Source organism: Lithobates pipiens, unplaced genomic scaffold (genome assembly GCF_037356315.1).
Source record: "Lithobates pipiens isolate NorthernLeopardFrog02 unplaced genomic scaffold, aLitPip1_a1.2 Scaffold_18, whole genome shotgun sequence".
NCBI classification, from domain to species: domain Eukaryota; kingdom Metazoa; phylum Chordata; class Amphibia; order Anura; family Ranidae; genus Lithobates; species Lithobates pipiens.
In genome coordinates this window covers 480,500,677-480,644,855 of record NW_027507758.1, presented here as the reverse complement: position 1 = coordinate 480,644,855, position 144,179 = coordinate 480,500,677, and the positions used below count along the sequence as shown (strand labels likewise).

Genomic DNA, 144,179 nt, shown 5'->3' with positions numbered 1-144,179 from the left:
TTTACACATCCTTGTATCAAATGATCGGACACAATATTCCTCAGAACTGAAGCAGCTAGAAATAACTCTCCTTCTAAATGCTATTCTCTTTTCTCTTAACTCCTCTTAGAGCTATCTATTCAAAATCTTAAAATAATGGTATAGTTTTTTGTTTTTTTTTAAAGTATAACATAATGATGACTAATATCAATAACTATTAATAACCATAATAATAATTATTACTATTATTATTAAAATAAATAAATTATGCAATTATATATTTCCATATTTGTGCTCAAATAATATTTTAGCTCTTTGGAAATATACTTTATACTGTAAAACTTGTTATAACTTTACATTAACTAGAATGATTGTACATTTGTTAGCTAAAAATATTCAATATATGAATAAGGAAACATAAATAAAAATAATAATGATAATCCTAACTTAATATGAACATTAATGTCAGAATAATTGGATTATCAAAAATGTATATGTGGACACATGTTTGATTCCTAAATTATTTATCTATAGTAGATAAAGTTTCTTCTGATTTATTTTTTTCTTCATGAAATGTCTTTAAAATGTCTTCTTCAAGTTCTGTTAGTTTAGAAAAACCTTGTTGAATAAGATAAAACAGTCATAAATATAAAGTATAAATCTTTTGTCCAATATTCTTTCTAAGAGGATCTCTTCTTTAATTTTGAATTTCCTGATATTCTCTTTGCTCTTCATAGGAGCTTGTTATCCTCCATATTTATTTGATTTTAGATTCCATATCTGTAAAAGAGATGCAGTATCATTAATTAGGCATAAAATATTTACATTCAATTCTTGTAACTTTTCTTTTTTTTTTCCAACAAATGTTAGAACATTGTAGGACAATAACTTTGTGAATTTGTTAAACTATATGTAAAATATTACTATATTACTAAATATTTCCTTCAAAGAGAACTTCTGTATGACAATGTACTATCCTGTCTAAAATGGCCTCAACTATAAAACATACGGTATGTACTATGAAGTTTAGATATGACAGGATGCAATATCTCTTTTTAGTCATGATAGAAATCCTTGTTTTCACAAAGAAAGACAGGTTTTATATCACGACAATGGACTATGCCTTTGTTCTCATTTCTAAAATATTAGAAATATGCGTAACTGTATTCTGTGTTGAAGATTTTATTCTAGTCTTAGCCCTTGTACACACGGTCGGATATTCTGATGGACAATGTCTGATAGGACTGAGTTGTCGGATAATCCAACCATGTGTGGGGTCCATCGGACTGTTTTCCAGCTTGGCTATAAAATTTTCCGACAACATGATCCGATCGGACTTAGTCCGATCATGTGTAGCTCGTAAACGATATAGCACATTCGTTACGCTGCAATGTTAAAAATTCTTTCATGCAGCGCATTCTCTTTTTCTTTACAATGCTGCAAGAACTAAGTTGTTTTGATGCTCATATTCACACACACTTCTCACAAACGTATTTCTTTATTCTTTTTACTCATTTCAGCAATACAATATTTTAATTCGTCACATCTACCCAATCTTTTTTTATTTTGTGCTTGGTTTTTTTAATCAGCATCTCCTTTTTTGACAGTTTGCTCATCTTTGCATTTTTTGGGTGTGTTTTGTGTGTCAACTTACCACAACACCATTATTATCTTTTTCATTTATTGTTTTTCTTTTTTAATCTACAGAAGGTTGTTTAGTGTTGGTGCCCCTTGTTATTCATTTCACTTTGTATTTTTGAAATGTACCTGTCTACTCACAAATAAACTTTCCTTTTTGAAGTAAAACACATAAGCAAGTATTTCTCCAACCAAAACCTTTATTTAGGTGTCAAACAAATAAACAGGAAGGCAACACAGGAGAAAATTGTCAATTTGGCAAAGCCTTTGGCCCCCAGGGCAGACATGAACTAATTTAAAAATGCAAAATTGGTGGCCTGAGGAGTACATATCTGTTTGGTCCAGAAGTCCTAGAGATCAGGAAGAGCAGATGCCATCTATGTCCCCAAGCTGTGGTTCTGTGGCTGTGTCAGACCAGACTGAACCCAGGCCATCACTCTCTGGTCTTCCTTGGGCACTTCCCTCCAGGCTTCCTTCCAGGCTGTGGCTCGGCTCCTGTAGTTGTGGCAGAAGGTGGAGGAGGAGGGCAATGAACGACCTCCCGTCTGCCACTTGCCACAGCCTCCTCCTGGCTGAGGTCTTCCTGTGTATGAAAATGGGACATAGTTTTAGTTTTTTGGTCATCAATCACACAATTTTGTGCTCATGACTGTTTCAAATTGAATGTTACCAAATAGACTATCATTCTGAGCCCAGCATTTTTCATTCTTGCACCAATCATTTTTGGTCACTACTGTCTATTGAGATGTAAACCACTTTGTTAAATCACAACTTACTGATCAATAATAACATCTAGTTAACATCATTAAATGTACGACAAGAAATATGTTCAACAATGCTATACCTGTCTCAAGCTGGGCCCCTCCACATGTTGCTGCCTGGAAGGCCCAGGTTGGACATTGGAAGCCTCAGCTGGGGGTGAAGAAAGCCTTGAAGGAAGATTGGAGAGTCTTCAGCGCTGCCTTCCTCTTTCTTCGGTCATTATAAAAGGGGTTGTTCTTGTGCCACAGGCAGGGCACCTCCCTGAGCAGATCAATGAATAGCCCCATAAAATTGGAGTTCTTGAAGGGATCCATCTTGTCTGCAAGACACAACACAAGACAAACCCTAATAATAATAATGCCATGCTAAAGTCTCTTAATCTTGTCCCAACATAGGCCTATATAGAAGCAGTATAGGCTAGTGATGTACCAAGTTAAAAATTGTATCTTCGGCACATCAGCTCCTCACTCTGCTCACAGATCGTACGTACGACGCACGCGTGTTGCGTTTTATCTACAGTGCGAAAGCGTGAAACTCCGCCCGCCCCTGACGTTCTTTCTAGACTATTCCCCGCCGCTTCTCTTTCGGTGCAGTGGGGAGAGCACATGGCGGAGACCACGCAGGTGCGCACTAATAATAGTTCCACTAACGAGGAGGAGGGCGAGGAAAGCCCAGAGCCTGAAACGTCCCGATCCTGGAGAAGAAGATTTGAGGCCTCAAATATGTATTTTGGAGTGATGTTGGACATATTGAAGAGGACCGACTATGATTGGAAGTATGGACCTTACCCAAACCCAAATATCAGAAAGGCCAAGATCATGACTAAAGTTGTGAAGAGTCTTCAGAAGAATTTTGGGGTACGACGATCCAAGGATCAACTGAGAAAACGCTGGTCAGACCTGAAACTGAGGGAGCACGATCAGTACAGAAGGATCAAGCGAGTTCTTCAAAAACGTAAGTAGTTGTCGTGTGTTCATATTATTATTATTGCTTGCATAATGCTCCATGTGCTTGATTTAATGTTGTACAGTTTAAAATGGCCACTTTCAAGTTCATGGGTTCAATCGTTCATAATAAACATCGTTCGTTAGCCCACTCCAAAAACGATTTTTTCCCAACTTACACTTCACTACATTTGTTCACAATGCAGGTAAGTATTCCAGCTTTAGAAAGTGTCCAAAATAATGTTCTCACCTTTGAACTCGGCCAAAAAACACAATTGTACGACACTTCCAAGCAATGTTTCATATTCCTATTTCTGCCCCCTGTGTGCTAAGTACATGTACATTGATACCCCATGATGGGAGATAGCACATGTTGACACACTATGTGCATCTTCCAAATTTGGCTTTTTCAGGGGTGACACCCCATGTGATGAAGGCAATATCAGCCCAGTTTGTACACATTCATGTCTGAGATTGTCTTCACTTTTCAAAGTTGAACTTTGTAAGTTATGCTTTGATACATGCCTGTTTACACAAAAACGCCAAGTTACAAAAATGTTACCGAAAATAATGTTTTCTATACACCAAATATATTGGTTTGTTGTAAAACCCTTTTCTAAACGCACACGTGAGTGTGCTTGGATTAAAAAGTGAAATGATCAACAATGTGTGGCTTCCTTTTTCAATGCGCAAAAGTAGTATTTGGAGTAAAGTTGTTGTTTTCTGTAGCAATGGGTGTTATTTACTAAAGCCAAATCCACTTTGCACTCCAAGTGCAGTTTCAGATGCACTTTTGCAGTGCACTTGCAGTGCATAGTGGATGTGCCTTTAGTAAATAACACCCACAGTGATGTTTACATTTCCCCAATCACGCCATTTTCCTGACCACACATATTTCTGCCATGGTGCTGAAAAAGAGCAATATTTTTGTCAGTAATGCACTACATACATTAGCAACAAAAACAAGGTGTGTGTGTAGCAGACTGTCACCTCATCTCGCTCAGAACTTGGGTTTGTACTGTTTTAGAAAAAGGCCCAAAAAAACAGCAAAAATACCTAGGAGACACCAGATTATTGTAGTTTCAAAGAAAAATTTATTAAAAAAATACCTCTCAGACATTGTCTGGCATATCAATGGCCCCCCTACCCACAAAGTACTCCATGTATTGGTTTCTGACCATCGCGGGCGCTTTGGGGGGTGCAAGCCAGGAAGAGCAGCTTCAAGGGCCATGAGATTGTCATTTTCCAGCAAGTCTGCATCTGGGCCAACAGACCACATAGTTAGCTGAATGTCTTTTCAAAAAATTGTGCAGAACGCAGCAGGCAAGCACAATGTCATTTAGTTTATATTCCGCCATGTGTATTGGTGTCAAAAATAGGTGGAACCAGCTGGCCAGTATTCCAAAAGTGTTCTCCACAACTCTTCTGGCTCTGGCCAGCCGGAAATTAAAGCTCCTCTGATCCGGGGTGAGGGTCCTCATCGGGAAAGGCCGCATCAGATGGTTTGACAGAGCAAACGCTTCATCCGAAACGAAAATGAACGGGAGTCCGTCGAGATTCTCCTCTGGAGGTGGCAAGCCCAGACTGCCACTCTAGAGACAACAGTAGAATTCCGTCCATGCAAACACTCCACCATCCGACATCCGGCCATTTTGCCCCACGTCCACATAAAGGAAGTCATAGGTCGCTGACACCACCGCCAACATCACGATACTATTAAATCCCTTGTAATTATAATAGTACGACCCCGAGTTGGGGGGTGGGACAATGCAGACGTGTTTCCCATCAATTGCACCTCCACAATTGGGAAAGTCCCAATGGCTGGCAAAGTGGAATGCCACAGTCTGCCATTCCTGTGACGTTGAAGGAAACTGTGGAGTGAAACAAGAAAATAAATTAGTAATTTGGCGCATCAACATTGCAAGCAGATTAGACACAAACATTTTTGGCCAAGATCAGTATAACATTTTGGGAAATTAGTATTTAAAGCCTAAAGTATAAGGTCCCCTTATCAGAGTCATCATGTTTTGGACAGGTAACCCTCTCCACTTGATTGAGAGCTGAATGCATAAATAATGTGTGATACTTTGGGCAGCCCCTCCTTACTTACACTATTGGCAGCCCACCAGACAGGTAAGCAGTGTCATAATATAAAAAAAAAATGGAAGCACATTTTGACATTCTGCTATTACCTATCAAGATAATAATAGGAGAAAAAAAACTTGAAACTGTAGCATTTGAAAGTATTGAGGCAGGCCCTTGCACTACATGCTTTGGTGAATTCATCCATAAATCTGACCAGAAAAAGGTAGGTAGAGTGTGTATTGGGTTTGGCAAAGTCAGCAGATAGAGGATTGCTATCAGCTGACCTAGCAGTTGGGGGGAGGGGGGTTCCTAATGAGTTTGGCCCAACCAAAAAAAAAAAATGTCACTCTGCATGAATTTAAGCACACACATAACATTTGTAGACATTTTAGGGGGTGTTTAGGGGAAAGCAATACTATGGAGCTGACAAAAGACATTGCTAAGTGACTAGACTATAGGTTTATGGGCCCAGAAGAGCATGGTGGGGAAGTTAGTGAAGGCAAATATGCATGAAGGAAAAAAAAGGAACTTGAAAAGCTTCCAGCATGCATGAGGACAAAGGGGCACAGCATATCAATTAGAGCATATTGCAATCATGGTAATTAGGGAATGAGGAAAGAAATACAAGACATTAGTAAACATTAAATACATAGAATGTGATGTTAAAGGAGAAAACGTACCTTCATATAGTCCTTCTGCAGGACCTGAATGATGGCAGAACAGGTCTCTGGAATAATGATCCCCAGAGCCTGGGGGGAGATGCCTGTGGAGAACTTTAGGTCCTGAAGGCTTCTCCCTGTCGCCAAGTAGCGCAACGTGGCAATGAGCCTCTGCTCCGGAGTGATGGCATGCCGCATGCAGGTATCCTGCCTGGTCATATAAGGGGACAGCAAAGCCAGCAGACGGTGAAAAACGGGGTCCGTCATCCGGAGATAATTCCTGAAATCATCAGGTTTATTCTCCCGGATCTCACGGAGTAAAGGCATGTACGAGAACTGGTCACGCTGGTGCAACCAATTCTTGGTCCACAAACTCCTCTTCGCCCAGTTCATGGACTGGGCTTGTGTCAAAGCTAAAAGCCCAACACCAAGCCCCTGCACAGCACAAACTCTACGACGAGTACGTACATGAAAGATGGTTTAAAACGGTCGGCTGGTCAGAATGGACAACAGAAAGCACCAATAAACAGCAATGCCTGAAAGAACGAACTGAAAAGCAGAAACAAGCAGACAATAAGCAATGCAAATCAAAGCGTACTATACCAAGATATAGTCCACAATGAACAACAAATGCTTACTGACTACACGCACGGATAATCAGATACGCCCCGACAAGCACAAACTGAAGAGCAGTAATGAACTGAAGCACAAATCTGAAAAGGGCAAATCGTCTCTCACCAAACTTCTACTAACACGCGATAAACACAAGATCAGCAGAAGGAGCCCAAAGGGTGCCGGACATGGTGCTGAACTTCCCTTTTCTAGTCCCGTCGTACGCGGCTTACGTCACTGCGTTCTTGGCAACCGGAACTTCTGAGAACTTAGTCCGACTGTGTGCATGCGACACCACTTCCGGACTAAATCCGTTGGAATTTATCCGACTGATTTGGTTGCCGGAATGTTCGATCATGTGTACGGGGGCTTAGACTGTTCTGCAGTAACAAGTACTGATTCTACCCTGTTTCCCCTAAAATAAGACCTAGTGTGATTGTCGGTGATAGCTGCAATAAAAGCCCTACCCCCAAATAAGCCCTAGTTAAAGTCCTTGTAGGTCTTCTTTTCAGGGTAGGGCTTATTTTTGAGGAAACAGAGTAGGGCTTATTTGGGTGGTAGGGCTTATATTGCAGCCAACACCGACAATCACGCTAGGTCTTATTTTAGGGGAAACAGGGTATGTCCTTCTCTGTTCTTATAATGGAAACCTGAGATGAAGACTTCTCAGATACAGCTGTATAAACATGTGCTGGTGTACATTTCTGAAGATGTCTTCCTTTTACATCTATCTGAATGTGTTTGGATGATAAAGCTCTGAACCATAGGATATGTTTTACGACATTCTTTAAAACTATCTTCCTCAAAAATATCTTTTAGTGAGCAGTCAGGTGTCTATACAATGATTTTGTTTGATTTTACTATGCTCTCTGTAACTTTAATTGCATAGTAAACACTTAGTTACTTTATACCTGGCTCAAAAGTATTTTCCAAAAATGATAAAACTTTGGAGAAATAGGCAATTATTTTCTCCTTACCTTTTAGTACTTGAGACAACGTTACTGAGATGGCATTCTCAGATACATGAGTTTTCAAATGAAAAGATACTTCAGAACAGACCTCTATTGTATTTAATGCTGAAGCGTTCTGCAAATCTTTTTTTCAACATTTCAAAGGCATTTTTCTCATTTGGACCCCATTGGTCAACTATATTACCTTTATTTCTCAAAAGATTATATAGTGGATCAACTCTTTCTGCGAAACAGTGTACAAACTCTTTGCAAAGATTTATTTTATACAAAAATGTATGCAATGCCTTATGAGTTGTTGGAGTTGGAATTGCAGTGATATCTCTAACTGTTTCTTGCAACAAATGTCTTTCCTTGACTAATTTGCATGTGAAGCTATTTCAATTGACTTTTCATCAGCTGAACTTTCGCTGTGTTTAATTTTAAACCTTCAGCTTGTAACATCATAAACAACTCAGACAAAAGGGCCATATGTTCATCGATATTCTGAATAGTCAGCAAAATCGTATCCACATGCTGACAAATGCATTTTGTTCATTGATTACATCAATGCCAAGTATATTCTCTGCTTTGTGACAGACCCAAATATTAATATTAATTTTCACTAATCCAGGTACCTCAAATGTTACATTAGATACCTGTCTAGCAGTGGAATTACCTATATTATTAAAACCCACTATATTGCACATAGGAGAATTAGGTTTCACGGGTATGTTTTCTCTAGTAAGGCTAATCAGATCCACTGTCAATGAGACAATTAATATTTTTACCATTCAGCAAACATTGTGTGGCGGAACCGATCCCACACTCCGATTGAGTGCTTCTGTCAGTATACCGCTTCCTAAGTCTGAATATAGATATCAGATATTCCAACCGCTCACAAGCACAAAACAAGACGAGACTTGCTTAGCTGCTCAACATGGACTGATTTATTAGAACCAAAATGCCAAGTATTTATAATACAGTAGAAGACTAAAACCTAACCTAATTAGCATGAGCTAATTATCTAAATCAACACTCAGACTAGTTGACTGAAGGATAAGACTTTTCGGCTCCTAGCTCACTAACAATTCAATAAACATTACCATAAACATCAACACAGGGTTAATTAGCACAAACAACAATGTGTGGAATATCCTTACAAGCCAGACTAGACTCATTTACACAACAGACAAGTGGCTGGAGTTGATGTCATTAGCATCTAACAGCTTGTGTCCCAACAGTGTGATTCAGTCTATTGCTAATATGGCAACACACATTATATATACATATATACAGCATTGAATCTGACTAGCACAGATTATATTGGGGTTCTCATTCACCCTGTGCCCCTTAAAATCCAGGGCCCATAATCAGTCTGCAGGAGGCTCGCATTCAGTCCTCTCAAAAAGCCTGTGTCCCGGCAAGGTCTGTCACACACCTCCCCTTTTGGCAGGAGACTAACACAGGAGGAGACCCCAGATGGGTTGACTCCGAAGTTAGTCAGGGGTTTCAGTCCTCTAATGCTGGTATCCACACAGTACCCCCAAACAAATTGTCCCAAACGGAGTATTCCTCACCCAGCCAACCTCTGCCTCTCTCAGAGAACATGCCTGATGCTGGGGAGAGGTGTGGACCGCCCCTTCTCCCTGGAGTCCTTTCAGCCACTGGAGAGAAGACAGGGTGGTTGGGCTCAGTCCGCCATGCTGTTGGGCATCTGGGCCAACTGCCCATAATCCCTGGGGTATACAGGTGGAGACTGAAGTCCCATCCATCTTTACAGGAAATCTGTCCTTCTGTCCTTTGTTTGTTGTGGGCAGAGGCCAGCAGCGCTCTGTTACGTTGCCAGCAGTTCAGCGGGGTGTAGGAGCTTCTCTACATCATCTGCTCCAGCTAACTTTTGGGGAGAGAGGCTGCCTGCCCTAGCTCCCTGGAACTCTGCAGTTGTTGCCGGTGCTGGGCAGAGGTTGGTAGCACTCTGCCCGGTTGCTAGCACTTCTGCTGGTGTTCTGTTAGTGGAGACCACAGGCCCATCCACTGATACCAGATCAAGCTGCAGTTGTGAGGTGACGACTGCATTCTCTCCTTGGATCCTGATCTTCAGCTTGTGATAGACTGCCACCTCCTCACCCTCGGCCTCCAGAATTTCTGCAGGTGTGTGGCAGAAGTCTTGGACCCTCTGTCTGGTTGCCAGCACTTCTCCTGGGGGTTTGCTAGGTGGTTCCTCCTCTACAAAAACATCTATTAAATCCCCAGTCTCTGGAATTGCTAAAAGTGTGGGACAGAGGTCTTGGACCCTCTGTTCAGTTACCAGATCTTCAGCTGGAGAAGTTTGCTGCAACTCCATAGATGCTGCTGGCAGAAAATCACATGTCCCTGACAGTGTTGTGGGAGAAAGGCCGACTACCTCTTCTCTCAAGAAGGCCAAAGCCACTGTGGATGCTGGGCAGAAGTTAGCAGGACTCTGCCCTGTTGTCAGAACTTCAGGTTTGGGGACGACAATCTCCGGAGTTTCCACTGCCGATTCTCTGGCATGCTGCTGAACATGTTCTAGCAGTTTCCTGTATACCCTTTCCAGATGCTGTTCCTTCCGTAACAAATGGTCCAGATCAGGTTTAAGCTCTGAGACTCCTGCAAGACCGAGCATAGCCTCTCTATATTCTCGCAGGTCCTCAAGGGAAGGTTCCCCTTCATCGCCAAATACAAAAAGATCTGTAAGGCTCTCCCACAGCAATCCAGGGCCCCCAAAGTCATATCCCTCCAGAGAGCATTCTGTTGTCTCCCCTATATATCCCTGCTCTGCATGCCATTGCAGAGCCCGATAATGATTGTCCAGCTCTATCTCCTGCTGGACCAGCCTGTCCATCTCAGTCACCCATTGCTCCTGGGGCCGCTCTCCCAGGAATGCCATCTGCAATGCCCGTTGGTCACTGGAGCATTGCTCTTGGGTTGGAAAGCACTTGCCCTGTTTTATATCAGCAAGCTGGAGGGCTCCAATCCAGAGCTCCACCCGAATCCACTGCCTGAGCTCCAGGTATTCATCCTCAGACACAATCCTGGTGTATGCTGAAAGGACAATCCGCAGCAGCCCCGGGAACTCTGATGCCAGGTCCATATCTTCGCTGGGGTGACTTAAGTCTGCTATCCTGATCTTGGATCCCAGTGGAGGTTTGGATGTTCCAGACTGCAGGAAGCAACCCACTGCTTGCCACCAATGTGATGGAACCAATCCCACACTCCGATTGAGTGCTTCCGTCAGTATACCGCTTCCTAAGTCTGAATATAGATATCAGATATTCCAACCACTCACAAGCACAAAACAAGATGAGACTTGCTTAGCTGCTCAACATGAACTGATTTATTAGAACCAAAATTCCAAGTATTTATAATACAGTAGAAGACTAAAACCTAGCCTAATTAGCATGAGCTAATTATCTAAATCAACACTCAAACTAGTTGATTGAGGGATAAGACTTTTCGGCTCCTAGCTCACTAACAATTCAATAAACATTACCATAAACATCAACACAGGGTTAATTAGCACAAACAACAACGTGTGGAATATCCTTACAAGCCAGACTAGACTCATTTACACAACAGACAGGTGGCTGGAGTTGATGTCATTAGCATCTAACAGCTTGTGTCCCAACAGTGTGATTCAGTCTATTGCTAATATGGCAACACACATTATATATACATATATACAGCATTGAATCTGACTAGCACAGATTATAGTGGGGTTCTCATTCACCCTGTGCACCTTAAAATCCAGGGCCCATAATCAGTCCGCAAGAGGCTCGCATTCAGTCCTCTCAAAAAGCCTGTGTCCCGGCTAGGTCTGTCACACATTGTATATACGGTCTACCATTCTCGTCCAAAATTATTGGTGCTACATATTGTAATGGCAGAGAAATTGAATCCCGATGTGATTCTATTTTTGGTAATGGCAATAAACCCTCTCTTTCAGTGACAGTGTTGTCTGTACTGCTGTTAACAGTCAAATTACTGATCTATTTGACTTCTATGGCATAAGGCAATTCATTCAAAATTTTATCTTGACATGAAAAAACAGGTTGTACAAAAGCTGATTTTTCATTCTCCATATCTTTAGTTTTTATTTGTGAGTCTCTCTTAAATTTACAGCAATGTTTTCTCATATGGCCAGATCTATGACAGTAAAGACACGCAATAGGCTCTCCTTGCCTCATTTGTCTGCACCTAGCCTTGTAATTTCTGCTAAGACCTGTCGTTTCTGACATGTCTGCAGCCTGACTATTTTTGTCACATTGAATTATAGCTACCTCGTGTGTGAGATTGCTTTGATTCAATTGCCTCCTAATTTTATCAATGAAGCTTATAAGCTTCAAAGCTTATATATCATTTAAATTTTGACATTCCTGTGCTATGGCTACTGAAGTTGGGTCAAGGTATTTCATTTTTTTTATGAAAGCTATTTTTAAACCTGGGTCATTGTCATTATCTACGCCAAATATAATTTTATAAACCTTGCAAAATGTTATTTTAAACCCAAATGGGTATTCTTCTACAGTAGTCTGTAATAGATCCAAGACCTCCAGAAGCTAGTGGAAATGGAATAAGTGGATCATTCGCTTATTCCATTTCCACTAGCTTCTGGAGGTCTTGGAACGCATAAGCGGACAGTATCACTCTCTCACCATTTAATTATTGCGCCCGTGACTGGCTGGGGTTCGGGAGAGGCAATGGAACAGCGGGTTGCTCATGCTTGATCTAGTTATGTAAATGTTGAGTTCCTAATCTACTTTGATGTACAGGTCTACTCTCTAGATGTTTAGCGGTAATGGCCCACCTGGATATGGGTGGAGGGGCGGCTGATGGACCGGTTGGGTCCACGGTCCCTTGCCGCTATCCACGTGGGCTTCCTTAGTTATATACTCACGTTTTTTTACACACCGGGTCGTTTCACCCTAATGCGCTCTCTGTAGTATTACACGGATGGATCTCTGGCCCCCGTTGGGGTATGTGGAAACATATGGTGACAATGTTTGCTCCCTTCCCGAGAGGTGTCTCACGGACTGTTGTAGGGGGGAGACTGGACTGGTGTGGAGCTATTTGCCCATGCGGACCGTCTCCCCCTTCGTGGAGGATCTGATGTGTGTTCTGTATTAATATCTTGTTATACTAATGTGCCTCAGTGAAGTCTTACATGCCTGTCATGCTACTGGGCTCATGGCTCAGGTTCTCCGCTTCGACCCTTCACCCTCAATAGGCCGGGCACGAATAGTGCTCGTTTACGTGAACTTTCACGTGGTGTCCCGTTCTCGGGGACCCCTTAGATTTACCAGGCTCCTTGCCTAGGAGCCCTCTTTCCCCCCTTTTTTTTTCCCTTTTCTTCTCCTTTTTCAGTTTTGTACTAGTACACTTTCTGCTACCTTATAAGTTCCCCCTTTTCTTCTCCTACTCCCCCCCCCCCACTGTCTATAACCTGATTTTCTTATCCGCATTCCACTATGGCTCACACAGTACTATCTCGTCCTCGCTTGAAGTGTTGCTCGTACAATGTAAATGGCCTCAATATTGCATCCAAGAGAGGACAAATCCTTTACCACATGCATAAACAGCAGGTCAACGTACTACTGTTACAGGAGACACATTTCCACACAAACTTCACCCCTTCCTGCTCCAACAGGTACTTTAACAGATGGTTCCACAGTACAAACCCCTCTCAGAAAACTAAAGGCGTTTCTATTGCCTTCCACAAAACGCTCCCGATTGATCTGATAGACCAGCTGTCGGATCCTCAGGGAAGGTATGTGTTCGTAAAGTTCTCCCTATGGGGCACCAAATTTACTATAGCCAACCTCTACCTACCAAACACTAACCAAATCTCGACTGCTCTGCGATACATGAAGCTCTTGTCAGAATTCGCGGAAGGTAAACTAATTATAGGCGGGGATTTTAATGCCCCCCTAGACCCACTCTTAGACTCGTCCACCTCTCGCTCATCCATCTCCTTTACTAAGCTGAGGGCTTTTAAACGGGCTGTATACGACCTCCGTCTAATCGACATCTGGCGGGTCCTGTTTGCAACAAATCGGAATTATACCCATTTCTCACAGGTCCATCACTCCTATAGTCGTATCGACTACTTCCTTCTTGACCATAGCTGCTTAGATTGGTCACATGAATGTGACATAGACTCAATGGTCTGGTCTGACCACTCGCCTATATATCTGGCATTATCTATCCCTTCCACACCGGTGAGGGAATGGACATGGGGGTTGAATGATTCCCTCCTCATGAACCCTGAATGTTCCCACAAGGTCTCGGAAACTATCTCTAATTTCTTGCTAGATCGTGCCACAGATACCACCTCGCTACCCTTCCAATGGGAGGCGCTTAAAGCTGTTCTGCGAGGACTCTTCATTCAGGTGGGAACCCGCTTGAAAAAGACTCGTTCAGCTGCAATAACCTCAGCAACACAAAAGCTTCGGGACCTTGAGACCCAGCATAAACGAGCCCCTACGCTGGTGACTTTGACAGAGGTCTCACTGGCCCGATCCCAACTCAGGGACCTATACGAGGCCTCAGCTTGTACTTATGCGGACAGACTTGCTTTACATCAGTACCGATTTCGAGATAAATGTGGTAGGCCATTGGCCCGCACCCTCCATCCAAACACGCCTTCCACATTTATACCTCATATTCGGACCCCTTCTGGAGAAATGCTTAATGAGCCCTCCAAGATATCACAAACATTCAGAGATTTCTATCAAACACTGTACAACCTACCGACTGGTATCCCATCTAGCCCATCCCACACCCCTGCGCCCGATGGACAGTCCTATATCGAGGAAACTGAGCTCCCTATAATAGATGGCGATACTGCAGAAGAGCTAGAGAAAGTAATCACAGCAGACGAGGTAGTGGGAGCCATAGCGGCCACCCCTTCCGGTAAAAGCCCAGGACCCGACGGTTTTACCCCTAAATTCTACAAAACATTCTCTCCTCTACTGACCCCCTTTATGGCTAAGGTGTTTAACTCTCTATCAGAAGGCTCAGGCTCCACAAACGCTTGAAGCCCACATCACCATTATCCCCAAAACCAGACAAAGACCCTACCTTGTGTGCAAATTATAGGCCCATATCATTAATTGGAGTAGACCTCTATTAGCTACTAGAATGCAACCGCTACTCCCCCGCCTTATACATCTGGACCAGATGGGTTTTGTAAGTGGCCGCGAGGCAAGGGATAACACCCTGAAAACCTTGCTTCTTACCGACTATGCCCGCACCCACGAAATCCCTCTATGCCTTTTGACGGTCGACGCCAAAAAGGCATTCGACCGGGTTGACTGGCAATTCCTTCGGATGTCTCTGCAACAGATAGGCCTGGGTCCCAAAATGCTATCCCGAATTATGGCCCTTTATTACTCACCTTCCACTAGAATTCGGGTAAATGGTTCACTGTCACCTAAATTTTTCATTAAATATGGGACATGACAGGGCTGTCCTTTATCTCCCCTTCTATATGTCCTTGTCATGGAACACCTAGCAATAGCCTTACGCAATAACCCCAACATCTCAGGTGTATCGATAGGCCCCACTCATTCTAAGCTGGCGCTCTTCGCGGATGACTTGCTATTGTTTGTAACCCAACCCCACCTATCTTTACCACATATAATGCAGGAATTCACGAGGTTTGGCATGCTGAGCAATTTCAAAGTAAACCATACTAAATCAGAAATCCTGAACATCTCACTGTCCCAAGAGGTCCTCCGCCAGATATCCGCTAGGTACCCATTTAAAACAGGCTCTACCTCCATCCGCTACCTCGGAATCCAAATACCCACGGAAAGGTCCCATCTATTCTCTTTGAATTATGCACCCCTGCTGCTTAGAACCAAGACGGATCTCTCAAACTACGCAAAGAAATGCCTATCGTGGCTAGGCAGAGTAAATGCCCTAAAAATGGACGTAATCCCTCGGTTTCTCTATTTGTTCCAAACACTTCCCATTTCCATACCCTCCTGGTTTTTCAGGAAGCTCCGCCAACTATTCTCCTCCTTTATTTGGGGAGGGGCTCGTGCCCGGATACGCTACGAGACCTTATCACTCCTCAAGAGTCGTGGCGGAGCAGGAGCCTCGGATGCCTCCTTATATTATAGAGCAGCTGTGCTCACGCGTATACTTAACTGGTTCCATCATTCCTCCTCCAAATTGTGGGTACAAATAGAGAGCCATATTAACCCAATAGATCTCTGTGCATTGCCATGGACACCTACTGAATTCCTGAAAGGAGAGGTACCACTGAGCGACCTCACCCGACAAACCATACAAATCTGGACCCGAATGAATTCCTCCAAGACCCTATCTCCCATGCAGGGACCCATGACTCCACTGTTTGGAACTCCGGCTTTTCCACCGGCCCTACAGGGAGCGAGATTTGGACCTTGGTGTAAGGAGGACCACAGGCGACTTGCCCAAGTCCTACGTTCAGACCCCTCTCTGACTCATGACGTTCCCTCTGACCCATCTTCTCAGGCCCCTACGCACTGGCTGCAGAGACAACAGGTGATTTCCTTCATTCGCACTTTCCCATCGTTACCTAATGTACTCGCTGACTTAACGGACTTGGAGGGCATGCTGCTCCAGGCCACCCCTCCTACACATGTAGTCTCTCAATTATATTCCCTCTTACATGTGGCTTATAATGCTGACCTTCCCCCATACACACAGGCATGGGAGGAAGACCTGGGCCACTCCATTTCGCCTGTAGACTGGCAAAAGGGCTTCATACTGACCCACAAAATGTCCATAGCCTCCAATTCTCAAGAAAAGGGGTTCAAGCTGTTGACCCGCTGGTACAGATGCCCTTCGACTTTGCACCGAATAATTTTGACACTTCCGGATACTTGCTGGCATTGCTTGTCATATAAGGGAACCTTACTTCACATTTGGTGGGCATGCCCCCCTGTGAGGAAGTTCTGGCAAAAGATCCTTGACTTGTACTGCAAACTCATGGCGACCTCCATCGCACCCTCTCCTGAGATGGCTCTGCTATCTCTGCTCCCAGGACCACTTAAGTCAGTCAAGAAAGACGTTCTGTGTCACTTTTTGGCAGCTGCTAGAACGGTGTTGCCCAGACATTGGAAGTCGACAAGCATGCCCTCCCTGGGGGATTGGGCAATTGAAGTGGACCGAATTAATAGTTTGGAAAGAATGTTGTCGCAGGAAACGGGTGGGGAGGAACAATTCTCTAAGACCTGGACCTCATGGTCGATGTTTCGATATTCCTCAGAGTTTATCTCATGGGCCACAGAGGACTCTACCGATACACCTGTGTGATCAGGGTGGAATGTATACCTTTTGATCCCTAAGCTCTTTACTGTCCTGACCCATCTTTCTTCACTCTCTTCCCCCTTTCTTCCCTCCCCTATACAAGTTACAGTAATACCCGATTACTTAAGTTATGACCTCCAGTCTCATTAGACCAGAATGGTGGCACATACAGAGCTTCCCCCCCAGAGTGAACGCTACCAGAATGAGAACAATAGCCCTAGTCTACCTGTAATGAGTGGGCATCACTCGTTGAGAGGATAGTGGTGCGCACACACCCACTTTAACTTAGACTAATCATTGTAGGACTACAGGCTCTTCTACCATACTACCTAAATCGAAGCTCAAGACAAACACTTTACCCTCGTGATAGTTCGCACCACTGTAGTAGAGTGGATTTCTTTGTGATTTCCTTTTTTATGTCTATGTAACAATGTAAAACAAATGTGTTGGAATATTCTGTATTTTTTTTTTTTCCCCCTCCTATCTTGCTTTTATATCTCAATAAAAATAAGATTGAATTAATTGTTCCGCCCATGGGCCCGGCTTCTATGATGGACACAACACCGGTCCAATGGCAGGACGTAAAGGCTAGGAGGCGGGACTGGGTGTGACTGCAAGCAGAGCCGAGTACACAGTGCACTCAGCTCGGCTCAGCTCGGCTCTGTAAATGTCGGCTCTTTAAATGTCAGCGGCGCTCCACAGACAGCGCAGATCAGCGGGGGATCGGCGTATAACCCTGATTGTAAGAGGAAAAAAGTGCGTGTTATACACCGATAAATACGGTATATATATATATATTGTGGAGATGCAACCCCATGTCATAGGTGCATATAAGCAGTATATGCCTGATTTTGTCAGGAATACTAATTACACACCTGTGGGCTGGGTTCATAAACATACCAGGAAAAGAAAGTGCTCAGACTTGGAGACAGCTCCGCCCGGCAGACAGGAAGTCTGGCCAGGAGGGTTCCAGTAGGAGACGGCTCCAGAAGAAAGAGACAGGAGGCCTCGGAGTCTAATGCCGCGTACACACGATCGGAATTCTCGTTGGAAAAAGCTCTGATGGTTTTCCCGACGGAATTCCGAAAGAATTCAGCCCAAGCTGTCTTGCCTACACACGGTCACATCAAATTCCGATCATTTATAACGCGGTGGCGTACAACACATACGACGTGACTAGAAAAAGGAACTTCAATAGCCAGTAGCCAATAGCTTCTGTCTCGTAGTTGAATCTGAGCATGCGTGATTTTTGGCGTGTCGGAATTGCATACACACGATCGGAATTACCGATAGAAAGTTTTTCCGTCGGGAAAATTGAGAACATGCTATCAATTTTTGGCTGCCAGAAATTCGGACAGCTAAATTCCAATGGAGCATACACGCGGTCGCATTTTCCGATGAAAAGCTCTCATCTGTCTTTTTCTGGCTGGAATTCCGATCGTGTGTACGCGAATTAAAGACTGCAGGTGACAGTCTGTGTGTATGTCTGAAGGAGGCAAGTGTAGCCTGTGACTAAAGCAGCACGAAGCTGACAGTGAGTAAGCCAGGAAGCTATCCTTTGTTTATACAGTGATGGTGGAACCCCCTGCGAGGGATGATTACTGTTTGAACTTTTTCGTTTCCTTTAAATAAAAGTGGACTGCCATGCCCTAAAAATGCAAGTCTGGAGTGGCACGTTTCTGTAAAATTGCATGCACCACTCACAATATATATATATATATCTATATATATATATATCTATATATATATATCTATATATATATCTATCTATATATATATATATATATATATATATATATATATATATATATATATATATACGAATAATAAAAAAAAATTAAAGTGCCTCTGTCCCCCTGTGCTAGTGTGCGAAGGCAAAGGCAGCGTCGGTCCTGGACACAAACCACAATCATCCGACACATGTGAGGTGTCATTGTGAACTTCATATCATGGGTAGTAATTCTACCACTAGACCTCCTCTGTACATCTAAAGTGGTAACCTGTAAAGGCTTTGAAAGCATTGCCTATCCATAGTAAAATGTATGTTGCTTGTCACCATTGTGTGAGCGTGCACAATTTTAAAGCGTGACATATTTGATCTATTTACTCTGCGTTTCATCATCTTTTATATTTTTACTAAAAATCGGGTTATGTATTGTGTTTTTTTTTTTTGCATATAAAAATATATATACCGTGTGACAAAACCCACCAATTTATTCTCTAGGGCCTCTGCTTAAAGCGGTAGTAAACCCGCATTTTTTTTTTTTTTTTTTTTAAACCTGCAAAGCAAAAGGCATAATGAGCTAGTATGCACCGCATACTAGCTCATTATGAAATACTTACCTTAGAACGAGGCCCCGACATCTCGCCCGATCCACGCCGAGGAAGCCGACATGCTCCCTCGGCGTCTCTTCCGGGTATCGCGGCTCCGGCGCTGTGAGTGGCCGGAGCCGCGATATCGTCACTCCCGCGCATGCGCGCGGGAGATTTAAATCCGGCCGGACGAGCGCTGCCGGATTTTCGCGGAGAGAACCCCCTTGTGCGCATGCGCCGCTGCAGTCAGCGGCGCATACCGAGGGGAATATCTCCTAAACCGTACAGGTTTAGGAGATATTTTTTTTACCTACAGGTAAGCCTTATTATAGGCTTTCCTGTAGGTAAAAGTTAAAAAAGTGGGTTTACTTCCACTTTAAAAAATATATAATGTTTCTAACTAATTTTCTAGCAAAAAAAAAAAACAACTGGCAACTGAGAAATCTATTTTTAAACTCCATTTGCATTGGCGATTATATACTCTGCACTTTGCAGCAGAAGGAATCTGTGGGTCACTGTGGCTGCAATGGACAGATACAGTCGTGGCCAAAAATAATGGCACCCCTGCATTTCTTTTAGACAAATGCACCACTTCTCCCAGAAAATTATTGCAATTACAAATGTTTAGGCATTCTCATTTTTATTTCTTTTGTTTGTATTGGTGTGACACAAAAAAGTCAAGAAACAAAAAGCTAAATGTGACACATTCCACGCAAAACTTCAAAAATGGACTGGACAAAATTGTCACCCCTTTATTTTAGTCTATGATGGTTATTTAGCAAAACTGCATGGTGCAAAATCTGCATAGAAACCAATCAGCTTCCAGGTTTTAGGCCTGATTCACACCGATGCGTTTTTTGTGCTTTTTGCAGATTTGCACTACAGTCCATTTAACATGGTTTCCTATGGAACACATTCCGTAGAGCAAATCTGCAAAATGCAAAAAGCACTAAAAATGCATAAGTGTGAATCCAGCCTTAGTCAAAGCTTAATTGAACAAGCTGATGTTAGAGCCCTCGGTCACACCAGTATGACTGCAGGCAGGACATACGATTTGCAGATTCTACCTGAAGTAGCATCTAATGTATATCTAGGGCAGTGTCTTAAAGTGATTGTAAAGGTTTGCTTTTTTTTATTTTTATTTTTTAAATAACAAACATTTCATACATACCTCCTCTGTAGCAGGGTTTTGCACAGAGTGGCCCCCGATCCTCTTCTTCTGGGGACCCCAGCGCTGCTCCTGGCTCCTCCCCACATCGAGTGCCCCCTCGGAGACCCAAATTCACAAGGGGGCACCCATGTGAGAGTGCTCCCGAGTCCTGCTGCTACATCCATTGACACAGCAGAACTCAGCCCCACCCCCAGCTCCCATGTGACTGTATTTGATTGACAGCAGTGGGAGCCAATGGCTGTTCTGTTAGCAATTTATCCAATGAGGACTCGAGACAGCGGCTGGAGCTGCTGTGCTCATCCCTATCGATGGAACGATCGGGTTCAGGTAAGTAAAGGGGGGGTTGCAGCACGGAAAGTTTTTCATCTCAATTTATAGAATTTTTTAGGACTTTAGCCCAATTTCACTGCCATAGACTATAATGTAAATTGTGCCTGTGTCCTTATAAGCACTACTTGAGCCTGAAAGAAGTGAAAGATGAAACTTTTTCTAGTTAAACGTTTATATATAACATCACTGTTTCTCCCTATGAGATGGACAGCCGCTCTCATAAAGTAGCACTGAAGCTGTATTAAATCACACAGAAGTAGTGTTGAAGTAGGGCTTTAACCACTCGTTGCCCATGCTAAGTATAGCCGAAAGATGGCTACATTGGGGGCTTCCTTTGCCGAGAGGATGTACATGGACATCCTCTCTTCTCGGACGGTGCGATCTGTGATTGCGGAGTCCTTGGGAGTCGGCTGATCACAGATCAGGGTAAAGGGCCAATCACAGCGGGCTCTTTACCACGTGATTAGCTCTCAGCCAATGACAGCTGATCACGGAAGTAGACAGAAGCCGGTAATTTGCTTTTTGTTTTCCACGGGCTGTCCGCGTGAAGAAAAGAAGAAAGCTGTTAAAGTGGTTGTAAGCTCTTGCAGACCACTTTAACCTACAGGTAAGCCTAGATTAAGGCTTACCTGTAGGTGCAAGAAATATCTCCTTAAACTACAGGGTTAAATAGATACTCTCCTAAAATTCCATCATTTTTGCTTTTAACCAGTTCCATACTGGGCCACTGTAAAATGATGCTCCGGGTGGACTTCATATGACGTCCACACAGTCTCGCTGCTCCTGCGCGTCCCATGGCCAGCCCATCAGAGTCGGTCACATGAGCTTGATCCCGTGAGTACCTGTCACCAGCCCATCAGAGTACCTATCACCAGCCCATCAGAGTACCTATCACCAGCCCATCAGCATACCTGTCTCCAGCCCATCAGAGTACCCGAGTACCTGTCTCCAGCCCATCAGAGTACCTGAGTACCTCGTATGGAGGCTGACATGATGGGGTGGCTGTCTTCGGTAAATATCTCCTAAACCGTATAGGTTTAGGAGATATTTCTTGGACCTACAGGTAAGCCTTAATCTTAATCTTTTTTTTTTTTTAACGCACCCTGTAAGGCAAAGGCATAATGAGCTAGTATGTATAGCATACTAGCTCATTATGAATAATTTACCTGATAACGAAGCCCCCGAAGTGGTCCTCCGTCTTCCTCTTCACTGCTGCCATATATCCAGCACGGGAGCCGACACTCCTGGCATATCGCTGCGGCCTGCCCAGTGCGCCTGCGCGCCGCTGTCTACGGCGCATGCGCCGTAGACAGCGGTGGCTGTCTTCGGGTAAATATCTCCTAAAACGTATAGGTTTAGGAGATATTTCTTGGACCTACAGGTAAGCCTTAATCTTAATCTTTTTTTTTTTTTAAACGCACCCTGTAAGGCAAAGGCTCATTATGAATAACTTACCTGAGAACGAAGCCCCCGAAGTGGTCCTCCGTCTTCCTCTTCGCTGCTGCCATGTATCCCGCACGGGAGCCGACACTCCTGGCATATCGCTGCGATCTGCGGCCTGCCCAGTGCGCCTGCAGGTAAGCCTTAATCTAGGCTTACCTGTAGGTCAAAGTTGGTTGTAAGGGTTTACAACCACTTTAAAAAGTCCCACACTAGTGGTATCGCCATACTCGGGAATCGTAGAATGTATGTTGGGGTGTAATTGGAAGTATGCATATGCTGTGTGTGAGAAATAACTTGTTTTTATGACAATTTTGTGTAAAAAAAAAAAAAGTAACTCGCCATGCCTCTTACTAAATACCTTGGACTGTCTACTTTCCAAAAAGGGGTATTTGTACTGTCCTGACATTTCAGGGCCTCAAGAAATGAGATAGGCCGTCAGTGCATCAGGTGTGTTAAATTTTCAATGATTGGCACCATAGATTGTAGACTCTATAAGTTTCACACAGACCAAATAATATCCACTTATTTGGGTTATTTTTACCAAAGATGTGTAGCAGTATAAATTTTGGCCCAAATTTATGAACAAAAATTACTTATTTTAAAATTTTTATATAGAAACACTACTGGCCAGGGTTGTCGGGAAGAGGCCCCTGTACCCATCAACATGGGGGAGAAGGTGCTTTGGGGTGGGGGGTGCAGAGACCCCTTGCCTCAAAGCATGTGGCCTGGTATGGTTCGGGGGGGGGGGGGCGTACATGCGTGGGTAAGGGTCTAATATGGTCATGGGGGGGAGGCAGGGAAGCCCACTGACAGCTGATGACTCATCGGTTGTTAGGCTAGGTTCACATTGCAGTGATGCGGGAACGCCGCAAATCCGCGGTGGGTTCCCGCATCGCATGCCTCCCGGCGGCAGTTCACACTGCCCTATGCGAACTGCTGGGAGTGTCAGTGAAATGTTAATGACACCCCCAGATCAATTCGCATATCGCAGTGCGATCTGCAAACTCGGACAGGAATCGGATCGCATGGTGTGAACACCCATGCGATCCGATTCTGCTGCGGACCAAGAAAAGGGTCCTGTGCGAGTTTGGGGCGGGTGCGATGCGAATTCAGCCATACTATCTGTATGGCTGAACTCGCATCGCACAGAGATCGGATGTGATTTGCAGTGCGGTGTGAATCACATCCGGTTCTCGTAGCTGTAGCAGTGTGAAACCAGCCTTAAGGACCCGTTGGATGGCTTCCTGACCCGCTTGTTATCAACCAACTATATACAGTGAATGTAAAAAAAATAAAAAAAAATAAAAAACCCACAACTGGCAAGTCGCAGTTAGAAAATTGTAGAAAGCAGTACAGAAACACTCAAGCGTAACATGCATAGATGTGAATTGAGCCTTACAGTGTTCCAGTCCAGTGCAGGAAAATGCAGCATGTCCTTTTTTTTCTGGAACTGCAAGCACTGGTGTGAACTATGCCATTGGAAACCATATAACCTACTTCCCATGTGTTTTTGATGCAGAAACAAAACGCACTGGACTGCATGTGGTGTGAACTGGTCCTAAACGTTTTTATTCATTTCACTGGCCAGAAAAAATTGGCAATGAAATAAACGCCCAAAGACTTGACGCGACTAACATTCATTTTTTTTTTTCCTGCTAAGAGGAAATCGTTTAAATCCCCCAATGTGCATGAAGCCTAATCCATAGAATGACATCACCCCGGTACTGATGAGCAAACAGGAGCCCATCCCCCGCCTGCCTCCTGTCTATACCATCTAAGAATAAGTAATGGAATGGAGCAGATAGCCCCGCCCCCGCCCCTCTGATTGGCCGCCGTAGACTAGACTCTGCGTCTGACAATCGCTCCGATGATTGACTTGCGGCTTTTTATTGGCGATCCTCTCCTGTGACGTCCCGACAGCTGTTTTCCGGTTCCGGTTGGGAACGGCCCGGTTCGGTTCGGCTGCGGATGGCAGACTCCGGGCTGGCGGCTGGAAAAGACCGGAACCGGAACCAGCACCGGGTGAGATTTGGGATGTCTGTTTGTGTTAGAAGAGCCCGATGGACACACAAATGTATTGTGTCTGCAGTGTGAGGGATGGGTCCATAGAGGTCCGCTTCTCACATCTGGGGGAGAACCCGGGACAGGGCAATATGTGACTGTACTGAGGAGCCTGTGACCCAGCATGTCATCTCATCTTCCATTCACCCCCCCCCCCCCCCCATCATGTCAGCCTCTATTCACCCCCCCTCCCCATCATGTCAGCCTCCATTCACCCCCCCATCATGTCAGCCTCCATTCACCCCCCCCCATCATGTCAGCCTCCATTCACCCTCCCCCTCATCATGTCAGCCTCCATTCACCTCCCCCCATCATGTCAGCCTCCATTCACCCCCCCCATCATGTCAGCCTCCATTCACCCTCCCCCTCATCATGTCAGCCTCCATTCACCCCCCCATCATGTCAGCCTCCATTCACCCCCCCCATCATGTCAGCCTCCATTCACCCTCCCCCTCATCATGTCAGCCTCCATTCACCTCCCCCCATCATGTCAGCCTCCATTCACCCCCCCCATCATGTCAGCCTCCATTCACCCCCCCCCCCATCATGTCAGCCTCCATTCACCCTCCCCCTCATCATGTCAGCCTCCATTCACCCTCCCCCTCATCATGTCAGCCTCCATTCACCCTCCCCCTCATCATGTCAGCCTCCATTCACCCTCCCCCTCATCATGTCAGCCTCCATTCACCCTCCCCCTCATCATGTCAGCCTCCATTCACCCTCCCCCTCATCATGTCAGCCTCCATTCACCCTCCCCCTCATCATGTCAGCCTCCATTCACCCTCCCCCTCATCATGTCAGCCTCCATTCACCCTCCCCCTCATCATGTCAGCCTCCATTCACCCTCCCCCTCATCATGTCAGCCTCCATTCACCCTCCCCCCATCATGTCAGCCTCCATTCACCCTCCCCCCATCATGTAAGCCTCCATTCACCCTCCCCCCATCATGTCAGCCTCCATTCACCCTCCCCCCATCATGTCAGCCTCCATTCACCCCCCCCTCCCCATCATGTCAGCCTCCATTCACCCCCCCCTCCCCATCATGTCAGCCTCCATTCACCCCTCCCCATCATGTCAGCCTCCATTCACCCTCCCCCCATCATGTCAACCTCCATTCACCCCCCCCCCCATCATGTCAGCCTCCATTCACCCCCCCCATCATGTCAGCCTCCAATCACAACCCCCCCATCATGGCAGCCCCCATTCACCCCCCCATCATTTCAGCCTCCAAACACAACCCCCCCATCATGTCAGCCTCCAATCACAACCCCCTCCTCATCATGTCAGCCTCCAATCACAACCTCCCCATCATGTCAGCCTCCAATCACAACCCCCCCATCATGTCAGCCTCCAATCACAACCCCCCCATCATGTCAGCCTCCAATCACAACCCCCCCATCATGTCAGCCTCCAATCACAACCCCCCCATCATGTCAGCCTCCAATCACAACCCCCCCATCATGTCGGCCTCTATTCACCCCCCCCATCATGTCGGCCTCTATTCACCCCCCATCATGTTAGTGTCCAATCACAACCCCCCATCATGTTAGTGTCCAATCACAACCCCCCTCATCATGTCAGCCTCCATTCACACCCCCCCCCCCCATCATATCAGCCTCCATTCACACACCACCCACTATGTCAGCCTCCATTCACCCACCCACCCATCGTGTCAGCCTCCATTCACCCACCCACCCATCGTGTCAGCCTCCATTCACAACCCCCCCATCGTGTCAGCCTCCATTCACCCCCCATCATGTCAGTCTCCAATCACAACCCCTCCCCCCCCAATCATGTCAGCCTCCAATCACAACCTCCCCATCATGTCCACCTCCACCTCCACCCCCCATCATGTCAGCCTCCATTCACCCCCCCATCATGTCAGCCTCCATTCACCCCCCCCCCATCATGTCAGCCTCCATTCACCCCTCCATCATGTCAGCCTCCATTCACCCCCCCATCATGTCAGCCTCCATTCACCCCCCATCATGTCAGCCTCCATTCACCCCCCCATCATGTCAGCCTCCATTCACCCCCCCCATCATGTCAGCCTCCATTCACCCCCCCATCATGTCAGCCTCCATTCACCCCCCCATCATGTCAGCCTCCATTCACCCCCCCATCATGTCAGCCTCCATTCACCCCCCCATCATGTCAGCCTCCATTCACCCCCCCATCATGTCAGCCTCCATTCACCCCCCCATCATGTCAGCCTCCATTCACCCCCCCATCATGTCAGCCTCCAATCATAACCCCCCCATCATGTCAGCCTCAATTCACCCCCATCATGTCAGCCTCCAATCACACCCCCCCCATCATGTCAGCCTCCATTCACAACCTTCCCATCATTTCAGCCTCCATTCACAACCCCCCATCTCATCCTCCAATCACAACCTCCCCATCATGTCAGCCTTCATTCACAACCTTCCCATCATGTCAGCATCCATTCACCCCCCCATCATGTCAGCCTCCATTCACCCCCCCATCATGTCAGCCTCCATTCACCCCCCCCATCATGTCAGCCTCCATTCACCCCCCCATCATGTCAGCCTCCATTCACCCCCCCATCATGTCAGCCTTCATTCACCCCCCCATCATGTCAGCCTTCATTCACCCCCCCCCATCATGTCAGCCTTCATTCACCCCCCCCATCATGTCAGCCTTCATTCACCCCCCCATCATGTCAGCCTTCATTCACCCCCCCCATCATGTCAGCCTTCATTCACCCCCCCATCATGTCAGCCTTCATTCACCCCCCCATCATGTCAGCCTTCATTCACCCCCCATCATGTCAGCCTCCAATCACAACCCCCCCATCATGTCAGCCTCCATTCACCCCATCATGTCAGCCTCCAATCACCCCCCCCATCATGTCAGCCTCCATTCACAACCTTCCCATCATGTCAGTCTCACTTCACAACCCCCCATCTCACCCTCAATTCACAACCCCTCATCTCATCCTCCAATCACAACCTCCCCATCATGTCAGCCTTTATTCACAACCTTCCCATCATGTCAGCCTCCAATCACAACCCCCCTATCATTTCAGCGTCTAATCACAACCCCCCCATCATGTCATCCTCAATTCCAACTTTCCTGTCACTATTTGTTTGTACTTTGTTCTGTCATATGAGTCCTGACGCTGATCCTCTGTCATATGAGTCCTGACGCTGATCCTCTGTCATATGAGTCCTGACGCTGATCCTCTGTCATATGAGTCCTGACGCTGATCCTCTGTCATATGAGTCCTGACGCTGATCCTCTGTCATATGAGTCCTGACGCTGATCCTCTGTCATATGAGTCCTGACGCTGATCCTCTGTCATATGAGTCCTGACGCTGATCCTCTGTCATATGAGTCCTGACGCTGATCCTCTGTCATATGAGTCCTGACGCTGATCCTCTGTCATATGAGTCCTGACGCTGATCCTCTGTCATATGAGTCCTGACGCTGATCCTCTGTCATATGAGTCCTGACGCTGATCCTCTGTCATATGAGTCCTGACGCTGATCCTCTGTCATATGAGTCCTGACGCTGATCCTCTGTCATATGAGTCCTGACGCTGATCCTCTGTCATATGAGTCCTGACGCTGATCCTCTGTCATATGAGTCCTGACGCTGATCCTCTGTCATATGGGTCCTGACGCTGATCCTCTGTCATATGAGTCCTGACGCTGATCCTCTGTCATATGGGTCCTGACGCTGATCCTCTGTCATATGGGTCCTGACGCTGATCCTCTGTCATATGGGTCCTGACGCTGATCCTCTGTCATATGGGTCCTGACGCTGATCCTCTGTCATATGGGTCCTGACGCTGATCCTCTGTCATATGGGTCCTGACGCTGATCCTCTGTCATATGGGTCCTGACGCTGATCCTCTGTCATATGGGTCCTGACGCTGATCCTCTGTCATATGGGTCCTGACGCTGATCCTCTGTCATATGGGTCCTGACGCTGATCCTCTGTCATATGGGTCCTGACGCTGATCCTCTGTCATATGGGTCCTGACACTGATCCTCTGTCATATGTGATATGAGTCCTGACACTGATCCTCTGTGATATGAGTCCTGACACTGATCCTCTGTGATATGAGTCCTGACACTGATCCTCTGTGATATGAGTCCTGACACTGATCCTCTGTGATATGAGTCCTGACACTGATCCTCTGTCATATCGGTCCTGACACTGATCCTCTGTCATATCGGTCCTGACACTGATCCTCTGTCATATCGGTCCTGACACTGATCCTCTGTCATATCGGTCCTGACACTGATCCTCTGTCATATCGGTCCTGACACTGATCCTCTGTCATATCGGTCCTGACACTGATCCTCTGTCATATCGGTCCTGACACTGATCCTCTGTCATATCGGTCCTGACACTGATCCTCTGTCATATCGGTCCTGACACTGATCCTCTGTCATATCGGTCCTGACACTGATCCTCTGTCATATCGGTCCTGACACTGATCATCTGTCATACCAGTCCTGACACTGATCATCCGTCTTACCAGTCCTGACACTGATCATCTGTCATACCAACCCTAACACTGATCATCTGTCTTACCAATCCTAAAATTGATCATCCAGCATAGCAACCCTGACGCCAATCATCTGTCATACCAGTCCTGACACTGATCATCTGTCATACCAGTCCTGACACTGATCATCTGTCATACCAGTCCTGACACTGATCATCTGTCATACCAGTCCTGACACTGATCATCTGTCATACCAACCCTAACACTGATCATCCGTCTTACCAGTCCTGACACTGATCATCTGTCATACCAGTCCTGACACTGATCATCTGTCATACCAGTCCTGACACTGATCATCTGTCATACCAGTCCTGACACTGATCATCTGTCATACCAGTCCTGACACTGATCATCTGTCATACCAGTCCTGACACTGATCATCTGTCATACCAGTCCTGACACTGATCATCTGTCATACCAGTCCTGACACTGATCATCCGTCATACCAGTCCTGACACTGATCATCCGTCTTACCAGTCCTGACACTGATCATCTGTCATACCAACCCTAACACTGATCATCTGTTTTACCAATCCTAAAATTGATCATCCAGCATAGCAACCCTGACGCCAATCATCTGTAATACCAGTCCTGACACTGATCATCTGTCATACCAGTCCTGACACTGATCATCTGTCATACCAGTCCTGACACTGATCATCTGTCATACCAGTCCTGACACTGATCATCTGTCATACCAGTCCTGACACTGATCATCCGTCTTACCAGTCCTGACACTGATCATCTGTCATACCAACCCTAACACTGATCATCTGTTTTACCAATCCTAAAATTGATCATCCAGCATAGCAACCCTGACGCCAATCATCTGTAATACCAGTCCTGACACTGATCATCTGTCATACCAGTCCTGACACTGATCATCTGTCATACCAGTCCTGACACTGATCATCTGTCATACCAGTCCTGACACTGATCATCTGTCATACCAACCCTAACACTGATCATCCGTCTTACCAGTCCTGACACTGATCATCTGTTTTACCAATCCTAAAACTGATCATCCAGCATAGCAACCCTGACAAAGGTCACCTGTCATACCAGTCCTGACACCAGTCATCTGTCATACCAGTCCTGACACCAATCATCTGTCATACCAGTCCGGACACCGATCATCTGTCATACCAGTCCGGACACCGATCATCTGTCATACCAGTCCGGACACCGATCATCTGTCATACCAGTCCGGACACCGATCATCTGTCATACCAGTCCTGACACTGATCATCTGTTATACCAACCCTAACACTGATCATCTGTCTTACCAATTCTAAAACTGATCTCTCATACTAACTCTAATGACCTGTACACACAAACTTGTCTTGCATACATGCGGTCACACAAAGTTTTTGGAAAATCCAATCGTTCTGAACGTGGTGACGTAGAACACGTACAACGGGACTATAAATGGGCCAGTAGCCAATAGCTTTCATCTCGTAATTTATTCTGAGCATGCATGGCACTTTGTCCGTCTACACACGATCAGAATTTAAACAATTGGATTTTGTTGTCGGAAAATGTTAGATCCAGCTCTCAAACTTTGTGTGACGGAAAGTCAAATGGAAAAAGGTCCGATGGAGCCCACACACGATTGGTTTTTCCAACAACACGATCCGATCGAACATTTTCCATCGGAAAGTCCGACCATGTGTACAGGGCATGACACTGATCATCTGCAATATCAATCCTAACAGTAATCATCTCTCATACTAACTATGGCACTGATTTCCTTCTTACCAACCCCAACACAGACCATTCATCATACCAACCCTGACACCGATCATCTGTTATTTGGCACAGCTTTACTGTCACGATCGCCTGTTATTTCTTTCCTGTCACTAACCATCTGTCATACTTTTCCTGATACCAATCATATTGACACCTTTGTTTGCCAGTGAACACCTTTTCTGAATCTGATCAGTTGTAATAAATTTTCTGTCACTGATTATTTAATATACCTTTTCCCTCTGTGATTATTTGTCACTCCTTTCCTGTCACTGATCACCTATCACTATTTCTGACACTGATCATCTATTTTACCAATCCTGACACCAGTCATCTGTTATACCAATCCTGACACCAGTCATCTGTTATAGCAATCCTGACACCAGTCATCTGTTATACCAATTCTGACACCAGTCATCTGTTATACCAATTCTGACACCAGTCATCTGTTATACCAATCCTGACACCAGTCATCTGTTATACCAATCCTGACACCAGTCATCTGTTATACCAATTCTGATACTGATCATCTGTCACACCAATCTTGTCACTAATCATTATTGTTGCCTAGTCATTTTGAATGAGCTCTTGACGTTCCTGTATGCATTAAAAAACACGCCCTCAACATTTTAACAGTGCAGCGCACCGTATTACCGTGCGCTGTAGCGTATGTGCTTTTCTTACGATGTGTGATACGGTGTCATCCACAATAAATTGCAACCTATATACAGCGCCGTGAAAAAGTATTCAAACCTCTTGAAATTTTCCACATTTTGTCATGTTATGACCAAAAAAGTAAATGTATTTTATTGGGATTTTATGTGATAGACCAACACAAAGTGGCACATAATTGTGAAGTGGAAGAAAAATGCTAAATGGTTTTCCAATTTTTTTACAAATACATATCTGAAAAGTGTGGTGTGCATTTGTATTCAGCCCCCTTTACTGTGATACCCCTAACTAAAAGCTAGTGGAGCCAATTGCCTTCAGAAGTCACCTAATTTAGTAAATACCTTAGAGTCCACCTGTGTGTAATTTAATTTCAGTATAAATAATAATAATAATATAAATACAGCTGTTCTGTGAAGCCCTCAGAGGTTTGTTAGAGAACCTTAGTGAACAAACAGCATCATGAAGGCCAAGGAACACACCAGACAGGTCAGATATAAAATTGTGGAGAAGTTTAAAGCAGGCTTAGGTTATAAAAAATATCCCAAGCTTTGAACAAACAGAGCACTGTTCAAACCATCAACCCGAAAATGGAAAGAGTATGGCACAAATAGAAGCCTACCAAGACTTGGCCATCCACCTAAATTGACAGGCCGGGCAAGGAGAGCATTAACCAGAGAAGCAGCCAAGAGGCCCATGGTAACTCTGGAGGAGCTGCAGAGATCCACAGCTCAGGTGGGAGAATCTGTCCATAAGACAACTATTAGATGTACACTCCACAAATCTGGCCTTTATGGAAGAGTGGCAAGAAGAAAGCCATTGTTTAAAGAAAGCCAAAAGAAATCCTGTTTGCAGTTAGTGAGAAGCCATGTGGGGACACAGCAAATATGTGGAAGAAGTTGCTCTAGTCAGATGAGACCAAAATTTGTGTGACAAAAAATAACACTGCACATCACCCTGAACACACCATCACTACCGTGTTTTCACTACCGTGAAACATGGCGGTGGCAGCATCATGTTGTGTGGATGCTTTTCTTCAGCAGGGACAGGAAAGCTAGTTGACGGAAAGATGGATGGAGCCAAATACCATACACACGACCGGTTTTTCCATCAGAATAAACTCTGATGGTCTTTCCGACGGAGTTCTGCTGAAATTGACTTGCCTACACACGATCACACCAAAGTTCATTAGTCTAGAACGTGGTGAAGTACAACATGTACTACGGGACTAGAAAAAGGAAGTTCAATAGCCAGTAGCCAATAGCTGCCCTTGCGTCGTTTTTGGTCCATCGGAATTGCATAGAGACGAATGGTTTTCCCGATAGGAATTGATTCCATTGGAAAGATTTAAAACATGTTCTATTTCTAGGACCGTCAGAATTTTTTAAAAAACAAAGTCAGATGAAGCCCACACACGATCGGAATATCCAATGAAATGATTCCGTCTGGCCTTTTCTGCCGGAAAGTCCGGTCGTGTGTATGCGGCATTAGAAGAAAACCTGTTAAACACAGTATCTGCTGAGTTTTTCCTTCAGATTTAACAAAACCATGAGGTCAAACCTTAGGCATTTCAATTTGTATGCAATCAGGCAGGTTTTGGTAAACCTGAAGACAAAACTCAGCAGAAAAACTGATAGTGTGTACGTGGCTTTAGAGTCGGCAAAGACTTGAGACTGGGGTGGAGGTTCACCTTCCAGCAGGACAACGACCCTAAACATACAGCCAGAGCTACAATGGAATGGCTAAGATCAAAGCATATTCATGTGTTAGAATGGTCCAGTCAAAGTCCAGACCCAAATCCAATTGAGAATCTGTGGCAAGACTTGAAAATTGTTCACAGACGCTTTCCATACATTCTGACAGAGCTTGAGCTATTTTTCAAAGAAAAATGGGCACAAATATCCCTCTCTAGATGTGCAAATCTCGTAGAGACATCCCCAAAAAGACTTGCAACTGTAATTGCAGTGAAAGGCGGTTCTACAAAGTACTGATACAGGGGGGCTGAATACAAATACACACCACACTTCTCACATATTTATTTGTAAAAAATCTGAAAAAAAATGTATCATTTTCCTTCCACTTTACAATTATGTGCCACTTTGTGTTGATTTATCACATAAAATCCCAATAAAATACATTAACGTTTCTGGTTGTAACATGACAAAATGTGGAAAATTTTAAATGGTATGAATACTTTTTCAAGGCACTGTATACTGACACATTAGCATGCTTTGTGATGACATGCGTTACCACAGCGCACAACTGTGCAACCATACTGAAACTTTTAAGGAGCCGTCCGCACTGCTCTGTGTGCACTGACATGCTTTCTTTGGCATCTCCACAGGACAAAGTGTCTAACTGATGCCTAGTACACATGATAAAACAAAAGGGCGAAAAAAAGGAAAAAACACGCATTTGGAGCGGTTGTCCAATAATCTATCCATTAGTACACCTCTTTCGAGAGCCAATCACAACAGTTTATGTGAAAATGTCAGAAGGGACAAGCACAAAAATTTTCTTGGAACATAACAGAAATTATTATTTTTGTGTAATTAGTATAGAATTGGACAAAAATAATCAAGTAACTAAGACCACATGCTTGGAAACGAAAGGATAAATTGCAATACAATACAACACATTACATTGCTTCCAAAGTTGTATTTTGTTGTATGAAAATTTTCCTAACTTTAGTAACTTATTGGTTTTGAGAATAGCATGCAAAACAAAATGGATAATCATTCGTCCAATAGTCTCACTTTGTATACCAGGCTTTACTTTTTGTCAGCATATGCAGTTGCATCTATTAATTGTGGTGTGTTGAGGAATTAGTGCCTTGTCATAGATTAGGAGCCCATCAGAAATAAAGGGATTGGTCTGTGAAATGCATGTACACGTACTGCCAACACACATGTACTACAAGTACTGCCTACACATACTGCCAACACACATGTACTACATGTACTGTCGGCACACTTGTACTACATGTACTGCCAACACACATGTACTACACGTACTGCCAACACACATGTACTACACGTACTGCCAACACACATGTACTACACGTACTGCCAACCCACATGTACTACACGTACTGCCTGCACATACTGCCAACACACATGTACTACACGTACTGCCTACACATACTGCCAACACACATGTACTACACGTACTGCCAGCACACATGTAATACACGTTCTGCCAGCACACATGTACTACACGTTCTGCCAGCACACATGCAATACACGTACTGCCAGCACACATGTACTACACGTTCTGCAAGCACACGTGCAATACACGTACTGCCAGCACACATGTACTACACGTTCTGCCAGTACACATGTACTACATGTACTACATGTACTGCCAGCACACATGTACTACACGTACTGCCAGCACACATGTACTACACGTACTGCCAGCACACATGTACTGCATGTACTGCCAGCACACGTGTACTACACGTTCTGCCAGCACACGTGTACTACATGTACTGCCTACACACATGTACTACATGTACTGCCAGCACAGAAATAGAACAGTGTGAATGAGGCCTTAAAAAGAAAAAAAAAAAGGTTGCTCCACCTTCTGAAGCATCCTGAGTTTACCCCCAGCCATGTCACTCTCACATTAGTTGGACAGCTTGGTCTACATATAAATGTTAAAGCAGTTCCCCAGAAAAAATGTCCACTTTGCCCCCTCCTGCACCAAACTCCCATCTTAAAACAGTTATATATACCTAAAATAGTTTTCTGGCTAAGTACTTGATATCCCAGGTCCTCTTCTGAGTTGGTAGTAGGCAGTCCTCCATACTGTAAAGAGTGGGACTCTTTAGCTAAGGTAGTGATGTGATATATTGTCACGCTTTCTTTTCCATATTTATGTCATTGAATTAAATATAGAGGTTTGTGGGGGAGAGAGACTGTATGCTTACCTTTCCAAAGGGCTGTGCATTGAAAAGCCAACAGTTTGATGCTCCAAGGTGCTGCAGGTATTAAGCATTTCAGGTGGGTTAAAAACGAGTGATGCACCGAAATTTCGGCCGCCGAAACATATCGGCCGAAAATGCCCTTTTTGGCAATTTGCCTAAAGAGAAAAACGGCCGATAATGGAGCCGAAAATGGGGCGTGGCCTGAGTGGGGGCAGGGCTCCGCCCCCGCCTCTGGTGACGCCCATCATGGGGGGTGTATAGCACAAGAGAGCCGCCTCTGCCGCCTGTTTGATCACAGCGCCGGGAACATCACAGCTTTCATTTCAATAGCTGTGTGTTCCCGGCCGCGCGCCGTCACACACAGCCCCTCCCCCTTGTCCGGGCACTTAGATAGACAGATCATCCACAGGATTGGACGGATGATCTGTCTATCAAAGTGCCCGGTCAAGGGGGAGGGGTTGTGTGTAACGGCGCGCGGCCAGGAACACACAGCTATTGAAATGAAAGCTGTGATGTTCCCGGCGCTGTGATCAAACAGGCGGCGGAGGCGGCTCTCTTCGATGCACAGGCTGGCTGCAAAATGACACACTGGCTGCAATGGGGCACACTGGCTGCAATGGGGCACACTGGCTGCAATGGGGCACAGGCACACTGGCTGCAATGGGGGACACTGGCCTGCAATGGGGGATGCCTCCTGTACCACGTCCTCTGTCTTTGACCATCTCCTGTACCATGTCCCCAGTCTGACCATCTTCTGTACCATGTCCCCAGTCTCTGACCATCTCCTGTACCACGTCCTCTGTCTCTGACCATCTCCTGTACCACGTCCTCTGTCTCTGACCATCTCCTGTACCACGTCCACAGTCTCTGACCATCTCCTGTACCGTGTCCCCAGTCTGACCATCTCCTGTACCGTGTCCCCTGTCTCTGACCATCTCCTGTACCAAGTCCTCTGTCTCTGACCATCTCCTGTACCGTGTCCCCAGTCTGACCATCTCCTGTACCGTGTCCCCAGTCTGACCATCTCCTGTACCGTGTCCCCTGTCTCTGACCATCTCCTGTACCGTGTCCCCTGTCTCTGACCATCTCCTGTACCATGTCCCCAGTCTCTGACTACCTCCTGTACCATGCATGCAGTCTCTGACCACCTCCTGAACCATGCCAGCAGTCTCTGACCACCTCCTGTACCATGTCCCTAGTCTCTGACCACCTCCTGTACCATGTCCCTAGTCTCTGACCACCTTCTGAACCATGCATGCAGTCTCTGACCACCTCCTGAACCATGCATGCAGTCTCTGACCACCTCCTGAACCATGCATGCAGTCTCTGACCACCTCCTGAACCATGCATGCAGTCTCTGACCACCTCCTGTACCATGCCGCCAGTCTCTGACCACCTCCTGTACCATGTCGCCAGTCTCTGACCACCTCCTGTACCATGTCGCCAGTCTCTGACCACCTCCTGTACAATGTCGCCAGTCTCTGACCACCTCCTGTACCATGTCGCCAGTCTCTGACCACCTCCTGTACCATGTCGCCAGTCTCTGACCACCTCCTGTACCATGTCACCAGTCTCTGACCACCTCCTGTACCATGTCGCCAGTCTCTGACCACCTCCTGTACCATGTCGCCGGTCTCTGACCACCTCCTGTACCATGTCGCCGGTCTCTGACCACCTCCTGTACCATGTCCCCAGTCTCTGACCACCTCCTGCACCATGTCCCCAGTCTCTGACCACCTCCTGTACCATGTCCCCAGTCTCTGACCACCTCCTGTACCATGTCCCCAGTCTCTGACCACCTCCTGTATAAAAATATTTTTTAAAAACAGTCATTTTCGGTATTGGTGCTGTTTCGGCATCGGTTTCGGTTTTCGGCCTAGTGTATTTTTCATTTTCGGTATCGGTTTCGGCACCAAAAAACCCATTCGGTGCATCCCTATTAAAAACCTACTCCCCCCCCCCCCCCCCATCACGCTGTGGTTTCCCCACCACCTCACATGTCCTGTAGTGACAAACAAGCCAGCAGAAGGAACCACAGCATACCGCAGGGTAGAAGGTATTCTACACAACTGGTGATGTAGAATAGCTGCAGAGGATGGGAAGTAGAGAAGCAGCGGATTGAGAACACGCATGCTGCTGGAAAGGTGAGTAAATCTATTACAGGCCACCTTGTGTGTAGAAGTGACCCTGTGGTGACTATTATCATAAAGTGTCACACAACTAACCACTTGCTGACCAGGCCTTTTCTGGAACTGTTGTTTACAAGTTTAAATTAGTATTTTTTGCTAGAAGAATACTTAGAACCCCCAAGCATTATTTATATTTTTTTAGTAGAAAAAAATCCTAGAGAATAAAAAGGCAATCATTGCAATAATTTATGTCACACTGTATTTGTGCAGCAGTCTTTCAAACGCATAAAAAAAAAAAAAATACACTTAAACCGCTTCCTGACCAGCGCACGCTGATATGCGTCTGCAGAATGGCGCTGGTGGGCAAAAGGGCATACAGGTACGTCCCCTTTAAGAAACAGCACTGCGTGTGCGCCCGCGATCGTGTCACGGAGAGGTAGAACGGGGAGATGCTTTTGTAAACAAAGCATTTCCCTGTTCTGCCTAGTGACAGGACAGAGATCACTGCTCTCTGTCATGTGTGTTGTAGCCCCTCCCCCCACAGTTAGAATCACTCCCTAGGACACACTTAACCCCGTCATCACCCCCTAGAGGTTAACCCCTTCACTGCCAGTGTCATTTACACAGTAATCATTGCATTTTTATAGCATTGATCGCTGTATAAATGACAATGGTCCAGAAATAGTGTCAAAAATGTCCGATGTGTCCGCCATAATGTAGCAGTCACGATTAAAATTGCAGATCACCACCATTACTAATAAAAAAAATTTTTTTAATTATCACTACATACTATTATAACATTTGCACAATATACGCGTATTGCAATTTTTTTTTTACCAACAAAAAAACCCGCCGATCAGACTTATTCCGGAAGTCCTCCGGAAGTTTCTTCTAGAAGAAACAGATCTTATCATAATCACCCCTTTCTGGCCCAAGAGGTCATGGTTTTCCCTGCTACAGACTCTGGTCTCGGAGCCTTCACTGAGTCTTCCCGAAGAGAGAGGACTTAGTATCGCAGGGTCCAGTGTCACACCCACAGATGGTTTCCTTAAACTTGCCGACTTGGTATTTGAAGAAAAGCTACTAAGCGCCCAGAGGTTCTCCGACAAAGTTGTCAGCATTCTGGTAAATTGCAGAAAACCAGTCATCAGAGCCATATATTCCAAGGTTTGGAAAAAATGTAACTCATGGTTATCTGAAAATCAAAGATTAACTCATGATGTTCCTTGAATTTTGGAATTTTTTCAAGAGGGTGTCGACAAAGGCCTTTCACCTAGTACCTTAAATGTACAGGTGGCAGCTATCGGTGTTTTCCTCCAGTTTTCTCTCCTGGAAAATCCCACTATAGCTAGATTTTTCAAATCAATTTCTAGGGTCAGGCCAGTAGTGGTTAGAAGTTGTCCAACCTGGGACCTGTCCCTGGTGCTTCAAACTCTGATAGAATTTACTTTTGAGCCCCTAGAGGATATTTTAGTTAAGTTACTTACATCGAAAACATTTTCTCTTATTGCAATTACCTCAGCTCGTAGAGTAAGTGAGTTGCAGGCCCTATCAGTGAGGGAACCCTTCCTCACATTTTTTGAGGATCGAATTGTTTTGAGAACTGATCCAGGTTTTTTGCCTAAGGTGGCCAGTACATTCCACAGATCTCAGATCTGCCAATTTTTTGTAGTTCGCCTCAAGGAGACCAAGAAAGAAAGTTTAGTTTATTAGACGTGAGCAGGATTCTCCTTGTCTATCTTGAGGTCACCAGGACCATTAGAAAAACTGATGCCTTGTTTGTCCTCTTTTCAGGAGCACACAAGGGAAACGGTGCATCTAAAGCCACATTGGCTAGATGGATAAAGCAAGCTGTCTCTGAAACTTACAAAATTAGGGAAGTTCCTCCACCTTTTATTACTGCACACTCAAGAGCCTCGTCTACATCTTGGGCTGAGAGGGCTGGTGCCTCACCGGAACAAATTTGCAGGGCTGCCACATGGTCCAGTTATTCGACCTTCATTAAACATTATCGCTTGGATCTCCTATCTGCTCAGGAGCAGGCGTTTGGTTGTAAGGTCCTTCAGGCAGTTGTCCCTCCCTAGACTGGTAACTTCTGGCTCATCGTCTCATGGGTTGTCCTGAAAGACACTTAGAGAAAAGCTGAGTTAGACTTACTGGTAACTCCTTTTCTAAGCGTCTTCCAAAACAGTTGGATTCCCACCAGGCTTTGTTATGTGTTTTATGCATATGTTTTACAGGGACGTCCTGTGGTTCTTGAGAAGACAGACATGGAGCCTGGAGGACCGCCCTTTTATCTGGTGGGGGTAACGTGTTTCTTGTCCTGGTAGGAGGGGCCCTAGGTCTCATGCGCTGTCATGGAAGACTCTCAGAAAAGGAGTTACCGGTAAGTCTAACTCAGTTTTTTTTTTATATATTTTTGAGGGATATTTATTATAGCAAAAAGTCAAAAATAAAGTGTTTTTTTTTTCAATATTGATGCTCTTTTTTTGTTGCCGTTCCTTCAGAGCGCATGCGCCAGTGTCTCCATCGGCTGCATGTACAGTAAATACACTGTACATGCATGTTAAGGAGATATTTACACTACTTATTATAGGCTTACCTATAGGTAAAATTCAGAGATGGGAGTTTACTCCCACTTTAATGTATGCTTTTTATTCCACTGTTAATTGGTCTGGCTACAATGCATCCACCCCATGTGCTCTGCACATTTGGCCAGCTATGGCAAGTTGAGTGGTAGTAGGTTAAGCAGCTAGACCAATATCTACCCAAATGTTGAGTATAATGGATGGGACTGATTGCTAAAATTAATTATGTACTGTACACTTTTTCAGTCTTGAAAGCTGGAAGGCGCTTGGCCGAGGTTGGCAGTACCTAAATGAACATAGGCTTGAGCTGTTGTGGTATGTGGAAACCACACCACTACCATGGTGTCTCTGCAAAGTGTAGTTCCTACTCTAACAATATTGGGACTAGCAAAGATTAAATTAAGAGCAAGTCTATTTAGAAGTCATCTTACACCTGTAAAAACAGGTATGAGAAACAAATTGTCGTGCATATATTTATTTAAAAAAGTTTAGGACCTTCTATCCACCAACCATCTATCTCTCTTTAATTTTCAATATATTACAAGAAAATAAAGAATTTCAGATGTGCTTGATTATATGGCATGAAGACAAAATCTGGATACCAGTTTATCCAGAGACACTTTATTAGATCGATGATATGAAAATACAGTAAGAGGTTGATTTACTAAAACTGGAGAGTGCAAAATCTGGTGCAGGTCTGCATAGAAACCAATCAGCTTCCAGGTTTTTTTTGTTTTTTGTCAAAGCTTAAAGTGGTTCTGGCTCGGTTTACACTTGTGCAATGCGGGAACCCTGCAAATCCACTGCGAGTTCCTGTATCACACCCAATTCGCACAGCAGTTCACAATGCCATATGCAAACTGCTGGGAGTGTCAATACAATGTTAATGACACCCCCATTTCAGCTCTCATACCGCACTGCAAACTGACAGTTTGGACATGAATTAGATTGCATGGGAACATCCATGCGATCTGACTCAGATGCGGATCAAAAAAAGGGTCTTGTGCGAGTTTGGTCCGAATGCGATGTGATATCAGCCATACTATCTGTATGGCTGAAATCGCATCACGTGGACATCACATGTGATTTGTGTTGCGAATCACATGCAGTATCGCAGAGCGCACAAATGTGAACCGGCACTCTAAGGCCCCTTTCACACATACGGACCATTCATCCGTTTTTCATCCATCCGTTGACAGATGAAAAAGGACATCAATTAATTCCACAGAACCCTGTAGCTGGCTAAGGTAAAGGTGATTCCTTAGGAATTTTTCTAATTCTTGTGGTTATTTCTCCTTTAAAGTAAATGTTGTCATGCATATAGTCACCACCGGGGGCTGTCAAGAGCACGTACCTGATTCCATGCTTGTCAGTCTCACCTCTGTTTCAAGCTGCAAGCCCCAGGTAAGACGCAGGGAAGGGTTTTTTTCCTTTTGGGAATGTTCCCCCACCTGCACAGCTTCACCTCAGGAGGCAGAGGGAGCAGGGCTCAGTTGGCAGTGTGCTGCACCGCTCCCGCTGCTGCCCCCATTGAGGTGGTCCTCTACCCCAGCCCACCTCCACATATGATCCGGCGGATCAGAGCCCGCTTGCGCGGGAAAGTTGTATCTTTGAAAAAGATAGGGGGGGGGGGGCAGGGTGGGTGGTCGGAAGAAAGGGGTCGGGGCTTAGCTGCATCAGCAGTAGGTGCATTTTCTTGGCTGTACCTCTGTGTTTGTGCTCAGCACTATAACCAGAGGGAATGGTACAAATACTGCAAAAAATAAGGGCACAAAAGGGTCACCCACAGGCCCTAAGGACCCCCCTCTGAAACACAATCCCCCTCTGAAAGATCTAGGGAGGCTGGTCAGAGTGAGCTATCGGGGTCATCAGGGGCTGCAATTGCTCCGACACTTCAGCCCCTGTCTATGAAACTGAGGAGTTTTTTTCCTTAACTATTAGTGGATTAGAGGAAAGATTAGCGACTTTAATTTCATCTTCACTGAGTGGTAGAAAGTGCATTAGGTCCCCTTCTACCACCCAGGATCCTCAAATAGAGGAACAGTGGGAGGGGGAAAATGAATCCCCCTCAGGGGACCATGGAGAGACTGACTCCTCTTCTGAGGGATCAAGTGGGGAAGGACCTTCTTCAGCTTCACATGCTAGGAAGTTGCTGGTGCATTCTCTTACTGAACTGGTCCACTCCACATTTAAGTTACCATTAACTGAGTTGGTTGAAGAGCCCACTTCTTGTTTGGGTTCACTAAAGCCTTCTCAAGCCTTGGAAGCCTTTCCTGTACATTCATTGCTGGAAAAGCTTATATATTCTGAGTGGGGTTACCCAGATAAGAATTTTTTCCCTCCTAAAAAGTTTTCAACACTTTATCTTATGGAGGAAAAATTCACTAAGATGTGGAATATACCAGCAATTGATGCTGCTATATCCTCTGTGAATAAAAGTTTGGCTTGTCCGGTTGACAATGCGCAAATGCTTACGGATCCAACTGATAAGAGATTGCAATTCCTGTTAAAAGATATTTTTTTCTTGGCAGGTTCAGTGGATCAACCTGCAGTGGCGGCAATTGGAGTATGTCTATCCTTGAGAGACCATTTGAAACAGGTGCTCAAGGTTTTCCCTGAACAGCAGGCCCATGAGTTAGCTGAGCTGCCAGTAGCTTTGTGTTTTGCAATTGACGCAATCAGAGATTCTAGTCTTCAAACCTCTCGCCTTACGCTTGGATTCATGCATATGTGGTGAATCTTATGGTTGAAAAGTTGGTCAGCTGAAGCGCCATGCTAGTTTTCCTTTCCGCAGAAAAAGCTGTTTGGGTATGATTTGGACAAATATATCCAAAAAATATTAAGTGGGAAAAGTACCCTTTTGACAGTTAAGGAAAGGAGTAAACATCCCTCATTAAACGGGCTCTTTCTCCAGTGCCAGGGGCATCAGTCTCCAGGCAGTCACGACGGTCTCCACTGTCAGGTACAAGGGGTAAACCTTGGGGTCAACCCCAGGGACAAAAGAAATCCTGGGGGGAGGAAACTCACAAGACAAAATTCTAAAGCCTCTTTATAAGGGGTGCCCCCGCTCGTTCGTGTGGGGGGAAGACTTCTGCAGTTCTCAAGGGTCTGGCAGGCGAATTTTGAAACAGATGTGTGGTCTCCACAATAGCTCTAGGTTACAAACTAGAGTTTCGAGAATTCCCGTCTCCTTGTTTCCTCAGATCAAATGTCCCCAAAGATCCAGAGAAAAAGAAGTCTCTCTTTCTAGCATTAGACTGACTTTTGTCACAAAAGGTGAAGTGATCATGATGGTCCCCATGGAAGAGCAGGGGTTGGGGTATTGTTCAATCCTTTTCATGGTGCCAAAACCAAATGGAGATGTCAGGCCCATTCCAGATCTGAAAGATCTAAACTGGTTCCTGAAAATTCGCTCTTTTCGCATGGAATCTGATCAGTAGTCTGCATCCTGCAAGGAGGAGAACTTCTGGCATCAATCAACATCAAGGATGTGTACCTGCATGTACCTATGTCCCTTGCTCACCAGAAATATCTGCTTTTCGAAGTAGAAAAGCTACTGCACCTCTGGGTGTTTACAAAAATTCTGGCCCTTCCTCTGGCCAGATTAACGACTCAAGGTATAACAATAATAACATACCTAGATGACCTGCTCTTGATAGACTGGTCGGTAGCCCGCCTGGACCAAAGCATGGTCACCACAGTAAACTACCTGGAATACCTAAGGTCCTCAGCCTAGAGAAATCTTTAAAACCAGTAAGAAGATTAGAGTACTTTGGTCTGATTATAGATACAGCCCAGAAGAGGGTGTCCTTACTCCATGGAAAAAATCAGTGCCATAAAGCAGCTGGTTCGGGTGGTCAGGGCAGAGAAGGAACCTTCTATCTGCCTTTGTATCAGGTTGTTGGGGAAGATGGTGGCTTAAATTCGAAGCAGTTTCCTATGCCCAGTTTCATGCAAGACTGCTGCAAAACAGTATCCTGTTGGCTTGGAACAAGAAAATCCAAGCACTTGATTTTCCGATGCATTTATCTCATCGCCAGAAGTCCAGAAGTACAGTATGTCAAAGCCTCAGTTGATGGAGGATACCCAAGAATCTGCAGAAGGGGAAATCCTTCTTAACAAGTTACCTGGAAGGTGGTAACAACAAATGGCAGCCTTTCAGGTTGGGGAGTAGTCCTGGAAGAGATATCGGTCCAAGGGAAGTGGTCCAGAACCGAAAGGACTTTGCCCATCAATATCTTAGAGATTCTGGCAGTGTACCTAGCCCTAAGGGCCTGGATATTCAGGTTGCAGAATTCTCCTGTCAGGATTCAATCCGTCAATGCCACGGCAGTGGCTTATATCAATCACCAGAGGGTCACCAGAAGTCAGGCAGCCCAGGGAGAGGTAAACCAGATCCTAACCTGGGCAGAAAAGCATGTGCCGTGCATATCGGCAATCTTCATTCCAGGAGTAGAGAACTGACAGGCAGACTACTTAGTCGCCAGAAGTTGTTCCCGGGGGAATGATTCCTTCAACCCGACATCTTCCTGGCTATATGCCAAAGATGGGGGATCCCGGATGTAGATCTGTTTGCGTCCAGGTTCAACAACAAAGTCGAAGACTTTGTGTCAAGAACAAAGGATCCACTCGCATGCGGAACAGATGCGTTGGTGACCCCATGGGATCAGTGCTCACTGATTTATGTATTCCCTCCTATTCTGCTGCTACCTCAAATTCTTTGCAGGATCAAGTGGGCAAAGAAGTCGATAGTTCTTGTGGCCCAGAAGATCTTGGTATGCAGAAATGGTAAAGATGGTGGTAGGGCACCTGCTATAGCAGGGACCAGTGTTCCATCCTACTTTACAAATGCTAAAGTTAACGGTTTGGCTATTGAAACCCAGATTCTGAAGAATCGTGGGCTTTCAGGCTAAGTGATATCTACTTTGATTAATGCAAGGAAGCCAGCTTCCAGAATCATTTATTATAGAGTCTGGAAGGTATATGTTTCTTGGTGTGAATCCAGGGGTTGGCATCCTAGAAAGTATGTCATAGGTAGAATCCTTGCCTTTCTGCGGGGGTTAGAGATGAAACTGGCCTTGAGTATTATCATGGGCCACGTCTCAGCCTTATCAGTATTGTTTCAACATCTGCTTGCTTCACATTCTTTGGTCCAAAGCTTTATACAGGGGGTAACATGGCTTAATCCACCGGTTAGAGAACCCCTGAACCGCTGGGACTTGAATTTAGTTCTATTGGCATTACAGAAACAGCCTTTTGAGCCGATACAACATATTCCTTTAGTCCCTTTGACAAGGAAGCTAATTTTTCTGCTAACCATTTCTTCTGCAAGAAGGTATCAGAGTTGGCGGCTCTTTCGTGTAAAGAGACATATTTAATCATTCACAAGGATAGAGTAGTATTGCTTCCTCATCCTAGCTTTCTGCCAATGTTTTCACCTAAACCAGGATATTGTTTTACCTTCATTTTTTCCAGAACTGTGTACAAAAAGTCACTACATTCTTTGGATGTAGTGAAAGCAGTCCAAATCTATTTGAAGGCGACTGCTTATGTTCAGAAAAAAGAAATAAGCTGCGCTAAAGTGCACAATATAATAAGGCAAAAGCCTACTATGTGGATATAAATAGTGTAACAATATATATGATTCTATTATATCCCCAACCAATGAAAAAAATATACCAAAATACATAAACAAATAATATAAAAACTTTCTGTCCTACCCTTAGATGGGCAGGAAACCACTTCAGTGAAAAGTGATACAAACAACGTAATTGAATTAATAAAATAAAACACCCCGTGAATCACCAAAAAGTCTCTGAAAAAATAAATACACAGAAAAAAGTCCTGCTATGACCAATTAAACGGAATCCTCCATAGATGAACAGTGTTCAATCCACCACCAAATGTCTGAATTCACTTCTTACCAGAAATTCATGACCCCCCACCACAGAGGGTCACAATAAGCATTTAGGTATGTGGTCGCTCCTCACTCCAAGGGACTCCTTTGCTAATCGTTTGAATCACCGTTTTCAGGTATAAAAGGCTGTATACATTTTCACAGAACACCCCTCATACGTTTGGAAGGTTCAAAATATGCACCATGGAAAAAAGATAAAGCTCCGATAGTGTAAAACCTTTTATTATTAAAATCCAAAAATATAAAATAACACTTACAATGTGATTGGAATTTCTGAGCCTTAAGTCCGTTGTCTCGGCCGGACACACAGGGACAAACCCGTCCTTCCTGGACTCTGAACACAGGGTAACGTTGGAGTGTGGCTCCGCCCTATGCGTTTCGCAACAAAATTGCATCATCCAGGGGCACGAGCGGCATGCTACATTACCTTCTTTTATAATGTCTCTGCCCCTCCAAGCCTCGCTCTGGGCAATCAGCTTTTCCCGCCAAAACCAGGCGTCATTTTCGTTGGTAAACAAATACATAGGTCCTCCTTTCCACTGGAGGTCCCCCAAGTTCACTCCTCCATCCAATCAAAACAGTGGGTCAATACAGACCTACGTAGTGGCCAAGCCTTGCTTTCGTCCAAAGATGGGAACTACTCCATCTCTTAATGGCATACAGCAAAAAACAGTGCACTTCGCCCCACTTCCGGTTCGTCACATCCGGTCAACATCGCCCTTCGCACTGCACTTCGCCCCACTTCCGGTACGTCATATCCGGTCAACGTCATCATTACTCAACGTCACTTCCACTGTCAATAACAGTGACTTGGAAAACCAATGACAAGCAGCGTACTACGTTCGATTTCAGGCCCACCACATCCAATCCAATAATAATGTGGTGGGCCTGAAGTCGAACGTAGTACGCTGCTTATCATTGGTTTTCCGAGTCACTGTTATTGACAGTGGAAGTTACACCTTTTCAAATCAAAGCGCACTCCACCAGGGCTGTTAGTGCTTAATGCACCAAGCCTCCATGGCTCAAACCTGCAAGGCCGCAGCTTGGTCTTCAGTACATACATTCCCCAGATTCTATCAGGTGGATGTAAGAAGGCATGAGGATATCACCTTTGGGCGCAGTGTACTGCAGGCAGCAGTATAGGTCCTCAGGTCTGATTGCACCCTATTTTTGTTTGTGTCCCCTCTCCTCAGGTGGCATTGCTGTGGGACATCCCATACAGTAATTACTGTGGCTCTATGTCCCGTGATTTACGATAAAGAAAATAGGATTTTTATAACAGCTTACCTGTAAAATCCTTTTCTTGGAATACATCATGGAACACAGAGGTCCCTTCTTTCTTTGGTTACACGTGTATTGCTTTGCTACAAAACTGAGGTACTCCCAGTAAGGAGAGGTGCTGAAGGTGCAATATAACCCATACAGTAATTACTGTGGCTCTGTGTCCCGTGATGTACTCCAAGAAAAGGATTTTACAGGTAAGCTATTATATAAATCCTATTTCTCTTTCATTCACTGACTGACACAGCTCTAGGCAGAACATGTTATACATGTTAAAAAACAAAACTTTACAGTTCCACCCAGGGGGGAGGTCCCTCCAGTGACAATCCCTCCGCCTGCTTCCTGCAGCTCAGTTTTTTTTGCCTAGTGTAGGAGATGGCTCTAGGAACCCTGCGGGACCATCAGTCTTGGGATTTTTTTTGTGTAAATTTTCCTTTTGCGCAAGATTTTTGGATCCTGTGATCTACTATCAACAGCTGGCTGTGTGACAGGCAGGATATCCTTATCCTCGTAGTCTGGCCATCGAGCATGTGCAGACCATAGCTACTCGCTGTGTTGACCACGACATGCCCCTCAGGCTCCAGGGGCGGCCGGTGAGCTCAGCGCTCCGGGGCACAAATATGACCGGACTATTGATGTCTTTGTCAGAGTGTGCCATGGCCAGCAGCCACCCCGTACTGATTGGAAAGTGGGTCTGTGATGGGACGTCCCCAGCTCGTCCGGTTGGTATGTACAGGTCTCCCTGCCTCGGCAAGATGGAGCAGCTGAGCATTCGCTGGGAGGTCGATTCAGGGGTCCCTCTCCTCCCTCTCTTCTCCCCCTGTCCCTATCTTCCCCCATGGGGGATGCTGCATGATGGTCTGCTGAGCGGTGTGTGTACCTGTAGCCAGGGGTCCCCTGGGGGGCTCCCACCTTGGATGGGGGACTGCGCTTGTTGGCTGTGTCCCTGGGTGTCTGTGGTCTCCCTGCTGGGTGTCTGGAGGTCTGCATGTGCTGATCACCATAGCGATGTTCTGTCGCCATTTTCACTGTCCTTTCACTGTGTACAGTTGTTTGTTGGCCGTTTTTAGTGTGCCGCAGTGGAAAGCATGGTTAGGGGCCATTTTGCTGTAGTCCGGCGGCCATTTTCTCTGTAATTATGTCCTTTATACTGGTCGGCCCGGCGCCCATTTTGTTGTAGCCCAGCACGGTTTTTATGCTCAGTGCTGGTCCCTGCTTCTCAGAACAGCGAGGTTTCTCACTCAGGACACCTGGGAGCTGACACAGGACGCAGGCACTTGTAGCCGAATGGCGCAGAACTTGGTCGGGTGGTGAGTCCTGCAGTGGGGGCCCCTTAGTCTGCAGCAGGTAGGAGGGTGGGACTGTGCACCTGTCCTATGTCCCCAAGGGTGGCAGACAGGGTGGCTCAGCATGGCTTCAGAAACTGGTGTTTCTTCCTCAGAACTCTCTGCAATTGCAACCGGCTCGTCTGCAAACAGTGCAGTGCCTTTGGACGCTTTGTCTGCGGTCCTTGAAACGTTCGTTGCCAGGGTGGAGGCGGTGTGCGGGCACAAAGGTGGTAAAAAGCGGCCCCTGCCCCTCCGTCCTCCAGGGAGAGCTCTGGCGCAGACTTGGGCCCCGCTGAGGCTGGGGGCCCTTGCTCAGTTGCTTCAGATGACACTGGCCAGGACCGATCGGTCAGTGAGGATGAGTCCGGGTCCGCGCAAGTCAAATCGCTAGTTGGAGCACTTATCACAGCTGTGCGTGATACCTTGAAGATTCAGGATACAGCAGGTCCCTCTGTTGAAGTAGTGGTCCCTTTTGGGTCCCGTAAGCCAGCCCGTGCACCTAAGGTGTTTCCGTATCTGACTTCTTTCGATAAGTTCATATACAAGGAATGTTGAAGACCGCAACTGACCTTTTCGGTCCCAAAAAGTATGGTGTTGTGTTACCCCTTTGAGGAGAGCCTTCGGATCCTCCAGTCGTGGCCCCCCCAGTATCCAGGTTAAATAAAGTAACCACGATCCCGGTAGAGGGGACTCCTGCATTTAAGGACCCTAGGGACAGGAAGGCCGAGGCAGTAGCCCATTCCTTGTTTATGGTTTTGGGGTCTGCAATGCGACCAGTACTGGCCACAGCACTTGTGCCACAGACACTTCTGAGTGGGCAAAACTTTTGCACCGTGAATTGGGGAAGCAACAGGCTACTCCTGTCTGCGTGGAACTAGCAGACCAGTTAGTGCAAGGCCTTAAGTACGTTTGTGATGCGCCCCTGGATAGGCTTCCTCTGCTATCCAGGGCTTCAGTGTCAGCAGTGGTGCTGAGGCGCCTGATTTGGCTAAAATGCTGGTCTGCGGACCAAGCATCTAAAAAAGCCCTGACAGATCTACCCTTCCTTGGTGAGTGGCTCTTTGGAGCCTCGTTGGATGACATCATTAAGAATGCCACAGGTGGGCAGACTACCTTCCTCCCACAGGCCAGGAAGACTAAGCAGCCATGCCACAGGCAAGGGCCCTCATTTTCCTCTCAAAAGAGGCTTTTTAGTCCGTCCGGGGCTTCGACTAAACGCTCCCAGCCCGACAGGATGACCTCTGAGGGACAAAAGCATCCCTGGAACCACAAGCCTGCGAGCAAAAGTGCTACTGCATGAAGGTTTTCCCCACGGGTGAGGGGTCGCCTTCGGGAGTTTGCAGCTCGGTGGGCCTCTCGGCTGTCCGACCAATGGGTCTGCAAACTGATTTCCTTTGGCTACAAGATAGAGTTCCTCTCTTGGCCACCAAACAGATTCTTCCCCTCCAGCATGCCCTTACTCCCGGTTTGCCGGGAGGCCCTAATGGGGGCAGTAAGGGACCTGGTAAGCCTCGGGGTGATAGTGCCTGTCCCCGGAGTCAGAAAGGTTCCAGTGGTTCTACTCCAATCTGTAGTCCCAAAAAAGGAAGGGGTACGTCCAATCTTGGCCATGAAAGCCCTCAATTGCTTTGTAAAAGTAAAGAGGTTCAGAATGGAATCAGTTCACTCAGTGGTCACTGCACTCCATCAAGGGCACTCCCTGGCGTCATTGGACATCCAGGATGTGTACCTGCACATACCCATATGCCTCTGGCATCAGAGATTTCTGCAATTTTCTGTTGGGGAAGCCCACTACCAGTTTGTGGCTCTCCCCTTTGGATTGGCATCAGCTCTCCGAGTCTTTACCAAGGTATTGGCTCCAATTTTGGCATTGTTCCGACAACGTGGGATCGCAATCGTGGGTTATCTAGACGATCTCCTCCTGAGAGCATCTTCCGCCTCAGAATTAGAGGAGGATGTGGCGATCGCCATGCAAACCCTGCAGGAATTTGGGTGGCTGTTGAACCTAAAGAAGTCGGTGCTCATACCGACTCAGCGCTTGGAGTACTTAGGCCTACTGCTGGACTCCATTGAAGCGGAGAGTGTTTCTCCCTTCAGACAAGCTGCAGACCCTCAGAACCACGGTAAAACTATTGATGAACCACAGGTGGTCGTCGCTACGCATCTACACGCGAGTCCTGGGGCTCATGGTGGCCTCCTTAGAGGTGGTACCGTACGCCCAGTTTCACACCAGAGGCTTGCAGAAGGAGATCTTGACAAAATGGGACAAATCTCCGTTATCCCTGGATCGGCAGATTCGGGTGAGCCAGTTAGTCAGGAAATCCCTGCTTTGGTGGCTGAGGTCCCCGGTACTTCGGTCCGGGAAGTCGTTCTTACCTCTACATCGGACGGTGATCACAACGGGCGCCAGCCTTTCCGGCTGGGGTGGAGTGCTGGGAGTACAGTCGACCCAGGGCCTCTGGTCGGGGGGAGGAATCCAAGTTGCCGATCAATGTGCTCGAGCCTCGAGCGATCAGGCTATGCCTCTCCACATGGTCGATGAGACTACGAGGGCATCCGATCAGGATCCAGTCAGACAACACCACGCGGTGGCATATGTCAACCATCAAGGAGGAACAAGAAGCTCGGCTGCAGCACGGGAGGTCGCTCAGATCCTTCAGTGGACAGAATGACATGTACCGGCCCTGCCGGCCATTTACATCCCGAGAGTTGAAAACTGGCAGGCAGACTACCTAAGTCACCAGATGATGGACCCAGGTGAATGGGCGCTGCATCCGGAGGTGTTCAGGCTACTGTGCCTGCGATGGGGCACACCAGACGTGGATCTCCTGGCTTCCCATCTCAATCGGAAAGGTGCCGACATTCGTATCCAGGACAAGAGATCCTTGAGTAGATGCGTCAGACGCGCTGGTGGCTCCGTGGGGTCAGTATTGACTGATCTACACCTTTCCCCCGCTAAAGCTACTACCACGTCTGCTCTGCAGAGTGGAGACCGAGGGGTCCCTGGTGACTACCGATGTGAGAAGACCTTCTGTCTCAGGGTCCGATTCTCCATCATGCTTTGCTGGTTTTAATGGCATGCCTGTTGAGAGCCAGGTGCTAAGGAACTGAGGCCTATCGGACTCCAAGATTTCAACTATGTTGAGGGCACCGAAATCTTCTTCTCTGAAGATATACCATCATACCTGGAAGGCCTACATCTCCATGTGTGAAGAGAAATGGTGGCGTCCGCGCACCTATTCCGTTGCAGGATCCTGCTGTTTCTGCAGAGAGGAGTAGACCAGAAATTGGCTTTAAGCACCATTAAAGGACAAATATCAGCTTTGGCTGTCTTTTTTCAACGACCACTGGCCTCTCATTCTCTAGTGAGCACTTTTATTCAAGGGGTCCGGCATGTAGTTCCTCCGGTACTTCCACCTTTACTCCCGTGGGATCTGAACCTGGTGTTATCGGCACTTCAGAAAACGCAGTTTGAGAACATCAGGGAAATTCCCTTGTTAACTCTTTCCCAGAAAGTGGTCTTTCTAGTGGCCATTACATCGGCCAGGAGGGTTTTGGAACTGGCGCCCTTGTCTTGCAAGTCGCTCTATCTGGTTATTCATAAGGACAAGGTGGTGTTGCATCCGAAACCTTCTTTTCTGCCGATGGTGGTTTCGGCATTCCAAATCAATGAAGACATTGTGTTACCATCTTTGTGTCCTAAAACAACACACCCTAAGGAGGTGGCCCTTCATTCCCTGTACGTGGTCCGGGCTCTAATTGCACGTACACACGATCAGATTGTCTTGCGGACTTAGCCCGGCGGACAATCCGCCGGACTTTGAAGCGGAGGTCCGCTGGACTTTCCGAACGAGCGGACCTGCCCACACACAACCGGACTTTTCTGGCAGACTAGGTCCGCCGGACTTTTGGCGGGAGTCCGCCGTACTTTTGAAAATAAACAGACTTGCCCACACACGGAGGAAAGTCTGTTCATTTTGAACGCGGCTCCAGGTAGATGGGACTAGCGAGGCACGTCGCTGGCCCCGTCACCTGGTATGGACTTAAAGGGGAAGCCCTACACCGAAAAACGGCATAGGGGTCTCCCCCCAAGGTCCATATAAGACCCTTATCCGAGCACGCAGCCCGGCCGGTCAGGAAGCGGGGAGGGGACGAGGGAGCGCCCCCCCCCCTGAGCCGTACCAGGCCGCGTGCCCTCAACATGGGGGGTGCTTTGGGGAAGGAGGGCCGCGCGGCCTTTAGGGAAAAAAAGTCAGCTGGAGCCCACAGATGGGCGGATTGTCCGCCGGATATTTTTATCGTGTGTACGTGGCATAAGTGTGTATTTGTCTGCCACGGCTCCCTTTCGGAGGTCAGACTCTCTGTTTGTTTCGGTAGCTGGTCTGAAAAAAGGTATGGCGGTCTCGTCGGTCACCATTTTCAGGTGGATCAGACAGATTGTGGTACAGGCCTACGCCTTGAAGGGGCAGGTGCCCCCCTTTCCTGTCACGGCCCATTCCACCAGGGCTATTGGAACCTCACGGGCTTTCCGACATCAAGCGTCAGACGCTCAAGTGTGTAAGGTGGTGGCTTGGTCGTCTGTTCATACCTTTACCAAATTCTACAAAGTGGATGTAAGCGCATCATCTGATGCCTGCTTTGGCCGCAAGGTTTTGCAGGCGGCTGTGCAATGTTGCAATTCTGCACTCCTTTTTTTTCAGTTTTTTTTTAAAGAAAATACAGTTACTTTTGAGTACAATGCACTGTTGCATTGTTGACCGCAAGTTCGGATGCGGCTAGATAAGGTGGTGACTTCCCTGTTAGGGAGCACTTCTGGTTGTGGGTGAAGTTTTTTATGCTGTTCCCACCCCTTGTTATGACACTGCTTAGGGACGTCCCTATGGTCAAGAATAATGGAGCTGTATCAGTCAGTGAACGAAAGAGAAAAAGGATTTTTGTACTCACCGTAAAATCCTTTTCTCTGAAGTTCACTGACTGACACAGCACCCTCCCCTCCTATTGGTTTACGTTATACTGCTTGTTGACCTACTGAGCTGCAGGAAGCAGGCGGAGGGGTTGTTACTGGAGGGACCACCCCCTGGGCAGAACTGTAAAGTTCTGTTTTTTCACTTGTATAACATGTTCTGCCTAGTCCTTTCCTGAAGGTGGAGTAACAACCCTACAGTCAAGAATAATGGAGCTGTGTCAGTCAGTGAACTACTCTCTGACTTTAAGGGATAGTTTACACTTGCTTCAAAACTTGGCTTTGCACACCGTTTGTTAAAGCTCTCTTAGCGCCAGTCAAAGCCTCTGTTGCTAAATAAATTGGTTAGCTTACTTACAGTCCTGTTTACACTTTGCTTTTGCTTGGTCCTTCCATGAGGCTTTGGTGGGGCTTCCATGAGCTTTGGTGGAGCTTTGATGGGGTTTCCATGAGCCCTTGGTGGAGCTTTGTGGGGCTTCGATGAAGCTTCAGTGGGGATTCAAGATTCAAGAGAAGCAAAGCAAATACAAGGTGTAAACAGGACTGTAAGCTAACCATTTTATTTAGTGACAGGAGCTTTGACTAGTGTTCAGAGAGCTTTAACAAAGCCTATTCAAAGCCTTGTTTTGAAGCAAGTGTAAACTAGCCCTTAATGTGTATTGAAGAAAATGTAAATGAGCTCTTATTGCATCAACTGTGTGCAGTTACCAGAATTGTTTCATAAATAATCATTTAAAAAAATGTACTTAGAAAAAGGGTTTCACACTATCTTGTTTATAATAAAGCAAAGTGTACTGCTGACCTTTGCATGTTCCTCTTTGTCCATTAAATAAGCTTTCTTTAACAGAAGGAATCTACTTGACTCAGTTTTATTACAAATTCCAAAATTGTGGGGTTTAATTCTCATTTTAAAATAGTGGGCAGAGGCATGTAAATAATTTATGCTCCTTGACCAACTGTACATCCAGTAGCTTTATAGCACAGATGTGGGCACACAAAGTGCGCCCAGCAGTGATCACCAACCTGTGATTGCAGGAAAGAAATTCCCTCTGTCTATGGCCGGTGTTCTGGCATATAGGGTCCTGCCATCGGATAGTGTCCTCCCCGTACTGCGCATGCGCAGCGCTTGCACAATACGGAGCAGAAGAAGCTTCGGAAAATCTCCGAAGATGAACGGAAACCACCCTGTTGGTGAGCCAGTCATATTTAGAGACTGCCCTGGTAGAGAACTAATCAAATTTAGAAACTACCCTTGTGGGAAGTCACATTTTGAGATGGCCTGCTCTTGTAGACAGCCAGTCAGTGGCAGTCCGTCCATTAGGGGTGCTGCTTTCCCAATCCATGCAGCCTCTTATCTCCATGCAGGGTGCTGGATGCATGGATTCCATTGTGGTTTTTATTTTTAAGCACATGGTTAGAGCCTGAAGCTCTAATTGGCTTAAAAAAAAAGGTGGGATCAGGAAGCCAGTCCTGAGACCCGATTGGCCAGAGAGTCTTAGGACTTCTGTCCAAATTGAGTCTCAGGACCCACTTCCTTTTTGGCCGGGAGGAGAAGCCCCGGCTCTTCCCTTGTTAAGCTGGAGCAGCAGCCCTACCCCAGATCCTATTCATCTGCCTTCCTGTCCATCTCCCACGTGGTGGTGGTGGTGGTGGTGGTGGTGCGAGTAAGGGAGGAAGTTTGTCACCCCCCTCCAAAATGTTGAGCACCAGCTGCCACTGGAGCTAGTTTCATGGTAGAGAGCCAGTCATATTTAAGGGTCTGCTGTTGTAGAAAGTCAGTTATACTTAGGGATTATCCTGATGGAGCCAGTCATATTTGGAGACTGCCCTGGTGTGGAGTCAGTCGTATTTAGAACCACCCCGGCGGAGATCCAATCATATTTAGAAACTACCCTGGTGTGGAGCCAGTCATATTTAAAAGCTACCCTGATAGAACCAGCCCAATTGAGAGACTTTCCTGGTGTTGGAGAGCTGGTTATATTTTCAGACTACTCGAACCAGTTATATTATTATATATATATTTAGGCATTGTCTTGGTGGATAGATAGTTATTTCTTTATCGTACATCATGGGACACAGAGTCTTAAGTAATTACTTAATGGATTATGGGCCACCTTCAGGTGTTGACACTGGTATACCCAATACAGGAAGTTCACTCCCCTATATAACCCCTCCTCCATCCAGGAGTACCTCAGTTTTTTCGCCAGTGTCTAAGGTGTTGGTCACGAGTGAAGCTGTGCTCTGAAGAGCTCCAGGAGGAATCCATGCTGGATTTAAATAACCTCCACAGCCGGATCCATCTAAGCCACTGAGGCCACAGGATGGTAACCGGGCCTCGCATAGAAGAGCAAGGTTTTGCCTGTAACGCCTCTCTTTGAGGGCTGGACCCCAGGAACCAAGACTCTTTTTGGTCTTGCTACATTACCTAAAGTTGTCCTGAGGGGTGCTATACAGGTCCAAAGGAGTGGAACCCCTATTAAGGGACCCAGTCTTTGATGGTTTACAAACCCTGCCCATCGTGATGGGTGAAGTTTGGATCTGTCTGTTTCAGCAGTATACTGCAGCGAGGATAAGGTAAGGGAAGAAGCTTAGGAACTGTAAAAAGTCAACCTATGCCTTTTCTTCCATATATTAAACGTATGCCTTAAGTCTCTCTAGAGAGAGCAAAATTACACATACCTTGGTATGTTGCTTCCAGCAGCTCTGTGTCCTGACTATATCAGCATGTGTGGTCCCAGCAGTCAGTGGTGGTTTTTATTGAACAGTGGGGGTACAGCAGCAGTTTTTTACATTTCTTTTTATGTATAAACGGCCCTATTAAAGCGGAGGTCCACCCTAAAATGGACCTTCCGCTCATCGGAATCCTCCCCCCCTCCGGCGCCACAATTGGCACCTTTCAGGGGGGAGGGGGGTGCAGTTACCTGGATAATCCAGGTAACTGCACCCACTTCCGGGCTAGCTCTCTGCGGAAAGGGGCGTAGATTACACCCCTTTTCGCAAGTGCCCGCCCCCTTCCGCAAGTGCCCCGCTGCCTGCTGGGAAACACACAGATCCCAGAGGCAGCGGGGACCGTCCTTATTGCGCAGCGCGACTCGCGCATGCGCAGTAGGGAACCGGGAAATGAAGCCGAAAGGCTCCATTTCCTGATTCCCATACCCAAGATGGCGGCGGCAGCACCCGAGTGACGATCTAGAGATCGGCTTCAGGTGCCGACATCGTGGGCGCGCTGGACAGGTAAGTGTCACTATTTTAAAAGTCAGCAGCTGCAGTATTTGTAGCTGCTGGCTTTAAAAAAAAAAAAAAAACGCGGAGTCCCGGCGGACTCCCGCTTTAAATAAGCCAGGTATATATCATGCAGATTAGGGACTCTGCTGTTTAAACTCCTCCCTCCCCTCCTGGAGAGGTGCAGTGGCCGCGTTACATATGCTTGTATATTTAAACGGGCCTTCTTATGTACACTGTGCAGCATTCCTGTGACAGGCAGCGCAAGGTTTTTTGTTTAAAACAGTATATTTTCCGCTCTGGATAGGTGCCAGACAGCGCTCGCTGCCGCCTCCTCTTGCAAATGCAGACCCGAATGCCATTCTCGTGCGCGGACTATGTTTTTTGAAAGAAGGGGCGTGGTTAACAGGCAGCACCATGTGTGGGGCGTAGCATCCTCGTGGAGCACACGGCGCACATGCTGAGGGGCTGAAGCACTGACAAATGCCGATCAGGCTTACCTGAAGCTTTTAAGAGACAGATCCTTTCATATCAGTAACGGAGTTGGACACACTGGAGGACCAGGAGCGCTGGGTCACGTGAGGGGTGTTGTATACAGGTATTTCCAGTACAGGAAATACAATTGTTATTTAGCACCAAAAGCTGATCTTTATGGTGGCATTGTTTTTCTAAAACTATTGCTCAGCAAGTGGTATATTTTTTCTTAAAGTGCCTGTACTTTTCTGCTTAGCACTATGACTTCCAGAACTAGCACAAAGATACCTAGGATTCCACCCCTAGGTGCTGGGAACGCCAGTCATGCCTCCACACTGTCATCCTCTCTGGAGAAACCTGACATGGCAAGCCAGGGTGAGTCATCAGAAGCAATCGGTGGTGCTACTGCTTCTCACACTTCAGCCCCTGTATACGTGACTGAAGATGCATTTTTCTCTGCCCTGCAGGGCTTAGAAAGAAGATTAGCGGCTTTAATCGCATCCTCTATCCAAGGAGATAGAAAGCGTGCTAGATCCCCTACCTCAAACCCTTTACCATGGGAACAGTGGGGACAGGATGGGGTATTAACCTCAGGCAATCGAGAGGAAAAACAAGACGATTATTCCACTGTGGAGGAAACTAGTTGATGAAACAGTTGATGATTCAGCTTCACAATCTGAGGTACAAATCTTTACGGAAATGGTTTGCTCCGTTTTCATGCTACCCCTAACAGAGTTAGCTGAAAGTCCGGTTTCTTCCTTGGATTCTTTAAAACTTTTACAGCCTTTGCATCCATTTCCGATCCATGCATTACTAGATAGGCTTATTTATGCTGAATGGGATCAACCAGATAAGCATTTTCTCCCTCCAAAGAGATTCTCAGTTCTCTATCCCATGGAGTAGAAATTCACCAAAAAATGGAAGGTTCCAGCAGTTGACGCTGTGATTTCCTGTGTGAATAAAAGTTTAACTTGTCCAGTAGACAATGCACAAATGCTTAAAGATCCAACAGATAAAAAGTTGTAATTCCTGTTAAAATCCTCTTTTTCCTTGGCAGGGACTGCCTGCAGTCGCAGCAATAGGCATTGGTCAGTCCCTAAAGGACCAGTTCACAGATGCTCTTAACCACTTGACGACCGCCTCACGACGATATACATCGGCAGAAGGGCTCGTACAGGCAAAATCACGTACCTGTACATTGCCCTTTAAGAGGCGGCCAGCAGACGCGCGCTCGCCCATGGCAAGCTCCGTGAGTCGGGTTTGTGGGTCCCGCGGCTCGATCGCCACAGGGATACCCGCGGTCGCCTCACGGGGAGGAAGAACGGGGAGATGCTAATGTAAACAAGCATCTCCCTGTTCTGCCTAGTGACAGTATCACTGATCTCTGCTCCCTGTGATCAATGCCATAAAACTATCCCCTATTTTGTAAACGCTATAACTTTTGCACAAACCAATCAATAATTGCTTATTGCGATTTTTTTACCAAAAATATGTAGAAGAATATGTATCGGCCTAAACTGAGGAAAAATTATTTTTTTTTATATATTTTTGGGGGATATTTATTATAGCAAAATGTAAAAAAAAATAGTTTTTAAAAGAAAAAGTGGCGCTCTTTTTTGTTTATAGCGCAAAAAAAAATGCAGGAGTGATCAAATACCACCAAAAGAAAGCTCTATTTGTGGGAAAAAAAGGACGTCAATTTTGCTTGGGAGCCACATTGCAAAACCGCGCAATTGTCAGTTAAAGCGACGCAGTGCCGAATCGCAAAAAATGCTCTAGTCAGGAAGGGGTAAATTCTTCCGGGGCTGACGTGGTTAAAGAGCTCCCTGCACAACAGACCTGTGAGTTGGCTGAACTGCCAAAGGCATTATGCTTTGCCATAGATGCTATGAAGGACTCTATTCACCAGGCGTCCCACCTTGCGCTTGTCCTAGTACACATGCGTAGGACCCTTTGATTAAAAAATTGGTCGGCCAAAGCACCTTGCAAGAAGCTTCTGACTAGTTTCCCCTTTCATTTGCCAGTCAAAAAAAAAGTATAAACATCCCTCATTTAAACTGACTTTTGCTCCTGGGCCAGGGGCATCCACCTCCAGGCAGCGGCGATGGCCTTTGCCATCAGACTCTAGAGGAAAACCTCAGGGTCAGACCCAGGCACAAAAGTAGACCTGGGGACGCAAATCTACAAAGCAGAATACTAAAGCCTCATCATGAAGAGGTGCCCCCCCTCACCAGAGTGTGGGGAAGACTTATGAAATTTTCAGGTAGCACCAGCATGGCCAGAAGGTCATGGTACGCATAAATCATAAAGATGGCAGTGGAGGGTCCATGGTGCCTTCCACTAATGCCAGACCTGCTTATTGAGACCCACATTTTGAAGAAACGTGGGCTTTCCGGGTCAGTTATCTCTACTTATAGCGTCCAGAGCTATATATTATAGAATCTGTAAAGCTTATGTTTCCTGGTGTGAATCCAAAGGTTGTCACCCTTTGAGATATATCATAGGCAGAATTCTTGCCTTTCTACAATTTAGGCTTAGAGATGAAGTTGGCCTTGAGTACTATTAAGGGCCAAGTCTCAGCCTTATCGGTTTTATTTCAAAGACAGCTTGCTACACATTCTTTAGTCCGAGGATTTATGCAAGGGGTGATGTGGATTAAATCACCAGTTAAATCACCTTTAAGCCCTTGGGACATGAACTTACTTTTGTCAGTGTTACAAAAACAGCCATTTGAACCGATACAGCAGATTCTCCTAGTCCTTCTGACAAGGAAGCTGGTATTTTTGGTTGCTATAGCCTCAGCAAGGAGGGTTCCCGAATTGGCTGCACTTTCTTGTAAAGAGCCATATTTGATTTTTTATAAGGACAGAGTGGTGTTACGCCCTCATTCAGGCTTTTTGCCAAAAGTGGTTTCAGATTTTCACCTCAACCAAGATATTGTCCTGCCATCGTTTTTTCCAAAACCATGTTCCAGAGAAGAAAAGTCACTACACTGTCTTGATGTGGTGAGAGCAGTGAAAATCTATTTAAAGGCAACGGCTCAGATTTGTAAGACTGATATCAAGAAAGGACAGACAGCATCAAAATCCATTGTCACTAAGTGGATTCGACAAGTGATAATTCAAACTTATGATTTAGGGGTAAGATTCCCTCGTTTCAAGTTAAGGCTCACTCTACCAGGTCGGTTAGTGCTTCTTGGGCAGTGCGTCACCAGGCCTCCATGGCTCAGATCTGGAAGGCCCCAACTTGGTCTTCAGTGCATACATTCACAAAATGTTATCAGGTGGATGTAAGGAGGTATGAGGATATTGCCTTCGGGCACAATGTGCTGCAGGCAGCAGTATAAGTCCTCAGGTCTGGAGGTGCCCTACGGGTTGTCTCTCCCTCTCCTCAAGTAGCATTGCTATGGGATGTCCCATTTAGTAATTACTTAAGGCTTTGTGTCCCATGATGTACGATAAATTTTTACAGGTAAGCGGTTATAAAAATCCTATTATTTCAATACTGCTTTGGTTGAGAGGCAGTCATATTTAGAGGCTGCTCTAGTTGATAACCAGTCCTATTTAGTGACTGCCTACCGTGAGCCAGGTACAGGATATAAAAATTCTACATACCTCTGTTAAAATGTCAGGTTTCTGTGTTGTAAAAAAATGAGACAAAGATAAATCATTTCAGAACATTTTCCACCTTTAATGTGGCCTATAAACTGTACAACTCAGTTGAACGACAAACTAAAATCTTTTTGGTGGGGGGGGGGGGGGTAAAAAAATATATAAATAATATAGTTGCATAAGTGTGCACACCCTTAAACGAATACGTTGTTGAAGCACCATTTGATTGTATTACAGCACTCAATCTTTTTAGGTAGGTAGGAGTCTATCGGCATGGCACATCTTGACCTGGCTATATTTGCCCACTCTTCTTTGCAAAAACACTCCAAATCTGTCATATTGTGAGGGCATCTTCTGTGCACAGCCCTATTCAGATCACCTCACAGATTTTCAATCGGATTCAGGTCTGGGCTCTGGCTGGGCCATTCCAAAACTTTAATCTTCTTCTGGTGAAGCCATTTCTTTGTTGATTTGGATGTATGCTTTGGGTCGTTGTCATGCCTGAAGGTTTTGTGCCAATATTGACTGGTATTTGGAACTGTTCATAATTCCCTCTACCTTGACTAAGATCCTTGTTCCAGCTGAAGAAAAACAGCCCAAAGCAGGATGCTGTCACTGGTATGCTTCACTGTGGGTATGGTGTTCTTTTGGTGATGTGCAGTGTTTTTTGTGGGTCAAACATATCTTTTGGAATTATGGCCACAAAGTTCAACCTTTGTTTCATCAGATCATAACACATGCTTTCGGGAGACTTTGGATGTGTTTTTGCAAAATTTAGCTGGGCTTGGAAGTTTTTCTTTGTAAGAAAATGCTTCCATCTTGCCACTCTACCCCATAGCCCAAAAATATGAAGGATACGGGAGATTGTTGTCACATGTACCACACAGCCTGTACTTGCCAGATTCCTGCAGCTCCTTTAATGTTGCTGATGGCCTCTTGGCAGCCTCCCTGACCAGTTTTCATCTCGTATTTTCATCAATTTTGGAGGGACGTTTAGTTCTTGGTAATGTCACTGTCTTCAGTGTGTTCCATGGTATATATAATGCCTTGGAAATTCTTTTGCACCCTTCTCCTGACTGATTCCTGCTCTGACAGACGCGAGTGAGGAAAAGCCAATCACCGGCTCTTCCTATTTACACTGTGATCAGCCCTGATTGGAAACGGCTGATCACGGGGTAAAGAGTCTCCATTGGAGACTCTTTACTGAGATCGTAGTTGCGGGGTGTCAGACTGACACCCCGCAACAATGATCGCCGCGATACGCGCCCCCGGGGGAGCGCAGTAGCTCAAAATCCTGAGGACGTCCTATGACGTCCAGTCAGGATTTTGAAACCACTTTGCAGCCGCCATTTGACAATTGGCGGGCGGCAAGTGGTTAAAGGAGGAAAAAGTTCTGAAATGATTTATCTTTGTCTCATTTTTCTTACATCACAGAAACCTGACATTTTAACAGGGGTGTGTAGACTTTTTTTTATCCACTGTATATTTAGGGAAAGCCCTGGTAGAGAGACAGTCATATTTGTAAACTACCCTGTTGGTAAGTCAATCCTATTTTTAAAGACTGATTTTGGTAGAGAATAATTTAGAGGTTATCCTGGCGGGAAGTCAGTCACATTTTGACATGGCCCTGGTAGAGAGCCAGTCATATTTAAGGGCCTGCTCTTGTAGAGAGCCAGTTATATTTAGGGGTTGTCCTGGTAGAGAGCCAGTTATATTTAGGGGTTGTCCTGGTAGAGAGACAGTTATATTTAGGGGTTGTCCTGGTAGAGAGACAGTTATATTTGGAGACTTCACTAGTAGAGAGCCAGTTATACTTATAGATGGCCTTATGGGGACCCAATCATATTTAAAGACTGCCCTGGTAGAGAGCAACTCATATTTAGAGTCTGCCCTGATGGAGAGCAAGTCATATTAAGAACCACCCTGGTGGAGATGCAGTCATCTTTAGAGACTGGCCTGGTGTGGAAGCTGCACTGATAGAGAACCAGCCATTTTTAGAGACTTCCCTGGGAGAGACAGTTAGGCTGCTTTCACACTGAGCCGCTTTGCAGGCGCTAAAGTGCTACGAATAGCGCCTGCAAAGCGCCCTGAAACAGCCGCTGCTGTGTCTCCAGTGTGAAACCCCCGAGGGCGGTCAAAAAAGTCCTGCAAGCCACATATTTGGAGCGCTGTAGGAGTGGTGTATTTACCGATCCTAAAGCGCCCCTTTCCACTGAAAACAATGGGGCAGCGCTGCAAACCCGCCTGCAAAGCACTGCTGCAGCAGCGCTTTGCGGGTGGTTTTAACGCTTTATTGGCTGCTAGCAGGGGTTAAAACTGCCCCGCTATCGGCTGCATTGCGACGCTAAACAACAGTAAAGCGCCGCTAAATATAGTGGCGCTTTACCGCCAGCGCCCGCAATGCCACAATGTGAAAGTAGCCTTATATTTTCAGACTGCTCTGGTAGAGAACCAATTATATTTAGGGATTGTCCTGGTAGACAACCAGTTACATTTAGAGACTGTTTTGAGAGAGACACACTCTTATTTATAGACTGCCTGATGGAGAGACAATCATAGCTAAAAGACTGCCCTGGTATAGAGTCTTATTTATAAGAATGCCAGTCATATTAAAACCGTATCAGTGGAGATCTAGTTATAGTTAGAGAATGTCCTTGTTGACAAACTAACAGTTATTCCACCCAGCATTACAGATACAGTATATCCCATTTATTATATTCATCTATTTAGTTAAAATGTTTCATTGTAACAGTTTGGGCTTCTGTAGAAAATATAGTGAGCAGTCTCAATCCGGGCATTGCTCTAGCCAGATTCAGTGTGGTAAAAGGCTCTAATTTAGTGAAAAAGAGGGAACAATAATTAGCAGGACATACACTATGTATTACAGAATTATTTTATTTAGTTCCTATAATGCAATCATTTTAAGTTTTATAGTTACAGTAAATAAACTGTATTATTGAATATCACTCATGCCAATGTGTATAAGTGTACTGTGTTATGTTATACTAATCCTTAGCTTCTCACAGAACATGCATGTAGCCCCCCATTAGATGCAAGGATTTAGAATTTTCTCAGTTTGTACCATGGTTCGCCAGTTTGTTAGATGAAGGTGCCCCTATAGTTTCTACTTCCAGTAATGTGAGTATCATTCGTTTTACAATGTTAAAATCAACTTCATCCAAAATATATATTTTAGACACTGCTGGACGTTACATTATTAGCTGAGCCCTCAATTCTATTTTATCTAGTTGGTTCAATATTTTCTTCTATATCTATATATAACTGCCCGGGTGCCCGTTTATGGGATATTTACACTACCTATAGGTAAGCTTTATTATAGGCTTACCTATAGGTAAAAGTTAAACTTCCACTTTAAAGTGTTTGTAAACCCTTGATAAACAAAGATGAAACAAATCTTTCTGCATAAATTGTACCTGTTTATCTGCAGCCCTCTCTTCTCTACATCCATTCAAAGTTTAGAATTGGTAAAGCTTATCTGAACATTTAAAAAATAAGTGGGCAGAGAGCGGTAATTACACTCTGCAGAGCTCAGTGAGTTGAGCTCTGATAGCTGATTGGAGGGAAGGGACACATCCCTTCACACAGCACATAGGAACAGAGCTGAGGCTGTCAATCTGTTGGAGCTCCCTCCCCTGAGAAGTGATTCATGCTTAACAGACAGAAATGACACTTAGTACCCTTAATTGAGACAAATACACACTATAGAGCAGAGGTGTCCAACCTACGGACCTCCAGATGTTGCAAGACTACATCTCCCATAATACTCAGCTAAGAGGCTGGCAAGAGAGTATGGCAGATGCAGTCCTGCAACATCTGGAGGGCCAGGTTGGACATTCCTGCTATAGAGCATGGCTGCTAAACCTGTGGCCTTCCAGCTGTTGCGGAAACTACAAATCCCAGGAGGCATTGCAAGGTTAACAGTTACAAGTATGACTCCCAAAGGCAGAGGCATGATAGGACTTTTAGTTCTGCAACAGCTGGACAGCCACAGGTTGAGCACCCATGTAATAGAGGAATATGCTTTGTTCATATTTCATGTCTGTAGTTTACAACCACTTTCATTTGTAACACACTGTATATTGTTTTCTGTGGGGTGGGTTGGAGAGAACAGTCTTGAATTACTCACAGCATACTGAAAGCCTTTTACAACAAATCCCAGGCATGGGCAGAGAGCATATTCATACAGATTATTTTGCAATAGACAAAGAAAACTGTCTTGTGCAGTGGGGTATTGGTTTCAGTTGTCCCCCTCAGTCCCCCACAGAGTCCAACATGATTGTTTGGGCTACCCCCTTTGTGTGCAAGTGTCCTGGTTGATTATTCAGCTTTTGACATTAATGGCTCTGTGTGTGTATGTGTGTATGTCAGTGTCTGTGTTATGGACTGTAGAGTGTAAGCTCTTTTGGCAAATGAAAAAGTTGCATGATATTGTGTTGATGTGTAAATATAGGAAATGATTGATGTGCATACAGTATTTTTCAGTAGTGCAAGCAGAAAAGAGCAATGTGTAGTTGTCCTTAGCAACCAATGAGCATAAATCATGTATAAGCCCCCGTACACGCGGTCGGATATTCTGATGGAAAATGTCCGATCGGACCACGTTGTCGGATAATCCGACCATGTGTGGGCTCCATCAGACTTTTTCCAACAAAGTTTGAGAGCTGGATATAAAATTTTCCGTCAACATGATCCGTTTGTAGAGAATTCCAATCCGACCGCGTGTATGCAACACCAGTTTCGGACAAAATCCGGCAGAAAAAAAATGATTTTGTTGTCGGAATGTCCGACCGTGTGTACAAGGGCTTAGAAGTAACTTCTTATTGATTGCTATTGATTACTTCACTTTGCACTGTGTGGTTTGTTCCTTGCAATGTTTGATAAACAATCCTAATAATTCTCATTAAAGTAGATCCAAGCTCAATAATTAAAATTCAATAAAAGCATTATATGTTAATGGAAATTCAATAGTCATTTTCAATGTTTTCAAATCTGCAGCTGCAATTAATACAATACCCGATGATCTTGTTATGAAGATCCTTTTTAAGGCACTTCCTCTTATGTGACAATGCTCTGTCTTGGCCCATCAATTGCTAGTCACCCTGTCATATGAACTTTCAGCAGACAGTATAAACCACCATATTGACACAAATTGTGCAGGTGTGTTCAGCTGTTGTTACCATCAAGAAGCCTAACTTTGGAGGGATTTCCTCTCACTTCCTGTTTTGCCTATGGGATAGAAAGCTAAGGGAAATCTCCCCAATAGGACACAGATGGCAAAAAACTGCCAGAGGTTATAATCTTCCCTTATTCCATTACAAAAATTAAATTAAAAAAAAGGTATGCCTTTTGTTCTATTTTTGTTCACTGTGAGCTTCATGTGTATAAGTTTTTGATATAAGAACAGTTCTTGTTGGCCACAGCCACCAGATTTCCACATTTCTCTAGAACCATAAACGGGAAATCTGTTTGCTGACGGTGAAAATTGTCTCTTTTCTGTGCTTTTGTATGTGTGGCCCATTATTGATAGATTCCAGTATGTATGTTGATGTATTCTCTTGGTGTTATGGACAGGGTGTGTCACAGCATGGGGAAGAGACGCTGTGTATCGACTGCAGAGAACAAGCCATCTTCGGGCTGCTGCGGAGTGAAGAAACCCAAACTGTGCCCTTCTCCAGCAGGCAGTGTCCAGCAGCCCCCAGCTCCTCATAACTGCCAGCCCCCTGAGGACAAGACGGTGGGCCCAGGTGCCCTCACCCCACTCTCCCGTCCCAACGGGACCACAAGCGGCAGGGAGCAGTTGGTGGTGTCAGCTGAAATGGGCTGCTACTGCTTTGATGTTCTGTATTGTCACCTACATGGCTTCCCACAGCCTCGTCTGCCACGTTTCACTAATGACCCCTAGTAAGTCTATCTATAGCTTCTATCACCAGTGACCTCTAATACAGTGTAGCCATCACTTTTTTTATTTGTTTGCCATACTGTATACTTCTATGTGTTGACAATATGAACAATACAGAATTGGCTTCTGGTTGGATGAAAAGGTAAACACACACCAATGACATGACTCGAGAATTAGACTGGCCATGCATTATACAATTTTCCTTTAGATTTACCAAAACCATATAATATTAGGTCAAGGTAAACATAAAGGAAATTGAATAAGAAAATTGTATAATGTATGAGCAGCATAAAGGTAGAAATGGAAAGAGTTGATTGCTTTTAGAAAGAAAATAAATGTCCTCATTGTTGGCTGGAGGTGCTGACTAGCAGGAGAATTCCTATTCAGAAACTCTAGATGCCTGACTACAGTATGGAGAAAATAAACCTCAGAGCTGCTCAGTTTCCTTTGCCCTATGTAGATCAAGCTCAAAAACATATGTTGGGGTTTTTTTGAAAATGGAAAAACAACTTTAAAAATAACTTCAGACGAAACCCAGTAGTCTTTGAACTACGAGACTCAATATTTATGTGTCTGCTTTTTGTTTGTGGATTTGTTACATCGCAGAAAAAGGAATTACATGTATTTTCTTTATTTAGTGAATTTTAATAGTAAGATTTAAACGATTAAATTTTATGAAGTGTTTATATTTTGTTTTATGGCAGCCATCTTGAGGTGCCCACAGGCGTAAGATGATCGTTACCTTATAGAACCGTTGAGGAGGTGATATTTTTCTTTCTTACCCCTGTTTTAACACCTCAAAACCTGCACATTGTTGCAGGGCAGTTGCGATGGTCAGCCTTATGCACTATGGCTGTCCTGCCTGCTGAATACAAGGTGTAGATTTTTTTCTCATCCATCTATTTTTACCACCCCAGTAGTATTACCCCCACCAAAGTATAAATGGGCCTTTATGTCTGTGAGCACTAAGCAACCTGACCACAGTTTCTGAAGCATCACTACTATTCCCAGTGTCTGGCAAGAGCATAATCACACAAGGTGACATTAGAGTAAAACTAATGATGGAAGCTAAAAAGACATATTGTCTATTTTCCAAGTTGTTTTCAAGTTTATCCAAGTTGTGGTACACCGTGACTTGCAAAAGTATTCACTCCCCTTGGCTTTTTACCTATTTTCTTACATTACAGCCTTTCGTTAATTGTTTTTTTAATCTGAATTATATGTGATGGATCAGAACACAATAAGTTGGTGAAGTAAAATTAGAAAAATACATACATAAAACTATTTTTCAGAAATAATGATAATTGGCATGTGCGTAAGTATTCACCTCCGCTGTTATGAAGCCCATATACGCTATGTCTGGCACAAACCCAATACATCACATCATCCAAGGAACACCATCCCCACAATGAAACATAGTGGTGGCAGCATCATGCTGTAGGTGGCCTCTACAAAGTATTGACTTTAGGGGGTGAATAGTTATGCACATTCTGTTATCTTCTAATTGTTGTTTGCTTCACAATAAAAAAAAAAAAACATCTTCAAAGTTGTGGCCATGTTCTGTAAATTAAATGATGCAAATCCTCAAACAATCCATGTTAATTCCAGGTTGTGAGGCAACAAAACACGAAAAATGTCAAGGGGGGTGAATACTTTTGCAAGACACTGTATATAGTAGTAGTAGTCCTATTCAACTGGACTTGTTCTGTAATGTTGAAGAAGTTTCGTAGTTTATCCAGGCCACTTCTTAGATCTAAAGCTTCTTCAACAGGAGATTCTCCTGAAATGGATTCTGTCCTCTTCCCTGGCCCTTTCCTCCTGGGAAGCACTGATAGGTGCAGCCCTGCCCATGTATAGGATCACATACATAAACAGAGGTTGTCAGTGTAAATATGATAAAGTATGGGCTCCTTGGACCTCTGAGGCTCTTAATTTACTATGGATTCCTCTGGAATAACACTTTCTAAATTGTTTTGTCCTTTTTATTTTATAGCCACCCCTCAATTGTACATTATGAGTCACTATGTATACTGCTTGTCATGCTATATTTACTTGTTTCTTTGCCTATTGTCAAAGCATTCTGCTTTGTTTTATGTCAATCTGCATACTGTTACTACCCTGTATGATACCAATAAAGCACCTTTGATTGTTAAGAAGAAAAAACAAAACAAAAAAAAAAGCTTCTTCAACACTACATAACAAGTCAAGTTAAAAGTGACTACTACTAGGTTAAAACTGTCCCTAAACCAGAGGAGACTCATCACATATTTTTTATATTTGAAATTACTTTAACCAAGACCTGCAGCTATAACTCAATTTTGTCACTTGCTTTGCACTGAGAGTGGGCTTTAAGTGGTATTAAATCCAAAAGCAAACATTAAAACGGAGTTCCACCCATTTTATAAATTTACTTTCATCCACATGGCCATCCACACTGCATTTCTAAATGGATAATATATATATATATATATATATATATATTTTTTTTTTAAATGTCCAAATACCTTATTTAGATAAGTGTGTGCAGCACTTTTGGTCCAGCCGCCTAGGCGATGTTGTCATAAGGCGATTTCCCATGGGCTCCTGAGATACCGACGTCATCTATCCCAGTAGTAGTACATGGGAATCACCTAATGAAGAAACTGCACTGTGCAGTGTCATTACTGCGCAGGGCGCTAGATCGGGACATGAATGCTGGGTATCCAGCTGCACTGAATCCCAGAAAAAAACAAGCTAGCTTCAGATGCCCACAACCTCAATGGACCCTGCCTGCGTTTGAGATCAGGTAAGATTAGTCTAAGGCCCCATACACACTATCAGATTTTCTGCTGATTTTTGTCTTCAGATTTACCAAAACCATGTAGTGCAAGGTCCTGCCTGATTGCATACAAATTGAAACTCCTAAGGTTTGACCTCATATTATATAGTTTTGGTAAATCTGAAGGAAAAAAATAGCAGAAAATCTGATAGTGTGTATGGGGCTTATCACTTCCCTCCCACCATACTGATAATGCTGCTGTCCAAAAGGTGCCCCCTGTTCTCATTTACCCAGAGTGGAGGCACTCTAATACAGGAGGTGTTACTGGCCAGATCACCAGGTGAAAATGGGAAAAAAAGCCTAATGCCGCGTACGCGCAATCAGGTTTCTCGTCAGAAAAATCTTGGATGGTATTTCCAACGGAAAGCTTGAGCGGAATTCCACGGTCACACAAAAGTTCGCTGAACTTTCGACCGTCAGGAACGCGGTGATGTACAACACTACGATGAGCCGAGAAAATGAAGTTTAATGCTTCCAAACATGCGTAGGAATTTTGCGCGTCGGAATTGGTACAGACAATCGGAATTTTCCGATCGGAACTTTTTCCAAGCGAAAAATTGAGAACATGCTCTCAGTCTTTTGCTGGCAGAAATTCGGCCGGCAAAAGTCTGATGGAGCATACACACGGTCGCATTTTCCGACGAAAAGCTCACATCGGTCTTTTGCTGGCCAAAATTCCGATCGTGTGTACGCGGCATAAGGTATGAAAACCAGCGCACCTAAGGATTCTTAAGCTGCAGTACATTGCATTATGGGTTTAATTCCGCTGTAAAGCTGCTTTACAGGCAAGCAGCTACATACATAGTTGAAGTTATTATATGTGAACTGTCTTATCTGCCAAAAGCTTTGCAATTCTGTTTAGCCAATTTTGTAATCCAGTCACCCTTGTCAGACAGCACAGCTAAGACCCTTGTCCTCCAGTGCATGGAAACTGTGCAGCTTGGTCCAGAACCCACCCCCAGTCTGTTTACTGGACAATATAGGGGCAGTCATACACTCACTTACCACTATGTATCACTCTGAATGAAACATAGCATTAGTTACTGTTTTTAGAGTATCTGATTGGATTTCAGCTTTCCTCCAGGTGAACAATGTAGATTATTTTTTTAATTCTTTACTGCTGAATGGAAAGGACTTTCTACATTATAAGTAGATGAGTAATCTCAATGTCATAACCAGAAAAGATACAATTTCTATACCCCATTAGGTGTGCATGAGCTTTAGAAAGCATCTCAGCAAATATTAAACGTTTACTGCAAAGGATACCTGTCATTTGACCTGTAACTCGGTGCAAGCATCTAAATGAGCCAATCACCTAAGCAGGAAAGAAAATTTCTGCATACATAACCTATACATAAAGCTCCCATGTTGGGGCTAGCAACATCTGAGTTTTTTTTAATAATTATAGTGTTTGTCTTTTTAGTCAAAATATTTTCTTTAAATTAAATGTATAATGTTTTAAGGCAAATAAGGTTATCAATATGTGTTAAAGTTTGAAATGAGTTTCTATGTATATATTGCATATGCTGTGCATACTTATACTGTATGTTTCCATGGGGGAAGCCATATTTGCTCTTAACATATGCTAGCCCTGCTTTTTTAGTGCTGAACAATGGTTTGCATTACTGCATTTTCTGACAGTGCAATTTTATGAGTCGGTTGACTCCTTGAGTACGATGTGTGGCTAATATCTGAACATGCAGTAAAACTCTTGTCCAGGGTAAATTAAATGAAGCATTTGCAATTAGTGCAGTAACAACAGCATAAAGCTGGGCATACACGTCAGTTTTTTCAATCAGCGATCAGGCTGATTGAAAAAAAAAAAACTGAACGGATTCTCCTATCCACAAAGGTGAGTTGGATAGAGGAATTCTCCCTCCTGTGTTTTTGTATTGTGACAGCGGGGACCCCTCTACTGTCAGAATAAACAAATCAGCACCGTAGCCAATTAGCTGGAGCTCCGATTGAATAAAAATGTTTCCAACAAGCTCATTTGTGAGAAGTTAATCATTAGATTGACTTCTCATGAATGAGACCGGCCACAGATGGATCAAATTTTGCCAGGTCTCTGCTGAATGAGCCAAATTTTTGATCCATTTCTGGCTAGCCTAAGTTTTTAGAAAAGTGTCTTTTAGTTATGTGAATCCCTGTTACAGTTTCTGGAAACTCAGAATGCAGCTTAACACTCCTGGGATGTAATACCTGTGGGACGGAGTACCCTCATACCATCCACTCTCACCATCCACTGATGTCTTTGTGGATGCTTTTATTGTGGGATGCTACAGGTCTCCTGTGGAGTCACAGTTATGGTGTTGTTGTCTTGAGGATCCAGCAAGGTACTGAACAGGTTTTCAACTTTTCTGGCCAGTTAGTCTAGATGTCAGTGAGACACTATATATAATACACTTATTTATACAGATATGCAAGTTTAATATGCAGTTATAACACATTAACCTGTTTCTTATGTAATTTTGTGCTTTTCCTATATTTACTTTGTGGATTTATTTGCAGTGTACTTTTGTTCATTTCTCTTATTTCTAGTCCGTTATTTGTTACCTGGAAGGCTGGACGTGATAAGCGTCTTCGTGGCTGTATCGGGACCTTTTCAGCCATGAACCTACACTCAGGTCTCAGGGAATACACCTTAACCAGGTACCAACACCAAAACAGATTAGATTTATCAAGTGGCCATTTATTTTAGGGATATGTTTAGGTTTAGTTTAGGGACACTTTTTATTCTCTACCTCATATAAGGCTACTACAGTGAATCCGGAAAGTATTCACAGTGCTTCATTATTTTCCTAAAAATTCTACAAACAATACCCCATAATGACAATGTGAAATAAGTTTGTTTGAAATCTTTTCAAATTTGTTCAAAAATAAAATTAAAAAAATCACATGTACATAAGTATTCGCAGCCTTTGCTCAATACTTTGTTGAAGCACGTTTGGCACCAATTACAGCCTCAGGTCTTTTTAAATATGATGCTACAAGCTTGTCACACTTATTTTTGGGCAGTTTCTCCCATTATTCTTTGCAGGACCTCTCAAGCTCCATCGGGTTAGATGGGGAGTGTCGTTGCACAGCCATTTTCAGATCTCTCCAAGGAAGTTCAATTGGGTTCCAGGCTGGGCCACTCAAGGACATTCACAAAGTTGTCCTGTAGCCACTCCTTTGTTATCTTTGCTGTGTGCTTAGGGCCATTGTTCTGTTGAAAGATGAACCTTTACCCCAATCTGAGGTCCAGAGCACTCTTGAGCAGGTTTTCATCAAGGATGTCTCTGTACATTTATGCATTCATCTTTCCCTCAATTCTGACTAGTTTCTCAGTTCCTGCCACTGAAAAACAGCCCCACAACATTATGCTGCCACCTCCATACTTTACTGTAGGGATGGTATTGGCCAGGTGATGAGCAGATCCTGTTTTTCTCCAGACATGATGGTTGCCATTCAGGCCAAGGAGTTCAATCTTTAATTCATCAGACCAGAGAATTTTGTTTCTCATGGTCTGAGAGTCCTTCAGGGGCCTTTTGGAAAACTCCAGGCGGGCTGTCATGTACCTTTTACTGAGGAGTGGCTTCTGTCTGGCAACTCTACCATACAGGTCTGATTAGTGGAGGTCTGCAGAGATGGTTGTTCTTCTGGAAGGTTCTCCTCTCTCCACAAAGAAATGCTAGAGCTCGCTCAGAGTGGCCATCGTCATCCCTGACTAAGGCCCTTCTCCCCTGATCACTCAGTTTGGACGGGCAGCCCTCTCTAGGAAGAGTCCTGATGGATCCAAACTTCTTCTGTTTACGGTTGATGGAAGCCACTGAAAAACACTGTGCACATTGGGACCTTCAATGCTGCAGAAATGTTTCTGTACCCTTCCCAAGATCTGTGCCTCGATACAATCCTATCTCAGAGGTCTACAGACAATTCCTTGGACTTCATGGCTTGGTTTGTTCTCTGACATACACTGTTAACTTTATATAGGGACTTTATATAGACAAGTACCGTATTTATCGGCGTATAACACGCACCCCAAGTTTAGGAGGGAATTTTAAGGAAAAAAACTTTTAGGAGGGAAGTTTAAGGGCAAAAATAAAAACTTTCATTTATATGCCCATCAGTGTCATCTGCAGCCTTGTCCACCATTGCAGCCTTGTCCACCATTGCAGCCTTATGCAGCCTTGTCCACCATTGCAGCCTTATGCAGCCTTGTCCACCATTGCAGCCTTATGCAGCCTTGTCCACCATTGCAGTCTTGTCCCCTATTGGAGCCTTATGCAGTCTTGTCCCCCATTGCAGCCTTATGCAGTCTTGTCCCCCATTGCAGCCTTGTCTATTTATTTTGCTATTTGTTTTTTTATTTTTTTTAAATGCCGCCGTCTCCGGCGCCTTCGGCTCTTCTCGCCAGCTTTCGGCCATTCTCGGCAGCTTTCGGCCGCTGAGAAGAGCCGAAGGCGGGCGAAAACTGCAGAGAACGGCCGAAGGCGTCCGAAAGCTGCCGAGAAGAGCCGAAGGCGGCCGAAAGCTTCCGAGAATGGCCAAAGGCGCCTGAAAGTTGCCGAGAACGGCCGAAGATGTCTGAAAGCCGCAGATAATGGCCGAAGGCGGCCGAAAGTCGCCTTGAAGAGCCGAAGGCGGCTGAAAGCCGCCCAGAGGCTCAGAATTTTGGGGGATCGGCGTATAACACGCACCCACGATTTTCCCTTGCTTTTAAGGGGAAAAAAGTGCCTGTTATACGCCGATAAATACGGTATGTACCTTTCCCAATCATGTCCAATCAACTGAATTTACCACAGGGAGACTCCAATCAAGTTGTAGAAACTTCTCAAGGATGATCAGTGGAAACAGGATGCACCTGAGCTCAATTTTGAGTGTCATGGCAAAGGCTGGGAATACTTTTTTTTTTTTTTTATTATTTTTAATACATTTTCAAAGATTTTAAACAAACTTCTTTCACGTTTAAATTACGTATTGTTTGTAGAATTTTGAGGAAAATAATGAATTTAATCCATTTTGGAATAAGGCTATAACATAACAAAATGTGGAAAAAGTGAAAAACTGAAATTGGACTTTGCCAGCAACGTCCCCACTTGCTGGAAGTGGTTAAACTATTGGAACTGGATTTTCCAAAAACTGGAAGAAAGCGAGGAGTAGATTATTTATAGCAGGCTTTAGGCTTTCAGTTATTATTTTTTTAAGTGGAAAATAGAAAATAAATATTATTCTGTTTGCAAAGGGCAAGGGGGGTTATTTACGAAAGGCAAATCCACTTTGCACTGCAAGTGCACTTTCAAGTGCAGTCACTCTAAATCTAAGGGGTAGATCTGAAATGAGTGGAAGCTCTGCTGATTTTATCATCCAATCATGTGCAAAATACTGTTTTTTATTTTCCTTGCATGTCCACCTCCGGATCTACAGTGACTATACTTCCAAGTGCACTTTCAGTGCAAAGTGGATTATCCTTTAGTAAATAACCCCCAATGTGTTTATTTATCTTTTACTTATTTTACTTCTATTGATTTATTATTTTTTTTTTTTGCATCTTGGCTAAGTGTTGTTAAGTTATTGAAGTAAGTGGAAAGAGGAGGAGAAGCTGCCAGTGCTTCCTATATAGTTTCTCACTCATCCAGTCCTTTTTCCCTTGAGAGCAGTTGGCCAGTATGCATCTGCCTGAACCCAATTGGCATCTCATCTGTACCTGTTTTATTGAAGTGCTTTTAATTCCTTATGTACAGCAACAAAATTATTTTTCCTGGTTGTACTGCATTTGCCATTAAACAAACGTGTCCCAGGTTTTCAAATGTCAGCCAGCATGATCTAGCTGGAAATAAACTACTCTGATATGGCTGGTAATAAACTTCTCAACCAATACATGCTATGTTGATAAAATGATTGTTCTCAGCTTTCAAAAAAGCAGAGTAAAACCAGAAACCTTAAATGCGGGATATAGTGAAATGCATAATTTACTTTTGTCAGCATACTTGGCTTACTGATCCAAATGTTTAACATCTACTATGCATACTACAAGTATAAAAATGTATTTCTATTGGTTTTTCATTCTGCAGTGCCCTTAAGGACAGCCGCTTTCCTCCTCTAACCCGCGAGGAGCTGCCCAAGCTGACATGCTCCGTGTCTCTGCTCACCAACTTTGAAGATGTAGGCGACTTTCTGGACTGGGAGGTGATTTAGTAATTTTAAAAAGAATCTATAAAGGTTGTAGGTCAACTTTCTTTTACCTTTTTTGTTTCGATTTAGAACTTTTTTTAAGATGATGTTTTTATATCTGTTCAAATATTCTATCTATTCATCATTATTCTATTTCAATACATTTTTATTGAGGTTTTGAAAGAAACCCTATCATTTTGTTTACACTGTTCTGCCCCCTGTGGGACAAGTACAATGTAGTATTTTGTCCTATGTAGCTAGGAGCTTCCTAAGTGTAGTTATGAAGTTTGACCTGCCCACCTCTGCCCTCTGCCCTCTAACCTTTTAGGGCCCTATGCATTCAGGGATGAATGCCTGGAACGCAGGTCCCTGAATGCATAGGGCTATTATGGGGAATTTTTTGGGCCAGCAAACACAATATAAGCTTGATTTTACCTTTAGTGTAAACATGTACTCTGTATTCACTAGCTAAAGTAAGTGTTCAATGCCTACCCTTGTCAGGACCATATGATGCACGTGTCATCCTGGGAATCCACTGAAAATCCCATGCAAATGTTGACTTTCTGAATATATTTGTTTTTATAGGGCTTGGCAACACATTATCCACCTAACATTATTTTGCTGTGTGAGCAGGCACCGAATGCTGCTTTGTGGGAAATAGTGGAGCATTTACACGTCACCCTTACCTGTTGCTAGAAAAAGTGCTTTCTATACAGCAGAACGCTTACTTTAGCTAGTTTATACAGAATACTGATTCACTGAACTCTCAGCAAACAGCCAAGTACAAAGAAGAGAACTGTTTTGCCTGATAAAGGATTTTAGCAGTCAGTCTTGTGATTGGGGCGTCACTAGTACAACATGCGGCCATGTCAAAAATTTCCACAGCAGCATAGCTATGTCAAATCAGTGAAAGAGAATGAGCATCACTGCATTTTTCTATCTGCCTGATGTTCCACTTCAAAAATGCCTGCTGGCTTTACACTTGGCTAATCTACTCCAGCTATGTGATTAGCTGATACAGTTTTGCCTATACCTTTTAAAAAAAAAAAAATTTATGATCAGCTGATACAGATAGGAAACAAGTCTACATTTACAAAGTTAGATCTTCTTTGTCTTTTTTTTTGTAAATTAAATACTTTAAATGCAATTTTCACAAAAATAGATTTTACCTCAATGTTTGCAGCCAAGCAGCACATGTTCTGCCCACTGAGCACATCTGGGGATACTGGATTCGCACAGGAAGACAATTCAGCAGATTGTAGAGCTTTAGCACATTCACCATTGTTCCCTCCTAGTAGATATGCAGAAATAAACATGCTGATAATTGGGTCCTCTGAGCAGTGAATGTTCATTACAAATAACACAATTCTATGGTCTGCCAGTAGACAAATATATTCAGTCCATTTTTCTCCTGTGTATAGCATTGTTTATTTTTATTTTATGACAGTTCATTCCAAAAGTCTTCATAATCATTTATTAAATGTTTCCACTCAAAAGGGTTCAACTCTGTCTAGTTCTTTTAACTTTCCCATTCAGGTTGGAGTCCATGGAATCCGAATTGAATTCCTAAATGAAAAAGGAGTAAAACGCACAGCCACCTACCTGCCAGAAGTCGCCAAGGAACAAGGTGTCTCTATTTCAGTGTCTCTACCTTTTATATATATTTTTTTCCTCGTTCATTCTTACACAAAGACAAGATGTAGTAATGTGTACTTATAATTTGAATGTTTGCATATTTTTTTCACATGCATTAACCTGTGCTTTTAGTGTGCGTCGATGTATGGCTTTCATGCTAATTTTCTTTAAAGAAAAAGTTCACCTTTGGGAACATGTTACAGATTTTTAGGGATGTACGGGCACACAGATACACTGACAGGTCTGCAGGAGACCTGCATGGCACAAGCGATCTGCTGATCACTGGTGCAATGCTTACAGGCTCCAAAAAAATAATTAAATAAATGCACTTTTTTTTTACCTGCAAAAAAAGTGTATTTTTTTTTTTTTTAAGTGATTATTAACGCCATTCAGATTGATACACTGTGTTGTACAGCAATTCTAAGAACAGCCTAGACTATGGACTGTCACAGCATTACCTGCTGTAGAAAACATGTAAGCCATTGCCATTCCACTAGCAGACCAGGGAATAATTTACAGTGGAGTGATCAGTTTTTGCAATCAGAACGGTAAAGAATAATAATAAGAAGGAGAGCAATTTCAACTTTATGAAGTGAGCATGTTGAAGAGTCTACTGTAAATATCAAATATCAGTCCATTTCATCTTATCCTGTCAACATTCAATTCAGAAGTGTGGGCATATGTGGGATAAGAATCCGCTCAAACCAACCCAGTGCTTCAGATGTGGATATGGCCGTGAATGGCCTCAGCCAACGCTGCTCCGGCCACTTCCCTTGACATGTTTTGTCACGCTTGACAAGCCCTGGCAGGCGGGGCAAAACATTTTGGAGGGAGTGGCTGGAGCAGCGCTGGTTGAGGTCATTCACAGCCATATCCATATCTGAGGCACTAGGTTGGGTTGAGCTTCGTCCTATCCCACATATGCCCACACTTCTGAATTAGTACCTGACGCCTGCTCCCACTTTCTGAATACCGACAGGGACACCTGTTATCATCCAGGTTTGAGCGGCGCTCAATTCAGGTCATCATCTGCAAAATGTAAAGACTACTAGCAAAGTTTTAAGCAGCCAATCCAAATTAATCTTTTTACAGATCTGGCTACAGATGCAATGGCTATAATATTCTTGCAGCCACTGAGCTTTGCTTTAATGAATAAACCCATGGCCATATATCAGTATTGTAATTGAGTCTGTTATATAACATGTAACATATATAACATTAGTATAGACCTGTGTCTATCCCTGTTCACCCAGTACATGGTAAAGCCTGGTTGGCTACTTGGGGCAAGTGATCTGTTGCTTAGTGTTTATGGACCAAGCCTCCACTAGGACTAAATAAGATGGAAGAAAAAAAAGAACTGTACTGAAATAATTGGTGGGACGTTGCAGAAATACTGTATATGACTCATTTTGTTATTTGCAAAGCATGCTGGGACTAAGTAGTTTCTTGACCTATGGGCAACTGCAAGTTTCCTGTGGTTGGTGTATACTTTTCTCTTTCTGGTTAAGGATCATAAGGAGAGAGCACACAGCTAAAAGTGAATTTTTTTTTATTGTAGCCAGTTTTGTAATGACTTTTGTAATTTTGAAGTGTCTGCATATCTTAATATGTATATGTGTTTTCCCAGACTGGGATCAGATTCAGACAATAGACTCTCTGCTCAGGAAAGGCGGCTTTAAAGCTCCTATTACTAATGAGTATAGGAAAAGCATCAAACTCACAAGGTAAGTTACTTTAGGGTACTATATGTTTATCTGTAACAAAAATTACAAAATTCTCATTACATTAAAGACATCTAGTGTTATTTCCCTATTTATCATGTAACAGTACTTTCCTGACCACACAATACAGAACACAGGCTCCTAAGTCTTTATAACTGTGCTTTATGCACCTACCATCAGCTGGTTGGACACTGAAAAAAAAAGCTGCTGGGATAAACTCCTCCCACTCCCAGCTAGCCTCAGTTTTTTGCTAGCGTCCTTAGGTTATGGACGTCTTCTCTCTGCTGAGAGAAGCTTGCCTTCTCATATGTTAATTTTGTTTTCTGGATTTTTTTTCTCTGCTGAACCTTCTCTCAAATTGGCTGCACCATAGACACTGCAGCTTTTTATTGCAGCTCCCACATAGATTGTCTCTTAGCCAGCACTTTGGCGACTGTACCCAGACCTCACTGCAATGAAGACGCAGGTCTGGCCTGTAATGGTGTGCTATGCACTGGATTCTTCTGTAGGCAATCACCTTAGCACCAAGTTCAATGTATGGAGTTAGCCGCAGGATGCTCTACACATCCAGGGCCATGGTCTTCTTAGTGCAGAGCCCAGACTCTAAAGACCCCTGCATAGGTGTGCCCATCCAGGAGAGCAAAGTAAGAAAATGGTTAACTTCTCAATTTTCCTTTGTTTGACCAGTAAGTCAGGGCAGAAGCTAGAGCTGCACGATTCTGGCTAAAATGAGAATCACAATTTTTTTGCTTAGAATAAAGATCACGATTCTCACGGCATAACATCATCTTTCACATTATACCAAAAAAAATTGGGCTAACTTTACTGTTACGTTTTTTTAAATTCATTGAAGTGTATTGTTTCGCAAAAAAATGCATTTCAAAGACCGCTGCGCAAATAAAGTGTGACATAAAATATTACAACAACCGCCATCTTATTTTCTAGGGTCTCTGCTAAAAATATATACTGTATATAATGTTTGGGGGTCCCAAGTAATTTTCTAGCAGAAAATACAGATTTTTACTTGTAAGCAACAAGCAACAAGAAAAAGCCTTAGTCTTTAAGTGGTTAAACTGACCTCATTTACAGACCGACGGTTCATCCATTTGATCTAAAAGAACAAAATGATGACAATGTTCCTCTTTATCTTCCAGCACTGAGGAATGTTGATAAACATTTGCTACCTTTTTTTTACAGCTCTGAGCAGAGAATGGCTCTGCACATAGGAGCATGGAAATGCTGGATTAAGATCGAGAGGGGGTTGAATCGAGATAGCAATTTTTTTAACGATTAATCATGCAGCACTAGCAGAAGCCTTTTAAACATTCAGAACCAAGGGTATCCCTGTTTTTTATTTCCCTGTTGGGGGCTATTTTTTCTGGTCATGCTTACTGGTGGGGGCTTCAAAAGCTCAGATATTAACACTGCATTGACACCCTTTTCCTCCTGGGTGGCGCTATTCTGCAGATCACTTGTGGTAGTGCTGTTGTGCCTTTGGATATTGACTCTATCGCACTCTAGGACCTCTGTTCGGATTGGTGGCAATTTCTCATGCTTGGCCAGTATAGCAAACTGTGCCTTTGGAAGAGACATACAGGTGATGTACTGAGGCATTATGCTCCCCATTCCATCACAGCGGTGGTTGTGCAAGCCCCTTCTAGGGCACGGTTTTGAAGGTATGGCAGATCATAGAGTCAAGGGTCCTGAGGATCATAGTAGCTCAGCCTCAGTTTAAGGCTTCATTGTAGGGGGGTGTTACTACTGCTGTACATGGGCCTGGTTCCTTGCTCTCTTGTAGCTGCCCCCTTTTTGAATCCCTGTCCTCTTGTGGTCATATTCTGAAGAATTTTCTGCCACGCTGTCTGAGTTCATGGATAGAATTTCAGCCCTTGTTAAGAGTTGCACACCCATGCCATTTCTGCCTACCCTCCAGATTCAGCCTTTGAATTCACTATTGAACCTGATGAGGCTCCAGAGGAGGTGGATTTACAAGAGGAGGATCCTTCATCATCAGAGGCCATGAATTGAGAGGATTCATCCAGTACCGAAGTCTAAGTTGATTTCTGCGTTCATAGACGCAGTACATTCTTTCTTGGCATTAGAGCAGCCTGAATCTGCACACCCCAGGGTGTCCATTAAGGGATTTATAAAATTCCGATAAGATCTAAGATTTGTCCAGTCCACTCACTCATTGAGTATATCCTATATGGAGACTGGCTTCACCCTGAGAAGCTGTGCTCTCATTCCAAGCAGTTAGCTTTATAGTATCATATTGAGGAAAGCTTTTTACGTATGTGGGCTTTCCTGTGGTGGTTCCTGTTACTTCTTGCCCCAATGTTCAAGGATTCAGTAGATAAGAAGCTGGAGGTTCTCTCTAAAGTGGCACTAAACAATACTATTATCCAAAAATCTATATATATCAATGGCCCTGTAATCTATTTTATGAAAGTACTGTGTTTTTCTGCCTCCTTGTATTGTCCTCTGTGAGCTCCTGGACGTCCTGAACATACAGTGGGTCCATAAAGAACAAACTTAGCCACCCTCTAACAGGAAGTCAGATCACAGCAGAAAACAAAAATAAAATAGGAATTGAAAATCTGGAGGACGCTGAGAGCAATAAAAGGTACTTTTTGAGTTAATAATACATACTTGTATAGAATTTTCTTTTTTTAGTCCAAAGTTTAGAGTCACTTGAAAGCCATTTTTCCCTGGCTAGCCCTGCCATGCAGCCTGCTTCCATGACTGTCCTTCAGATTAATTGTGGTCTGGACAAAATGTATGGCTTGAGACCCTAGGTCATTAGGGATGCTTCTGTTCACAGTTGATTAACATTGTTGCATACAGCTTTACGATACTGTGTAAATGCCTTGGCTAATTTTCTATGTCAACTCTCCAGGGCAGGCCCTTTTCCTTGAGATAAGTACATCAAGAAGATCATAGGCATAAAAATACTCTTCTTCTCCAAAAGAAAGAGGGCTTGTGCCTCCTTCAGTAGGTATTTCACTCTGGATGTTAGAAAGTGGTTCCTTTCATCCTTCCATGACTTCCAACATCAGGGCTAAGACTGGAATTTTTTTTCCATAAGAAGACATAGCCTTCCAAACTAGCCAAGTCAGGTGCCAAGGCCAGTGACATGAAACCCCCTCTTTTCGAAGTGGGAGACATTTGTCAGCTTTCACAGCTTTCTGGTTCAAATTTATTTCGGACCTCTGGGTTCTGAGCATTTTTTCCAAGGTCTACCAGCTGGAATTTCACACTTACTTTATGTTCTCAAACAAAGCCCATTCGCTGTCCAGGCGATACTAATAGCTGGCATGCAACAACTATTCTTAGGGGTTGCTGCTCTCATTCAAGCAGGAAAATGCTTTCAAAGGTTTTATTCAAACCTTTTTATGGTTCCAAAGCCCATTGAAGAATTGCGTCCAATTCTGAACTTAAAATGTCGCAAACGTGTTCCTACCGATACAGAAATTTCACATGGAGAATATGAGATTGGTCATTGTGTCCCTTCTTCAGGGGGATTTTCTGGCTCCCATGGATATCAAGGATGCCTACCTGCACATCCCCCATTTTACCACAAAACCATTATTATCTGAGTTTTGGAATGGATGATCTGCAATACCAAATAGTCACTCTTCCTAAGGGCTTGTCTACGGCCCCTTGATTTTTCACAAAGGTGCTTGCTCCATTGTTGGCTCTGCTCTGCTCTCGGTGGTGGGGTTACTTAAATGATCTGCTGAAGGATCAGTCTCCTCTGTCCCTAAGGGACCACATCTGCCATTCTGTGCAATCTTGGCAGAAATTCCACAGGATCTAAAATCATCACTGCAACCATCTCCAAGGCTATCGGGGCCTGATTCTAAAAGTGGCTTTGTCCAGCACCCTATTGCACTGCGGCAAATTTCTATCCCAGCACACTTGCACATCAAACTTCAAGGCTCAAAGGTCTCTCTCAGTATGTGTCTGCATGAGAGTGCTGGATCTCATGGTCTTTTGAGACAGTACTAATTGCCCATGTTCCAAACTGATGCAACTCAACATTCTGGCAACATAAACAAGCTGTCTCTGGACCATCCCATGCATCTGACTTCCAAAACCAGACTCTCCCTCCCCTTAGAGTGGTGAATTTACAACCCAGAGATGAAGTTAGGGAAACTTTTTTCCTCTGAAGTCATGAAAGGTTCCTATAGGGCTCTCTCTGATGCTGCCTTATGGGCAGGGGAGCAATCCTGGACACCTTTTGCGGTGCAGGGGACTTTGTCATTGAATGCGGCTCATATTTCTATTATTAATCTGGTTGTCAGTAAACTACTTGGGAGTGGGAACAGGTTCTATGGGGGAGATGTCCCAGTAGCTTTTTTTGCTATTGTCCTATTAACTAATATTGATAAGTCAATAATACCATTTTGTCATCTAGAATTACCTGTACGTTGGCTAAATATTACTGTATTTGCTCACAATTGGTTTGATTTAATAAAGGGATTTAGACTGTTCACTTAGCTAAGTGAATTTTTACTTTTTAAGGGAAATTCACAAACCTGTGCAACCAAAATACATTTTTTTTCCAAGTTTCCATGCATGTGATTGGGTCTTCTTTGCAAAGTGTATTTTCATCAAATTTACAAGGTGAAAATTCACTTTGCAAAGTTAACCTGCTCTATTCCTTTAGTAAATAAATCCCAACAAGGAATTTAGCTTAGGATGCCGGCATTTGTATGAAATTTTAGGTGCTACTTAAAGCACAACTACACCTGTTTTGAAAATCAATATTGTAATTAACTTTGCACAGGTATTAAATCGGCAATATAAAAGCTATAGCTTTTTTTCCACACAAACTAAAGTATCTCTAAATGTTTTTTTACATAATTTACATGCCATTCACCCAAGATGCACACATCTAGACTCCAGTGGAGATGTAAGTACAAAAATCTCTTTAACAGAGATTTCTAAACATGTACTGACAGATATTATATTCCAATCAATCAGTGCAATCGATTAAAAAATAAATAAATATGAAATAAATAATAAACACCAGATATTGCAAAAATGAACAAAAGTTGCAAGCTGAACACTCTAAAGACGATTTCACCACACCCTCCAAACGAATATAATCACAATATAGTACAGCACAGCCTTTAAATACAATCAAACTAGTGAATAATGACAATCTCCAAATACAATGATATGTTACTAACAAAAGTAGTGAATAAAAAAATGTTTTATGAAATAAATCAAATCATATACTAAAGTCCAAAGAAATAAACAAATCCACCACTATGCTTCAAAGTGATATATCTTTGTAAAAACAAAAATTCAAGTGTCATTCGTGCCTCCACCAACAGTGAATGATGGCTGCTCAGCTCCAAAATATGACCTCTAAATCACCAGTAAGTTCAAAAAAGCATTTGCCCCCTTCAGGGGTTATTCCTCTGGTGTCCTCAAACTTTCCTCTCTCCTCGCCACCAAGCATGGGTATACATTCATAAAAAGGCAAAAAAAAGAGCCACTAGTGTTCTACGTTTCAAATTTTAATACTGCTCATATAAAGATAAAAATCCACTTACAGGATACGGCACTAAATGCTAAACACGAGCACAATATTACAGACCGGCACAACGCTGCTAGTAAGATGATCATGGGATGACATCACAATCCAGGATCTGTCCCCCTATACATGTTGCATCCTAAGGAGGAACTTCTTCAATAGAAGATAAGCTAGCACCATTTTCATAATTTCAAGGGGTAAGGGTGTTAAACTGTACACACAGAGAAGGCTTTCAGCTATAAGAGTAAGACATGACATAATGAGGTATTTACCTAAGATGTTTACATTATTTTGTCTGGAATTCCACTTTAATGAAAATGATGGGATGCATGCACAGATCTGTCTTCCTAAAGTCCAGGTATCCTACAGATTGACTAATCCATAGGTATGTAGTCAGCTTTGATGCTTATTGACTAAAAACATGCAGATGTTTCTGTTTATCACCTTACATTTTTATGTGTTTAAGCATTTCATGTATCACTGTGTTTTTGGTACAGGTACCGAAGTGAGAAGGTGACAATCAGTTACACGGAATACATGGCCTCCCGCCAACCAGCACAGCAAAATGGCATTGTGCATGCACCGCCTCATTATACGCATTACTCCTGACACAGCGCTGCCCCCACCGCAGCCCTGTCCCCCGCTCGCCGGCAATGCCTGTGACCTCCTGACATCTGACTCCTCCTCAGCTCCCTCCTCCTGGTCCAGTTACCTGTACTACTGCACCATCTTATGAGCTTCACCAGAGGGGGGAGCAGTGCCCAGAGACTCGCAGACACATGCAGCCTTACCTCACCCCAGCGCTCTCCAGGGACTAAGGAGGGAGAGCTACGTGGGATGTTACAGTCTCCACCAACCCCTCCAGTTTATAGGGGTCACTTGCCCCACAAAAAAAGCACTTTTAGGTTTTTACATTCTTAACTCCTTAATTTTTTATTATATAAATAAGTATATATATATATCTATATATATTTGTCTTTTTTTAACCTCAAGAAACATCCTTAACTTATGAAATCGGATCCCTTACCTATTACGCTTGCCTTGAATTGGGTAACATGTACTTAGTGTGGTGCTCTGCATCAGGAACAGCTAGGCCAACCCAGATCTCGTGCCACACTTGTTGCTAATGAGAGACAAGTGGTGCAAAGTGACTATCCAGTATACAAAATTACTTTTACCTGGCATGTGAGTTTTCATGTGGGTTTAATTGTTACATATATAAAAATATATATTTTACCCTTAGCACTACCATTTTGCACTTTATAGTCTCTTTATATAATAGGGGTACAACTACAACTTAACATTTATTGGAGCTATTGCAGTATACACATGCACTCAGGCCCATATTAACCGATAAAAGCATAGAATTTATTTATACTACATTATGCTGCATACGAGACAGCTCTTTTATGATTGGTTGCCATGAGCGGCAGTGCTTGTGGGATCTCTGCATTAAAATATAAAGAAAACACAGATCTGGAATATTACCCATGGAAACTCCTGTCCACTTTAAAGCCCAGTTTTACCTTTCTGACAGATTTCGAACTATAAAGCAAGGGAAGTGAAAGAATCAACTTTTTTTACATGTTACGATTTTTCGCGTTCAGTCCTTCAAACTAAAGGCGAGAAATCAATAGGTTCTCCTATCTACACTAAACCGCATGGATGGAAGAATCTGTCCACCTTCTGCAGCTGTCAGAATACCTGAACAGTGACTGCATTTGATTGGCTGCAGTTAAATGTTCAGCCAAGAATTTCCTACTGAGCTCCTTCGATTTTCAGATTGAAGTTTGTCCAGCTTGGTGGTATACACTGAGCATTACTCTTATTGTTGTACAGGATTTTGATCTATTCATTATATCCAATGGGAAATGTTCACATTTTGCAGATTGCAGTGTGGATTTGTGGACGGTGCTGTGTCTATGGAATGCTGTGCCTATGGGCCCCTAACTAATTATCTGGATACAGCAACAGCTCTGTATGATTGTGAATAAAATGTTATTGTTCCTTACTAGGCATGATAGATTGTTCAAAAGCTGGTACAAAAATGTTAGGCAATCTATACTAGTTACAAAGTTGATTAATCAATTATTTCACTGCCGTGCTTTTATTAAAAAATTAGTCAGTAAGGTAAAGTTTAATTGAAGATTAAAGTTATTATTTTTTTTAAATTATTTTAAATGTTACATTTATACATTACCGTTCCATTTGTATTCCATGGACACTATGTCTATAATGACATATTTTATGACAGTTGTTTATGCCTGCTGGAAAACTGGAGAGGCAGCTCAGGGGAAGAGTGTGCACTTGTGTAGCAGGGACAGGGAGAGAGGATGGATTTTGCACATGAAATGTCAGACTTCCTTAATGTCAAGCTGTGTCTTCACTACCGGAGGAGCCAGCAACGAGACAACAATTTACTGGCCTCTCCGGCAGTAAATATGATAAGTCAACCCCCCCCCCCCCCAAAGCATAACCCCCCTCCCTTCCTCTGAGGAATATCGGAAGATTGTTTTTCCTTTCATGCTGCTCAGAATAAATTGAACTGATTGAATCAGGCAATGGAATATGGTCCTGTCTTGATTTACAACACCTGGGCTCATTTACATTGACAGCTGATGCTTGATGTGTGAGTTTTGCACTTATTTTCAAAGAAAAAAGAGAACTCATATTCTGGGGGAACCAATGAAGCATTTATGTCACTTAGCCTAGGTTCACACTGAGCTGCGGGAATGAAGCTCCTGCATGGCAGTCCGATTTCGGCAGGGATTTCACAGACATCTGTGCGGGCTTCTGCACAGATGTCAATGAAAATCGCAAAAAGTAGTACAGAAACGACTTTTTGAAATTGGTGAGTCGGCAATTAAAATCAACAATTGCGGCATCGCACTGATTAGGACGGTGCCATTGCTGCTGATTTGACATGTCAAATCGCATTTCAGATCGCACCAGTGTGAACCAAGGATTATAGTGAGGGTAAAAAGTATTTAATCCCCTACTGATTTGTATGTTTTCCCACTGACAAAGAAATGATTATTCTATAATTTTAATGGTAGGTTTATTTTTATTTTTTTACTAATGTAATGGTAGGTTTATTTTAACAGTGAGAAATAGAATAACAACAAAAATATCCAGAAAAAACACATTTCAAAAAAGTTATAAATTGATTTGCATTTTAATGAGCGAAATAAGTGTTTGATCCCCTATCAATCAGCAAGATTTATGGCTCCCAGGTGTCTTCTATACAGGTAATGACCTGAGATAAGGAGCACTCTCTCAAAGGGAGTGCTTCTAATCTTAGCTCATTACCTGTATAAAAGACACCTGGCCACAGAGGCAATCAATCAAATTCCAATATCTCCACCATGGCCAAGACCAAAGAGCTGTCCAAAGATGTGAGGGACAAGATTGGAGACTTAAACAAGGCTAGAATGGGCTACAAGACCATCGCCAAGAAGCTTGGTGAGATTGTGATAACAGTTGGTGAGATTATTCGCAAAAGGAAGAAACATAAAATGACTGTTGATTTTTCCCGGTCTGGGGCCCCATGCAAGATTTCACCTTGTGGAGTTTCAATGATCATGAGAACATGGAGGAATCAGCCCAGAACTAGATGGGAGAATCTTGTCAATGATCTCAAGGCAGCTGGGACCATAGTCACCAAAAAACAATTGGTAACACACTACGCCGTGAAGGACTGAAATCCTGCAGCACCACAAGGTCCCCCTGCTCAAGAAAGCATATGTACAGGCCCATCGGAAAGTTTGCTAATGAAAATCTGAATGATTCACAGGAGAACTGGGCTCTGGGTTCACGGGGGAACTGGGTGAAAGTGTTGTGGTCAGATGAGACCAAAATCAGCTCTTTGGCATCAACTCAACTCGCCGTGTTTGGAGGAGGAGGAATGCTGCCTATGAGCTCAAAAACACCATCCCACCGTTAAACATGCAGGTGGAAACATTATGCTTTGGGGATGTTTTTCTGCTAAGGGGACAGGACAACATCAAAGGGACGATGGACAGGGCCATGTACCATCAAATCTTGGGAGAGAATCTCCTCCCCTCAGCCATGGCATTGAAAATGGGTCGTGGATGGGTATTCCAGCATGACAATGACCCAAAACACAAGGCCAAGGCAACCAAGGAGTGGCTCAAGAAGAAGCACATTAAGGAGTGGCCTAGCCAGTCTCCACACCTTAATCCCATAGAAAATATGTGGAGAGAGCTGACTTGGAGAGGATCTGCAAATAGGAGTGGGACAAAATCCCTCCTGAGATGTGTACAAACCCGGTGGCCAACTACAAGAAACTTCTGACCTCTGTGATTGCCAACAAGGGTTTTGCCACCAAGTACTAAGTCATGTTTTGAGAAGGGGACAAATACCGTATTTATCGGCGTATAACACGCGCCAGCGTATAACACGCACCCCAAGTTTAGGAGGGAATTTTAAGAAAAAAAACTTTTAGGAGGGAAGTTTAAGGGGAAAAAAAAAACTTACATTTATATGCCCATCAGTGTCATCTGCAGCCTTGTCCACCATTGCAGTCTTATGCAGCCTTGTCCACCATTGCAGCCTTGTCCACCATTGCAGTCTTGTCCCCCATTGCAGCCTTATACAGTCTTGTCCCCCATTGCAGCCTTGTCTATATATTTTGCTATTTGTATTTTTATTTTTTTTAAATGCCGCCGCCGAGATACAGAGCCGGATGTGTATCTCGGCAGCGTGCGGTAGTTCTCGGCGGGCCTCCGGCGCCTTCGGCTCTTCTCACCAGCTTTCGGCCATTCTCGGCAGCTTTCGGCCGCCGAGAAGAGCCAAAGGCGGCCAAAAACTGCCGAGAACGGCCGAAGGTGGCCGAAAGCTGCCGAGAATGGCCGAAGGTGGCCCAAAGCTGCCGAGAAGAGCCGAAGGCGGCCGAAAGCTTCCGAGAACGGCCAAAAGCTTCTGAGAACGGCCGAAGATGGCCGAAAGCCGCCGATAATGGCCGAAGGCGGTCGAAAGTCGCCCTGAAGAGCCGAAGGCGGCTGAAAGCCGCCCAGAGGCTCAGAATTTCGGGGGATCGGCGTATAACACGTACCCACGATTTTCTCCTGCTTTTAAGGGGAAAAAAGTGCGTGTTATACGCCGATAAATACGGTACTTATTTCATTCATTAAAATTCAAATAAATGTATGACTTTTTTTAAATGTGTTTTTCTGGATATTATAGTTGTTATTCTGTCTCTCAATGTTAAAATAAACCTACCATCAAAATTATAGACTGATCATTTCTTTGTCAGTGGGCAAACGTAAAAAATCAGCAGGGGATCAAATCCTTTTTTCCCTCACTGTATCTGACGGGAGGTCCCTTTATAACTACCTGCACCTGTTTCAGGCTAGCATTCCAGCCGGTTTCAGTAACATTACTGACACAAGCAACAAATTCAAATTGTTTTTACTATTGTCACTTTAAGAGCCTGTCGCTATGGCAGAAACAGATTCCTAAAAAATGACTGCCAGTTTGCAGATTAGGAAACTGGCAGTAATTAACACCAGCTCTGAGCTAGGATACAGCAGGATACCAGTGCTCAGAGGGGGGATGTCTGTAAATGAAAGCTGCCATGAATGTGCATCCTGCACAGAGTTTCATCCCAGACCTCATTTAGCTGTCACCAGGTGATTCCTTGGCTGAAAGTAAATCTAGACAAAGGGGTGGAGTACTGGAGATGTCATTACCCAAATAAGGCAATGCCAATATTTGGGAAAATAAAACAATAGAACTAGTCTTATGACTGCAGCACCTGTTGGGTGGGCGAAGCCTGTGGATATTTGAGAGACCTAGTTCCCCATCAAGTCCACCTTGCTTTTTATTGACAGCGTATCGCAGTGGACGGATTTTGAAATCTGCTATTGGACTGAATAGCAGTTATGGATCTGCCATGCGCTGTCAATCAAAGGAAGGGAGACCTGACGGGAAACTAGTCTTTCTAACTGTCTATCAGACTCTGCCCACCCCAGTACAAAACTCCTCCGGTATGTTCCTGACTGTGATAGACTAAGTGGCTGGAAAGGAAGCGTCCAGCATGAACACTCTGACCAATCCTCTCTACTCCTCACTTCACTCCTTCAGTCTCCTCTTGCATTATTGACCAACATGTCAGTGCACATGTCACACCACTTCCTTAAACTAAATTATTCTAAAACCTAGCTTGTAATATTGCTCCCTTGTCCATGCCCTTTTACCTGGCTTTTCCATCAATTGTACAAATCAGTTCCTCCCTCATGTCAGGGTACTCGTTATAGTCCTGGACTCTGACCTCTCCTTTCACCCCAAAGTCCAATCACTGTCCAAGTCTTGTTGACTTCACCTCTGTAACATCTCAAAAATATGCCCCTTTTTAGTTCAATAATTTTTATTCAGAATTATCAATGGTACAAGGAAAATGTGCATTGACTTCCATATAACAAGACATAGTAAATAGTACTACATCGTACTAAATTTGTAAATACAGATAACAACATAATCAGTATAAGTGAACCGTGAAACAAGTTTTATATGCTGAACATTGGGTGAAGGGAATTGTCCGACATCTCCAGGCACCCCATCTGGGAAAAAACTGTGCTCTGAGGGAAGGACAACAAGATCAACCCTTAGGTTCCATTCTTTATAAAATATGCCCCTTTTTTAACCACCAAGCTACGTATTCACTCCCTTGCTACCTCTTGCCTTAACTATTGCAACTCCCTTCTCATAGGCCTACCTTTACACAGGCTATTCTCCCTTCAGTCTATCATGAATGCTGCTGTTGGACTTGTCTACCTTACCAATCACTCAGTGTGCGACACCCTTCTCTGCCAATCCCTCCACTGGCTTCTAATTTCCAAATTACAAGTCATTTACAACCCTGCCCCAAGCTACATGACCAGTCTTGTCTCCATAAAGTACCCATACTGTCCTCTCCGCTCCTTCCAAGACCTCCTGCTCTCTAATTCCCTTGTCTCCTCCTCCCATGTTTTTTTCAGGACTTTTTCAGAGCTTCTTCCATCCTCTGGAACCCTGTACCTCAATCCATCCATACAGCTACCTCCTACTTTGCCCACTTTTAGACAATCCCAGAAAACTCATCTATTCAGAGAAGCCTATCCTGCTTCCAACCAACTAATGAAATTCTAATTCTTCCATCAGCTTTTCCCTCACAGTTATTACCTTCTGTACCACTTGCCCCACCCTATTAGATTGTGAGCTTCCCTGAGCAGGGCCCTCCTAACCCTCTTGCATTTTAGTTTAACCATACTGTCTCCATTTATATTGTAAAGCATTTCAGACTGTTGGCGCTATATATCTGATTATATATCGCTATATAATCCTGTATACTATTAATTCATGAATCTTGTGCACACACTGAAAATTTTGTCAATGACACCCTTTATGAATTCCCCCTTTGAGCCTTATTTATCAACAGGTCTCAAATAAAACCTAACCTTACTGTGCTGTAGGCACCATTCAGCTTGAGAACTGGAGAATGATAGTTGGATTCTGAAAGCTTTAACCTTTTTGCTTGATTTTGGCCAATACAGTTAAAGCAGAACTAAACCCAAAAAGCTGCCATCTTACCCTTGCTTGATCTGCAGTTGCTATGGTGCTGCACATGTGATCACTTATGACACTAGCTATTTCAAGGTTTAACAGTTTGGTTGAGCAACTGTGACAGTTATCATTCACAGCATGCCTTGCATGTAACGTTTTGGGAAATGGTTAAATCGATGGGTTTAGTTCTATTTTAAGTCTTGTTAAAATTAAATCTGTACTCTGTACAGATTTCCTTAAAGCAAACCTTTACCAATTGGATGCACTGGGTATTTTGTGCACCTCCCTCTCATATTCATACCCTTTGAAATGTTCCACATTTTGTCATGTTACAACCAAAAAATTTATTTTATTCTGATTTTTTGTGATAGACAACACAAAGTGGCACATAATTGTGAAGTGAAAGGAAAATGATAAATGGTTTTTACATTTTTTTAAATACATTTCTGAAAAGTGTGGCGTGCATTTGTATTCAGTCCCCCTGAGTCAAAGTCATTTCAGCTGCAAGTCTTTTTGGGTATGTCTCTACCAGCTTTGCACATCTAGAGAGTGACATTTTTGCCCATTTTTCTTTGCAAAATTGCTTAAATGGATTGCAGAGCATCTGTGAACAGCAATTTTCTAGTCTTGCCACAGATTATCAATTGGATTTAGGTCTGGACTTTGACTGGGCCATTCTAGCACATGAATATGCTTTGATCTAAACCATTACATTGTACCTCTGGCTATATGTTTAGGGTTGTTATCCTGCTGGAAGGTGAACCTCCACCCCAATCTCTATTATTTTGCAGACTCTTTACAGGTTTTCTTCTAAGGCCGCGTACACACGGGCGGACTGTATGGCCTACTTAGTCTGTCGAAACACATTTCAGCGGACAGTCCGCTTGTGTGTGGGCTTCAGCTGACTTTTTCAGCGTACAGTCTGGCGTACTAAGTATTTTGGATTTTTCGAAATTCTGTCCGTCATACTTTGGTTTCAGCGGACAATTCGCTCGTCAGTAGGCTAGTTCGACGGACTAAGAATGGCGCATGCTCAGAAAGGATTTACACGGCGGAAGGTTGCATTGCTGTGTATTGGACTTCCTATTTCTAGTCCCGTCGTACGTGCTGTACACGTCATCGCGCAAGCTTTCGACGGACTGTTTGTGCATCCATGTGTGGTCAAGTCCGTTCATTCGAAAGTATGACGGACTGTCCGTCGGATTGTATGACGGACTAAGTAGGCCATACAGTCTGCCCGTGTGTACGCGGCCTAAGATTGCCCTGTATTTGGTTCCATCTATCGTCCCATCAACTAGGTCCATCTTTGCTGTCCCTGATAAAGAAAAGCATCCCTAAAACATAATGCTGCCACCACCATGTTTCACGGTGGGGATAGTATGTTCTGAGTAATGTGCAGTGTTTGTTTTCCACCACACATAGCCTTATGCTTTCTTTCAACAATGGCTTTCTTCCTGCCACTCTTCCCTAAAGGCCAGATTTGTGGAGTGCACAACTAATGCGATCAAACAATCTGGTGGAAAAGTCCAGCAGACTTTTTTTACCCAAAAGTCCGGCAGACTAAGAAAGTAGTTTTGCACACCAATCTGTCCGCCGGACTCGCATTTTGGCAGACAGTACGGCCGTGTGTGTGCCAGTCCACCGTACTTTTGAAATGAACGGGCTTTTCCCGCCCGGAGAAAAGTCCGCTCATTTTGAGCGCGGCTCCAGGTAGCCGGGACCAGCGAAGGAGGCGTCGCTGGCCCCGTCACCTGGTATGGACTTAAAGGGGAATCCCTACGCCGAAAAAGCGGCGTGGGGGTCCCCCCTAGGTCTATATCCGAGCATGCTACCCGGGCCGGCCAGGAAAAGGGGGTGGGGACGAGCGAGCGCCCCCCCCCCTCCTGAGCCGTACCAGGCCGCGTGCCCTCAACATGGGGGGTGCACGGCCCCCCACCCCAAAGTACCTTGTCCCCATGTTGATGAGGACAACCCTGGCTTATCGGAATCCATGAGCCCCCTTTAATAAGGGGGATCCCGGCCCCCCACCCTATGTGAATGAGTATGGGGTACAATGTACCCCTACCCATTCACCTGTGAAAAAAAGTAAAAAAAAAAACACAACACACAAGGGTTAAAATAGTTTATTGCACAGCTCCGGGGTCTTCTTCCGTCTTCGGGGGTCTTCTCGCCCGGCTTTCTTCTTTGCTGCCGCCCGGGGGTCTTCTTCCAACTTCAGGGGTCTTGTCCCCCTCTTTGGGGGTCTTGTCCCCCTCTTCGGTTCTTCTTGCCGGGCCACCGCGCCTTCTTCTAGCTCTTTTACAAGCGGTGGCCCGGTCTTCTGTCGCCGTCTTCTGTTCTTATTAAAGGGGGCTCACGGATTCCGATAAGCCCCCCGCCCACAGACCTTCGACAACCAATGGCCTGGGTTGTCGGGAAGAGGCCCTTCTCCTCATCAACATGGGGACAAGGTGCCCCCCTTCCCCAAGGCACCCCCCATGTTGAGGGCACACGACCTGGTACAGCTCAGAAGGGGGGGGGGCGCTCGACTCGTCCCCACCCCCTTTCCTGGCCGGCCAGGTAGCGTGCTCGGATAAGGGTCTAATATGGACCTAGGGGAGGACCCCCCGCGCCAATTTTAAGTCCATACCAGGTGATGGGACCAGCGACGCCTCCTTCGCTGGTCCCGGTTACCTAGAGCCGCGCTCAAAATGAGCGGACTTTCCTCCGTGTGTGTGGGCGAGTCCGTTCATTTCAAAAGTAAAACGGATAGTCTGGCGGACTCAGTCCGCCGTATCTAGTCCGCCGCAAAAGTACCGTGTGTGGGCATGTAGCTCGTTCGGAAAGTCCGCCGGACAGTCCGCCAGACTAAGTTCACCGGATAGTCTGCTACGTGTGTACGCGGCATAATAGTTGTCCTGTAGACAGATTCTCCCACCTGAGCTGTGGATCTCTGCAGCTCCTCCAGAGTTACCATGGTCCTCTTGGCTGTTTCTATGTTTAATGCTCTCCTTGCCCTGCCTGTCAGTTTAGGTGGACGGCCATGTCTTGGTAGGTTTGCAGTTGTGCCATACTCTTTCCATTTTTGGATGATGGATTGAAATGTGCCCCGTGAGATGTTCAAAGCTTGGGATATTTTTTTATAACCTAACTCTGCTTTAACCACTTCAGCTCCGGACCAATAAACACCTTAAGGACCAGAGGTCTTTTTGCAATTTCGCACTGCGCTGCTTTAACTGGTAATTGCGCGGTCATGCAATATTGCACCCAAACGAAATTTGCGTCCTTTTCTTCCCACAAATAGAGCTTTCTTTTGATGGTATTTGATTGCCTCTGCGATTTTTTTTTTTTGCGATATAAATGGAAAAAGAGCGAAAATTTTGAAAAAAAAAAGATATTTTCTTCTTTTTGTTATAAGAAAAATCGAATAAACTAAATTTTAGTCATACATTGGGGGCAAAATTTATTCAGCCACATGTCTTTAGTAAAAAAAATGTCAATAAGCGTATATTTTTTGGTTTGCGCAAAAGTTATAGCGTCTACAAACTAGAGTACATTTTCTGGAATTTACACAGCTTTTAATTTATGACTGCCGATCTCATTTCTTGAGGTGCTAAAATGGCAGGGCAGTACAAATCCCCCCCAAATGACCCCATTTTGGAAAGTAGACACCCCAAGGAAATTGCTGATGGGTATGTTGAGCCCATTGAATATTTATTTTTTTTGTCCTAAGGGATTGAATAATGACAAAAAAAAAAAAAAAATTTTTTTTACAAAAAGTTGTCACTAAATGATATATTGCTCACACATGCCATGGTTATATGTGGAATTGCACCCCAAAATATATTCCGCTACTTCTCCCGAGTATGGGGATACCACATGTGTGGGACTTTTTGGGAGTCTAGTCGCGCACGGCACCCCGAAAACCAATCACCACCTTCAGGATTTCTAAGGGTGCAAATTTTTGATTTAACTCCTCACTACCTATCACAGTTTCGAAGGCCATAAAATGCCAAAATAGCACAAAACCCCCCAAAATGACCCCATTTTGGAAAGTAGACACCCCAAGCTATTTACTGAGAGGCATGTTGAGTCCATGGAATATTTTATATTTTGCCACAAGTTGCGGGAATATTACAAACTTTTTTTTTTTTGCACCAAGTTGTCACTAAATGATATATTGCTCACACATGCTATGGGCATATGTGAAATGACACCCCAAAATACATTCTGCTGCTTCTCCCGAGTACGGGGATACCACATGTGTGGGACTTTTTGGGAGTCTAGTCGCGCACGGCACCCCGAAAACCAATCACCACCTTCAGTATTTCTAAGGGTGCAAATTTTTGATTTAACTCCTCACTACCTATCACAGTTTCGAAGGCCATAAAATGCCAAAATAGCACAAAACCCCCCCAAATGACCCCATTTTGGAAAGTAGACACCCCAAGCTATTTACTGAGAGGCATGTTGAGTCCATGGAATATTTTATATTTTGCCAAAAGTTGCGGGAATATTACAAACTTTTTTTTTTTTTTGCACAAAGTTGTCACTAAATGATATATTGCTCACACATGCTATGGGCAGAAGTCAAATTACACCCCAAAATAAATTCTGCTGCTTCTCCCGAGTACGGGGATACCACATGTGGGGGACTTTTTGGGAGCCTAGCCACGTACGGGACCCCGAAAACCAAGCACTGCCTTCCGGATTTGAATATAAAATGCTATAAAAAACAAACTAACCAGAGTCACCCGTAACACTTATACGGTGATCAGTGGTGAAAGGGTTAACTAGGGGCAATCAGGGGGTTCAAATTTTTATTAGGTAGTATATGGGGGTCCCTGGCGCTATATAAAAACCTGACGGGGAACCTAAATAACTAACTGGCTAACCAGCGTCACCAGTGACACTTATACTGTGATCGCTGGTGAAAGGGTTAACTAGCAGCAATCAGGGGGTTAAAACCATTATTGGGTAGTATATCGGGGTACCTAGCGCTATAAAAACCTGGCGGTGAACCTAAAAAAATAACTAGCTACCTAGCGACACTGATGCAGCGTTCAGAAAAATTATCGCTTAGTGACACTGGCAAAAGGGGGTGAAAGGGTTAACTAGCGGAAATCAGGGGGTTAAAACCATTATTGGGTAGTATATCGGGGTACCTAGCGCTATAAAAACCTGGCGGTGAACCTAAAAAAATAACTAGCTACCTAGCGACTGTAGCGACACTAATGCAGCGATCAGAAAAACGATCGCTTAGTGACACTGGCAAAAGGGGGTGAAAGGGTTAACTAGCAGCAATCAGGGGGTTAAAACCATTATTGGGTAGTATATCGGGGTACCTAGCGATATAAAAACCTGGCGGTGAACCTAAAAAAATAACTAGCTACCTAGCGACACATGCAGCGATCAGAAAAATGATCGCTTAGTGACACTGGCAAAAGGGGGTGAAAGGGTTAACTCTAGGGGCAATCAGGGGGTTAAATCTTTATTGGGGGGTGATAGGGGGCTACCCTGGACCTAACACTAACTGTCCTGACAGTTTTTACTGTCACAACTGACACTGAATGCATTGATCAGTAAAGAAATGATCAATGCAATCAGTGACACTGTGACTGGGGGGGGAGGGGGGGCGGGGGGCGATCGGGGGGGGGGTTTGTGTGCCTGTGTGTACCTACATGTCAGTGTAGTGTTGGTGCACACTTACTATTAGTCTTCTCCTCGTAGTCCGGTCAAAAAGACCGCCCCGAGGAGAATGACATCACTTCCTCCTTCCTGTGTAAACAATACACAGGGGAGGAAGCTTCTCATTGGCCAGGAGCGATCCAGAGGGGGTGGCCGAAAACCAACGGCCATCCCCTCATCACGGAGCGCTCCTGGACCGAATCGGACCGCCGTAAACAGCGGGAGGGGGTCCGATCGGACCCCCCACCCGCTGGAAGGCAATCACGTAAATCTACGTGATTGTGCCTGCCTGTGCCATTGTGCTGACGTACAATGGCAATACGGCGGTCCTGAAGTGGTTAAAATTCTCCACAACTTTATCCCTGACCTGTCTGGTTGGTGTATTCCTTAGCCTTCACGATGCTGTTTGTTCACTAAGTTTCTCTAACAAACTTCTGAGGGCTTCATAGAACAGCTGTATTTATACTGAGATTAAATTACACAGGTGGACTTTATTTACTAATTAGGTGACTTCTGAAGACAATTGGTTCCGCTAGATTTTAATTAGGGGTATGGGAGTAAAGGGGGCTGAATACAAATGCACGCCACACTTATCAGATATTTATTTGTAAAAGATTTGGTAAACCATTTATAATTTTCCTTCCACTTCACAATTATGTGCCACTTTGTGTTGATCTATCACATAAAATCCCAATAAAATACATTTATGTTTTTGATTGTAACATGACAAAAGGTGGAAAATTTCAAGGGGTATGAATAAGGCACTGTACTTTTTTCCTATTTTTGCCCACCCTCCCTGACCACCATTCTCACCTAGGGAAAAATATCAACTCCATTGATCTGAAGCCTCTCGATATATATATATATATATATATATATATATATATATATATATATATATATATCAGGATGCTTCATACTCCATTTAAAGCGGTTGTATATTCATTTTATCTTCCCCTCGCAATGAGCTGCTGACTGCAGCGGCGCATGCGCACAGGGGATTCTCGGCTGAAAGCCCGGCAGACGCCGAACCCTGCCGGGAAGAAATCTCCCGCGCGCACGCGCGGGAGTGACGATATCGTGGCTCTGGCCACTCAGCGCCGGAGCTGCGATACCCGGAAGAAACGCCGAGGGAACATGTCAGCTCCCTCAGCGTGGATCGGGCCAGATGTCGGGGCCTCGTTCTAAGGTAAGTATTTCATAATGAGCTAGTATGCGGTGCATACTAGCTCATTATGCCTTTTCCTTTGCAGGTGGGGGAAAAAAAAACATCAGCGGGTTTAGAACCGCTTTAAGGAACTCAGGGGAAGGAGGGCCTGACGTGTCATTCCCCCTTCCCATCCTCACCAAACACCAATGCTTTCCCCTCCCCCCACTGGGCACTGATTCATCATTACCACCGACCCACCCCCTGAACACCGATGATTACCAATGATTTATCCCCTCTTCCCCCTCTACTGAGCGCCAGTGCATTTTTCTCCCCCTCCCCCACTAAGCACTAATGCTTCATTCTTCCCCCAAAGTAAATAAGATCACTTCCACAAAAGAAGTGACGCTATGCAGTGTCCATATGTACAGAATATGAACAGATATTGAGAATCACATGCTTCATACAGGACAAGAGAAGCAGTACTGAGCTGTGTCCATTCATACAGAACTAGAAGATATACTGAGAATTACACCCCACATACAGAACAAGATGGGTACCTATACATTGACCATACATACAGAACAAGACCAGATATGGAGAATTACACTTAACATACAGGGCCAGAGAAGTAGTACTGTGTTCATATATACGGCACAAGACCAGATATTGAGGATTACCGCCATAATACAGGACAAGAGACGTGATACTGTGTAGTGTCCAAATATACAGAATAAGAACACATACAGAGAATTACACCTAGCATACAGGACAAGAGAAGTGGAAGTGTGCAGCATCCATACATAGAGAATAAAATAGAAACCCAAGAATGACTACATATTTCAGCAGTCCTTAAATGTGGCGTCTGTGATCAGTTTTTCTATTCAGTTATTTTTTCCCTTCCTTCTAACTTTATCACGCCATCATAATGCATATATGCAGCAGCACGGCGGGTGGATTTTAACGCCTAATTGTCACATGTACAGTGTGTGTCCATGCAGCTCTGAGGTTCTGTATAACTGACAGCTCCTAGTAGGGTTGCCACCTTTTCTTCACGTCAAACCCGGACACTTTAGCGGCACACAGCAATTTTTTTTTTTTTATAGTATAAACTATACATATATTTTTCTGCTATTAAATACAATTTCTAATTATATGACGTTAATAACAATAGTCCCCCTTTACTTCAGAGTCCACAGAGTTCCCCTTTTACATCTGAACTCGCAGAGTTTCCTTTTACTGTAAGGGGGGATTCTGCAGACTCTGATGTAAGGGAGAACACTCTGGACTCTAACATAAGGGATGCCCTGGGAACCCCCGATTTAAGGGGCAACACTGAGAACTCTGATGTACAGAGAGGACTCTGATGTGGCCTCTGGTGTAATGGGGAACTCTGATGTAAGGGGTGCTCTGAGAACCCTGATTTACTTTAGTGTACTCACTAGGAGAGAGAAGGGGGGAGATTTCAAATCACAGACAGGGAGGGATGGGGAGCTCACTAACCCCTTGGCAGTCAGCACCTCTCATCCAGATGTATCCGAGGCTGCTGGACTTCAAATTTGCAGCCTCCACATTCCTTTTCTGAGGCACAGCGCAGGGGATAGGAATTTGGTCAGACACAGAGGGGTAGGGGTGGGAGGAAGAGGTGCAGATTGAGCCTTCTCTCTTCTCCCAACTGTGTGTGTGTTTGGGGGGGGGGGGATTGTTAGTGCTAACTTTGGGCAGTGTGAAAGAGAGTGTAACAGACACTCTCAGCTTAGACAACTGCAGCCAGCAACCCTGCTAGGAAGCCATAGTCCAGTTTGAGTCATGTGTCCGGGTTTCAGTCAGTCTGAAACCCGGACACATAATTCCAAACCCGAACTGTCTGGGTGAATCCTGGACAGGTGGAAACCCTAGCGCCTAGAATTTTTTTGCAATTGGGAGTCAATGGGACAGGCTTCCAATCATATAATCACTGTGACAGCTGGCATAAATATGTGCTTAAAAGACCTCTGGGACCATATACAGAAATTGTTCTGTGATAAAGGTATTGTAGGCGACAATCATCATGAATTTATGAAAGACCATTCTGGTCAGACCAACCTGTCATCATTCTATGAGGACATAAATGAGAAATTGGATGGTAGAAGTCCAGTGAACGTAACTGATCTAGATTTTGCTAAGGCATAATTGTTTATAAAAAAGTTTAATCTATAAAATAAGGTCTGTTGGACCTAATGAAATTGTACAGGTATGTACACGGATAGGACACTGTTTACATGAACGGGTCCAGAGAGTAGTGATGAAAGACTTATTCTCTGAATGGTCTAAATGTGTGAGTAGTGTGCTGTTTGGAATGACATACATTCCAGAGATATACAGTTGTGCCCAGAAGTTTGCATACCCTTGGAGAATTGGTAATATACACCATGTACAATTTATAAAAAAAACATGAGTTAGCAGGTAAAACACATTTCTTTTATTTCTAATGGAATTAATATCCAACTGTAGGTTATAACAGAATGGCACAATCATAAAACAAAACATGGCAACAAGTAAACAAATGAAATGACCCCTGTTCAAAAGTTTGCATACCCTTAGTTATTAATACTGTGTATTGCCCCCTTTATCATCAATGACAGCGTGCAGTCTTTTGTAATAGTTGTCTATGAGGGCCTCAATTCTTGCAGGTGGTATAGCTGGCAATCTGTCTTGGCAAAATGCCTCTAGGTCATGCAAAGTCTGCACATTTGAGATCTCCCCAGAGTGGCTCAATGATATTAACTTCAGGAGACTCCAGAACCTTCATCTTTTTGTGCTGTAAGCACTGGAGCAGCGTCTCTCAACCGGGGGTCCGCAGGAGTTCCACCGTTCATCACAAGCAGGTGAATGGTAGATCACATCCCCAAAGATCTAACAGGCTGCAGTGTGCAGAGGAAAAAAACTGACTGCCCTACACCTATCCCAGTCAACCCTTCTGTCCATCCCAGGAGCCTGTGTGTGTGAGATATCACTCGGGTGGGACAGGAGAGGAAGGCGGAAATTAGTGCACGAGATATTATCACGATCCAGCAGCTTCCCTGAGCTATTCTGCGTGAAGTAAACCACTAGAGGTCCCAGTAATGTGCCCTCCAGTTTCCACCCTGCCCCCCTGTACTATACAATTCCTTCCTGGCCCCCCTATACTTTTATATCCTGCCCCCCCCCCCCCCATACTATACAGTTCCCTCCTTGCCTACCTGTACTATATAGTTCCCTTCTGGCCCCCCTATACTTTCCTCTACTGGCCCTCCTGTACTATACTGACCCCCCTATACTTTTCTCCGGTCCCCCATACAGTTTCCTCATGCCCCCCTATACTTTTTTCTCCTGTGCTATACTGTTCCCTCCTTACCCCCTATACTTTTCTCTTCTTCTCCCCCCCCACGTACAGTTTCCTCATGCCCCCCCCCTATACTTTTCCCTCATGGCTCCCCTATACTGTTCTCTCCTTGCCCCCTATACTGTTCCCTCCTGGCTCCCCTATATCGTTCTTTTCTGGCCCCTATACTGTTCCCTCCTGGCTCCCCTATATCGTTCTTTTCTGGCCCCTATACTGTTCCCTCCTGGCTCCCCCATATTGTTCTTTTCTGGCCCCTATACTGTTCCCCCTGGCCCCTATACTGTTCCCTCCTGGCCCCTCTGTACATTGATGTGCTCTCCTGCCCCTTTGTACTGTTAACTGGCGGGTCAACTTGGCCTTGTGATTAGGGTCATTGTCATGCTGGGAAGTTTAAGAGTGTCCCATGCACAGCTTTCTTGCAGAAGAATGCAGATTGTCTGCCAGTATTTTCTGATATGCTGCATTAATCTTTCTATGAATTTTCTGGCGGGGGCGTCTCCCTGTCAAAACACAATAGTTAGAGCAGTCAGGTTGTTTTTTTTTTTCATTCAACCCGCTGGGCTAAACAAAAGAAAATTGTAGTGTGTACAAGGCTTAGCACGGTCTACCCACAGGGCATAGTGAATTTGAGGAAGTAAAGTAAGTTTACAAACTTGTAAAATTGTTCAGATTAATAGGAGTAGGCTAGAAATAATTTAAATACATGAATATATAATTTCACATTTTAACCATAGATGCGCTTTACCTTAACTATATCCAAAACTTGGGGTTTCCTACCTTGAGGCTGGGTTCCCACCAAATGATGATGCGGCTCCCATCAGGGGTCCTGTGCATTCTGGTTCACCGTTTCAGGTCCAATTTCAGCCCGAATCCATAGAGAGCCGGGTCACAATCTCCTGCAATTGCGAATTGGATGCGAGGATCCCACATCCTATTCGCAATAGTGTGATCCTGGCCTAAAGTGGTTGTAAACTCAGAAGGTTTTTTTTTTATCTTAATGCATTCTATTCATTAAGATAAAGGCCTTCTGTGTGCAGCAGCTGCCCCAGCATCCCCTAATACTTACCAGAACCCCCTCTCTATCTAGCGTTGTCCACGAGTGCCTCGGCCATCCGTGACTCTCCGGATTGGCTGAGACACAGCAGCGGCGCCATTGGCTCTCACTGTTCAAAGTCAGTTATCCAATCGGGAGAGAGGGGGTGGGGATAAACTGGTACTCCATATCTGTTCGGTTGCCACCATAGCATGCTGCTTGCTGTGGGGGCACTTGATCTGGGCTGCCCTTTGTAAAACCATTGCACTGAGTTGGTAAGTATAATATGTTTGTTATTTTTATATAAAAAAAAAACGAGACTTTACAATCACTTTAAGGCTGGGTTCACACTGATACGCCCATGGGACCCAGCATGGAGTCCAGTGCGTCCCTGTACACCGGTTCAGGTGCAAATGGGGTCCACATTTTTGCCTGAATTCGCACCTGAAATGGAGCCAAAGATGCTCAGGACCCTAGAGCTAGTCACAGTTTCCGTTCATGCGAATTGGAAGCGGAAAACCCACATCCAATTCGCATAAGTGGGAACCCAGCCTAAAGGGTAACTCCACTTTAGTGGGGGAAAAAAATATCAAATAGCATTTTTTAGCATATACAATTGCGACTTGCTGTGTATCTATGAATGCATATATATTTTTAATGTGTGTTATTGAGGATTGTTCTTCATGGCCTAATTGTACCCATGCAGGTTTTCTTGTCATGTTGTGTTATTTTGATGTATACCATTGAATAAAGTATTAAAAAATAAAAATAAACTGAAGTTTACTTTTGAGGCTCCCACCACACAATACAATCTTTAAAATCACAAATTGTAATAAATATCTATAGGTTAAAAAAGAAACCATAAAAAATACATGTAGTGGCATGAACAATTCAATCAAAGCGCACCCTCTATCCATATAACCCCTATCCACCACCTACTATTTACAAAGATGTGTACCATCAATTCACTTTGGAAATACACTGAGCAAAATTATAATTGCAACACTTTTGTGTTTGCCCAGGGGCCGACTGACAACTCATGGGGCTCCTGGGCAATAGAAGATCATGGGACCCCCTGTGTCTCCGCCCCCACACAAAAGCCACACCTACACAAAGCCCCACCTACATAAATCATGGGGCACACAGTATGGCACATCACATGGCACACAGGAGGGCGCATCATGGGGCACACAGGAGGCCACTGAGCACATCACAGGGCATGGGGCACACAGGAGGTCACATAATGGGGCACCCAGCAAGGCATTGAGCACATCATGGGGCACATCACGGGGCACACAGCAGGGTTTATTATGCTTTACACAGCAAGGCGCATTATTGAGCACAGCATGGTGCATCACAGAGGGTACAGGGCACATCAGTGGGTACACAGCGGGGCGCATCAGGGCATGCTGCACATCACAGGGCATGTGGCACATAGTAGGGCACACAGTAGGGCACATCCTTGGGAACAGGACACATTAGGCGGTACACATCAGGACACATCACAGGGCATGAGGCGCACATCCCAGGGCATAGGACACACAGTAGAGCACAACAGGTGGCACACAGCAGGGCATGGGGCACATAGCAGGGCACATCACAAGACATCAGGAGATACATAGCAGGGCATGCCGCACATCACAGGGCATGTGGCACATAGTAGGGCACACAGCAGAGCATAGGGCACATCCTTGGGAACAGGACACATTAGGCGGTACACATCACGGGGCATAAGGCACACATCCCAGGGCGTAGGGCACACAGTAGAGCACATCACAGGGCACACAGTAGAGCACAACAGGGCAAGGGGCACACAGCAGGGAACATCACAGGCCATGGGACACACAGTAGGGCAAATAGCAGGGTACAAACCAAAACACGGCACACAGTAGAGCACTGGGATCCTCCAGACTCAGCACAGTGTCTCCCAGGGTAGCCATCAGGGGGGGAGGCAACACCATGGGGGGAGAAGGGCACTGGGGGACACCGTTGGGGGAGAAGACACTGTAGGGGGAATGGAGGGCACAGGGAGACACCGTGGGGGGGGGTGAAAGGGGGACACTGTGGGTGGGTGGCATAGGGGGACACTGTGGGTGGGTGGACGGCTCAGGGAGACACTGTAGAGAGGCATGAAAGGCACATGGGAACACTGTGGGGGGTGAAGGGCACAGGGGGACACTGTGGTTGGGTGGCACAGGGGGTCACTGTGAAGGGCACAGGGGGACACAGTGGGTGGAGGGCACAGGGGGACACTGTGGGGGGTGGAGGGCACAGGGGAACACTGTGGGTGGGTGTTACAGGGGGACACTGTGGGGAGGTGAAGGGCACAGGGGGACACTGTGGGGGGATGGTGGGCACAGGGGGACACTGTGGGGAGGTGGCACAAGGGGACACTGTGGGTGGGTGTTACAGGGGGATGCTGTGGGGAGGTGGAGGGCACAGGGGGACACTGGGTGGGTGTTACAGGGGGTCACTGTGGGGGGGTGGAGGGCACAGGGGGACACAGTGGTGGGTGTTACAGGGGGTCACTGTGAGGGGGTGGAGGGCACAAGGGGACACTGTAGGGGGGTGGAGGGCACAGGGGGACACTGTGGGGGGTGTTACAGGAGGACACTGTGGAGGGCACAGGGGGACACTGTGTTACAGGGGGTAACTGTGAGGGGGTGTTACAGGGGGTAACTGTGGGGGGCTATTACAGGGGGACACTGTGGGGGGGGGTGGAGGGCACAAGGGGACACTGTGGGGGGTGTTACAGGAGGACACTGTGGGGGGGTGGAGGGCACAAGGGGACACTGTGGGGGGTGTTACAGGAGGACACTGTGGGGGAGTGGAGGGCACAGGGGGACACTGTAGGGGGTCACTGTAGTGGGTGTTACAGGGGTACACTGTGGGGGGGTGGAGGGTACAGGGGGACACTGTGGGGGGTGGAGGGCACAAGGGGACACTGTAGGGGGGTGGAGGGCACAGGAGGACACTGTGGAGGGCACAGGGGGACATTGTGTTACAGGGGGTCACTGTGGGGGGGGTGTTACAGGGGGTCACTGTGGGGGGTGGAGGGCACAAGGGGACACTGTGGAGGGAACAGGGGACACTGTGGGGGAGTGGAGGGCACAGGGGGACACTGTAGGGGGTCACTGTAGTGGGTGTTACAGGGGTACACTGTGGGGGGGGGGGGGTGGAGGGTACAGGGGGACACTGTGGGGGGTGTTACAGGGGAACATACAAGCTGCCACTGCACTTTCCTTCCTACATGCAGAGTAGTGCGGGAAGTGGCTGTATACAGACCTCTCGTGATGCGCTCCTCCCCACGGGCCCCTCCTCTCTTCTCGTCCGTTTGAGGTGATGACAAATACAAGCACCTGGGGTGGACGGGAGGGAAGGAGGGGCCAGCAGAGAGGAGAGCATCACAAGAGGTCTGTTTACACTGCAGCAGTCTCTTAGGGAGCAGTGCTTCAGGACCGATCTACCTGTCAGCTATCTGTGATAGACGGGATGATCGATGTGGAAGCTGTCATGGGGCCCCCTACTGGTGAACGGGCCCTCGGCCAGCGCCCGAACTGCCCGATGGTCAGTCCGCCCCTGTGTTGGCCCCATTTATCATGAGCTGAACTTAAAGATCTATGACTTTTTCTATGTACGCAAAAGGCCTATTTCTCTCAAATATTCTTCACAAATCTGTCTAAATCTGTGTTAGGCCTCATTCAGACCTATGCATTTTTTGTGCTTTTTGCATTTTGCAGATTTGCATCACAGAACATGTTGCATAGGAAACCATGGTAAATGGACTGTAGTGCAAATATGCAAAATGCAAAAAGCGCTAAAAATGCATGTGTGAAACCAGCCACATATGTGGACCGTGTCAGTTTTTTCAGGTGGACCTGAACCTGAATGGAGCAATGGATGTCAGCGTTGACATGTCCGCTGACATCCGATCCTCTAAATCCAGATGGATGGAAACCCTATTTTCCATCTGTCTATCGGATCCTATGAAAATGGACAAGCGGTCCATTTTCATCTGATTTCCCCATAGAGGAGATCGGAGATCTGACAGGTCCATCTCTGCACAGTGAGCGTAGATGGACCTGTCATCCGCTGGATCAGCAGGCGGAGTCCGTGAAAAGGGATCCGCATGTGTGAAACGGGCCTTAGGCTGGATTCACGCCTATGCATTTTTAGTGCATTTTGCAGATTTGTACTACAGAACGTGTTCCATTGGAAACCATGGTAATTGGACCGTAGTGCAAATCTGCAAAAAGCACTAAAAATGCAGAGGTGTGAATCTAGCCTTAGTGAGCACTTCTCCTTTGCCGAGATAACCCATCCACCTCACAGATGTGTCATATCCAGATTAAATTAGACAGCATGATTATTGCACAGGTGTGCCTTAGGCTGGCCACAATAAAATGTGCAGTTTTACTGTACTGGGGGGGGGGGGGGTCAGAAAGCCAGTCAGTATCTGGTGTGACTACCATTTGCCTCACCCAGTGCAGTGCATCTCCTTTGCATAGAGTTGATCAGGTTGTTGATTGTGGTCTGTGGAATGTTGGAATGTTGGCTCACTCCTCTTCAATGGCTGTGTGAAGTTGATGGATATTGGCAGGAACTGGAACACGCTGACGTATACACCAATCCAGAGCATCCCAAACATGCTCAATGACATGTGACATGTCCGGTGAGTATGCTGGCCATGCAAGAACTGGGATGTTTTCTGCTTCCAGGAATTGTTTACACATCCTTGCAACATGGGGCCATGCATTATCATGCTGCAACATGAGGTGATGGTCGTGGATGAATGGCACAACAATGGGCCTCAGGATCTCATCACGGTATCTCTGTGCATTCAAAATGCTATCAATAAAATGCACCTGTGTTCATTGCCCATAGCATACACCTGCCCAAACCATAACCCCCTCCCCGCTAAAATGGGCCACTCGATCCACAACATTGACATCAGCAAACCGCTCACCCACACAGCGCCATACATGCTGTCTGCCATCTGCCCTGTACAGTGAAAACCGTGATTCATCCATGAAGAGAACACCTCTCCAAAGTGCCAGACACCATTGATTGTGAGCATTTTCCCACTCAAGTTGGTTACGACGATGAACTGCAGTCCGTGCAGGAATTTCCTGGTGGAAATTCCTGCAGTCGGCATGCCAACTGCACGCTCCCTCAAAACTTGCAACATCTGTGGCATTGTGCTGTGTGATAAAATTGCACATTTTAGAGTGGCCTTCTTTTGGGGCTAGCCTAATGCCGCGTACACACGAACGGACTTTCCGGCAGACTAGGTCCGACGGAATCAGTCCGTCGGACAATCCGATCATGTGTGGGCTAATCCGAATGCTTTTCATCTAAAAAATCAGACGGACCAAGAAATAGAACATGTTTCAAATCTGTCCGACGAACTTAACTCCTATTGGGAAAACCGTTCGTCTGTATGCTGGTCCGACGGACCAAATACGACGCAAGGGAAGCTATTGGCTACTGGCTATGGAACTTTCCTTTTTAATCCCGTCTCACGTCATCACGTTCAAAACTAACGGACTTTCAAACGGACTTTGTCCATTCGTGTGTGGCCAAGTCCGTTCGTTCGGAAAGCCCGTCAGATCTCCGCCGAAAGTCAGTCGGGAAGACCGTCGGGCCTAGTCTGCCGGAAAGTCCTGTCGTGTGTACGCGGCATAAGGCACACTTGTGCAATAATCATGCTGTCTAATCAGCATCTTGATATGTCACACCTGTGAGGTGGATGGATTATCTCGGCAAAAGAGAAGTGCCCACTGACACAAATTTAGACAGATTTGTGAACAATATTTCAGAGGCCTTTTGTGTACATAGAAAAAGTCGTAGATCTTTAAGTTCAGCTCTTGATAAATAGGGACAAACACAAAAGTGTTGTATTTATAATTTTGCTCAGTATATGTCTGCACATTTTACGACTTTGTTTCTATACAGCAGGCAGTGATATGGAGGATGGTCTATGCTTGGGGTCTCGAAGCTTTCTACACAAAGAGCCAGTTTACTGTTCTTCATAATTTAGGAGGGGGGCACAGTGTCCACTGGGAGTAGAAAATGTCTAATCCGCGTACATGCGACTGGACTTTCTGGGAAAGTCTAGGTCGGACGGTCTATCTGACTGACTTTTCAGCGGAGTTCAACGGATTTCTGAACGAACGGACTTGGCCACACATGAATGGACTAAGTCCGTGCATTTTGAACGTGATGACGTAAGACGGGACTAAAAAAGGAAGTTCAATAGCCAGTAGCCAATAGCTTCCCTTGCGTCGTATTTGGTCCGTTGGACCAGCATACAGACGAACGGTTTCGCGATAGGAGTTGAGTCCGTCGGACAGATTTGAAACATGTTCTATTCTAGGTCTGTCGGATTTTTATACCAAAAAACGACCGGACTAGCCCATACATGATCGGATTGTCCGACGGACTGATCCCGTCGAACCGAGTCTACCGGAAAGTCAGGTCGTGTGTACGCGGCATAAGGCTTGGTGGAAAGTGGAAGTAAAATGGTTATATGGCCCTGTAGTCAGAAGGAGAAGGAATAGTTCCACATAATTGGTATCATTGGAAGGAACAGTGTCCCATCATTTGTATCAGTGGAATGGTGCCTCGTAGTTAGTGACAATGGAAGGACTTATGCCCCATTGTTAATGTCAGCGGAAGCAGTGGTGCAATATCGTTTATATCAGTAGCATACTTGCCAACAGTCCGATTTTCCCGGGATATTCACGGTATTCAGACCTAAATCCCGGTCTTACCGGGAAAATTTGCTTTGTCTGTGTGTTCTGTGATGAATTGCCAAAGCCACCACTAGTGATCCGAGGTTGCCGCCATTTTTGCAAAGAGCAGCGCTCATTGAGAAAGAGGGGTAGAAACAAGACGCGGAGCTTGGGTTGTGGGCCAGGCAAAGGAGCGGGGGGTTTGGCTGCAGCTCCATTTCTATTAGCAGCTGCATTCATTGCCACCTGGGCTCCGCCTCCTGTTTGTTGCCCTTGGCCTCCACAAGAGCTGCTCTTTGCAAAAATGGCAGCGGAGACAAAAACACCAGTGCCGAGCCTGGACCTCTAGCGAAGGCTCTGGCAATACAGCAGCATGGAGTTGTCAGAATCTGGTGGCAAGCTGTATCTTGGTGACAAGTAACAAGATGTATGTTGATGACAAGTGAGCGCTGTATCTTGGTGACAAGTGAGCGCCGCATCTCTGGTGGCAAGTAACAAGCTGTATCTTGGTGACAAGTGAGCGGTGCATCTTGGTGACAAGTGAGTGCTGCATCTCTGGTGGCAAGTAACAAGCTGTATCTTGGTGACAAGTGAGCACTGCATCTTGGTGATAAGTGAGCGCTGCATCTCAGGTGACAAGTAACAAGCTCCATCTTGGTGACAAGTGAGCACTGCATCTCTGGTGACAAGTAACAATCTGCATCTGGTGTCAAGTGAGCGCTGCATCTGGTGGCATGTGATACAATGCATCTGGTGGCAGGTGGTGATGGAGATACAGCAGCATGGAGTTCTCAGCATCTTGTGGCAAGCTGTATTTTGATGACAAGTGAGCGCTGCATCTTGGTGACAAGTGAGCGCTGCATCTCTGGTGGCAAGTAACAAGCTGTATCTAAGTGACAAGTGAGCGCTGCATCTTGGTGACAAGTGAGCACTGCATCTCTGGTGACAAGTAACAAGCTCCATCTTGGTGATAAGCGAGCGCTGCATCTTGGTGACAAGTGTGCGCTGCATCTCTGGTGACAAGTAACAAGCTGCATCTTGGTGACAAGTGTGCGCTGCATCTCTGGTGACAAGTAACAAGCTGCATCTTGGTGACAAGTGTGCGCTGCATCTCTGGTGACAAGTAACAAGTTGCATCTGGTGTCAATTGAGCGCTGAATCTGGTGGCAAGTGACACAATGCATCTGGTGGCAGGTGACGATGGCAAGTGACAAGGTGCATCTGGTGGAAGGCGATGTGCCAAGTGACACACTCAGGGCTCCCACTGATTCTGCATTATTGTGAGATGAACTATTTCATTTTATATTACAATGTTATAGAAATAATGTGCTTCAATAATCCTGACACCATATCAACCATGGTGCCATAATGATTGAAGCGCTAACACCAGTTGTTTGAGGTATTTTATCTGCTGATTGTTAAACTTTCTGGCATACACTTATTGCTATTGTGGTGTAGGATCTGGGCCTGCTCTCCCTCCATCCCTTTTTTTTCCCTTCCTTCCATCTATCTCCTTCCCTCCCTATCTCTTTCTTTCTCTTTCCCTCGATCCCTCTCTTGCTTCACCCTCCATCCCTCTTTCATCTCAGACTCTGACCACACCCCCTTTAAACCACGCCCAATATTTAGTTTAACCACTTAAAGAGGAACTGCAGTCCGCTCACATAATCTGTAATAAAAAAAATCTCTGCCATTCTGAAGCTTCCCTCCAACCACTTTGCATATTATTTTATATATACTGTGATTCTGTACTTCTCAAATAGGGATGAGGCGAACACCCCCCGGTTCGGTTCGCACCAGAACTTTCGAACGGACCCCGCGTTCGTAACGAACGTTAGAACCCCATTGAAGTCTATGGGACTCGAACGTTCGAAATGGAAAGTGCTAATTTTAATGGCTGATATGCAAGATACTGTCCTAAAAAGGGTTTGGGGACCTGACTCCTGCCTCAGGGGACATGGGTCAATGCAATAAAAAGTTTTAAAAGCGGCCGTTTTGGCGGGAACACTGATTTTAATGACGATTAAAGTGAAAAAAAATGAAATATTCCTTTAAATATGGTGCCTGGGGGGTGTCTGTAGTATGCCTGTGAAGTGCCACGTGTTTCCCGTGTTTAGAACAGTCCCTGCACAAAATGACATTAAACGGAAATAACACCATTTAAAACTGCTTGCGGTTTTAATGTTATATCTGGTTCCTGCAATATGGTTGAAAATCATTCAGAAAAATGGCATGGGTAGCCCTCCCTGCCCATTCCCAGCCTATTTGGGTCTTGTACGCATATTAAGGGGAACCCCGTACCCATATTAAAAAAAGGAAATGTGTGTGGCCCCCAGGCCCTATATACTCAGAACAGCAGTATACAGGTGGTGCAAACAAGACAGGGACTGTGTAGGTTTGTTGTGTTAAGTTGAATCTGTTTGTAATTTTCAACTGGTACATTTTTAAAGTGTAGCTCCAGTCAAAAAAACTATTTTTAAGCTTTTTTTTTTGGAAAACATAGGGAAGGGTTATCACCCCTGTATAATTTGTTTTGTCGTCCATCTTTTTTCATCTCACTTGCTGTTGTCTCCTTCCGTTTGCAAGTAGAAGATGTTTGTAAATTGGATGTTTGAAAGTAGGGGCCTGCCCTATATGCTCTGCAGAAATGGCGGAACAAGGTGTTGGTTTTGCCACAACATTGTAAGCCCTCAAAGTGACTCTTGGTGGGCGCTGGAGTGACTCTTGAACGATTATATCAAGAATTGTAATTACATGCCATTGTTGAACAGTGGTAGAAAAATTGACCTTTGGTGGTTGTGGTGCTGGTGCCACAACACTATAAGTCCTCACCGTTACTCTGGGTGGGCACAGGAATTAGCCCTGCTGCAAAGCATTGCATCAAAAATTGTACTTAAACGCCCCTGTTAAACAGGGGCAGAAAAATTGGGCCTTAGGCACTGGTGCCATCACACTGCAACCTCTGCCATATACTCTAGTTTTATTGCAGGAATTAGCCCTGCTGCAAAGCATTGCATCAAAAATTGTACTTAAACGCCCCTGTTAAACAGGGGCAGAAAAATTGGGCCTTAGGCACTGGTGCTGGTGCCATCACACTGCAACCTCTGCCATATACTCTAGTTTTATTGCAGGAATTAGCCCTGCTGCAAAGCATTGCATCAAAAATTGTACTTAAACGCCCCTGTTAAACAGGGGCAGAAAAATTGGGCCTTAGGCACTGGTGCTGGTGCCACCACACTCCAACCTCTGCCATATACTCTAGTTTTATTGCAGGAATTAGCCCTGCTGCAAAGCATTGCATCAAAAATTGTACTTAAACGCCCCTGTTAAACAGGGGCAGAAAAATTGGGCTGCTGACATCACCCAGAACCATAAATGTTCTTCCAACATATCAGCGGAGGAGGAAGAGGATAGACAATCAACATAACAGGACAGTCACTCAGCATCAGCATAGGCAGTCTTGAAGGGATGTGGTATTTCAAAAAAAATTATAATATATATAATAATTACATGTCCCTGTTAAACAGGGGCAGAAAAATTGGGCCTTAGGCACTGGTGCCATCACACTGCAACCTCTGCCATATACTCTAGTTTTATTGCAGGAATTAGCCCTGCTGCAAAGCATTGCATCAAAAATTGTACTTAAACGCCCCTGTTAAACAGGGGCAGAAAAATTGGGCCTTAGGCACTGGTGCCATCACACTGCAACCTCTGCCATATACTCTAGTTTTATTGCAGGAATTAGCCCTGCTGCAAAGCATTGCATCAAAAATTGTACTTAAACGCCCCTGTTAAACAGGGGCAGAAAAATTGGGCCTTAGGCACTGGTGCCATCACACTGCAACCTCTGCCATATACTGTAGTTTTATTGCAGGAATTAGCCCTGCTGCAAAGCATTGCATCAAAAATCGTACTTAAAGCCCCTGTTAAACAGGGGCAGAAAAATTGGGCCTTAGGCACTGGTGCCATCACACTGCAACCTCTGCCATATACTCTAGTTTTATTGCAGGAATTAGCCCTGCTGCAAAGCATTGCATCAAAAATTGTACTTAAACGCCCCTGTTAAACAGGGGCAGAAAAATTGGGCTGCTGACATCACCCAGAACCATAAATGTTCTTCCAACATATCAGCGGAGGAGGAAGAGGATAGACAATCAACATAACAGGACAGTCACTCAGCATCAGCATAGGCAGTCTTGAAGGGATGTGGTATTTCAAAAAAAATTATAATATATATAATAATTACATGTCCCTGTTAAACAGGGGCAGAAAAATTGGGCCTTAGGCACTGGTGCCATCACACTGCAACCTCTGCCATATACTCTAGTTTTATTGCAGGAATTAGCCCTGCTGCAAAGCATTGCATCAAAAATTGTACTTAAACGCCCCTGTTAAACAGGGGCAGAAAAATTGGGCCTTAGGCACTGGTGCCATCACACTGCAACCTCTGCCATATACTCTAGTTTTATTGCAGGAATTAGCCCTGCTGCAAAGCATTGCATCAAAAATTGTACTTAAACGCCCCTGTTAAACAGGGGCAGAAAAATTGGGCCTTAGGCACTGGTGCCATCACACTGCAACCTCTGCCATATACTGTAGTTTTATTGCAGGAATTAGCCCTGCTGCAAAGCATTGCATCAAAAATTGTACTTAAAGCCCCTGTTAAACAGGGGCAGAAAAATTGGGCCTTAGGCACTGGTGCCATCACACTGCAACCTCTGCCATATACTCTAGTTTTATTGCAGGAATTAGCCCTGCTGCAAAGCATTGCATCAAAAATTGTACTTAAACGCCCCTGTTAAACAGGGGCAGAAAAATTGGGCCTTAGGCTCTGGTGCCATCACACTGCAACCTCTGCCATATACTGTAGTTTTATTGCAGGAATTAGCCCTGCTGCAAAGCATTGCATCAAAAATTGTACTTAAACGCCCCTGTTAAACAGGGGCAGAAAAATTGGGCCTTAGGCACTGGTGCCATCACACTGCAACCTCTGCCATATACTCTAGTTTTATTGCAGGAATTAGCCCTGCTGCAAAGCATTGCATCAAAAATTGTACTTAAACGCCCCTGTTGAACAGGGGCAGAAAAATTGGGCCTTAGGCACTGGTGCCATCACACTGCAACCTCTGCCATATACTCTAGTTTTATTGCAGGAATTAGCCCTGCTGCAAAGCATTGCATCAAAAATTGTACTTAAACGCCCCTGTTAAACAGGGGCAGAAAAATTGGGCCTTAGGCACTGGTGCCATCACACTTCAACCTCTGCCATATACTGTAGTTTTATTGCAGGAATTAGCCCTGCTGCAAAGCATTGCATCAAAAATTGTACTTAAACGCCCCTGTTAAACAGGGGCAGAAAAATTGGGCCTTAGGCACTGGTGCCATCACACTGCAACCTCTGCCATATACTCTAGTTTTATTGCAGGAATTAGCCCTGCTGCAAAGCATTGCATCAAAAATTGTACTTAAACGCCCCTGTTAAACAGGGGCAGAAAAATTGGGCTGCTGGCATCACCCAGAACCAAAAATGTTCTTCCAACATATCAGCGGAGGAGGAAGAGGATAGACAATCAACATAACAGGACAGTCACTCAGCATCAGCATAGGCAGTCTTGAAGGGATGTGGTATTTCAAAAAAAATTATTCCGTTACATCAGCTTCAGGTGCTTGGTAGCTGTGGGTGATCCAAGACTGATTCATCTTGATGAAGGTCAGTCGATCAACTGATTCGGTGGACAGGCGCACCCTGTGATCAGTAACGAAGCCACCAGCAGCACTGAAGGTGCGTTCCGAAAGAACGCTGGATGCAGGACAGGCCAGTAGCTCAATTGCATACTGTGCAAGCTCTGGCCAGTGATCCATCCTCAAGACCCAGTAAGCCAGAGGATTTTCAGTGGGAAAGGTGTCCAAGTCTGACCTTGCCCCTAGGTATTCCTGCACCATGTAAATTAGACGCTGGCGATGGGTGCTGGAACCAATCATACCTTGGGGCTGCAGACTAAAAAATTGTCTGAAAGCATCAGTCAGACGGCCACCTTCTCCACCACTCCTTCTGACTGATGCCTCAGCAACACGTTGTCCAGGACCAGGAGTTTGTGACCTCCCAGTCTCTGGGAACGCGTTGCACAGAGCTTTCTGCAAGGCCTCCCGGAGATGTCTCATCCTCTGCTCCCTCTGCGATGGAAAGATAAGGTCGGCAACCTTACCCTTGTACCGTGGATCAAGGAGAGTGGCCAGCCAGTAATGGTCCCTCTCCTTGATCCGAAGAATACGAGGATCCTTCCGCAGGCTTTGCAGGATCAGGGAGGCCATGCAGCGTAGGTTAGCTGAGGCATTCGGTCCGGAGTCCTCTGGGTCACTAAGGACAACATGATCCGCAGCTACCTCCTCCCAGCCACGTACAAGTCCACGTGTTTCTTGGGACTGTAAATCATCCCTATAAGACTGCTGCTGCTGATGCTGAGTGCCAGCCTCCACCTCCATGCTGACACAATCATCCTCCTCCTCCTCTTCCTCCTCCTCACCCTCTTCCTGTGTGATGGGTGGCACAGCAGGAACACTGTCTGGATAAAGGGGGCCTTGAGAGGCAAGGAAGTCCTCCTCTTCCTGCCTCTGTTCGGCCTCAAGTGCCCTGTCCATTATTCCACGCAGCGTATGCTCCAAGAGGTGGACAAGAGGTACAGTGTCACTGATGCATGCACTGTCACTGCTCACCATCCTTGTGGCCTCCTCAAACGGTGACAGGACAGTGCATGCATCCCTGATCATGCCCCACTGGCGTGGTGAGAAAAAAACCAAGCTCCCCTGACCCTGTCCTGGTGCCGTAGTCGCACAGGTACTCATTGATGGCCCTCTGCTGCGTGTGCAGCCGCTGCAGCATGGCCAATGTTGAGTTCCATCTGGTGGGCATGTCACATATAAGGCGGTTCTTGGGCAGGTTCAACTCCTTTTGGAGCTCAGCCAGCCGAGCACAGGCATTAAATGATCGGCGGAAATGCACACAGACTCTCCTGGCCTGTTTCAGGACATCCTGTAAGCCGGGGTACCTGCCCAAGAACCGCTGCACCACCAGGTTATGGACGTGAGCTACACAGGGCACATGGGTCAGTTGTCCCTGTCGGAGGGCGGAGAGGAGGTTGGTGCCATTGTCGCAAACCACCATTCCTGGCTTAAGCTGGCGTGGCGTCAACCACCTCTCGGCCTGCCCCTGCAGAGCTGACAAAACATCCGCCCCAGTGTGGCTCCTGTCCCCCAAACAAACCAGCGCAAGCACGGCATGGCATCATTTTGCCTGCGTACTTGCGTAGCCCCTGCAACGCCTACGGAGCACCGCTGGTTCTGAGGACAGAGCACTGGAAGAGGCCATGGAGGAAGAAGAAGAGGAGGGGGTGGAGGAGAGAGGTGTGTCACAACCAATAGTAGCATTTTGGAGGCGTGGTGGCGGAACAACCTCCAACACTACTGCACCTTGTCCTGCATCCTTCCCAGCAGCCAGAAGAGTGACCCAATGGGCCGTGAAAGACAGGTAACGTCCCTGTCCATGCCTGCTGGACCATGAGTCAGCGGTAATATGCACCTTACCGCTGACCACCCTGTCCAGCGAGGCAAGGACATTGCCTTCCACATGCCGGTAGAGAGCTGGAATCGCCTTCCGTGAGAAAAAGTGGCGTTTGGGGACCTGCCACTGAGGAACCGCACATTGTACAAACTCACGGAAGGGGGCCGAGTCTACCAACTGAAAAGGCAGCAGTTGAAGTGCTAGCAATTTAGCCAAGCTAGCATTCAACCGCTGGGCATGTGGATGGCTGGGAGTAAATTTCTTCAGCCGGTCCAGCAGCTGGGGCAGGGACATTTGCCTGCTATAATCGGACGTGGATGTACCACTAGCAGAGTTCCCGGAAGCACTTGGCTGTGACACACCTAATTCTACACCTTCATTCCTCTCAGAGCAGGTTTCAGAGAGGACTGAAGGTCTAGTGGGGTTGGAGATGCCAGCTGATGAGGAGCAAGGAGAGGTCCGCTTTGTTCTTTGGTGTGGGTCTTTGAGGTATGCTTGCCAACGAGCTGCATGGCAGGTCAACATATGTCTGGTCAAGCATGTGGTGCCCAAGCGGCTGATGTTTTGGCCACGTGAGATACGCTTGAGACATATGTTGCAAATAGCAGCGGTGCGATCTGATGCACTCGTCTCAAAAAAGGCCCACACCAAAGAACTTTTAGAATAACGCGCAGAGGAAGCGCTCTGCGCAGGCGGAGCTCTGCGGTGTGATTCAGTCGGTGTGCTGCCCCTAAGCTGGCCCCCGGAGGGCATCCTGCCTCGTTGGACATGTGCCTCCTCCTCCTCCTCCTCCTCCTCCCTCCTTCCAGGCACCCACGTGGAGTCAGTGCCCTCATCATCCCCTCCCTCTTCATCGCTGTAGCAAACCTGGCAGTATGCTGCAGCTTGTGGAACATGACTGCCAGATTGCTGTGCTTCTTGAGCATCCTCTCTCTCTGCGCTCACGCTACTGCCTTCCTCTAGCTGAGTGTCATCATCAGAGCCCACCAAACACTGGGCATCCTCCTGGAGCATGTACCCAACACTGTGCTCAAAGAGTTCAGGCGACTCCTCAGGAGGACGTGGTGGGTCTAGGGAAGGAGTCACTGATGATGACATTGAGAGGAGGGACGACGATGTGTTGGCAGCTGCTTTTCTACTACCCTGAGACTGGGTGAGAGAGGATGAGGAGGATGAAGAGGGCTTGGTCATCCACTCTACCAAGTCATTGGCATGTTGCGGTTCAACATGTCCAGCTGCAGAAAAGAAGGACAAGCATGTCCCATGGCCACGTGCTGATGACAATGCACCGCGTCCACGACCAGCACTGTTGTCTCTAGACACAGAGCCTGCTTGCCCTCTTTTATCGGCTCGCGCCTGTCTGCCTCTCCTTGCTGGCCTTCCAGACATGGTAATGGCCTGAAGGGAGTTGGGTAAAACAGTAGTTGGGTAGTTTATATTGTGCTGGAGGCACACAACACCCACTAACTCCTGCAGATGCCTTTTTTATAGAACAGCAGAGTTAAAGGGGTATATACAGATGTATACTGTGCTGTGCTGGAAGCACACACAACTTCCAATAACTCCTGCAGATGACAATCGGGTCCAAATAGAGAACAGCTATGTAGGTGGATTATAGCGGTATGTACTGGGTACAGAGCACGCACACAGCACGCACTATCTCCTGAGTGACACTACTGACTGCAAGCTCTATTGTTAAAGATGGACCACTAGCTATATAGGTGAGGTAAATATCACGGTGTATACTGCGGTCAGGGCACGCAGACAATAACCAGAAAACAGCAGAGTTAAAGGGGTATATACAGATGTATACTGTGCTGTGCTGGAAGCACACACAACTTCCAATAACTCCTGCAGATGACAATCGGGCCCAAATAGAGAACAGCTATGTAGGTGGATTATAGCGGTATGTACTGGGTACAGAGCACGCACACAGCACGCACTATCTCCTGAGTGACACTACTGACTGCAAGCTCTATTGTTAAAGATGGACCACTAGCTATATAGGTGAGGTGAATATCACGGTGTATACTGCGGTCAGGGCACGCAGACAATAACCAGAAAACAGCAGAGTTAAAGGGGTATATACAGATGTATACTGTGCTGTGCTGGAAGCACACACAACTTCCAATAACTCCTGCAGATGACAATCGGGCTCAAATAGAGAACAGCTATGTAGGTGTATATAGTGGTATGTACTGGGTACAGAGCACGCAGACAGCACGCATTAACACTACTGACTGCAAGCTCTATTATTAAAGCTAGATCACTAGCTATATAGGTGAGGTGAATATAGTGGTGTATACTGCGGTCAGGGCACAGACAGTAACCACTACACAAGAGCAAGATAGTAAATCAGCCAAAAACGATTGGTGTGTAACTGTGTTGAAGGTACACAGAACACCCACTGCTTCAGACACCAACACACTGCACGAGGCTGCCTTAATGGCGGCCTTATATAGTGTGGGGCGTGCACTACACAGCCTGAGCTATGATTGGCCACAGGCAGGATGCCTGTGGCCAACCATGGCTCTCCTCGCTGCTGGCGCTGCGATTGGCCAAGCATGCGGGGTCACAGTGCATGCTTGGCCAATCGTGAGACAGCAATGCATTGCGCCATCGCAGTGCATTGTGGGCCACACGAATTTTGCCGCGAACGGCCCAAACGTTCGGAATTCGGCGAACGCACGAACGACCGATGTTCGAGTCGAACATGCGTTCGACTCGAACACGAAGCTCATCCCTATTCTCAAATATGCTGCAGAAATCTCCCTCCACTGAGTCTGGCTGCATCCATTTTAACTGTGGGCAGCTGAAGCTGCTGCCTGTTCACTTCCATGATTTACAGAGGCACACCTCCAGCTCTGCAGCTCTCATTGGCCCTCTTACGACTCAACCCGACCCCCCTTACTAGCAAACTTTCACAAAAGTGAGAGAGAGAGCTGTGCATGATGTCATAAGCCTAGGCTTTTTACCAGACAAGAAACAGGAAGTGGGCTGTATAAGGTATTTACTGGCAAAAAAAAAATATTTTACTATCCAAAGTTAAAACAACAAGAGCAGGAGATTTAATAGATGGAAAGATGAAAAAAATTACTGAAGGTCCGCTTTAAGGCTTTACCCCCAAACCATTTTTTTTTTGCGATACGGCACTGCGTTACTTTAACTGACAATTGCACGGGGTGCAATGCTGTAGCCAAATAAAATTGATGTATTTTTTCCCCACAAATATAGCTTTTTTTTTTGCCACATTTTTATGCCTCCCCACAATGCCACACCCCCTAATTATAACAAGACTCCGCCTACAGTCAAAAAAAAGTGTTCCTATACATTTTATGACAATGTTGGCAACTATGCAGTAGATAAAATAATGTGCCCTCATTGGTGTCAGCGGGAGAAATGGTGTTCTACTGTTAGTGTTAAGTGGTAGGAATGTTGCCTCGTCTATGGTGCCAGTGGGAAGAATAGTGACTCATATCAGTGGGAGGTATTATGCCCCATTGTTGGCATTAGTAGAAGTAATAGTGTCTTGTTGTTTATATCAGTGGGAGGAATAGTGTGCCCTCATTGGTGTCAGTGGGGAAAACAGGGCTCCAATTGGTGTCAGTGAAAGGAATGGTGCCTCTGGCTGGTGTGGAGACCACTGCTGTATACATTTCATAGCTACAAAAGCGGATTCTTTAGGAGAATATTAGAAGAAGGTGGAAGGCACAATGACATTTGTAACATATAGCTTTCATCTTTCTCTTTCATCCATACTCCTGAAGAAGCTATTTTTGTAGCTGTGAAATGCGTAGAGCGTCCTCCACATCATCGACTGCTGTATATAAACATAATCCTACACGATCTAGACATAATGAATTGATGTAAATGGTGTGGTGGATGGAGGATATATGGATAGAGGGTGTGTTTGACTAGACTGTTCATGCCTCTATATGTATTTATATTGTTGTGTTCACCTATGGACATTGAATAAAATGTATTATTTAAACATCACATTGTGTGGTGCCTTTGGTATTTTTCATTCCAGAGCAAAACAGCTCAGATTTCTGGCAACCATAGAGAGGACATAGAAGGGGGTGGAGCGGCCAAAAAGAGGCACCGGCAGGGGGGGGTATGCGCTTTCCGGGAAGACAGCTCTATGGTATATTAGTTACTTCCGCTTCCTCGGTGCTCTACAGCCGGAAAATCAAGTATGGCGGCCGGTGGAGTGGAAGTTCGTTCGGCTGATGTGGAGGAGGACGCATCTCAGTTACTGTTCCCCAAAGGTGAGAAGTGGCGGTGAGGTCACAGGAAGATGTGTTGTGATAGAAGGAGTGCTGATTCTGTGTGCCTAGGAGACAGGCAGCTCCTGTATAAATGGCGCCTTGCTGTGCTGTTCTCGGTAGTGCGTGCTCCTGGACATCTCTCCTCTCCAACTTCTAGATCTGCACATACAACCTAATTGTGCGATCTTTTATAGGGATACCAACAGCTGTATACGAAGGAGGCCTACCTGATTGCCTACTGATAAACGGAATAGATTTACAAATCTGATTGTAATGTGTGTAGTCAGCAGCTCCAGGATTCCCCTCCTTGCTGCCACCAGAACACCACCTCATGTTAGGATCCCCATACACGTTACATTCTTTGTACAATTCGCTTTAGATTTACCAAAGCTATGTAACACAAGGGTTTAGCTCATCCAATTAGGCAGACCGATGCACTGCATCAGCATTTTTCAAGCAAGGTGTCTTCAGGGGCAAAATGCAGAGAAATTGCCCAAAAACTGTATACAATCCTGTGGGTGTATCAAGCCTGCCAATTAATTACACAAGTTTATGCACCATTACAGCCTTCCACCTGCATGTCCTAACAACCAATAAGGTGATCGGTTGATAAGGAGGATGTTGGCCACCTGCCCCTCTTCTTCAGCACCAGGGTCACAATAGCTGAGTGAGGGAGAGAAAAGAGGGAGAAGAGAAATATGTATTTTTTTTTTTTGCTTTGGAATAATCACCACTAATGTGTCCTATGCATATGGATGTCTTGCTACAATATGCCAAATTATTTGAACAAACTAATGGGGTAGGCAACTACATGGCAAATGGAGAGTTTGATATAGAAAAACTTTAAAATAATGCAGTTAGTTGGGTGGCAAAAATATGAATGCAACCTATACGCTGGGGGGGTGAATCTCTGGGGGAATGTAGGATGGAAAAGGACCTGGGGGTCCTAGTAGATGAGACTTGGCAATGGCATGCAATGCCGAGCTTCTGCAAGTAAAGCAAACAGAATATTGGCATGCATTTAAAAAGGGGATTAACTCCAGAGATGAAACAATAATTCTCCCGCTCTACAAGACTCTGGTCCAGCCACACCTGGAGTATGCTGTACAGTTCTGGGCTCCAGTCCTCAGGAAGAATGTGCCGGAGCGAGTACAAAGAAGAGCAACAAAACTAATAAAGGGACTGAAGGACCTTAGTTATGAGGAAAGGTTACAAGCACTGAACTTATTCTCTCTGGAGAAGAGATGCTGCTTGAGAGGGGATATTATTTCAATATACAAATACTATACTGTAGGGATAAAACTTTTCTGCGAAAGGGAATTTAATAAGACACGTGGCCATTCATTAAAATTAGAAAAGCGGGTTAACCTTAAACTGCTTAGAGGGTTCTTTACTGTAAGAGCGATAAGGATGTGAAATTCTCTTCCACAGGCGGTGGTCTCAGCAGAGAGTATCGATAGTTTAAAAAAACTATTAAGCACCTGAACGACCACAACATACAGGGATATACAATGTAATACTGACATATAATCACACACATAGGTTGGACTTGTGTCTTGTTTCAACCTCAACTACTATGTAACTATAAGGTGTGGTGTGTGTGTTTTTTTTTTTTTTTTGAATGGGGTGCCTTGAGATTGTGTGGCATTTAAAAGGGTGCCTTGACAGGTTGAGAGACCCTACACTACAGCATAGTTGGTAGAGCTAAAAGAGATGGTACAATCAGATTATACAGAATCTCACATTTTTGTAAATATTTTATTATATCATTTCATGTGACAACATTGATGAAATTACACTCTTCTACAATGTAAAGTAGTGAGTGTACATCTTGTATAACAGTCTAATTTTGCTGCCCCCTCAGAATAACACACAGCCATTAATGTCTAAACCGCTGGCACCAAAAGTGAGTACACCCCTAAGTGAAAATGTCCAAATTGGGCCAATTAGCCATTTTCCCTCCCTGGTGTCATGTAACTCGTTAGTGTTACAAGGTTTCAGGTGTGAATGGGGAGCAGGTGTGTTAAATTTGGGGTTATCGTTCTCTCATACTGGTCCCTGGAAGTTCAACATGGCACCTCATGACAAAGAACTCTCTGAGGATCTAAAAAAAAGAATTGTTGCTCTACATAAAGATGGCCTAGGCTATAAGAAGATTGCCAAGCCCCTGAAACTGAGCTGCAGTAAGGTGGCCAAGACCATACAGCGGTTTAACAGGACAGGTTCCACTCAGATCAGGCCTCGCCATGGTCGACTAAAGAAGTTGAGTGCATGTGCTCAGCGTCATATCCAGAGGTTGTCTTTGGGAGATGGATGTATAAGTGCTGCCACTTTATTCAAGTTAAAAGATACACGACCACAAAATATACAGTTATTTCCCGAAACATACATCCCAAAAGCATCCCCTTCTTCCCCATCAGTCCATTGCACCCCCAATACCCCCACCCGGGAGTATTAAATACACAACTTATCAAAACAAACCAAAAACCAAAATGGGGGGGGGGGGGGGGCAAAAGTGACCTTTTCACATTACAGCAAAAAAAAACTAAATTAAGCGATCATCTCTTCCATCCATACATCTTTCATCCCTCACGCCCATATTTTTCCATATCCTTACAAATTTCCTATATTTATATATATTTATTTTATAATTTTTATTTTCCTCTTTCTTTATCGTGTCTTTAACTGTTTCCATCCATTCCTTTACTGTAGGTGCTTCTTTCCTCTGCCATTTATAAGCAATCGATTTTCTCCCTTGGAAAAGACATCTAATTACTGCTATGAGTATCTCCCAACCCATCTTCCACTTCTATCAGACCCATTATACAGATTTTGGCCTCTACTTCTAATGATGTCCCAAATACTTGGTTTATTTTCCTTTCCAATATCTGTATAACCTTGGGCATCGCCATAACATGTGTATTAGGTCCCCTCTTCTATCTCCACATCTTTGGCATTCTGCGTCCTGTCTTCTCCCAAACCTAAACAACTTAAGGGGAGTGTAATATGACCTATGTATCAAATACAATTGAGATATGATTTGTGAGGGGGATAATGAGACTTTAGCCCCCAGTGCCATAGCTCACTCCCACTGTTCATCCGACATTGGGCCCGCGACTCTCTCCCACTTTACTCTTTTTACGCTCTATCTCTCCCTCTTGTTCTGCTCTCTTTATATAGCCGTAAATATCTGAAATGACTCCTTTCGATGTCTTACTATTTATAATATTCCTAAGTGCAGGCATCTTACTCCACTCCAATTTATTTCCTCTAAATTGTACCTCCAATGCATGTTTAACTACCTCAGTACAGTGCAGTTACACCCCCTTACTGACCAGACCAATTTTCAGCTTTCAGCGCTCTCACACTTTGAATGACAATTACTCAGTCATGCAACACTGTAGCCATATGAAACTTGCGTCCTTTTTTTCACACAAATAGAGCTTTCTTTTGGTGGTATTTAATCACTAGTGGGTTTTTTTTTTTTTGTGCTATAAATAAAAAATGCCGTAAATTTTGTGAAAAAAATGCCTTTTTCTTTTTTTCCATCAAAATTTTTTGCAAATTAGTAATTTTTCTTCATAAATTTTGGCCAAAATTTATACTGCTACATATCTTTGGTAAAAATAACCTAAATTAGTGTAAATTATTTGGTCTTTTTTAAAGTTATAGAGTCTACAAACTATGGTACCAATCACTGAAAATTGATCACTTCTGATCAGGCCTTCAATACATCAGGTGTATCTCATTTCTTGAGACTCTAACAAGTCAGGAAAGTACAAATACCCCCCAAATGACCCCTTTTTAGAAAGTAGACATTCCAAGGTATTAAGTAAGTAGCATGATTTTTTTTTTTTTGTTGTAATTTTTTCCCACAATTCTTTGCAAATTGACGATTTTTTTTTTTTTTTTTTTTTACAAAATTGTCATATTATCAGGTTATTTCTCACACACAGCATATGCATACAACAAATTACATCCCAAAATACATTCTGCTACTCTTCCCGAGTACAGCGATACCACATGTGTAGGACTTTTACACAGCCTGGCAACATACGAAGGTCCAACATTGAAGAAGCATCTTCAGGCGTTTTACGAGCATAAATGACACATCTCATTTCTCAACCACATATTACACTTTTGAAGGCCCTGGAGCACCAGGACAATGGAATTGCCCCCAAAATGACCCCATTTTGGAAAGCTAACACCCCAACGTATAATCTGAGGCATAATGAGTCTTTTGAATGGTTCATTTTTTTCCAGAAGTTTTTGGAAAATGTGGGAAAAAATGAAAACGCATTTTTTTTTTTTTACACAAAGTTGTCCATTTATCAAATATTTCCAACACATAGCATGTACATAGCAAAGATGACACCCCAAAATACATTCTGCTACTCCTCCTGAGTATGGCGATACCACATGTGTGAGACTTTTATACAGCCTGACCACATACAAAGGCCCAACACTGAAATAGCATCTTCAGGCATTCTACGAGCATAAATTACACATTTCATTTCTCAACCACCTATTACACTTTTGAAGGCCCTGGAGCACCAGGACAATGGAATTGCCCCCAAAATGACCCCATTTTGGAAAGCAGACACCCCAACGTATAATCTATGAGGCATAATGAGTCTTTTGAATGGTTCATTTTTTTCCAGAAGTTTTTGGAAAATGTGGAAAAAAATGAAAACGCATTTTTTTTTTACACAAAGTTGTCCATTTATCAGATATTTCCAACAGATGGCATGTACATAGCAAAGATGACACCCCAAAATACATTCTGCTACTCCTCCTGAGTATGGCGATACCACATGTGTGAAACTTTTACACTGCCTGGCCACATACAAAGGCCCAACATTCAAGTAGCACCATCAGACGTTCTAGGAGCATAAATGACATATAGTTACCTGGCAACCTATCATTTTTGAAGGACCTTCGTATTTCTAACACATAGCATGTACATACCAAGAATTATAATCCAAAATAAATTCTATTGTGGAAAGGGTAAAAAAAAAAAGCATTACCTGTGTAGTATCCACCAGAGCGCTGGTCCAGGCAGCAGGCAGGGATGTGCTTAGCGACAGCAATGGTAGTTATCAAGGCAGCCGGCAGGAATATTGTCTATAGTCAGCACAAGGATATTGTCAGCATGGCAGTCCATAGAAATTGTCCAGACAGAGAGAGCCATAATATTGGTCCTGGTACACCGTTACCTGCAGACACTCATTATCGCACCGCTCTCCAGCCCTTCATAAACATACTGCCTCTTGCTACAGCTAATTATTTGCATAGTCCAGGTAGCGGTGTGGTCCGTTCATGCGGCAGGCAGAGGCATGGTGGCAGTAAGTCAGCGGCAGGCTCAGGGCCGCAATCACGTAAGACCTGGGCACAGGGGTAGAGGCTTCGACCCTCCCAAATCTCTATGAAGCCTCCGGACTCCAGACCCTATTCCGAAAACCGGAAGAAACAATAAAAATTGTTTCCTCCATCCGGAAAAACATTTCTGGAGCCCCTCACATGGGAGACCCCTGTGTCCTAGAGTAGCAGGGCAACAGATCAGTCTAAGCGGTAGGCAAAAGCATAGTCCATAAAACAGGCCAGGGTCAGATGACGTGAAAGCAGTCCAAGCGGTAGGCATAAGCGTAGTTGGTAAAACAGGCCAGGGTCAGTTCACGTGGAAGCAATCTAAACGGTAGGCAAAGGCATAGTCACAAAACAGGCCAGGGTCAGTTCACGTAGAAGCAGTCCAAACAGTAGGCAGAGGCATAGTCAAAAAACAGGCCAGGGTCAGTTCACGTGGAAGGCAGTGGCATGGTTATTTGGGGAAGCATGAAAAATGGTCAGCACAGATAATGAAAATGGGGAAATGGTTAAAAATATGGGCTAATATTTTAGGGATGTATGATAAAGTTTGAAGCATTCACCAATGCAAAGGCCAGGTTGGGAGGGACAATCGGGACAATGGTAGCTGGTATCTTTTCTAAACCCTTTTTTGGTGCACACGCGACATTTTTTTTGCCGTCTTCGGCCTGTTTCAGATGCTGGAATTCTGAAGGGGAAGTGGCGCTCACGAAGTCGGCAAACAGCCTCAGAGCGAAGGTCAACTAGGGGGGGTCTTTGTTGATAGATGAGGGTCATGACAACTTCTTCGATGAATTTTAGGAAGGGGGCGGGGCTTTCCATGGATTTGGTGTAGACTATGTAGGAATTATAAATGGCCAAATGGATTAGATAGATTGCTACTTTCTTGTACCAGAATCGGGACCTCCTTATTGACAAATGGGGCTGAATCATTTGATCGTTGAAATCCACTCCCCCCCATGTAGAGATTATAATCTTGGACACACGTTGGCTTTTCAGTGGGACCTCGTCTTCTTTGAACATCAATTGTAGTGTCCTCATGGATGGTGGACATCATGTACACGTCCCTTTTATCCTTCCACCTCAAGGCCAGCACTTCGTTGCATCTCAGTGATGCTCTTTCCCCCCTTCGCAGCTTTTTGTTTGCCAGTGATTGTGGGAAGCCCTTTCTATTTTTTCTGCAGGTTCCGCAGGCAAGGGTTTTTGCAATGTATAAGTGTCTGAAAAGGGGCAGGCTGGTGTAAAAGTTGTCAAGGTATATGTGATATCCTTTGTTCAGAAGTGGGTATGCCAGGTCCCATACAATCTTTCCAGTTGTGCCCATGTAGGCCGGGCACTCAGGGGGCTGGAGCTGGGAATCTCTTCCTTCATATATGCGGAACGCATACAGATATCCCATGGCTCTCTCACATAGTTTGTATAATTTTATTCCGTATCTGGCCCTTTTGCTAGGTATATATTGCTTTATTCCTAGCCGGCCTGCAAAGGGTACCAGGGACTCATCGACACATATATTTTGATCGGGGACATAGAGTTCTGCAAATTGTTGGGAAAAGAAATGTATCAGTGGGCGAAGTTTACATAACTTGTCATAATTTGGATGATTGTGGGGAAGGCACTCTGTGTTGTCGCTAAAGTGAAGAAAGTGCATTATCTTCTTGTATCGGGACCTGGACATTTCGGCAGAATACATACCCATGTGGTGGATGGGTAGGGTGGACCAATAGGCATGTCCTTCATTTTTTTTTGTTATCCCCATGTTCAGGGTGAGGCCCATAAAAATTTTGAACTCCTCCAAATTGAGATCTCGCCACTCAAAGGGACGGGCATATGATGAGTGGGGGTTATTGGCAATATACTGCTGGGCATATAAATTTGTCTGGTCCACAACTAATTGCAGAAATGTGTCGGGCAAAAACAGATGAACAAAATCGATCTCTGAAAAATTTTGGGTGTTGGTCTGCACACCTGGCTGTGCTGTGAAAGGGGGAATAATTGGTGATGCCGAGTTGGAAGGCAGCCATGTTGGGTTGGCAAGACCATCTGGCATAAATGTAGAGGCCCTGGCTCTTGGGGGATGTGACACTCTAGTAGTCGGATTGGAATTTCCTATGCTGGTACTCAGGCGTGATGTGCCAGCACTGGTACTGGGTCTGGGCAATTGTTGGTGAGGCCCATCGCCGGCGGCAAAGCTGGTACTAGGCATTTGATCCCGGGGCCTAACGCTGACAGCAGCGCTGGTACTGGGCCTGGGAATTTGTTCTTGGGGCCTATTGCTGGCAGGAGCTCTGATACCGGGCCTGGGAATATAATCCGGGTTTTCAGAGGGCCTTGCCCTTTTAGGAGGGACCCATTCTTCCTCCGAATCAATTTCCGATTCACTATTCGGGTTAAATGCCGAATTTGATTCGGAATCAGAATCGGAATTGGAATCTGATGAGAATTCCCCGTTGCTCTCATCGGTCATGGAGAGGATCTGGAACGCCTCCTCGCTGGTGTATACTCTTCTGGCCATGGCGCTGATGGCTGTGTGACAGGTGACGTTCACTGATGGGCTGTGCGATGGGTGGCAGGTGATGACGGTGTGACAGGCCACGGATTGTGACGGGTGATGGTCACTGATGGCTGGCAGTCACTGATGGGTGATGGTCACTGATGGCTGGCAGTCACGATGGGTGGCGGTTGATGGCTGGCGCTCACTGATGGGTGACAGGTGATGGGTGACGGCTAGCGGTCACTGATGGCTGGCGGTGACTGATGGGTGGAGGGTGATGGTTGGCGGTCACTGATGGGTGACGTGCAATGGCTGGTGGTCACTGATGGGTGACGTGCAATGGCTGGTGGTCACTGATGGGTGACGTGCAATGGCTGGTGGTCACTGATGGGTGACGTGCAATGGCTGGTGGTCACTGATGGGTGACGTGCAATGGCTGGTGGTCACTGATGGGTGAAAGGCGATGGCTGGCGGTCACTGATGGGTGACAGGCGATAGATGGCGGTCACTGATGGGTGACAGGTGATGGCCGATGTGTGACGGCTGGTGGTGGCTGATGGATGGCGGGTGAAGTCTGGCGGTCACTGATGGGTGACGGTTGATGTCTGGCGGTCACTGATGGGTGACGCCTGGCGGTGGCTGATGGGTGACGTCTGGTGGTCACTGATGGATGACGGGTGACGGATGATGTCTGGTGGTCACTGATGGGTGACGGGTGATGTCTGGCGGTCACTGATGGCTGACTGCAGGCGGTGGCTGATGGGTGACGGGTGACAGCTGGCGGTCACTGGTGGGTGACGGGTGACCGCTGGCGGTCACTGATGGGTGACGCCTGGCGGTGGCTGATGGGTGACGGTGAAGTCTGGCGGTCACTGATGGGTGACGGTTGATGTCTGGCAGTCACTGATGGGTGACGCCTGGCGGTGGCTGATGGGTGACGGGTGACAGCTGGCGGTCACTGGCGGGTGACGGGTGACAGCTGGCGGTCACTGGCGGGTGACGGGTGACAGCTGGCGGTCACTGGCGGGTGACGGGCGACAGCTGGCGGTCACTGATGGGTGACGGGTGATGGGTGACAGGTGCACCGCTGACGGTCACTGATGGCAGTCTCCTATGTGACAGGTTCACTTTATTGGGTGACTGTTGGGTGACAGATGACAGTGGGGGGGGGGGCGATCTGACAAGTGTGGTGTTGGTGTAGACACTACAGAACACAGATCGATAACTCACTGCTCCAGGCTCTTCTCTCCTCACACTGGAAACTGTGTGTGAGGAGAGAAGAGCTGGTAACAGGCAGTTACCGCTCTGTGTTTACATTTAGTGATCGGCTGTGAAAGGTTCACAGCCGATCACATGGGTAAACAGCCAGCCAATGGCTGTTTACCGGCATCGGTGACGAGCAGTGTTCCCGGGGAACACGCCGCCACCGATGTGAACGAGCAGCGCGCTCCCGATCCCGCGCATGCGCCGTTTACAGGCGACGAGCACTTGCTGTGATCGGCCGTGACTTCATCACGGCCGATCACGTGGTAAACAGCCATGACCAATGGCTGTTTACCACCCTCGGTGGTGAGCGGTGTCTCCGTGACGCGCCGCCACCGAGGGAACGGGGATGCGCGCGCACGATCGCGCGCATACCCTCTTTAAACGGGAGGCCGTCATATGACGGCCTCCCGCCACGAGAGCTGCGCCGCCTGGCCGTCATTTGACGGCCGGCGGTCGACAACTGGTTAATTTGCATGTAATTAAAAAAAAGTGCGACCGGGTACTTCATATTCTTCCTTTTAGTTCCTGAAAAGTTTTCAACCTCCCTTCCTTATACAGTTGTGGTAGGAAGTGAATACCCCTCCGATCCCATTCTTCTATTTTCCCCATTTTCCTAATTTCCACTAGATTTTTATTTTCCCAAACTGGGAAAAATTCCGTGTATCCACTATATCCCAAAATTTGCCTTTACCGACTCCCAACATTTTACCATCAGTTGAACTGTTGGGCATCTGGACCTAAATGAGTCGGCCTCCACAACTGTATTATGCGGGGTGTCATTCACTAGGAGCTTATTTCCTGTCTCCTCTTCTACCGTTAAATTACTTCCTTTCATATACTATAGTTGAGCTACTAAGAAGTAGTATCTCATATTAGGTAGCGCCACACCTCCCAATTCCCTTGATCAGCTCACCAGGAAATCACCAGGCCATCATCTGTTTACTCTGCTCTGTCGGCAGTCATACAGTCCCGCCTCCTCCATTGGCATTGAACCAGCTCCTGTGATAGACAGAACACTGGTTTAATGCCAGTGGCGGGACTGTGTGTGTGACGTTGGCCGAGAGGAGGTTACGGCTCAGTGGTTTCCGGTTGCACTTGTTCCCCTCTGAGGTACGTTGTTGGCGTATAACACGCACCCACAATTTTTCCCTCCTATTTTCAGGGGACAATTTGCGTTTTATACGCCGATAAATATGGTGGTATGTTCAGATGGTGTCAAGCGTGTGTGGCGGCAACCAGGTGAGGAGTACAAAGACAAGTGTGTTTGGCCTACAGTCGAGCATGGTGGTGGGAGTGTCATGGTCTGGGGCTGCATGAGTACTGCTGGCACTGGGGAGCTACAGTTCATTGAGGGAACCATGAATGCCAACATGTACTGTGACATACTAAAGCAGAGCATGATACCCTCTCTTTGGAGACTGGGCAGCAGGGCAGTATTCCAAGATGACCACTGCCTTGCTAAAGAAGCTGAGGGGTAAAGGTGATGGACTAGCCAAGCATGTTTCCAGACCTAAACCTTATTGAGCATCTGTGGGGCATCTTTAAAGGGAAGGTGGAGGAGTGCAAGGTATCTAACCTCCACCAGCTCCATGATGTCATGGGGGAGGGGAAGAGGACTCCAGTGGCAACCTGTGAAGCTCTGAACTCCATGCCCAAGAGGGTTAAGGCAGTGCTGAAAAATGGTAGCCACACAAAATAATGACACTTTGGGTCTAATTTGGACATTTCCACTTTGGGGGTGTACTCACTTTTGTTGCCAGCTGTTTAGACATGAATGGCTGTGTGAGTTATTTTAAGGGGAGAAAAATTACACTGTTATACAAGCTGTACACTCTGTTACATTGTAGCAAAGTGTAATTTCTTAAGTGTTGTCGCATGAAAAGATATAATAAAATATTTACCAAAAAGCGAGGGGTGTACTTACTTTTGTGAGATACTGTATGTGTATGCTAAGCTTTAAAGCAGATCTCAACCTTTTTGCCTTTAAAATTCTGCACAATCTTGAGGCACCACTTTCTAAAATGTACAAAATTAAACAAAAAGTTTTACATATTGCCGCAACATCCACACATGTAGGATAGCTAACATGATTTTTTATTTTTCCAAACCAAAAACACCTTTGCACTCTGGACTAGTACTCCAGTGTTTCTTCTCTCCCTTACTCTGCTAATGTGACCCCAGTGCTGAGGGGGGAACATGGATGCTGTGCAGACACCCAATGTCCTTTTTATCAACCAATGACGTAATTGGTGGTTAGTATGCTAGTGGCTGAAAGGTTGTAATAAAAAGTGCTAGGAAAGCCGCACTCAGATATGTAATAGGTTGCTGCCACCCTACAAGCTCTCAACCCCCACCTAGAGGCTGTGGATATCCAGCTGTTTTATAAAATAATGGGGCTCTAGGCGCTACCTCTAGGGGATATTTTATGGGCTAAGCCCGTAATTTATAGAGATTTTCCAAGTCCCCTTTGCTAAATGAGATCAGTGACCCACCTCCACCGAGGAAAGGCCCTGAAGTCACTCTGGTGTTGTCTTTAGCGGGCTACAGTGTCCAGGTTAAGGCTAGTCCGATTTGTGTATAGTATTCCCCCTATAATTGGGCGTGTGTGCGGTAGGTACTGAAATGTGAAAATGATAACCAAAGGTTGGGTCACTGATCTCATTTAGCATAGAGGACTTGGAAAATCTCTATAAATTACGGGCTTAGCCCATAAAATATCCCCCAGAGGTAGCGCCTAGAGCCCTATTATCATTTTATAAAACAGCTGAAAGGTTGTAATGCTGCACAGTAAAAGGCATATGGATATGTTTTATAGCAGGATGTAAAAAATTATTTATTTTTTCCTCCGAACGTTTTGGTTTTAACTGTTTGTATAATAATAGTACAAAAAAATAAAAGTGATGCTACCACCAAAGAGAGCTTTATTTGTGTGAAACAATATAAGATACGCTTCATTAGTGTACAGCAGGGATATGCAATTAGCGGACCTCAAGCTGTTTCAGAACTACAAGTCCCATGAGGCATAGCAAGACTCTGACAGCCACAAGCATGACACCAAGAGGCAGAAGCATGATGGGACTTGTAGTTTTGCAACAGCTGGAGGTCCGCTAATTGTATATCTCTGGTGTACAGTGTTGTATGACCACACAATTACCAGTTAAAATAGCACAGTGCTGAATAGCATAAAATGGCCTGGTCATCAAGGGGGTGTTTAAAATAAATGTAGTGTAAATGCAAGGACTGCCATTGCTGACTTTCTTCTGTTTGAAGCTTTCCATTGGGATCTATTTATAGTCCATTTGGAGCCCAGGTGCCTCTTCATGGTGACCCTGGAGCTGTAGGGGTAAATGGGAAAACTGTGTGGGCACACACTGGGTCATGGGATGGGGGTAGACATTGCCAAATGTCCTATTAAATCCGAAAGAAAGGCATGACAATAACTTTCCAATTATTTGGTGGGAGGGCACTCTTCTCCCAGCTGGCGCTTGTCAATTCTGGGAGCTATGGGCACTGGCAGGGAATACATCACAGCTTCCTGATATACAGCACCATTGTTAGATCCACTGATTTACAGAAAAGAGCCAGAGCTTTGCATTCACGTGACCACATAAACAAGAATGTATACAGGGCAAGTCTGAGCCAAGGAGAAGCAACATTTAACAGAGTAGTTATTTCAATGCCTTCTACTGTAACATCTTTGCTGCTACAGCTGTATCTATAACAGCAGGGCAGTAAGTGGCTGCAAACAAGCGCACATTCACAACAGCAGCCATCAGCTCTTTTTCACTTCACAATCTTATAGCATGTCCCCCTGGGCACTGTGGTACCTCGTTTCTGATGCTATGGCACTACTGCACCCTTTAGTAATGTGGCAGCTGAGGAGAGGGACCACAGTACTTGGCAGAATGTGTGCTTGTGTATGGGGTAGGTTTAAAAAAAAAAAAATTCTTTCATTTTTCTTTTGAAATTATTGTCTTAGAATTTTACCAGGTGTATGAAATGTGGGTAGAACAGAGGAAGTGTGTGTGTGTGTGTGTGTGTGTGTGTGTGTGTGTGTGTGTGTGTGTGTGAGAAAAAAATTAAACTGTTCTGGGTATGGCTGCATCTACCAGCACATCAAAGTGCTCCACTTTTCATGTGACTCATGCCTGTCCATTTTTATTTTTCCCCCTGCAGAGTTTGAGAGTGCAGAAACACTGCTGAATTCAGAAGTGCACATGTTGTTGGAGCATCGGAAACAACAAAATGAGAGCGCAGAAGAGGAACAAGAGTTGTCCGAAGTATTTATGAAAACTCTCAACTACACAGCAAGGTTTAGTCGATTCAAGAATAGAGAAACCATTGCCAGTGTCAGAAGGTACATGCAAAAATGTTTTTAAACTTACCCCATACACACCCATACCAATCCAGAATATCCTGGTAGTTTGTCCTCTGTAGTGGGTATGGAGTCTAGTTGAGCCTGTGATGGGGAATATAAAACTGAATGTAGACACTAAAGGATGATTGAACTGCCCTCAGGCATCTGTGCTAAGCAGCAAATCCTACAAACAAGCATCAACCAACCCCTTAGGAAAATTGGCAAAGCTTTATAGTGACCTTTTACATTGGCCCAGGAAACTGGCATGAGTAACAGGTACCATATTAACAAAGCAGATAGACCTGTTTCAGTTCTTTCTGGGCCACCCATGCCAGTTTCTATTTTAGAGTGAAATGGATTGCAGGAGTTTTCAGTATGGAATGTTGCAAGATTGGACCTGGTCATTTGGGGTGTGCCTCTGTAACTTTTAGAAGAATGGGGCAGGATTTATGCTTTTGCCACTCTTTAATTCTCCCTCTTATGTTGACCAATGCGTTAAGGCACTTTTGACACATCTGTTGCTGATTTATTAAGCCACTAACAATATGACAAGTTTTCAGAGCTTTCCAGTTGCTATTCCTGGCAATGAGCCTAGTGGATAGATTGCTCTTTATACATTAGACCATTGCATTAGAGCTGCATGATTCTGGCCAAAATGAGAATCACAATTTTTTTGCTTGGCATAAAAATATCACGATTCTCGTGACATAAAATCTTTCACATTATACAAAAAACTGGGCTAACTTTTTTTACTTTTTTTTTTTTTTTTTTTTCCTCCCCATTTAAAGTGTAATTTGTTTCCCAAAAAATTGCATTTGAACGGCTGCTGCACGAATACAGTGTGAGATAAGATATTGCAACAACCACCGTTTTATTTTCTAGGGTCTCTACTAAAAAGAGAGAGAGATATTATGCATGTGTGTTTGGGGGTTCTAATTAATTTTCTAGCCCCAAAAAAATAATAATTTTTAACTTGAAACCAACAAATGTCGGAAAAAGATTTGGTGCTTTAAACTTCTCTCATTTACACACCAAAGTGTATTCCTTTTGTTCTAAAGGACAAATTGTTACAATGTTTATACTTAAGTTCCACTGCTAAAGAATGTTTTGATTCTTGGCAGACTTCCCATCCAATCCCCCCCCTTTTTGCTGTCTGCTTCAGCAGAGCAGAGAGAATTCTCTGCATAGAAAGAATCTGGAAATTCTTTGTCAAGATCGCAACAGGGGGGAAAAAAAAAATCACAATAACAATTAATGATTAATCGTGCCACTCTGGTAAGCATCTAATACCCAATGGGCCCATTAACATTTACCATCTTTCTTGTGACGTGCACAGTGCTTTGTTATACAGAATGTATGTTTTGTTTACAAAAGGTATTGTTATTGCACTCCTAAACCATTTTGTTTTGTAGCAATCATTGTTAGACATTTTACTAAGCCTGCTTGGATTGTGAACTGTAAAAATAAATGTATGGAGAAATCATATTTTTTTTAAATGAGACGGGTTTGTTTGTAGCCTTTGGGTTTCAGCAAAGTAAACCAAGTTTGAACGGATGTTCTGGCTAACAGACTACTTTGGTAATCTATCATAATGCCCAGAATCGCTGATAACATGGTTTATGCATTTATTAGATACATGTTGACTCACATCTTCTATGTATCAAGAAACAGGTGCTTAAAATCTATGCATGTTGTAAATCTGCATTTTTATGTGTTTTGATAAAAAGATGTGCAGAGCTAATATGAACACCATTATAGGACTAACTGATTTAGTGTTGTGACATGTAATTTTCTTTCCCCACACAGCTTGCTGTTGCAGAAAAAGTTGCACAGATTTGAGTTGGCCTGTTTAGCCAACTTGTGTCCAGAAACAGCAGATGAGGCAAAAGCACTGATTCCTAGGTATGTATCTTTGTAAAAAATACTAGCCTATCTCTCATAGCTCACAACCATGTCTCAGTCCCATTCCCTCTAGCCTTCTGTAGTATACATTCTATAAAGGGGGGGGGGGGGGGGTGCAGTTGCAACAATAATTTTTAGGCAGGGTTTACACTAGTTTTGCATGTGGCTCACGGCAGGGGTCCGGTGCATCCCCCGTTCATTATTTCAACCCAAATTTTGGGCTGAATTCGGACCTGATACAGACCAAGAGATTCATAGGGCTCCTGTGCAGATTCACACTGGATCCACAGTGGAGATATACGAACTGGCTCCATAGAGAGCCTATCAAAATCTCCTGCTATTGCGAATTGAATGTGTGAACCCAGCCCTAATGTCTCCCACCTTTCCTAAGGTGTAACCTTGAGGAATATGTACAATGAAGTTCGCTTTCTCTCCCCCTAATACTATGAGCATGTTTATTCACCATCCTCCTCTGTTATTGGCAGAAGGCACAATCACATCAGCATGTATATCTTACCATGCTCTTAATCAACAGATTGTGCTGGGAAATGGGGAAAGAGGTCAGCTCAGATGATTAGGCACTTCCAAAATGTTAAGTAGGGAATTCAACACCTACTATAATTACACAAACAGTGCTGCATGTCACTGGGAGTGCAAAGGTTACCCAAAACTAAACTTTGTGCAGATGCCCTAAAGAGATCAATCATTATCCTGTTACTTGTAATATGTCTTTGTGGTATCCAGACTGAAAAAGGAGTCGGTAATAGGAGGAGGGTAATAATCCAGGATAATTCCACCCAGTACCAGAGTGCTTCAAAAAAAAATGTTTTTATTATTTTTTTGTAGCATCTTCTCTGTATTGCTGCAGAAGCTTTGTCTCTTTGACAGCTTTCTGGGTGTGGTTATTTTTAGCCTGGCCTTTGGAGTACTGCGTCTGGACCTCACTGGACTGAAATTGTGGGTATAGTCAGGAAGTGGCTTTCAGGCAATGAGTTTATGCATAAGGTGCTTTCCAGACCCTGTTCTGGTAAAAGTTGGCTGAAAAGGACTTTCCAGATCTGTCTATCTCTAACTCTCATCATATTATATATTTCTTTTTTTTTTTTTTAGTTTAAACAAACATGTTTTACTTGCCTGCTCTGTGCAATGGTTTTGTACAGAGCAATTGCAATTCTCCTCATCTTGGGTTCCCCACTGGAGCTCCTGGCTTCTCTCCTCAGTGTACCACCATAGGAAGCCACATCCTCTAGTGACACACCTGCAGGCTCGATCCTGAGCCGCACTGTCTGTGTCCAGTGACAGTCACTTGGCCTTGGCCCTGCCCCTTCTCACTCATAACAGGATTTGATTGACAGCAGCAGGAGCCATTGTCTGCACTATGAGGCAAGAGAGAGCGCATAGAGAGAGATGCTGCTCTCGAAGGATGCCAAAATCCTTATTAGGATGATCAACAAATGAAAGCATATACAGCACACTGAGCACCGCGTTAACACGTTTCACGCAGAGAACAGCCAGGCTATATATGTTTTTATTTGTTGATAACCCTAATAAAGATTTTGGCATCCTTGCAGCCATTGCAAGGCAGCCACTGGAGTGTTCAGCCATTTTTATTTTCCCAATCTGCTTCTAACCTCAGCTTTGGCAATAAAAATCTGTAAGCTGATTGGTTTCTATGCAGAAGTGAGCCTGATTTTGCGCATTTCAGCTTTAATAAATAAACCCATTTGGGTCTTCGATTTGAACTGTCTAGTCCAGGAGCCTTCTAACTTTGCTTTTGAATGGGAATCGCAGGCCTGAGGGTAGCCTCATTTGAGGCAGTCTTATTTGACTTTAGATTTCTACAATGCAGCATTTTTTCATCATGGGAAAAGTCCCATATGGTGTCTGTACAGACCGATTTGTCTGTCACTGAGAACCATGATTCTGTTTCTGGAGTCCAAGTAAGTCCTCCCTTCCTATCTTAAGAAGGAACCTCATGAGAGACCGGGCAGGAGTCTTGGTCTCTTGAGAACCCTCTAGAACTTTACAGTGTTGTGAACCATCATACCGGAGGTCATCCTATCCATATTCTGTCGGCCAATGACCTGGTGGTGGTATACATCCTCTGTCAGAACATCATTCAAACTTGTAAGCCATGTACATTTAAGGGGTAGACGATTGGCGGTCAGACTTTCTCAACCGCCAACATCTGGTTTGGAAGGAGTGGTTCTTGCACCTAGTGGTGTTCCCAGGACCAGTGTGGCAGGTTGGGTATGGTGGATGTGGATCTCCTGGACTCTGGGTTTTAACAAAATTACAGAAATCCTCAAATGGAAGTAGTGGTTCTGTGGGATCAATGCATCCTGACCTATGCCTTTCCTCCCCTGAAGCTTTCTAGGATTGCACAAGATGGCATTCCAGTGATCCTCATTGTTCCAGTCTGGCCCAGGTGGATTTTGTGTGCCAACCTGCTAAGACTCCTAGGAGACATGTGGGTTCTACCACATCACCAGGATCGTTTGTCCCAAAGACTCCTTTGTAACCCTGCTTCAGTTACTGGCCTCAATTACATAGCTGTTGAAGCCCAGGTTCTGAGGGCCAGGGGCATCACTGAGTCTGTAATTCCTACAATAATAAAATCTACTTCTCGCAAGTACATGAAAGGCATAGTTCACTTGGTATGTGTCTCATGGCTTCTACCCCTTGAGTTTCTCATTGGGATGAATCCTCTTCTTCTGCAGAAGGGTCTGGACCAGTATCTGGCTCTCGGCACTGTCAAAAGTCAAGTTTTCTTTAGTCATCTTCCAGGACGGCACACCTGAGAGATGAGAGGCTTCTCCCTCAGGCCTGCCGTCCTGGAAGATTTCCCAGAAAAACAGTTACAGGTAAGTAACTGGTACTTTTTACACATTGTGTTCTTTTTAAGAGACCGTTGGCCTCTCAGACCTTTTTGTACAGGTGTCTCATGTAGCCTCCTGCTGTCTGTTTCCCTATCTCTGAAATCTGAATCCTAGTACTATAACTTTTTTTTATTTTTATTATTTTTTTACGGTTAAGAAAAATAGATATATTTGTACCGTCATTAAAAAAAACTCTTCTTGGGAGTTCACTGAGGGACACGGAAGTCTTGAACCTTTGGATTATACTGCAGCCTACGTCAGTACAGAACAATGGCAAAAAAAAGCACACACTTGTAGCCCAGCATTGTAGTAAGTGTTTTTTTTTTTTTTTTTTCCCCTGTTTTGCCCATCCTTTAATTGGATGGCTTTTAGACATCCCGAAGGTTTAGGACTTCCTCTGTTACTCGGTGAATGAGAAAATCTGACTGTAAAATCCTGTCTTTGTGCCCATTGAGTGACAGGTTCCACCCCTCAGTGTTTATGATACTGCTCTTGGTGCTACTTTTCTGAAAAACGTATGCTGGTGATGGGTTATGCTGGGCTGGGCTACAGGTGCTTTGTTTTTTTGTTTTTGCCATTGTTCAGTACTGCTGTAGGCTACAGTATAATCCAAAGCTTTAAGACTTCGTGTCCCTCAATGTACTCTCAAGAGAGGGTTTTTACTGACGGTACAAAAATATATATTTAACTGTAAAAATCATAGCTGGCTGCAGATTGGACTTGAAACATTACATATCCTTTATTACAATTGGTAAACATCCAGAGCATTAATAAAAACGTGTTTTTTTTATTTTATTTTATTTTTTTTTATTGATTTTGTCAAAGGATATTACATACATGTATTAACAGTTACATCTTACGCTTATCTTCATCTTGCATATCTGTGTAGATATTAACGTCAGAGTAAACATTTTTAAACTTCCACAACATTAGCCAAACGGGGCTTACTGATAGTGACCATAAGTCCTTATTTCTTTATTCCTCAACGGAGGAGTAAACCTTTGTCTAAAAGTGTTTTAGGTTACTTTACGTGGACCGCACAGGGTCCATTTTGGTAAATCCCAGTGCAGATCTATTTTAAATTTAGTTTTCTCTATGGCTAAATCTATAGAAAGCATAAGACTCCTGCATGGTTATATGAATGTGAAGGCCCTGACTAAAATATATCAGAGGACCTGGGTTGAGCTCTGTGTGTAACTGATCAGAACAGGCCTGGGGTGACACGAGCCCTTCCTAATGGCTGCACAGTATGACATCATGAAAAAGTGACTAGTTGGTGTGGGCGCAGACTGAAGTGCTGGATCCACTGGTTGAAAGCAATGCCGGTGAGGGACAGAGGTGGCTGAGTTACCTGAAGATGGGTTTTAAAGCCTTTATATATTTTGATCTGTGGACTGTGAGATGAGTCGTCGTCGCACCCCCACCCCCCCCCCCCCCTAATTTGTCTCCCATTTTATATAAGGGCTTGTTTATACCTGCATTTAGCTTCCAGGGAACTTCTGATGTGCATTATTCTTTATTCAGGAGGTGGGCCTTCCTTTTGTTAAAAAAATATGAATAAAAAAAATCTTAGTCTGACAACCAATTTTACTACCCCCCACAGTCTCTAGTGTAAACTAAGCCTAATTTAGTCTGGTGTGTGTTGTGTTTTTTTTATTTATTTATTTTTTCTTTCATTCACCCCTTTTATGTGGATTCCTTTTTAAAACCTTGTTCTTCTTTCTGCAGTCTTGAAGGGCGATTTGAGGATGAGGAGTTGCAGCAGATTTTGGATGATATTCAGACAAAGAGAAGCTTCCAGTACTAAAGAGGGAAATCTCTTGTAAAGATGGACTACATCCACTTTTCTGTGGCTTGTGTTGGTCATCTCCAGTACTCACCTTTTTGCCCTGTCATTCTTTGGACTCGCAGAAGTTATTGATGTATTTTATTCTGTATAATAGTCTTTCCTGCCTATAAAAATATTTTTACATAATTCCTTCTACAATGCTGAATTTTGGCAGTTAAACTGTTCATCTGAACATGGACATTCTGATATCAGACATCAAAACCAAGCTACTTCTTTTATTTAGATACTGGCTATTAGTTTTCATTTGTGTGTGGTTAATTTTTTTTTAAAGTTGTACAGGAAGCTGATGGGTTGTGTTTGCCTACATATGTTTTTTTTTTTTTTTTTCCTCCTACAAACATGAGATTTTCACAGCTAAAGTGAGTTTGGGTTGATTACATATCCCTCCCCTCAAAGGCCAGAAGTAAATAAAAGGCAGATTAAGGTACCCTCATACATTGAGATGGTGCATAAAGAGGTGATCCTTTGTATAGTTTATGTACATCCACTGGGTTCGCACCTATGCAAATTAATTTGCCTAGTAGGAGAATATGACCGTCTCTCTATGGAACCGGTTCACATACCTCCATGGCAGCTGTGGAGCGTAGTGCACAGAGATTCTGCCCTGAACAGGGACAGACGGCGTTGCTGTGCAATCTGTGCCCAGTTTAGGTGTGAACCAATCCTAAAAGAAGAATTTGTGGTAAATTTCTACACAAAGTTCCTGATATGTCAGTCTCTACCTACAGTTTAGGTAAACAAACGGCAATCCTTTCTTATAATGTGGTCTTTGAGATCTGCTTAAGCTATGATAATCACCTTGAGGGAATGTCATCAGTTTTTCAATCTGGGTAAAGAAAGCATTTTCCTACATCTCTACACTACAAATTATTACTCTGGGGCTGTTATAGTAAAATGCATGCAGCACCAAGATGGATAGATTGAAGGAAAGGGGGTGACCTGTGGCAGGCATCATGTGTTCACATAAGCCATGAACCTAGACATGTAAAATCCCAGTTTGCATCTGAGACCATGGATCCTAGATGATGACTTTGCGGCCCCTAAATAAAGATGACGACAGCATTTTTAAACGGTTGTATACCTGCACAAAATTATTATATATTTTTTTTAAACCTGTAAGGCAAAAGGTATAATGAGCTAGTATGCAGCGCATACTAGCTCATTATGAAATACTCTACCTTAGAATAAGGTGTCAGCAGCTGGTCCTGGTCACCGATGAGGGAGTGGATGTTTCCCCTCAGCGTGTCTTCCGGGTTTGTGGCTATGGTGCTACGATGTCATCACTCCCGCCCCTGTCTGTGGGAGACTTCTTTCTGGCAAGGTCTGGTAGTGTCTACGGGATCTTTATTGAGCACTGACATCAGTGGCTGCAGACAGTGTGTGGTTTAGGAGATATTCATTTTACCTACAGGTAAGCCTTATTATAGGCCACCTATAGGTACAAAAAAAAGTGTATACATTCACTTTAAGAGATAGAAACTGAAGCTTGTGTTCTGCTTTTTGGGACCATAAAATATTGTTTAACCTTTTACAGGTTTCACCTGAATTTCTTACAACTTTTAAAATAAAGAGCACATTGAAGGGCTTGGCACAGCACAAACAAAAGTTTTCCCAGCACACTTACAAGCTAGCCTGAAAAAAAATGACTGTGTCTAACAATTTTCTTTAATATCAGAGGTTCTGGTTGCACGTTTGCAGATATATGTGGGAGCCACACTGTTTTATCCAGGCACCTCTGTGAAATGAAGTCCTAACTCTAATTTTTGAGAATCTCCATATTGGAGTATATACAACCATAGATAAATTAAGGGCTGCCAGTTGACAATTTGCTTTTAGTGACAGTCACTAAGCTGCATGTTGTCAAATTTCATGCATAATTGTTTATACTCTGTGCAGAAGATCAGGCACCCCCTGGTAGTGTTGTGCTTTGTCTTATCCCCTGTCACTTTTGACAGCTTGATCTGCTTGTAAGTGCATGAGAACATTATAAATAAAGGCTTGTGAAATAAAAAAGAAAATCATATATGAGAGATTGTGAGTACATGCATTTACTGCATATAGATCCCAAAATACAAAGTTTTTGCATTAATAGACCCTTAATATTTTAAAATGTAATAATCTATGGAAAGTCTAGAAAAATCTGTTTAGTTATAGATACTAGCAGACTGAATAATTTTCACAATGTTCCATCTCCCTGCCTCCCTTATTACAGGTAAGATATTTTGAGGCTTTCGCACTTGCAGCTGTACTCTGTTTATGCACTATATGTGCTTGTTTA

The 144,179-nt window shown here is 44.8% G+C and overlaps 2 protein-coding genes across 4 annotated transcripts; both read left to right on the top strand.

Annotated features, from left to right (window-relative positions):
- Positions 1-24,095: 24,095 nt before the first annotated feature.
- On the top strand, positions 24,096-87,018 carry AMMECR1L (AMMECR1 like). 3 transcript variants are annotated; one of them, XM_077488400.1, is made up of 9 exons: positions 24,134-24,226; positions 39,518-39,663; positions 66,254-66,583; positions 71,941-72,051; positions 75,456-75,570; positions 77,092-77,182; positions 78,818-78,914; positions 83,799-83,826; positions 84,954-87,018. In XM_077488400.1, exons 2-9 carry the CDS (start codon positions 39,635-39,637, stop codon positions 84,963-84,965), a joined length of 813 nt encoding a protein of 270 aa, XP_077344526.1. In that variant the 5' UTR covers positions 24,134-24,226; positions 39,518-39,634; the 3' UTR covers positions 84,966-87,018. The 3 variants fall into 3 exon arrangements, with proteins under 3 accessions (XP_077344525.1, XP_077344526.1, XP_077344524.1); XM_077488398.1 differs by lacking the exon at positions 83,799-83,826 and having other exon boundaries at positions 24,136-24,226; XM_077488399.1 differs by lacking the exons at positions 39,518-39,663; positions 83,799-83,826 and having other exon boundaries at positions 24,096-24,226.
- A 34,638-nt stretch (positions 87,019-121,656) lies between these two features.
- Positions 121,657-142,188, top strand: POLR2D (RNA polymerase II subunit D). Its single transcript, XM_077488397.1, has 4 exons — positions 121,657-121,790; positions 135,091-135,271; positions 137,078-137,173; positions 141,781-142,188. The coding sequence occupies exons 1-4, from the start codon at positions 121,718-121,720 to the stop codon at positions 141,857-141,859; spliced, it is 429 nt and encodes a 142-aa protein (XP_077344523.1). The 5' UTR covers positions 121,657-121,717; the 3' UTR covers positions 141,860-142,188.
- Positions 142,189-144,179: the final 1,991 nt, after the last annotated feature.

What these genes read in the sequence shown, in the direction of transcription:
- AMMECR1L (XM_077488398.1), top strand. Translation starts at nt 39,635, where the DNA reads ATGGAAGACTCTCAGAAAAGGAGTTACCG. An exon ending in AGGGAATACACCTTAACCAG is followed by an intron (nt 72,052 to 75,455) that starts GTACCAACACCA and finishes TTCATTCTGCAG; the next exon opens with TGCCCTTAAGGACAGCCGCT. An exon ending in AGAAGTCGCCAAGGAACAAG is followed by an intron (nt 77,183 to 78,817) that starts GTGTCTCTATTT and finishes GTGTTTTCCCAG; the next exon opens with ACTGGGATCAGATTCAGACA.
- POLR2D (XM_077488397.1), top strand. Translation starts at nt 121,718, where the DNA reads ATGGCGGCCGGTGGAGTGGAAGTTCGTTCGGCTGATGTGGAGGAGGAC. An exon ending in TCAGTTACTGTTCCCCAAAG is followed by an intron (nt 121,791 to 135,090) that starts GTGAGAAGTGGC and finishes TTCCCCCTGCAG; the next exon opens with AGTTTGAGAGTGCAGAAACA. An exon ending in ACCATTGCCAGTGTCAGAAG is followed by an intron (nt 135,272 to 137,077) that starts GTACATGCAAAA and finishes TTCCCCACACAG; the next exon opens with CTTGCTGTTGCAGAAAAAGT.